Below are 144179 nucleotides of genomic sequence, written 5' to 3' on the forward strand. Positions count from 1 at the left end.
GTAGAAAGATGGTCTTTGAGCTCAAAAAACTTCCGTTCTAATGAGCATAGATAGCACATAAAAGAAAATGGAAAGGGGTAGGAGCCATGGGGGGTGGGGAGGGGCATGTAGATAAATTCCAGAGGATTCAAAGTGAAGCCTAGAGAAGAATGAAGACATGCCTAGTTTGGGAGTCTTCCTTAACATGGAAGTTCTATGAAGAACTCACCAGGCAGAGGAAGGGGCCATAGGGGCAAAGTGTACTTTGGTGTGAAGTTTGGGGGGTGTAATGAACTTTCAGAGTAAGGAGGTCTCTGTGTAATGGTAGTGAGATTTCAGGAGTAGAGCCTGGAGAGAAATGAAGACAAAACTAGTCTCCTTTTCCTTAAAATGGAAATGGAGTGAGGAACCAGCCAATCAAAGAAGGGTGCTAATTCCTTCATGAATTAAAGAATGGAAAAAGCATTTTTTAAGCACTTGCTTTGTACCCAGAACTGTGCTAAGTTTAGGAGACAGACTGAAAAGCAAAGAAGTTAATCCTCTCAAGGAGCTCACATCCTTATAAGGGCAGATGATACAAATAAAAAGAATTTGGTGCCTGGCAGATGGAAAGACCTAGTGCTGAGGTGGGGAACCTGTGACCTGGAGGCTACATGTGTCCCTCTAGGTCATCAAGTGCCTCCCTTTGACTGAATCCAAATATCATGGAACAGATTTGATCAGTATGGATTTAGTCAAAGACCCACACTTGAGGATCTAAAGGGCCGTTTGTAGGCTCCTGGCCTCAGGTTCTCCACCCCTGACCTAGGGGTCCTTCAGGGTCAGTATTGAGGCATATGGTAATTCTGCTTTCATGTTATTTCCATTGATAACATCATGTAGATTTCTAATGTTGAACCACTTGAAAATGCTAAGGACTTTGGTGGTAAGAGATTTCTTTACTGGAACTTGAGTCATCATAGATACAAAGGAGGTGGAGCTACAGAACCAGTAGAGAATAATTCCAGGTGGAGTCATTAAAGGAGTTTCCCTGGATTATGGCTATAGATATCTGACTAGAAATGGGGTTTGTGACCTTTGTGTTACTACAAACTCCTGAGCCCCTTTGCAGGATGTTTGTTGACTGACTGATTCCACTGGGATCTGAGAGGAGATGGTGGGTGAGGTAACACCATTGTTGGACACACTTGACATTGGCTATCCTGTTTTTGCTCCTTAAATCACATTGCTGACTCCCCACCCCACCCTAATTCCCTCCAGCTTGATATGATCACCCCTTTCCTAATCAATCTTTTTGTTCTGTTTGATTTTACAAAATGATCATTCTAAACTGTATTGTGATTGTGTTCATGTTAATGCATTTATTAAAGACAAAAATCAAAATTTTACGTAATGGAGAAATATAAAGTTATTTAAGACATGTCCTTGCCCTCCATTCATGGAGTTTACAAACCCATAGGGCTCTAAGTCCCAGACACGGAGACTAAATGGGCTATGAATTAGAGAGGTGCAGAAAAAAGGGCTACGTAAGGTCTGAAGGGAAAGAATCACTCCCTACAAAGAAATCAGGGAGGGCTCCTTTCAAAAAGATGGGCAGGAATTCACCAACAAAGAGGAAAAAAATTTGGGAGGTCAATTGCAAGGTTTTCAGTGATCTAGACATGAATTTGAATAATATGAGTAAAGAAGTGGAAGTGAGAATGTGCAAGGAATATTTGTGGAATAACATAATGCAGTGTGCCTAAAACATGGAATTCATGTGGTATAAATATAGAAAAATAGAGTAATGTCCAATTGTAGAGCATCTAGACTATCAGGGCACAGAAATTTGAACTTTATTTGTTAGAAAAGAGAAGACCATTGAAGATTTTTAAGCAATATTATCACTATATCTATGCATAAAGAAGATGACTGATCACTTAACATGGTGGATTTATTTTGTCAAGGAGTCATATCTGATTCTTCATGACCCCCTTTAGGATTTTCTTGGTAAAAATATTGGAATGGTTTGCCATTTCCTTCAGTAACTCATTTCACAGATGAGGAAGCTGAGGCAAACAGGGTTAAGTGACTTACTACAGGGTCACATAGCTAGTAAATATCTGTGGCCTTCCTTTCCTTCAAAGATGGCATTTTGTCCACTGCACCACCTAACTGCCCCAGAATGTTGGATAGCAAGTTCTAAAACATGCACTACATTTAATATACTGAACTTTGTTAAGGAAAAGTGTCATCTTAAGAAAAATAAGTATAAAAAGTCATTTTCCAAGCGACAGCCATGATGAGACAGCCACTCGTTAGAAAAAAGTCTGGATATTTTAGGAGATTGTAATTTAGAAGCCAAGAAAGCTATTGCATCTTGGGCTGAATTGAGCATATACAGTATGTGGACTGATGGAAGGGAGTGGACCACCTTTCTGTCTATGATCATGTGACTTGAGATGTGTAGCTTATAGAGGAGGGTGTGTGTGTGTGTGTGTGTGTGTGTGTGTGTGTGTGTGTGTGTGTGAAGGGGTCATATACAAAATAATGATTACACTTGTTCTGTCATATTGCTCAGCATAGAACTAGAGCAATAAATGGAAGTTTCAAAGAGATAAATTTTGAATTAATTTCAGGGTTCTTGAAGATAGGCTTTCAAAGAGGGAGAAGTCTTTCAGCAAAGTCTGAAAAAAATTATGCACATGTATGTACACATATATGCACATACACATCGTATGCATGTATATGTTTGTATGTGCATGGATAATATAATTATAATATAATGAAATTATATAATGAATATTATACAATAACTTTGGGGACATCTTGTGGATGGATTGAACAAAGTGAACTTTAGGTCTTTTTTGAACTAGGATGATGTGGATTCTTTGAGTCAGAAAAACAGCAGTTCAACAGATGAAAGGAGAACAAAGACTGTGGTCTCTTTGAAGACAGGCTAATAGAACAAGGAAGTGGAGGCTATAGAAGGTGGAGAGGGACAGCCGCGTCAAATCGAGAAAGGTCAAGGAGGAAGCCAGCTGGGCAAAGACTGTTGGATTTAGTGAGTAGGTAATTTGATAACTTTCTCAAAACTACTTTTCAGTAAAATGATGGGTGGAGAGATTCTATTAAAAGTAACAAGGAAAAAGTAGGTGAAGAAATGGAGCCATCCATCATAGATAATTTTTTCTAGTTTAGTAGTGAAAGGGAAGAGAGAGATGGAATAGTTCTGGGATAGTATAAAAGTGGCTAGGAACAGATAATTTCCTTAGTGTATATTCACTTTTTAGAGTATAAGAGAGTCTCTTTTTTATTTATATTCATTCTGTCCACTATATTAGGTGCTTGGTAAATATAGGGTATCCAAAAATGTTCTTGTACTTTTAAATTTTAAAGCTGAAAGCCTGGACTAACACTTCTGTGTGTGTGTGTTTGTGTTTGTGTGTGTGTGTGTGTGTGTGTATTTGTATGTGTGTGATTTTATGGGTGGGATTGGATTGTACCTAGATTAAGTCATAAAGGGTATATACATGAGTTATAGTGGAAAGAGTGATGTGTATATACTTGAGACGAGATCAAGTTCTGCTGAAGAGATTTGCTATATGTATGATTGTGGGCTAGAAAAAATTAAATAGTAATGACAATTATGAGAACAGCCAACACTTACATAGCACCTACGGTATTCCAAGTACTTTGCAAATTATCTCATTTTATCCTCAAAGAAACTCCTAAAGGTAGGTACCATTAGTATTCCTATTTTACAGATAAGGAAATTGAGGCAAACAGAGAATAAGCAACTTAACCAGGGTCACACAGATAGTAAGTGTCAGAGGCCAGATCTGAACTTGAGTCTTCCTTGCTTCAGGCACAGAACTCTGTCCACTGTGCATCTAGATCGTTCTGAAACTCATTTTGCTCATCTGGTATATGGGGAGAATAATAGTATGTGCCTCAAGGGATTGCTGATAAGAACAAATGAGAAAGTATATAAAATTCTTTATAAAACTTCACGTATGTAATTGATACCTGGTATTATTGAGCAGAAAAACTAGTGCTATGTTAATGCAAGCTGTTATTATTGAATAGAGGAGTCAAGGGATTTTTAAGGAGTTCAGCTTTATCATGTAAAGAGATAAGAAATTCATTTTGGGGTTTGGGTAGCGAAGGTAAATACTTGGTTCAACCCCTTCAAATAATAACAAGCTTGATTAAAAGGTTTAAAAATTGCTAAGTTTATTTATTGGGTCAAGGAAAAATCTTTAGAGATTTGCTTATAAATGTGGTGTTTTTACCCTTCTGTTTGAAAAACAATTTGTGGCTGCCCTTGTCTCAGAGATCACTGAAATCCTCAAAATTAAGCACTTAATGCCCATCAAAGAAAAAACAAGCATGGTAGCCTAGTAACCTTTGTTGGAATCAAGGGCTTAGAAATAAGGCTAAGTGGTGATTCATGAAGATGGTGATTAGGTGTTTCAGCTTATTCCAGTATATAAATTACGTTTAACCCATTTTCTGTAATTTGAAATTGATACATTATGGTTTTAAAAGGTTGTTACTACTACTAATCCCTATCAGTCTCTGACCCTTTTAGTAAATATCCAATATTTAACTTAATATCTTAATATTCTTTTGATATTTACCACCAGGATTCATGTTTGCTTAAATTATATGTAATTATAAAATTCACATTTTGACTGCAAGAATTGGATTGCGTTAGAAGCACTTAAGACTTTAGAAGGACTCCAGTTGAGCCATCAAATAAAGAATGCATCGATTAGCTCTTTTCCTAATAATCTTTTTTTCTCAAAGGAATCTTATAATCATAGAGGGTAAGATAGATACACACACAAACATACACACACACATATATACATATATGTATGTATGTACATATACACACATATTTTATATACATATGTATGTATATCCATATATGCACACACATATGTTTTACTAAACATTTTTCCCTTTGATTTTTAGGATTCAAAGTCTAGTTTGTTTATAGTAGATTTAGGAAATCAGATTTATACTGCCTGCTGCCTGCTGAGATTTAACAGGGAGAAATTGTTTTTTAGGGACTAATAACTCTTCTTATCCCCAAATGCATAATAGGACCAAATTAATAGTAAGGTTGCTTCTGTAGACATTTAAAGCAAAACTGTGCTTACCTAATTTGAGTTGATCAAACACCTGTTGGTATGGAAACAAAGTGCCTCAAGTAAGCAACTGAATTTCTTTTCCCTTTATTCACGTTATAAATTTGCTGATCAAATAAGATCCATTGAAGAGTGGTCATGGCCAAACCCTTTGAAAGATAACCCTATATAAGATAATGTTGAGGGGAAATGCAACTTTCTCACCAACAAACCCAACCTGGAATTGAATACTACAGACTCCTTGAACCCTGTTACTTCACACAGACCATTCTAGAATTAGCCATGAAAAGTGCTCCAAAAGGTTACTTTCCCCTCAAATATAACATATTATGGATTTGCTTATTTTTTCTACAGTCCTTGTTGTTATGTGGTTGTACATGTCAGAGACAGAAGTAGAGAATCATGATAACAGAAAGTAGCACAATGTAATATTACATCATAGCATTAGGAACTGAAGGGTACCTTAGATATCCTTTAGTCCAACTTCTCATTTTACAAATGATTAAAGTCTGAGAGTTGAGAGTTAAGTAGGTGAGGTGCCAAATGTCACATATTTACTTGGTAGTGGACCTGATATTTGAACCCCATTTTTATGAACAAAATCCAGTAGACTTGTTACTATATTGATATTTTCTCCAAAGATTTTGGTTGCTGTGTGCTTGCGCGAATCTTGGCAGGATGATGAGCTAGCTAATCCTAGGAGGGGAAGTGTACTTACTAAAAATAATAGAATTTATAATGTTTGGTGAAACTTGCAAGAACTTAACAGTGACTTACCCAAAGTGTGTGTGTGTGTGTGTGTTTGTGTGTGTATGTATGTGTGTGTATATCCTTTAATTTCCCTATCCATCTGTACATACACACACATATGGATACACATGTACATGTATACACATATATTCACATTTTCCCTTTCTATGTATACACAGTATGCATATCATTGTGTATAAAGATAACACACCTATATGTAACATAATCATCAAAGAGTCATGAAGCACTTATTAAGTTCCCACTATGTGCCAGGCATTGTGCTAAGTTCTGGAGGCTACTCACACATTATGTTTACATATGCATGCGTGCAAGTGTGTATATACAACATAGGTATACACACATATACACATATCTGTATATGTAAATAAAATATATAAATGAAAGGTATTGCTGCTTTTTCTTCCCAAAAGCAATATAATGTTGGACTCACAGAAAAAAATAATTTGCATAAAATACCTTTTAAAAAGATATAGAAATGACACTTTTTAAAAAATAAAACTGATTTTTTCCACAATGAAATTGCTGTAGCACTTAAATGCTACATTGGAAACTTTCAATTGAAATGTTTTAAGCAGTTTCATCCATTCAAGCTGGTATGTACTACAGGTAGCCTTAAAATTGTCAATCTATTATGAAAGTCATTTTCAAAGATGATAATTGCGTTGAAATTAGTATTGCCAAATAAAATAATTTCTTTTTCTTGGAGCACTTTCCAAAGATTTATTACTGCTGAATAGAGCCCCAATGTCACCATAATTTCCATCTTCAACATGGCAACTTTCTGTCTTAAAACAAAAATTGTGCTGTTGAAATGCCAGCGTAAACATTATTTTTCTTCAGAGGTGAAAAGTTCATATATACAAAATAATTTATCAAAACAAAGGAACATCTTTTTAATTCTATTTTAATTTCCTTTCCATTTTTCTTTGTTTCATGTTAACTTGAAATTGACTTTTACCAACTGAATTAGTTTCACTCCAAAAAGTAATAAGATGAATTTTGTTTTCAATTTTTCAGTGTATCTTCAAAGAAAATGGCACTTGATTACCTTTTCTTAAAGGACATCAGAGCTTGGAGAATTTATAATGAATTTCAGTAGAATTTAGCACAGAGATTAAAATTATATAACTATATGACTGAACTGACTACATAAATCCTAGGACTACTAATTGTTATTCTCTCAATGTAGCAATAAACTCTAAAAGATGGTTACTCCAACTTTTTATCAATTCTAAATCTTTATTCATTTAAACTTCTGGTTACCTGCAACACAATGATAACTGACAGTAATGAAGTCCCTGAGGTCCTGTAAAATCCTTAAGCTCATTCTGAATCATGGAAAACAGATTAAACTATGATCAATATGGAGTTAGTGTTCAGTATTTTATTATCTTGTAAATTTTCAACTTAAACCATGGCATATGAAAGCATTCTGTTAACCAGAATATTTGATTAAACAGAGCATGCTGACCACAATGAATGATAAGAATTTCCTGGTTTCCCAACATAGACCTTCAAGGCACTCTGCAATGCCATGTAGACATTCAGGATATGAACACTTCACTTAGAAATACTTATTCTGAACATGACTCAGAGTTGTTCTTGATAAGAATTATTAAATGTACCTTCTAAATTTGAGAAATTCATGTGATGAAGTGATTTTTTATTGAATGAAAAGTCTGAGAGTGATCAGATATCTCTAAGGAAAGTTTGTGCTGTCATTCTGTGCATTTTTTCACTCAGGAAGGTTAGAAGGTAATTTTTGCTCTGGTATATTTAAATAATTCACTCTTACTCTGAAGGAATAAAATAAGCATTTGCATGCTAAGGAAGAATATAAAATTAAATACAAATGTTATCATTGATATTTAAAGTCTTAAACAATATGAATAAATCTTCACTAGATTGCAAAAACAAGAGTGAGGAAAGAAAATAAACCAGACCTAGAAAGCAGCAGCAATTCCAAGACTGTTCATCTGTTCTCACTTAGGAAACAAGTTATTGTTCAGTCGCTTCAGTCATGCCGGACTCTTTTGTGACCACACTGGGGATTTGCTTGGCATAGATACCATAGGGGTTTGTCATTTCCTTCTCCAGTTCATTTTACAGATGAGGAACTGAGTGAAGCAAACAGGGATTAAGTGATTTCCTCAGAATAACACAGCTAGTAAGAATCTGAGGCCAGATTTGAATTCAGGAAGATGAATCTTACTGACTCCAATAATCTATCCACTAGGCCACCTAGCTTCCCTACAAGTAGTTTCATAAAATCTAGCAGATGGGCACAAGGATGAGAGGGACAGGAAAAAAGTTTTAAAATATACTGTTTTGGTTTTTTTTTTAGAAATATCAATTTTAAGGATATAGTTATCATTTTCCATAAACGAGCATTTATTAAGTGTCAATTGTGTATCATGCACTATACTAAACTCTGGAGAGTCAAAGAAAGGGAAAAGACAATTCCTGCCTTCAAAAAGCTCAGGTAGGGGTGGAAGGCAACACTATGAAAATAACTACGTACAAACTGTATACCTAACAAATAGGAAACAATTACTAGAGGCAAGGCACTAGAATTAAAAGGGATTGTGAAAGGCTGCATATGAAAAGTGGGATGTTAGCTAAGATTTTAAAGAAGCCAGGGGATCCAGAACAGGGAGATGAGGGCAAAGAGCATTCAGTGCATGACAGGAGGAGTGAAAATGTCTAGAGCAGAGATGGAGTGTCTTGTTCCAGTAACAGCAATGAAGTCACTGTCACTGGGTGGAATAGTGGTTTTGTGTGGTGAGGTATAAGGTATGAGAAGATTGGAAAGATGGGCATGGTAGATGACTGAAGGTAATTTGTATGTGAAACAGAGAATTTTGAATTTGATCCTGAAAGGGATAGGAAGCCATTGGAGTTTGAGTAATGGAGTGACATGTATGGACCTGTGCTTTAGATATCCAATCACTTTGGTGACTGATTGGAGGATTAACTGGAATAGGAACACTTGTGGCAGGCTAACAAAGAAGCTATTGCAATAGTTCAGGTGTAAGGAGAGGAGTGTCTGCACCAGGGTGGTGCCAGTATCAGAGGAGAGAATGGTATGCATTTGACAGACAGTGCAAAGGTGAAATTAACAGACCTTGGTAATAGACTGAATATGGGGAAGGAAGTATAGTTTGAGAGATAATGAGGACCTGAGAAGATGTCAGTTTTCTCAACAGCAATAGAAAAATTTGAAATTTGCGAGTGTTTTGGGAGGGGGATTATTCATTGATTATTTTACATCAAGAACATGCTTTACCTAAACTTCTTTTTGTCCTCAACACCTCCAGACTAAATAAAATACTTAAATGAATTAAATTTGTGTATTTTTTTGGTGGGGAGGAGTGACTTTGAACTTTCTCCCTTCACTACACAAAAGGAAAGAAAGGAAGAGAAGTGGAGGGTGAGATAGGTGTTATGGTATGGGATCCACCTGCTCAGAAATAGCCAATTAAGTGCAATTAAATTTCATACATCAAAAGAACTCCATTCCTTCTCATTCATTCTCTTAGTACTTCAAGCATTAGTTACTTTTATGAATAGATTAGATGAATCTAATTCTTTAAGTATTTTTCATATAATTCTTAGGAGCTTTTAACAATCCTTTGCTCCCTGAAATATGCAATAAAATACTTGTCTGTAATCTATCATTATCAGTAATATTTTAGTAACATCAGTTATATTATCAGGAACTGAGATTTCATCTTATCTCACTTTGATAATGAATAGCATGAGGCTAATTTTAAAAACAATAATTATGATAGCTACCATTGATATAGAGCTTTACGATTTAAAAAACATATTTTACATATGCAATTTCAATTGATCTGAAATAGGTGCTATTATTATCACTTTCATATGAGGAAATGGAGGCAGAAAGAGGTCATATAACTTGCCCAGGGTTATTAGGATTTAAACTCACCTGAGTTCATCTACTACATCACTTATCTGCGTAGTTTAAAGGAAACAATAACCTATTTTATAGAATAAGCTCAGTTAAAAAAAAATTACTTGGCAATGTATGGTGTAGATGGGAACCACCTATGGTGTATCCATTCCTAAGCTGGGACCTACTGTCTTTCACTGGACCAAGGAAAGTAATTTGAAATGGCCCCTTTTTCTGAAATGCCTTAGTGTGTTTGGGACGTGTGGCTCCCCTCTGCCCCTGACTCTCACTAATTATTCCAATACCTGTGAAAACACATAACTGAGGAATTTCAGGATCTCTCCAATGGACAACCAGTCAATAAGATTTCTTGATACCACCAACAACTGAAATATCCTGAAAGCAGAGGACAGTTGCTGGGAAAGAGGAAGGAGTTTGGGGATAGAGAGAGGGCTAAGCTCCTTTTCTGTCCAGTTATCTGCCTTTTTTTCAGAGATCAGAAGAAGAAGATTCCATAACTTGTCTTATGGTTAAAGCTTAGCTTTTTATAAGGTTAAGTACCTCAAACTCAGAAATCTTAGTAAGGGAGCAAGGACCAAGGAAGTATGTAAACTGAAGGAATCCCTCCTGAGGATGAAGGAAGGTTAGACCCACTGGTGTAAGGAAAGGAGTATATGAATGCTGTATCATTCATCCCATAAGTTTTTTTGTTTTTTTTTTTTAGAGTGACAAGGATCAGCACCTTTGTTCAAATTAACATTTTGTGGGAACACTGTATAAAATTTTTATTGAAATGCTCTACTTGTTGCAGTCCCTGTTCCGATCCTTCTCGTTTCCAGGAAAGGTAGTAAGATGACGTATGGATTGGGCTCATCTGTGACTACATACATATGTTATATAGAATATTTTATCCTACAGGATAAATGCATTATTTGCACCAGCCAAAGAGAATTGTCTTTGTTATTTTAATCATTCATCTAGAAGCAATTGCAAAAACAAAAACAAAAAACAAGCCTCACTGAAGAATCTGAATCTTATGTCTTTTCTCAAGTTAACAAGACATCCAGAATAGTTACTCACTCTTTCAGAAATGAATCGGCATGTTGCCCTGGTCCAGATGACAGCATGATTAACTGTGGCCCTGGCAGTACTTGGCTGGTCAGGTATTAGCACTAGATTGCTGTCAGTCATTTCAGTCACATCTCACTCTTCATGACCTCATTTGGGGTTTTCTTGGCAAAGATACTAGAGGAGTTTACCCTTTCCTTCTCCAGCTTATTTTACAGTTGAGGAAACTGAGACAAACAGTTAAGTGACTTGCCCAGGGTTGCATAGCTAGTAAGTATCTGATGCCAGATTTGAACTCAGAAAAATGAGTTTTCCTGACTCCAGGCCCAGCATTCTTTCCATTCAGCCACCTCATTGCCCCTACAATACTAGATAAAGGTGTCATTTTCTTTGACAGTCATGAAGGTATTCTAGTAAACTACATACTATGAAATTTTATCTCCATGCTTGATTTCATGTGTATATACTTAAGACAGACTTATCCCATGACAGATACTGAAGAGGTAAAAGAAATTCAGCTATTTAAAGAAAAAAAATTCTTCTGTAGCTACTGAGAAATGATCAGGAAATATTTCTATTGAGCTGAGTATTATCCCTTGCCTCATATAGGACTTAACACAACTTCTCCATGGAGCTGGTCATTATTTTGCAAACATTCAGGAAATGAATGTATTTTGTAGAAAGTATTTTATTCCTTGCCATGTATGTCAGTAATCCTTTGTGGTGTTCCCATGTACAGATAGTTTAGTCTGTGTGGCACTTATTTACCACTCCCTGATTGAGAGCAATTTTCTTAATAGAAATATGGAATTATCAGAAACTGCAGTTGTCAGTAAAGAAAACAAGGAAGGAAAAATAAGCAATATTTTTTCTGTTAAAAGACATGTGACTTACTACTTAATGCTGTTATATTAATTTTCCTGAGTGCATTCTTCAATCATGCTAAGCCTGTATTCTGAATTTTATTGATTATTAAGGGCTGAAACACTTAATAAATTGAACATGACTAATGGTAAGAATTCATCAAATGCTCTTGAAGGGGGTGTGTGGAGCCAATTTTTTTAAAGCTAGATTTTTAAATTGTCTTTAATGTTTGAGCTATGGTTTCCATTATTCATGAGAGTCATAGACTTTTATAATAGTGTATTATTATTACTTGGTATTGATTTCTAAATGATAAACTTAAAAATTTGGAGGAGCAGATAATGTTAATTTCTGATTGACAAGTCTTTATTAGGGAGGTATCTTGGTATAAAGGAAAGGACCTGGTATTAATTCTGAGCTATACTATTAATTAGCCAAGTGACCTTGGTGAGCCACTTAGCCTCTAGAAGTCTCCATTTCTTTATCTGCCAAGTGAAATTGATATTATTTGTATTTCATACTTACATAAAGCTATGAGATTGATATGAAAAAATCAGTCTATAATCATTTATTAAGCACTCACTTTATGCCAGACTTTGTTAGGTGCTGGGAATACAAAGAAATATAACAGTCTTTGCCTCCCTGGAAATTTACATTCCATGTGTAATCATGTGTATAAAATTATCTTAAATCTACATCAGGAAACCCTACAAATCTGAAATATTACTGTTTTGAACAAGATCAAAGAATGGCCGTTGTGGTAGAGTTACAGCACGATTTACTGGCATGGCTCAGGTTGTATTCATTTCTGGGGAATAAGGATTCTGAGCCCATAGATAATAGTAAGATTATATATATTTTCTGAGATTAGAGGAAATGCAGGGGGTAATCCTGCTCCCTAGTTGATACACCTAGATCTCCAGAAGGGTCTAGAATTTACTTTTATCCTGCCCTTGGATTTTGGAAGGACAGTACAAGCAAAGGCAGCATTTATTCCTTATCACTTCATTCAATAAATGAGGAGCTGAGCTTCACTAGAAATTCCTACCACTCAAAATGGGTAGGGGCAAGAATTCCTTTGAGGGCCTCTGAGCTTTCTGGAGACAGGGACACAGCTGCGAAAGTGTATCTTGAGTCTTCAAAGCCTATGGAAATACAATACTATAATACAATGAATATTCATCCCTGGTATTGTCTTAGAAAAAAAAGGTAATAAAATCTTCACTTTTTTTATACATTGAAATGAATAACCCTCTTATTCGTGCTATTCTCATGTCTCACACATTTTCCAAACAATATCCAATGACAAGTATTTTATTATTTCTATTGTTATTACATTAGAAACTGAGATTCTTAGAGACCAAGGTCCAATAGGCATCAAGTGTAAAAACTGCATAGCATCTCTTCCACCTCTTGAGTCAGCTAAAGAAATTCCTAGTAATTTGGGGTGATCATCCAGGATAATAAATGACTATTATTCTATCCTTTTGATTTGTAGATGAAAGGAAGTAACTTGAACATTATAAATGAGTTAGTAATAATCTGTTTTCACACAAGTTCAATTTATAGCATACAATAGTTGTGAATAGAAATCCATTTTATGAGCTATCTTGATAGTTTTAAGTGGATTCTCATAGCCAGGGCATTGTGTTTCCTATGTATATTGTAATAGATAGAATTTAAATGATAGTCCTTATGAACTTTATAGACAAATTCTCATCTTTTTCTACATCCCCTTAGTGCTTCTCTGCATGCATTAAGATTAATTAGATAATGTTTCTCAGGTGCTTTGAGCTCATGGAGGGAAAAAAAAAAACTATATAACATGGTAGCTTAAATGGCTGTTATTCACTTCAAAGGCAGCTGCAGGAGGGTTCAGAAAGAATGAATATTTTATTGATAATGACTCATGTTGAATGCAGTTGTGATGGTTGAAACATTATCTGGTTTTATACATAGCTATTTACTATCAAATTGGTGACATTCTCAGCCCATTTCATTGGACAACTCAGAAAATGGACAGCCCATTTCTCCAACATTCATTATAGTGATGCATTTGAGTGGATTGAGGTGGGTTGGTTTTGAAGGAGATTGACAGTGTTTGGCTTCAGGGAAAATTTGCCTTGAATCTTGGTCCCTCAGGCAGAATGGGATGACTACTATCTAACAAGTCCAACTATTACCATGATGCCAGACCATTATATAAATTTTCTAGGAATAATATTCTTAGCATCTCATGAGATTGTTATGAATTGATGATGTGATGCTATTGAAGGATGGGACTCAAGATAGGACAAAGGAAATGTTTTTTATCAAGGTACTGTCAAGGCCCTGGAAAAAGCAAACCGTACCTCTAGGCTAATGAATAAAGACCCTGATGCCCTCTAGTATCTCTAATTCTTGCCCAGGACTGACTTGTTGTGCATTAGGAGAGATGATACCTACTCATTCAGATCAAACTGAAGAATAAATAGACCTTAGAAAGAGTGATGCAATATTCAATTTTTCTATCTGCTCTACTTTACCAGCTCCCCTCTCCCAGTCCAGAGTAAATCCCTAAGAAGAATCGAAAATGAGTGAATTTGGGTTTGGGTACCATTGGGAAGGCTGCTGACTCATTGGTGCCCCACTGGTTTACTCTTTAGATCTCTGATGGAAAGAAAAGGGGAAAAAAAAGCAAAACCTTCATTTATTGTTAGCGCATAAGAGATATCTATATGAAAATTTTTCACTAACATTTATCATATCTCAGTACTTTTATATGTATTCCCCAGGTGGGAGGTGTTTACCCAGTTAGTAATCCTTTTTCAGTGTCAAAATTAAAGTTGATAGTTCCATAGAAAATGTCCTTTGCAGGCATTTACTAGAAAGAAATTTTCTTTTTAAGCATTGATTATATTTGTGGGATAGCCAAAAATTAATGTAACTGCATGATCATAGCTTCCTGTATTTGTAACTTGTTGCACTTTGAAGAATAATTTCATAGCAATAAGGCTTGTGATTTTCTTTGCTTGCTAATATCACTAACAAACAGAAATTAAAGAGAAAATGTGCTATTGGCTAAAGTAGAAATGCCGTATGCTGACTAAGGATGAAGAAGACTTGATGTTTTAGAAGTAACTAAAGTCTCATTATCATTATCAATAAATGATATCCTTTCTTTTGGGGGAGGGCGCGGTAGAGTTTGGAACTATGATAGTTAACTGGATTTGTAAGTTAGTTTTAGAGTTATTTAGAATGCTCTACCCTGCTAATTTCTCCCTTTAGTTTCCATACACACACAAATACACACACGCACACACACATATATATGTATATGCATGTGTATATATTTGTGTATGTATATATACACACACATATTCAGCTTAAATCCCACCTACTCAAGAAGCCCTTCGGGGGGAGGGGTGGGGGAGAGAGAGAGGAAGAGAAAGAGAGAGAGAGAGAGAGAGAGAGAGAGAGGGAGAGAGGAAGAAGAGAGGGAGAAAGATAGATCTAAAGTTTTTCAGTTTGTGGGCATAATTTTTCAGTAGAACAACCAAAAACATTAAAATTTGTATCTGAAGGTCAGACCTATGAGAAATATGGTTTAAATTAAATCAATCTGCTTGGCAGTCTATATTTCTTTATTAAATATTAGAAAAATGCTTGGTGACCAATATTACACTTCACTTTCTTCATGTGAAAGTGTGGTAATGACTTTTAGTCTAAAACTTGCTGGTTTAGTTAAGAGTTTTCTTAGTTCAGGTTTTGTTGTTAAAATGAAAACCAAATAAGCTCTGTGGGGTCTGTGTGTGTGCGTGCGTGTGTGTGTGTATGTGTGGGAGGGGGAGGATGGGTGGGTGTGGGTGCTTTCAGAGCTACTTTATGATCCCATGCATAAAATAATCAGGTTGTTTATTTTTCTTCCAGAACAGGGACCAGCTCCTAATTCCTTTGCATCTTTCCTCATTGCCTAGTGCAGGTTTTTCTATACGATCACTGTAAGGCAAATGATGTCACTTGACTGGCCACAGTACGAATTCTATAGTAGGAGGAAAAACTCCTTCAATTGCTTAGGACAAATACCTTTCCCCCTCAAAAAAGTTGTAAAATATTTCAGAGTGTTCTGCAAAAGTCTAGCTTCCCTAAAAAAGTGGACATGCCCTTCCATGATAGTGCTAATGCCTGCATCATTTCCAGAATGTTTCTTTTCTAATTGCTTTCAGAGATAGTTTATGAGCCATGCACAAGAAAATCGGTCTCATTTTTTATCCTTACGTCCCAAATGGCATTATCTACTTTGATCACTCACCTTATTTGCCAGAATCATGAGTGTCTTGGCTCTTTCAAAATATCAAATCCATCCTCAAAAGGTGAATTATGCAATTGCTGAGCATGTTCCAAAGCAAGTGTCACAGGCTCCTAAGGCAATTTCAAAAGGGAGAAGTACAAAAATGTTTGGAACCAGGGCAACCTAGTTAGAATAAGAATATAGCATCCTCAAGCGAATATTTGAAGGATATAACACTCATTTGAAAGTGTAAGTTTTAGTATGTTTTTTTTTAATTCATATACTTTACATTTGCTTAGTCCTCATATTTTGAACATGGGAATAATTCTGTTAATTAAATGAATTCCTAGTCATTCTTGTTCAACAAGATGCCCTCTAAGAGCTTTGCATAGTAGATGAATAAAGGTTCTTCCATAAATACCACCATGGAAATATATGCCCATTCATACGTGAGCAGCTCACTTAATAGAAAAGACACTCACCAGAATGAAATCTCCTGCATCTCCCAAGTAATAGACTTTTCTTTAAAAAAGAGAAAAAATGACTATTATTTCCAGTCTTTTGTAATTTTCCCTTTTTCCTAATTATTTACTCCTTTTATTCCTCAGAAAAGCAGTTCACCTTTTATTATGGCAAACTATTTGTAGAGCAAAGTAACACATTTTTTTTGATCTAAGTGCTATGTTTTAATGTTTATATTTTCTGCAGATGCTCCATCACAGGCAGTGCTATTGTCTTCAAGTAATGGTGGGTCTAAAGGTGTTCTGTGGGGTGGAGAGAGTATAATTATTTATATTATTTCTCGATAACTCTTCAACTTCTGCATATCTTATGAGTACATGTCTCTCGTTGAAAGCATGGTGAATGTCTTATAATATATTTTGGAAATAGAATTAACGACATAGGAAGGAGATTCAGGGAATTTTGGAAGTAGTTAGGACACTACGGATACTGGAAGCTAACTTCCAATTACAAGTGAATTTGTCTTTCTTTTTTCTATTTGCTCCTTTCCCAGGAAATCTTGCCCCACCCATATTGCCACAAAATAGAATAGTTGCATCACAAGACACACCTACTTGTCCTTGGAATCTAAGCTGCCCTGCCACTGATTCCAGGTGAGCTGATCTATAAGTCATTCTCTCTGCAGATGTCAAGAGAGATCAAATTCCTTGCTCAAGCCCTACAATGAACCTGGAGGAATGATTGCATGGCCATGAAAGTAATGAGGCCAATGAAATCTCTTAGCTTTGTGCTGATGCCCAGAGAATACCATTAATTTTGCAGTACCTTTAATTGAAAGGTTTGTTTTATTTTTCTCACAGTAGTTGCTAATAAGGTTTTGTCATTTTTTTTACTCTTTATGTTCAAAATATGGATAAATCTAGAATTTAGGAATTTAACAAAGATTCATTACTAGTGATGGAGAAAGTTATTGTTTTTTTCATTTGTTTTTGTTTTGCTCTCATTTTCGATTTTCTGACACCATCAAGAAGACACAACAGCCTATGGTTACAACATTTAAATGTATGTAATATGGAAGACCCAGCCCCAAGAACTAAGTAATGCTCCCCTCCTTTTTTTCTTTATTTTCTTGCAGGGAATATGCAGACTTTCTAAATATAGGTGAATAATAAATGCATATCATTAATCATTAATAAGATAGTAGCAAAACCCAGTATCAGCATAATCCTCTTCGACTTTGATGAGTGTACTGCCGTTTTAAATAATGGCATGAAAGGTATTGGAGCTATCCAATATAGATTTACCATAGCAAATGAGTTTGTGTTACTGTATATATTTTGCACTCTACACCCAGTTATCAATAACCATCTCTATGCCTCACAAAGGGCAGCTGGAGCAGGAAAAGAATAATTGGCATTCTTCATGGAGCCAGCTTATCGATGAGGTGGACAGAAGTAATATTTTAAGCCTGCTGGCTGTCCATCTGTAAGCAGTTTTCTAGAGCTGCCACTTTTCCTTTTTCTGGAAACTGTTATGGCTTTGTCTGCCCAAGGAAAATAATGAGATCCATCTATCAAGCAAAAAATAAACAATAAACTCTATACCTTCCAATTAATTTGTTTTCACCTAGGTTTACCAATGTTCATGCAGTTAACTATCCATCATATTCTATGCATGCAAAAGAAGTGCATTTCTCAAAGGGTCGAATCCATTAACCCTTTTGCTAACAAAATATATATGAACACCCTCCAGCTAAATCAGGGACTCACAGAAATCAATCCTTTTGGAGAGCTCATAAACACTCCCTCTCTTTCCCACTGGTGCACACAAACACTGAGTGTTTGATGAAACAGTGTAATGCTAACCAAATAGGTTGTTCTCATTTATCCGTCTAACAGAAGTATTCTTTCCTCTTTAAGTGGCCTTCTGATTTTAATACCATGCTCATATTTCCAGCAATTGCTGTGAAATGGGCAACTTGAAACAACTTCAACTTGCAGATGTTTTTCATTTGTTAACAATGCCATTTAAAGGGAGTAAGGCAGGGTACATAAACTGTCAAATGACATTTTTTTTTCTTTCTCTTGTAAAAAGTACACATTATTCAAAATAAGAGACACTCAAAAGATGACTCCAAGGCAGTCATTTATTCATAGGATTTTGCTGACATTTATAAACTGCTCATGCTTACTGCAAGCAGCCTTGTTGCTGGTAAGTGGTTTGAACACCAAAAGGGGCTCTGGAATAAAATACCAGCCTTATTCTGAGCCTTTTTAATACCATTAAAATAGACTGTATTAAATAAGCACCCAATTCCTGCTTTAAAACTTATAGACCATTGTGACAGAGAATTCAAGAGGTTCACTACTTATTTGCAGAGGTCATTCCAAAAATTCAATTAACTGGTTGGCTGGCACTTTTTTTTTTCAGTGAGACAGTATTGTAAATGATGGTTAGGTTCCCAAGCCAACCAACTAAACCCTCTGTAGAATCATGTAATCTTTATGCTAGGAGGAAGCTGATCTAGTCTTCCTATCCCTAACTTTATAGATAAGAAAAGTGAGGCAAAAGTTAAAAGATTTGCCCAAAGTATTCTTGTAATGAAAAATTGATAATGATTGTAGTAATTATCACTTTAAAAAGTACAGCAGCCTATAGCCACCAGAAGAAAATAAAAAATGCATATAAGTATACTTTTCATTTTTTAAATTGATATGGAATTTTAGTGAATTTAGAGGAGGATGCAGCAGGAGATAGATGTTTGCGGAGATTAGAAAGAGGACTTATTGGCTGTTTTTAAAAACTGGATAGGTTAATGGAACCAATTCTTATACCTAATATCACTTCAGAACTTGCAGGTATTTCACCAGCAGTACTCTTATACTTTTCATATTATCCATGATTAGGGTCTTCTTTTTTGTCTCACAAATAGAATGAAGCAGGTGGGAAGACAAAGAAAAAGAAAAGTTGAGAATATTTTTTCCTGAGAAAATTGGACAAGAACCTGAAGATAGGACAGAGTTTAAAGAATGTGTAAGAAAAAGATCACTTTAGGTAACAACTGAAGTGTGGACAATGAAAAATAGATGGCAACGGAGAATGTGATCCCTTGAGGTAAAAACAATGGGGCAAGATCAAAGAAGCAATGGAATGAGACAGTTCCCTAATCTATGAACCATTATCCCATCTTTATAATTGTACATATAGTCCATAGATACATATAATATTTGGAAGTCTGGAAATGGTTATACCAGCTTACTTATAACTTTATGAAAAATATGAAGGGAAAGGATTATTTGGGGTGGGGCAATCCATTAAGATAATTAGGGAAATCCTATGAAGGGAATAATAAAAACTGATAGTTGCATAAAATGTTTAATTAGTAATAATGTCTTATTGAGAATGTTACATAGTTGAAGAACCAGAATGAAATTGAGACTTGCTTGTCACTATCAGAGAGCTGAACTCAATCTTCCTTATTCAAAGGCTAGCAAACCATCCACTTTGCTGGGAGACAAGGATAGAATATGAGGCAAAGATTATAGAAGATGAATGCTTGTACATCTCTGCATTCTGTTTCATTGGAAGACTAGCATGAATTATGCTGCAAGAACGCTGACTAGGAATAGTGGATGAATGATGACTTCTCTAGTTAGTAGGAAGTCTTGAAGAAGAGGCAGTTTTTTTCCACCCCTCAAGTCATGGTAACAAAATAATACTTTTCAGTGACCAATCTGTTAAGAACCTGAATACATAGTTCAAATTATTGGGGTGAAGGCCTTTCCATAATCTTTACCCTTTAAACATTCCCGAAGTATCAGGAAGGAAAGAAGAGTAAAGAGATAACTGTCTTGTATGTCACAGCACCTTTTTTTTTTTTTCTCAAATTCTTGTTCTTAAATTGGTGGAAAGATAAGGTCACCTAATAGTTCCCCATTTGTTTGTGCAGACACATAGTGGAGAAGAACCATTTTAGAGGGAAAAAAATAGATAATTCACTCCTACTCTGGGATGGAAGATGCCATAGGAATCATCTCCTTCTCTCCAACTTACTTTCTTAATTGTACTTCTCTTGTGTTAGTATTAACATCAACTTATATCCCTAAAGCAAAAACTGGCTAGTCATAATGGGGATGTGACATAAGAATGGTGAGAAAATAATCTTGACTTTAGAGAATCTACATAGAGTAAATCTACATAAAGATAGTCTACAGAGAGTAAATTTAGGGTTTGACCCGTAGAGAAAAGGAAACTGGACTATCTCTTACTGACGATTTTTTTTAGCTCCCTGCCTTGTAGGTATCAGGTGCCCAAGCCATAGTTGAACTGCCTGCTTCTTACTCAAGCCAAGCTCACAGCATGGGTCTTTTTTTCCTAGGGCCAGAGACATAGAAGGAGGGGGCAGCTGATACCTGCGCTCAACCGAAAAGGCCACTTACTGTAATAAGAGCTGAGCCTATTTAGAAGAGCAGGAAACATTGCCAAGAAGACTTTAGCAGGCATATTCTAGTCCAGAACAGAGACATGGGCAGGATGGTGGGAGGAGATTTCAAGAGCCCTCCTGTTCAGTTATAATCTATTTGGGAAAAGTGACATCCAAAGCCCATAAAACAAAGGAGGACACCTTTCAATCTCCTTTTGTCTCATTTCAAGCCCCCAAAGGACAACAGACAAAAAAAGTCAAGTTCACATTCTCCAACATGCTTTGAGGTTTTCTTTCAAACAATGAGTGTTTTAGAGAAGATATATTGCATGATTTTCCCTCTGACTCTTTCAAGAGTTTTTATATGAAAATGTTTATCCACTGAGGAGAAAATGTAACCCAATGATTGTGAAAGAAAAATGCCACCCCACAAACACATACCAGAAGATTGTTGATTTAAAGAGAATTATTGAATCAAATAACATAAGCATTAAGCAAAAAAAAAAATGTAGGGTGAGTGGTAATCTTTACTGTTATCACAGAGGGGAAAAGAATATACTTCTATGGCACCTTCCTTGTGCTGTGCTATGTACTATGCTAAGTACTTAGCATATATTGTCTCTTCAGCCACACAAGAATCCTGTGAGGTAGATGTTATCCCTATATTTTCAGTTGTAGAAACTGAGGCAAAGAGATTAAGTGACTTGCCCCAGTTCTCTAGTCCCTTTTCTGAATTTTACAATAAAGGAAACTGAAGCCAAAGGGGTTATTTGACTTTCTCAATGTCATACAAATAGTAAACATCAGAAGCAAAATGGGAAAACAGATCCCCCTACTCCAAAGGTACTGTTCTTTCTCTGTACCACCCTATTGTCACTTTTGGCTAGAAGAAAATTGTGTTTACGTATATGTAGTGTTTTATAAAATGTCATAATTTTTTAGAAATAGATCAGTTTGTTTCCATGTGAATCATATAAGTGGTTAGTTAGGTAGTACAGTGAATAGAGCATAAAGCTTAGAATCAGGAAGCACTGAGTACAAATCCAGCCACAGACACAGTCACAGTCACTACCTGTGACTCTGGCAAGTCACTTAACCTTGCTTGCCTCAATTTCCTCATTTGTAAAATGAGCTGGAGAAGGAAATGGCAAAGCACTCTAGTATCTTTGTCAAGAAAACTCCAAATGGGGTCATGAAGAGTTAGGCATGACTGAAAAATGATGAACAACAAAATAGTACAGGATTTTATACACTTGAAAACACCTTAAATATTCTCTCCCTTGATTAACTGAGACTGTTCCAAATTGTCACATATATTAGTTTGGGAAAAGTAAGACTTCAGGGAGTATCTTACATCTTAAAAGTCTGTAGGAAACAGGATAACTGATAGGGAAGGAGAAGGGCTAAAAATCCTTGATAGCAGAGATGATCTCTTAGTCTTCAAAGCCCCTGTGACTTATGTAGGGCTTTTCATGTCTGGGTTCTGTGGCTTATTTTTGTTTTGTTTTGATTCATTAGCTTCATAGAGGGGCATCATTCTGGAATAAATGCAGAGCTGGCTTCACAATCAGGATGGTTTGGATTCATATCACACCTCTGACACATACTGGCTGTGTGTGTGACCCTGGCCAATTCACTTAATTCTCACTGTTCTAGCAAGTTTCTAAGACTTTAAGTTGAAAAGAATAAAGACCCGAATTTGTAGAAGGTTCCAATTATGACCTTTCTTCATCAATGGAATCATAGGTCTAGTCTTCATCACTATTAACCTTAATGGCAGTCTTGGGAAGAAGAAGGAATAGAGTTTTGGTTCTATGTCTTTCCTCCTCCCAACCCTCTAAAAAATGCTGTCATAGACTCATCAGTTTCTCCACATTTAACAAAAAATGCACAAAAAATTGCATTGCCCAATGGAGATTCCATTGAACTTAATGCAATAATTGATAGGAGTGAAATATTTTGCCACTACTGTAAGTTAGGCTTTGTCAAAAGGAAGGACAATTTAATATAAGACCAAAGTAGGTTCAGCTTCCCTCAAGAATTCTTTCCTGTCACTTTATTTTGATCCTTTTGTGTTTTTAATTGTAGGTCTAGGAACATTTCCTTAAACAGTGAGATGAATGATGCTCAAGCATGATCTATTCTTTGCTATATGATTAATAAGCTTCCAAGTCAAAGAAGATCAGAGGTAGTCCCTAATACATGTAGGCTCAGAATTCTCAGGAGAAGTGAGCCTATGAATACTAAAAATAGTAAAGAAAAATTTGCCATTTTATATGAGGGAAAATTTTGGTTTCTCACAGATAAAAATTGGTCTATTAAGAAAACTTTGGAACTGGAGCTTAGAATAGATAAATGTCTGTTGTTTTCTTTTTAATTAATTTCTAGGATTAAGGTGGTGGGAGTGGGTGGGAAATCTTGTAATAGAAAGAAAACCACTTGTAATAAAATGGCTCATATTTGCTTAGCACTTGAATTGCTTTATTCACAACCTTCCCCACCCCCACTATGAAAACATAGTGATCTCCTTTTGCAAAGACTTTGAGAGTTTTTTACTTGCTTAAGGACAGAAAGAGCCAGACATTTGATGATCTATAAAATGATGTCGTCCAAAGTACCTTAGATCTTTTGGGAGGAGGTGGGGTGGTCATTTTTTATTTTAAATTAGCACATCTCTAAGAATACTTGAGTATTCCACACAATATGTTTTGAATAAAGATTTATTGATTTCCACAGGGTTTTGCTGTTTTAAATTAAAAATAATCTAGTGGTAAAAGTTCATCAACTCTGGATTCAGTCAGCATCTCCTCATATTTGAATTAATGATGATTCCAAAAGAATAAAATATAGGCGTGCTTACAGGTCTCTCCAAACAATGTCCTTCACTTTAGGTCAGTTTTCCTTTGCCAAAGGTTAAAGTGATTTTAGAAATATGGTCATTTTGCAAGGACACTATCTTTAATGTCATCCACACTGGGTTGGAACCTGGTATACTCAATAGTCAGAGGTTTCATTGGGATCCCACTGAAATGGCATTGTGGCAATCTTCATGTTCTTTAATAAGTTCACTGACCACATTTTTAATGGAGTCTAAAACTCATGACTGCTGCTGAAATTTATCAAACTCAGGAGTGCCAGTTTTTATTTTGCTATTAAAAAAAACAACTATAAATTGTTTAGGAAATTGAAGCACTTGAAATGAGCCACATAGCTAAATTGAGTGCTATCACAAAAAACCAGTAAGTCAAAAGCATTGATTTTTTTCTACTGTAAAATTGTTACTGTTATAGCTTAAGGATGAAGAAAAGCTTGACAGTTTGAGAAACACCCTAATGATAAATGTGAAAATGACATTTTAAGGGGAGTTTAAAAATACATTCAGCATTCTTCAACACTTGAAGTTTATCAAAGTAAAATAAGTTTATCTTAGTTGAAACTGGAAGAAAGGAGCAAAGGATGAGAGCAAAAGGAAATCATGCAAAGGAAACATTGCTTATATGAGAGGGAAAAAACCCCTTAGACCACCTGCATTAAGTATAACTTGTTCAAGTGACCCTATTGTTTAGAGATTTTCAATGCCTTAGAGTAAATCTATACATTAGTAGTCATTCCAATTAGGCAAGTAGACTACTGATCAGGCTGGTTTCAGTGATTTAAATGTATTATAGAAACTCCTTGTAGTCTGAGAATAAGTCCTTTAAAACAATCACTGTCAAAATAAGTCCATTCTTAGACTTCTTTATGGTGGAAAAGTATAAAACTTTCTTTTCTCTATCATAACAGCTGTGACATCTCTGCTGAAGTGTTACCTTTATGCTTCATTTTGGCATGGTGTGGCATTGGTTTTTCAAAACATGCCAAAGGGAAACAGAACCAAACTGGAAAGGTTTTAGTACAGGTTTAGAGATAGATTATATGGCACTTGACCTTAGTATGGATTGTATCCAACCAAGATGGAGTACGTTATTCCAAAGATGGGGACAGCCAGTGAAAATGTACAGAAATGAGAAGTGCAGTGCCATGTATGAGAAGTAACAAGTAACCCAGTTTGGGGCACATTGAATGTGTGGTGCTTTAGGAAGGGAGAGACTAGAAGTCAGGATTCCAATTAAAAATCTTTTGTTATCATCAAAGTGAGGGAGACTGAAACCTTTGACTATGGTGGTTGCAATATAAGTGGTGAAAATTAGTTGAATGCAAGAAATAGTGTGATGGTTAAATTGACAAAATTTGTAACCTGAGTAGAAAAGATAAAGGAGAGAGATGAGTTAAGGATGTCACTTACTTGAAAACTTAGCTACTTTGAAAGAAAGCCCATGACAGACTTAAGCAAGTTAGAAAGAGATAGGTACCTAGGGTCTAAAGATGATGTGTTTAATTTTGGTCATGTTGAGTCTGAGCTTTCTATCAGACATATGAGTGGAGCTGCTCAGCAAGTAATGGTGATGAAGGACTAGAATTCATCAGGGAGATAAACAATATTTAAGGCTGGAAATGTTCATCTTTTGTCTTTGTGGAAATGGTCATTGAACCCATGGGAACTGAAGAAACCACTGCGGGGGTGTGGAGATCTACAGTCAGGATCACACAGGACCTTGCACCTTCTACCTTAATAAATTGCAGGGATTGGAATATGGTATTCAGTAAGGCAAAGGAGCTTGGCATACAACCAAGGATCAATTACCCAGCAAAAATGAGCATAATCTTTTAGGCAAGGAAAGGGACATTCAATAAAATAAGGGATTTCCAGATCTTTCTGATGAAAAGGCCAGAGCGCAATAGAAAATTTGATCTACAAATACAATTTTCAAGACAGGTATAAAAAGGTAAACAGGAAAAAAAGAAAAAAGTTATTAATATGGATAAACTGTTTACATCCCCATATGGGAAGATGATACTTGTTAGTCTTGAGAACTGAGTATTTGTTCTGAAATTTAAAAGGGATATACATAGAGGTTGTGGGTATAAATTAACTGAAGTGATGATTGAAAACCTAACTAAGGGGTGTGAAAGGAGAAGAGGAAGGGCAGAGGCAGAATAGGGTAAATTTTTTTTACCAAATGAAGAGGAACAAAAAACATTATCATAGAGGGAAAGAAGGGAGAGAGATGAGCATTGCTTGAACTTTACTGTCATTGGGTTTGTTTCAGGGAGGGAATAACATGCTCAGTAAAGTATAGAAATCTAACTTTCCTTACAGGCAGTAGGAAGGGAATGGGGAAAGGAAAAGGAGGGGGTGGTTAGAAGGGAGGGAAAATTGAGGGAGATGGTAGTCAGAAGTAAAACTCTTTTGAGGAGGGGAAGAAAGAAGGGAGAAATAGAAGCACAAATGGGGTGGAGGGGAATAGGATGCAGTTAAAGATACAGATAATAATCATAACTGTGAATGTGAATGGAATGAACTCTCCCATAAAATGGAGACAGTTAGCAGAATATGTTAAAAACCCTAGTCCTACAATATATTGTTTACAAAAAACACATTTGAAACAGGGAAATACACAGGTTGAGGTAAAAGGCTGGAGTAGAAGATATTACTTCTGCTGAAGTAAAAAAAAAAAAAAAGCAGGGGTAACAATCCTAATCTCAGACAAAGCAAAAGCAAAAATAAGAGACAAAAAAGGAAACTATGTCCTGCTAAAAGACACCATAGACAATGAAGTAATATCATTTCTAAATATATATGCAAAAAGTGACATAGCATCCAAATTCTTAGAGAAGGAGTTAAGGGAGTTACAGGAAGATATGGACAGCAAAACTATACTAGTGGCTGATCTCAGCTTTCCCTTCTCTGCACTTGATAAATCTAACCTCAAAATAAATAAGAAAGAAGTTAAGGAGGTGAATAGAATTCTGGAAAAGGTAGATATGATAGACCTCTGGAGAAAACTGAGGATAGAAAGAAATATAACTTTTTTCTCAGCAGTACATTGTACATACATAAAAACTGACCATGCATAGGGCAAATAAAGCTCACAATCCAGTGCAGAATGGCAGAGAAAGTCAACGCATCCTTATCAGATCATGATGCAATAAAAATTATATGTAATAAAGAGCCATGGAAAAATGGACCAAAAATGACTTGGAAACTTAACGATCTAATCCTAAAGAATGAGTGGGCCAAACAACAAATCATAGAAACCATAATTTCATTCAAGAGGATGACAAAGATGAGAACCGACCAAAACTTATGGGATGCACCAAAAGCAGTTCTTAGGGGAAGTTTTTTTATCTCTGAATGCTTACATGAATTAAGTAGAGAAAGAGGAGATCAATGAGTTGGGCATAGAGCTGAAAAAGCTAGAAAAAGAACAAATTAAAAATTCCCAATTAAATGATAAATTAGAAATACTGAAGACTAGAGGAGAGATTAATAAAATTCAAATTTAAAAAAACTATTGAGCAATAAATAAAACTAAGAGCTGGTTTTATGAAAAATGAAATTGATAAACCTTTGGTCAATTTGATTTAAAAAAGGAAAGAAGAAAACTGAATTACCAGTATCAAAAATGAAAAAAGGTGAATTCACCTCCAATGAAGAGGAAATTAAAACAATAGTAAAAAATTATTTTGCTCAACTGTATGTACATAAATTTGACAATCTTAGTGAATCAGAAAAAGAAATTGAACAAGCCATCAATGAACTCACTAGGAAAAAACCTTCAATGCCAAATGAATTTACAACAAATTCTATCAAACATTTAAAGAATAGATAATTCCAATAATATATGGACTATGTGGGAAAATTGGCAGAGTCCTACTAAATTCCTTTTGTGATACTAATATGGTGCTGATATCTAATATAGGAAGAGTCAAAACAGAGAAAGAAAATTATAGACCAATTTCCTTAATGAACATAGATGCAAAAATTTTAAATAAGATATTAGCAAAAAGATTACAGCAACTTCTCATGAGAATAATATGCTTTGATCAGGTAGGATTTATATCTGGAATGCAGGGGTGGTTCAATATTAGGAAAACTTAGCATAATTGAGCATACTAATAACAAAACTAACAAACCACATGATCATCTCAATAAATGCAGAAAAAGTTTTTAACAAAATATAACACCCATTACTATTTAAAACACTGGAGAGCATAGGAATAAATGGAGCCTTCCTTTTAAATAATAATATCAACCTAAAACCATCAGCAAGCATTTTATGTAATGGGAATAAGCTAGATACATTTCTAATAAGATCGGGGGGTGAAAGGATGTCCATTATCGCCACTTTTATTCAATATGGTACTAGAAATGTTAGCTTTAGCAATAATAGAAGAAAAAGAAATAAAAGGAATTAGAATAGGCCAGGAAGAAACCAAGTTATCACTTTTTGCAGATGATATTCTCAGAGAATCAAGTAAAAAAACTACTTAAAATAATAAATAACTTCAGCAAAGTTGCAGATTACAAAATAAATCCACATAAATCACCAGCATTTGTATATATTACTAGCAAAGACCAACACCAAGAGATAGAAAGAGAAATTCCATTTATAGTTACTGTAGACACCATGAAATATATGGGGATCTACCTACCAAAACAAACCCAGAGACTATATGAACACAATTACGGAACACTTTTTGCATAAATAAAGTCAGATTTAAATAATTGAAAAAACATCATTTCTTGTGGGTAGGTAGAGATAATATAATAAAAATGACAATTCTAACTAAATTAATTTACTTATTCAGTGCCATACTACCAAAATTTATTTTATAGAACTAGAAAAAAATATCAAAATTCATCTGAAAGAACAAAAGGTCCAGAACATCAAGGGAATTAATGAAAAGAAATGCTAGGGAAAGTGGCCTAGCCATACCATATCTTAAATTTCATTATAAAGAAGCAGTCTTCAAAATGACTTGGTACTGGCTAAGAAATAGAGGGGTAGATCAGTGGAATAGGGTAGGTACTCAAGACACAGTAGTTAATGAATATAGCAGTCTACTGTTTGATAAAACTCAAGGGCCCCAGCTTCTGGGATAAGAACTCACTGTTTGACAAAATTTCTAGGGAAGCTAGAAAATAGTCTGGAGGAAACTGGTCACAGACCAATGCCTAACACCATATACCAAAATAAAGTCCAAGAAGGTACATGATCTATGTATAAAGGCTGATACTATAAACAAACCAGGGGAACAAGGAATAATTTGTCAGATTTATGGAGAATGGAGGAATCTATGACCAAACAAGAGATAGAGAACATTATGAAATGCAAAATGGATGACTTTGATTACATTAAATTGAAAAGTTTTTACACAAAGCCAATGTAGCCAAGATTAGGAGGGAGGCAGAAAACTGGGAAAGAATTTTTACAACTAGTGTCTGTGATAAAGGCCTCATTTCTAAAAAACATAGAGAACAGAGTTGAATTTACATGAATACAAACCATTGCCCAATTGATAAATGGTCAAAGGATATGAACAGGCAGTTTTCAGAGGAAGAAATTAAAGGTATATATAGTCATATAAAAAATGCTCTAAGTCACTACTGATTAGAGAGATGCAAATCAAAACAGTTCTGAGGTACCATATTACACCTGTCAGGTTGGCTAACATGACAAAACAGGAAAATGATAAATGTGGGAGGGTTAGAACATTAATTTATTGTTGGTGGAGCTATGAGCTGATCCAAACATTCTGGAGAGCAATTAGGAAGTATGTCCAGAGGGCTATAAAAATGTGCATCCCCTTTGATCCAGCAATACTGCTTCTAGGGCTGTATCCCAAAGAGATCATAAAAATGAGAAAAGGAACCACATGTACAAATATATTTATAGCATCTCTTTTTGTGGTGGCAAAGAATTGGAAATTGATGGGATGCCCATCAATTGGGGAATGCCTGAACAAGTTGTGGTATAGGAATGGAATACTATTGTGCTATTAGAGATGATGAGCAGGAGGACTTCAGAAAAACCTGGAAAGACTTATATGACCTGATGCTGAGTGAAGTAAGCAGAGCCAGGAGAGCATTATACACAGTGACAGCCACAGTGTGTGAGGACTCTTTGATAGATTTAGCCCTTCACAGCAATGCAAGAATCTAAAATATTTCCAAAGGACTCATGATGCAAAAACGTCATTCACATCTCGAGAAAGAACTATGGAATCAGAATACAGATTGAAGCAGATTGTTCTCCTTTGAAATGTTTTGTTTTTCTCATGGTTTCTCCCATTCATTTTAATTCTTCAATGAGAGATAGCTAATGTGAAAGTGTTTAATAGAAATGTATGCATAAAACCCATATAAGATTGCATGCCATCTTGGGGAGGAAAGGGGAGAAAATTTGGAACTTATGGAAGTGATTGTTAAAAACTCTTTATTGTTGAAAATTGTTGAAAAATAAATTAATAAATTTGTGGAAAAAGAGATGAGAGAGGAGGCTGAGATAAACCAACCCATGGAGCAGAATCTGAATGGTAATTCAGGAAAGGAGAACATCACATGAGCGGAGTACCTGGCATATAGTAGGTACTCAATAAATTTTTGTTGATAATTGATGGCAATGAAAATAGAATAAAAATAGAAAAATGTCATGCCAAGCCCAGGGAAAAGAATATCCAGATGTATACAGTAGCAATAGCTGCCAATTATAATAAACATGAGGACTAAGAAATGCTTCTTGAACTGAACTGTTACAAAAAGAGCTCTCTTTTGTGGAGAATAGTTTCAGTTGTGTGGTTGGGTTAAAAGATTTGCAAAGGAGTCAAAGGTGAATGAAAGATAGTGTAATCTATAAAGATAGTTTCCTCTCCTCCTCAACTCTAATATATTGGCCCTGAAATCAAGGAAGGATGTAGAAGATGAGATGATTGGATGGTAGTGTTAAGGAACACTCTCTCCCTGCCACCACCTCCTCTCTCTCTCCCTCTCTCGCCCTCCTCTCTCTCTCTTCCCCTCTATCCCCCATCCCTCTCTCCCAGTTCATACCCAGTAAAAATTAGATTGAGGGGCAAATCCCTTGGATGGGTTGTGGAGTGGGAAATCAAAGGTCCAAATGGAAAGAGTTGGTCTTGGCAATGGGAAAAGCTTCCTGTTCTTCTTTAATAAACATTTGACATTGCACAATTTCCATTACTCTCGTTTTAGACATATGGTAACTGAAACCAAGAAGGTTGATTAGCGTCTTTATCAAGGTCTCATGGATAAAGGAGTGTTAGAACCAAGACTTGAATACAGATCTTCCAACTTTACAACCAGTGATTTTATAACCATGCTGCATTTGCATTAGCATTTAGCACAACGGCTTTTATCATCATGGGGATCAAATCTAGGTGGGGCCTGAAGCCTCCTACTCCAAACCACCCTCCCACCCCCTAATTTGGGTGGTGTTGTTCAGTTGTTTCAGTCATGCCAACTCTTTAAGACCCCATTTGGGCTTTCCTTGGCAAAGATACTAAAGCAATTTGCCATTTCTTTCTCTAACTCATTTTACAGATGAGAAACTGAGGCAAACAGAGGTTAAGTGACTTGCATTGGGTCACACCGCTAGTAACTGTTAGAAGAGTCCTCCTGACTCTAGGGTGAGTGCATGGGCATATAGACAGACAAACAGACATATACACACGTGTATATATTTTATTCTTTTCTAGACTGTGTCAAGCTGGGGGATGAGAAAGTAGCAAAGCATAATGTGAGTTGTGAGTGGTTTAGCTGGGCATATACATACCTTTGTATTATTACAGCTTTATGAATCTGTCTTTCCTATTCCTCTGGTCTAAATTTAGAGATAGTTTGAAAAGTTTTGTTAAAAATTCTGAAGAAGTCAAGCCTTTTTTTACTCTCCTTCCATCAAAAGTCAACATTTTTATCTTTCTGTCTCTTTCTTTCCTACCTCCTTCTCTCCCTCTCCCCTTCTCCTCTTCTCCCCCTTTTCTCCTCTTCTCCTCTTTTCCTCTACTCTTTCTCCCTCTCTCTGTTTCTCTCCCCCTTCCTCCTTGTACATGTAAAAATATATGTGTATGTATATATATTTGGTGCTATATTCAGTTCCCCTCGTAAGAGTTTTATCTTTCTAATTCCAGAGCTGCATTATGAAACATGGCAGCCTTTTTTTTACCTTTTCCTCCTTCTCTTCCTTGTCTAGCTGTGTGCTCTTTGATTGCATTGGCAGGAATCTGCACAGCTTTAGCTAATTAATTGCCTCACAGAGCAGGAGAGAGTGCTTACCTAGATTGCATTTGCAAAAAGAGCAAAGAATTTATTAAGACATGTAGATGTTGATCTCAATTCATTTTTCATACATGCATATACACATTGGAATTAGAATTGAGATTTTATTAATAGTATGCTAATGACCTATCTATTAATAAGACAGTAATGAATTTCAGGGCTATATAAATTTTGGTCCTAGAAAAAGCAAAGCAAAAATTTAAAAACTAAACATTTAACATATGATAGGTGCATGTGAACTAAAAGAAATGTTATAGAATATTTTGTAACTACCTTTGTAAACAGGAAGTCATATACCAAAATCCTGCTATTAAGGAACACAATGTAAGAATATTTGCTCAAAGTAAATTAATACAATTTGAAAATATCTTTTAACTGTGCCATTCTGTGCAGGTGCTTTGGATTTATTGCATTGTACTGAAAATAAAAAATACCCAAACTTCTAACTTGAGAAAATTTTAAACATATAATATACTTCCCATCAACCCAGGCTAGCTTTTTTTGAGACAGGAGGACACATATTCTCTAGCTGATGAGTGAAATGTGACAGTCACCCTGCAATGGGCATCTTTCATGAGCAACACATGGCAGATTTCTTGCTATCTTCTCAATCTATTTCCTTGTCAGCTATTCTGCTCCCTTCTGTCCTTCTTCCTCATCCTTCTCTCTGGAGTCTGAGGCAGGAGCTGCTGAGCAGGTGGAGGATCAATGTGACAGCTGAGCACTGTGCCTGGAAGAGAAAGATCCTGGAGACAATTATTTTGAAAAAAACAAAATATGTTTCAGTGCCTTCTGAGGAAGAAAGTTTGGGAGAGTGAGATTTCATCATAGTAAATAATTCTTTAAGAATAGATGAGAAAACTGAGAATCTTGGAAATTAAGTGACTTGCCCTTATAGTCAGCATCAGAGGCTAAATTTGAATACAGATCTCTAGACTCCAGATTCAATGCCATTTCCACTGTTCCACTAAAGAATGCCTGGAATATTCTCTTGGCTCACCTCCAACTCTTGGTTCTGTGGTTTTATTTGAGACTCAAATCCTACCTTTTTCAAGAGGCCATTCTGATCTCCCTAGTTTCTAGAGCCTTCCCCTCTTGGATTACCTTCCATATTCTCTGCATATGTATTGTATCTACCTAGTTACTTGTAGAATGTCTGCCCGATTAGAATCTGAGGACAGAGAATTTTTTTTTTTGTCTTTTTTTTGGCATCCTCAGTACCTAGCACAGTGTCTCACATACGTTGTTGTTGTTCAATCATTTTCAGTTATGTCTGACTTTTTGTGATCCTATTTGGGATTTTCTTGGCAAAGATACTGCAGTGATTTGATATTTCTTCTTCAGCCATTTTACAGGTGAGGAAACTGAGACAAATAGGGTTAAGTGACTTTTCCAGGGTCATACAGATAGGAAGTGACTGAGGCCAGATTTGAACTCAGGAAGACTGAGTTTCCTGACTCCAGGTCCACCTCTATCCACTGCTCCACCTAGCTGCCTGTCCTGGCATATAGTAGGTACTTAAATGCTTGTTGACTTTCATAGTTTGCTAATGTTCCAGTTCCACATTATTTTTGCCTTCATGACATTTGATCATTTACAAAGATACTTCCATTTTTAATTCTTGTCCTTTCTATCTGTTTAATATACTTATGAATTTTATAGGATAAATACCAGATCTCAACATTTTCCTAGATTATTTATTCCTTTAGTTCTAAGAATTCTGAGCAAATATGATTCCTTGTCCCCAAGTTTATTCCCCAGGGTTTTATAACCTACAAACTGTTTTTATTACTAAGATCCTGTTGTCTTATTAACCTAGTTTGGTGCTTTCCCACATGGAACATTCAAAATCAGTTCAATCCATGAAACCAGTTGAATAACCAAATTTCACTTTTGGACATGTCTTCATTAACAATGTCGGGGTCACAATGCCCTGAACGTTTTTGGAAATCCCTCAACTAGTGAGAGGCTTGAATTCAAGTCTGGTTGGCATTTTGTCAAGTCTCTGGATGTTTCAATTATTTGGGTCATTCATTTGGGGGCAGCTGTCCAGTTAACCTGGCAGCTACAACTATCTGAATTCAGTGTGGATTCTTGGATTCCAGTCATTCAGTAAGGTGGTATTTTCTGCAAGTCCAGACAACCTTGTAATTGGGTATAGAATGTCAGTTGTATGGCCTAATAGGGCTGATGTATAATTACAGAGCAGCTATTTGGTAAGAAAATACTCAATTGAGAGTGAGGAAAATGTGATTTCCAGTGCAACTCACTAAATGTTTGACCTTTTTCATCTATCTTCATCTATAAAATGAATATGTCAATAGTATCCACCTCCCAGACTATAAGAAGAACAAATGCAGAATACTTTACGAATCTTAAAGTCCTGTGTGAATGTTAATTAGTATAGTTATTTTTAGCCCCCAAGCTTAGGTGAGACAGGGGACCATAAGAAGATTCAGGCTAATGTGTGCTTCATCCTAACTTTCCTATAGTTATGCACTTCATGAGTGCATTGAGGTAATAAGCACAAAGATATGGAAGATGGTCAGTACATCATTTGAACATTAATGATGACTGATATCGATCAGTGATTGATTAGGCATCCTACTATGTCTGACCCGAATACCAGTCTCTAGGTAATCTTTCTTCAGAATTGTCATTTTATCTGTGACCTCATATTTCAGCCAGAAATAAACTGTAATAGTCAAATAACCTTTATTGAAAACACACTTACTTACTAGAGGCAGTGTGGTTTACTGAATCTCTTTACCTCAGAATCCCTATGGCCTCAAAATGAGAGTGAGCTGGGTTTATATCCTACCTCCTACACATACTGGTTACATGACTTAGAAAAGTCATTTAACCTCAGTTAAATTTTGTCAAATTTAACTTTAGGCAGTACTCTAACAGTGAAGTAAAGGCACCAGCCTTCATTAGTAGGGCAGATTTCCTTTTCTAGGAGTTCCCTATATCTAATGAAATCATAAGTTAATCAATTAATCCTTAAGTGCTCATTACTTGGCAGGAACTGAGCTAAGCACTGGGAATACACATAGAAGCAACAAGACAGTCCCATTCTAATGGGGAAAGACAACACATTTTAAAAAAAAGCTTAAAATGAGGCTGCGGGAAAAGGTTCCCATGAAGGGTCCTGGTAGAACATATCTGGAGTTCAGCATCCTGATCTGTAACATGAATCTCTTGGTCTTTATATTTCTGTTTTGTTACTAAATCAATCCTGTGATCACTCAAACAGGAGCAGCGCACCCACCCATCTTTGTGTCATCTGTTGCTACTTGTTTTGTTTTCCTACAAAGTTCAGTTATTTGGAATATGACTTCTAGCATTATGTTGTTGTACCAGTCCCTAAGTGACTTACTTGAACAGTTTTTTCCCCCTTTTCTGCAATATAAGAAATCATTCATACCATATTCTTCACCTTTAGCCATGATTTTTCTCACACTGTTCTAGGGGGAACTTGACAAATAAACTTGGTTGTAAAAAAAAAGCAGACACATGATTTCCTTATGCCCTTGGGATTTGCAGTTTTCTGAAGCAAAATGTATGAACCTGATGATGGCAATATCCTATGCAGAAGTCCACACAAGTGGCAAGATATTCTTTCCTCCCTCTCTTTAATACCATTCAAGTCACTATGAGCAAATGGCCACAAAGTCAGTTCAGGAAGTTCAACCAAGATAAGACATAGTGCTAGGCACCAAAAGATTCAAAGTAAAAATAAAAACAAGATATTGGTACTAAAGGATTATCTATTTTGCTTTACCAGTGGAGTATGTGTGGGGATGAGGTGAGGGGGAGAAGGCAGCAGTATGGAGAGAAATTCAATAGCTATTCAGATAAGTAAATATAAGTTAGTTGGAGGGGAGAGTACTAATAACTGGAGAATCAGGAAATTTTATAGAAGACATCTGAGCTGAGTCTTCAGTAAATCTAGGGATTCTAAATGGGCAGATATGAGGAGGAAGTGCATTCTAGGCATGGGAGACAGACAGCTTCATCCAAGAGACTAGGATAGGAGGTGAAATGATTATTTCAAGAAAGCTAGTAGGCTAGAATGTGTGGAACCATGGAGCTGTTAAAATAGTATTAATCAATTCCCTGTTATAGTATAATGATAATAAAAACTATTTAAGGAGTTGACATATAAAAGGTAATGAAAGATAGGAATATGAAGTAGAACTGTGATTTATTGGTATAGAGAACTCTTAAGGAGAAAACTTGCTTCCCCATTGCAACTTGACACTTTCTTTTCAAGTTGCAATCTTAGAGTGGTGTCAAGCATTAAGAAGTTAAATAACTTAGCAGGACTACATGGCCAGTTTGTATAACAGAGATGAGACTTGAACGTCAGCAGTCCTGGTTCTGAGGTTGACTGTCTATCTATTGTACCATGATGCCCCTGGTAACAGCAAGGACCCCAGCATACATAGGAGGGCCTGCTGCACAGGTTATTAGAGCTGCATTTCTAAAAGGAAAGCAGCCTGTGAGGGGTAAACAATCACTTTTATCAAACACATATACCAACAGAGAAAATACAAGCAGAGAAATAAAGACCAACAGACAGGGCTTCCAACTATCTGACCATAAGGACTACATCCATCATAGATGAAGAGACAGATACAATTGTTTGACCATCACATACATACATAGTTACCAGAGAAGCACCAACATCTGGGTTTTCAAAACCGGGGTGCTACCCAGAATCTCCTGGCCAAACACTTCCAATAAGTTATCCCCAAAACAAAACTTCACCTCATTATATATACACTTTTCAGAGACAGAAGGCATCACAACCCTTGAGAACCAGCCCCTCATTAGAAATTAACTAAAGATCTGGACCTTCCTACAATACAAATCTCCTCTAATCAAGCTTCGCTTAATGGTCAGGCCTATTAATGGGTGGGGAAAATCTTTAACTTTCATTAACATAATTAACATTATACCCCTCTATAAGAAGGAATACTTGTTCACTTTGGGCTAATTCTTGGTTTGTATTAAGTACTCCTTGGTTATCCTTTAAAAGGGTTCAATCCACAAGCTTCCATTTCTTGGCTTTGTATGGATAAGATTAAAGGGCATAGGAATAGAATTTGAGAAGTATAATGTTTGTAATGTTTTGTGGATGCCATCTTAGAGAATGTTCTTATGTGGCCCTTCTCAAAGAAACTAGGACTATTGGGGATCCCCAAAGTCTCCCTCAGCTACAAATAACCTGAAAAAAGTGAAGCAATAGGGAAGTTATTCTACTTATAAAGAAGCAGCTATTCATGACATTAAAAGGCTACTATTGAATATTTTAGGCTTAGGAAAAAAAAATTGATTGATCCAATTTTTTATATCCATGGTCCCATAAACTTGGATGTTTTAATTGCTCTTAATCAGAATTAAATTAATTCTATTAAAATTTTAGAAAGCTCTAAAACATGATGTTAAAATAGACTATGAAATTCACTATCATGATTGTAAGATGTATTTGAAGTTTTACTATAGTTTATACCATCCTAGAGGGAATTCTACCATCCAGTGGCATGCCATACGTTGTTTCTATGAAATTTTATGAAGTAGTCAGCATTAAAATATTCTGAATTGTCATATAGAATATAAAAGTATGTGTAAAGTTATACTCAGGTATCTAATTCGTGACAACTTTTTTCAAGAGGTAAGAGCAAATATTTTTTGGCTACACAGAGGCCCTTTTCCCATGTTACTTTGTGGTTTTAGAGTGCTTTCTAGAGTTTCTTGAGGATGTATTGCTGATGTGCAAAAGAAAGTTTTCCACCAAAGTCCTTGGTAAAATGAAATGAAAATGGCATTAAAGAAGTAATATTATCATCTGCTTTGCCACTGACATTTCTTCCACTTAGCCTGAAGCAGATACTTTATATGTGTGGTGTCCCCTCTTTTAGGAAGGAAATTTCTTGAGAGCAGGACTTGTTTTCTGATTGTATCCCCACCACTTAACATAGCATTTTGCACATAGTGTTTTGTAAATAATTTTTTTATTCATTAATTATTCATTCTGCTGTAGATAGGACATTGAATGGAAAAAAGACAGCACCTTTCAAAATTTTATTCTAATAAAAAATAGAATATTTATTTTATAATATTTTATAATAATATATAAAAATAATAATATTTTAATAAGCTTCAAAGCCTGAAAACTTAGAAATGCATCAAGTTATATGTTTTTTCTTCTTTATTTAATAGCATTATATTTTTTTCCAATTACTTGTACAGACAATTTTCAACATTCATTTTTTGAAAGATTTTGATTTCCAAATTTTTCTCTCTCCTTCCATTTATGTAAATTTTTCAACACTGGTGGTGGTACTTTTCCTTCACTCTTTGAGATTGGTACTAACAGCCCTATTGCTCCATAACACTAATTTCTTTTACGTATACATACCTACATACACACATATGTGTATACATACGCATACATATATATGTATTTCAACTTATTTGAGACCCATGTAATACATTAGCTCCTCCACACTCCAGATTTTATTTTTTCTTTTAAAACAAAAGAATTTCTTAAATAAATGGATGAATGAAGCATTTATTAATTGCTTAATAAAGTACTATGCTAAGTATTGGGTATAGAAATAGAAAAGTGAGACAGTCCCTGCTCTCAAGGAGTTCATAATATAATGGTGAGGACAATATATATGGAAGATTTCCACTGCAAATCAAATGGAAAGGTCTCATGGTTCTTAGGGTACAGGAGCAAAATGGATATAAATACCTCTTCTTGAATGTCATCTCCACTAATAAAATTGCAACATTTTTTGATGCTGAACCATTTGACTGTGCCAAGGACTCTGGTGACAAGAGCTTTCTTTTCTGTGTCTTCAGTAGGGCCAGCAAGCCCACTTATCAGGCTGCCTCATCAGAGAGGTGATGGTTGTGGGAAATGAGCTAGAAACATTGCTATTCCCCAGGCTCTTGTAGGTTCAAGGTCAAGGTGATGATGGTAGTTGCCATACTTGGCCCATATTGACCCCTATTTCTCCCTCAGGGTGCCTTTAGCTAGTCCTAGAGGGGAAAATCTGGATGTTGCAAACCAGTAGAGATTCCAACTAATTGTCAAATGTCTTCAAGTCACTCATCCTACATACTTAAATGTTTCTTGATTTCTACACTGAATATAGTTCCTGTTTCCCATCCTACAGGTTTATCAGCTGGTTTTGCCTTACCTGAAAATCAATTTTTAAGGAGTCATTTTGCAATGGTAGTAATTAAACCCAACCCCTGCAATCTTCAAGGCTCTGATTTCTTTGGGTGTAATAATGTTAACCTCATTGAAGAAATATTCCTTTTAGTTTTTTGTGAGCTTGGTTGCTTAGAATTGTCTTACCTGATATTTGTAAAATCTTCATTACTTTCTTCCCCCCTTCATTTTTTTCTTAAGTTTTAAAGGAGTTTTTTGACTTGAAGGATTTTACATGAGAACACCAAATATATCTTTTTTTTTTTCTCACTTGGATTGCTAATATATGCTCCAGGTCTTTCTTTCTTTAAGAAAAAGTTTATGTTGAAGTATGATCATGAACTGAGAAATGGCATGAAGCTGAAATTAGTTAATTTAACAATTACTATTTGGAAGCTGAAGCAAAAAGTTTTGTAAGGAGACAAAATTGAGATTCATAGTAAAATTATATTTAGATTGGATTTTGTCCTCTCTGAATTGTACTCACAACAAAAACAATAATATCTTACATTCACATACTACGTGCCAGACACTATGGTAACTGCTTTACAATTATCTCATTTAATCTTCGCAATAACCCTTGCATGTATGTGCCATTCTTGTCCTCATTTTCCATATGAGGAAACTGAGGCACAGATTAAGCATCTTGCCCAGAGTTACAATCTAATATGCGTCTTAGTCCAGATTTGAACTCAGGTCTTCCCTTCTCTAGGTCTTATACTCCATCCACTGTGCCACCTTTGCTGCCTCACAATGGAAGGCTTTATTGTTTCGGGGAAATGTTATGTTTAGATGATTCTCTGATTAGTTTTCTTTTAATATTGTTAGTGTTTTTAGCTGTGATATGATTTGTTGAAATTATACAATATTTTGCCAATGTTTCATATGTGAGGAGAAGAAAAAATGCTGCTGAATATGTAGTTTACTTCTTTTTTTACCTTTCTGCATAGTTTATAAAGTAATATCTATGAGTTTTAAGATTTAAAAAAATGCAAGCATCTATGAGAGCAAAAGATCTTTTTACTCTTGGAAATGATCATTTAGCTTTGTATTTCTGTAGTACTCAGCAGATGTAACATAGTCAAATGCCCTGTTTTCCCAGAGTAAGCATCTGATGATGCCTGGCTCATGCAGAATGATGAAGTATAAAAGGCATAATGAACAATTAAACATGAGGTAGAATAGGGGAAAGAGCTGAAGTTTGAAAGGAAAATTGTGGACAAAAATATTGCCCACAGAAATTTTGTGCAGAGCCTGCAGTGTGTGGGAGGAAAAAAGTTTGTGTATAAAATGAAAAGACAAATGTGAAATGTAGTCAAATGCCCTGAGGGAGCTTGACTGGTAGAAAGTCTGTGTTAAAACACGAGTCTATAAGGTAGACTATTTTTAAGCATCAGAACTCCAGGCTGTTTATTTTTTAAAACTCTGGTGTATATTATGTGAGCAAATATGAGATAACTGCTCACCTGTCTTGTTTGGCCTAGTTTGGGGACATTATAAATGTCACATTCAGTTCAATCAAGGGATCATGAGTTTCACATATAAGATGTTTTTTCAGTGGGTCATGTAAGACATCCCCCAAATTACAATGTTGATTCAGGTGGTGAATGTGGCAGTGCCCTCAACAGGCTGCTGATAACATTTGTGAAGTTTAAACGTTTGAACAATGACTAATAGTGCTGCCAAGAAGTGTGTTTTCTTTGAAAAATTCCAATGTCTAATCAAATGTGAAAAAGAAAAGGTGATGCTTCTCATTTAGTACATGTTTTGGCTTAACAGACTGACAGAATATCCTGCTTATGCTTAGGAATCCCTATCTTGTTCACTTCTTAGATGTGTGTTTGTCCATTGCCAAAGAAGACCATGCCATCAGAGAAATGATGACATGACTTGCACTTGACTTTGTTTTGAGTGAGGGAGGGCTGTGAAGGTCACCAGCCTAACTTCTCCTCCAGAGCCATCTGAATCCAGTGACCTGATATTCCTCAGCATGACTGGAGATGACCCAGGATGAGGCAATTGGCGTTAAGTGACTTGCCCAAGGTCACACAGCTAGTGAGTGTCAAGTGTCTGAAGAGAGATTTGAACTCTAGTCCTTCTGACTCCTGCACTGGTGCTCTATGCACTGCACCACCTAATTAAGATAAATGATATGAAGTACAAAGTCTCCTTGGATTTTGGGTCAGATATCACAGTCAGTTGTTTACCAGTCTTGAGAGTAAAGTATACATGACTGGTGTACATCAGTTTCATAAGTATTTTTATAGAAATCAGAACATTTACATATTGTTTTATAGTTGCTGCTTTTTGGGGGGTTAACTTTGTGTGGGTGGTAATAATAAATAATAATAATGTTGAAAATCCACCCCTAAGTACTTTTTCTAATTGGTTATATCCATGGTGGATTCCTTGTGTTACATGAACATGCTCTACCAAACTTGGTCCTAAATGACATTTTCATTTCAGGGCTGATTTTTTGTCATTGACAATGAAAATTATTGCTCTGCAAATGTTGGAAAATCTGTTCCATTTGCATCTATTTGTTGTCTTAGTTTCATCTGGGCAGCGAGGTAGCATAGTGGATAAAGCACTAGTCCTGCTGTCAGGAAGATCTGCGCTCAAATACCACTTAAGATACTTATTGTTATGTAAGTCACTTAGCCCTGATTGCCTTAGTTTCCTCATCTGTGAAATGAACTGGAGAAGGAAATGGAAAACTGTATAGTATCTCTGCCAAGGAAACCCCAAATGGGGTCAAAAGAGTTTGATAAGATTGAAATATGATTAAACAACAACAAAGCTTAATTTAAAAAATGCTATTGGGATGATCTGGATAAGCTGGCTTTCAAGCCAAGTTTTCTATGTATGTCCATTTCATTTTCTACTTTTTTTTTCTTTTTCGTGAAATACTTTTCATACACTTTCACCTTTCTCTTCCTCAGCACAGATTAATGTCTTTCTTGACTGCTTTATTTCTCTGCTTGGCAAAAAATCATCTATTTGTAAGTTGAAAGAGGTTCCAGCTTCTTTTGATGTCCTCGCTATGACAAGTGACTGGCGTTGGTAATGCTTAGCTAAGAAATTGTGACAATCAGACTCAATATATTTATTTTATACATTCCTCCTATTTTACAGTTGATATTATGATTTAGTTGGAGCTGTCGTAATTGTACAGTATCATTTTCTAATCTTTCTCCTTTTTTAAAATGTAGTGTTGATTTTGACCTGTGTCCTATTTTATCATCTGAAGGGAGAAATAGTGGGTAGAAGTTGTAGGCTTTTTCCTTCTTTCTCTCTTAAAAAAATCAACTTTCTTTGTCATATGGGTTAACTCTTTGGGAGTGGGGAAGAAGAAAGATGCCAAAGGTATTTTAGGTGATGTAAAAAGAAAATATATCAATAAACATGGATGTATTTTAAAAAGAAACTATAGATAGGATGATTTAGATTCCATATAAAGAAGAAATTTCCTAATAAAATACAGCTATCCAGAAGTAGAATGGGCTAAATGTTGATTAGTTGGCTAATCCATCTTCTCTCTCACTTCTACCTCTTGTTACTCCTCTGCCTATTTCTCTCTTAATCCTTTTCTTCCTTTCTCTTTCTCTCTTTCTGTCTATATCCCTCTCTCTCTCTATCACTCTGTCTCTGTCTCTCTGTCTCTCCATGTCTCTCTATTTCTGTCTCCCTGTTTCTGTCTCCCTCCCTCTCCCTTTCCTTCCCACCTTCCCTCTCTCTCCTGCCTCCTCCAGGGAAGGAGGGAAAGCATAGTTATCCTTTTCTTAGGTTTTAGCATAGCCTAGGTTCCCAATTTGAATCTCCCCTTCTTAATACTGTGGGTAAATTATAATTTTCTTTGAAAAAGTAAAGCAAACATTCAGAGAGAGTATCATGAAGCTGAGTGGATCCCAAAGTATATGCCCTTGAGAACTAGAGTTCACATTCCTCAGACAGAAAGAAAAGCTTATGTAAAGACTTTGTTTTCTAATTTGATCTCCCATGTGTCCATGCACTTGGTCTTGATAGTGTGGGTTCAGGAAAAACAAATACAATGGGAATTCTTGGGAATAAGTGGGCATGGGAATAAATTGGGAATATGAAGGGAATAAGCTTCATCACTCAACTTTCTTTCAATTCTTCTTGACCTCAGAGCTATTTGTCTATCCTGGGATACCTTGATGAACTTGTTGATCTATCATAGATACTACTTTTAATAAGACAAAAATATTGGACATGACTGCAAAGTAAGAAAGGGTCATGTGACTGATGGAGAAGGTCTTATGGCTTGTATGTGAAAGGCAGAGCACTTCTTAAGAAACTAATTCCTAGTTTAGAAAATAGTCTTGTTTTGTTCACTTTTATTTTTATGCTAAATTCATAATGCCTCTCAAGTAAAATTTTCTAGTTCTAGCATTGGCTGGAATTGAATGGCAACATCAGCCTTGTTTCTAAATATAGACTCTGTAGTATATACATCAATATTTATATCTGTCTATCTATAATATATTATATGTATACATATGATGGTAATTGCTCTTAAATTTTGTTTTCTTTCACAGAAATATTTTTGCAAAAGAAGCTTAGGGAAAGGGGAAAATATCAGCTCATTAGTCTTAGTCAAATGTGCTAGGATTTCATCAATTTCAGTTGAATCTATCACCACAGACATGATACACATTGTAAGTGTGGTATTACATCTATTGTAAATCCCCAAGAACCCATATTTTAAGAATTGTTTATTGCTTGTTTAGTAGAATGGAAACTCTTTGAGGGCAAGGACTATTTTTCATTTTGTCTGTTTATCCCAGGAGCCCAGTTTAGTGTTTTGCATGTTGTAGGAACTTAATAAAAACTTCTTGAACTGAATGTGTATTTCAGGTCAGGAAGCTACTTTAAATGCCACTTAGTCCAATACCTTCTTTTTATGAAAGAGGAAACTGGTGAGATGAGACCTGAAGTAACTTGAGGTAGCTAAGTACTACTGTGGATAGAACTCTGGACTTCAAGTCAGGGAAATCAGAGGTTAGAACCTTTCTTAGATCTTTTCTTGTGACCCCAGGCAAGCCACATAATCTTTGTCAGTCTCAGTTTCTTCATATGTAAAATAGATAAAATAATAGCATGAGCCTCACCATATTGTAAGAATCAAATGAGGTAACATGCAAAAAACTTTGAAAATTTTGTAGTGCCATCTATGAATGATAACTAATCCTTTAGGCTTACAGAGCACTTTACAAATATTATTTTTTATCTTCCAAACATCCCTGATGGTTACATGCTTTTATCATCCTGATTCTACAGCTCAGGGAACTGAGGCAGACAGAGGCTAAGTGATTTATAAAGGTGGGTACTACTTACCCAAGGTCCTACACATAGTTGGTGGCAGAGCAGGAGTTAAAACCAAAGACATACTGGATATGGATGGATATGGATCCAGACATGCTGGATAGTCTAGGATATGGAAAGTGGAATTTATGTTCCTTGTGGATGGTAAGGTAGATTGTAAAAATTAATAATTGCAATTAAGTAATAATACATAGTAATAACTAAGTATTACTTGTTTGATTATTGACCAACAGGAGTCAGAAGACCTAAATTCTAGTCTCAGATCTACCATTTACTTAAGGGGACTATTTACAAAAGATATGACCTCGTTGAACCTCAGTTTCTTCAACTATAAAATGGGATTATTAGTGGTCATAATGCTGACCTCAGTGTTGTTGTGAGAAACTAGTGACAAATTCTTGTGTTAAACTGTAAGACCTTATTTAGAGACAAGGGCTATCTTAAGAAGACCTTATGTAAAGACTACACAATTATGTCCCTTATAAAAAATGAGCCAAAGGAAAAATGATTCTAAAAGCACATAATTTCTGAAAGGCAAATCATCATGTTGTCATCACTTGCATTTGTCATCACAAATGGATGCTAAGAAATGAAATGTCTCAAAATTCTTCTTTGCCTTTGCTATTTAATTCAAAAGAATTTATGGCTAAATGGTTAGCTTCCAAAGTTTGTTTTATTGAAAGTATCATTTAGATAAAAATTTCTCTCTGGTTTCCCCTCTGAATATCATCTTTCTGAGGATTCCTTTGTGAAAATCTATAACATTTTCTTTCTATTAAATAAAAGCATCTTATGAAATCTAGCAATTCTGGCACAGCATTTGGCTCCTTGCATTGCTTTCTAGGTTGTAATACAATGCAGTCTGCCTTTAATGATCTGTGGCTGTGAGAGTAATTCCCTAATAGGTATCCTTAGAGGCCAGATGGCCTGGGTTCAGATGCTGCCTCAGGCACTAGCTGTCAGACCCCGAGAAGTCACTTAAACTCTCAAACCCTCAAATTCTTCATTTATAAAATGAGACTGATGATTCACATCTGTTTCACAGCATTGTTGCAAGGAGCACATGTAATGGATTGCTGTTAAATGTTTAACAACTGACCCTCAAAAATATCTATGCCGAAAAAACTTCTAAGTTTAATATGCTTTAATAAAATTTTCTTCATCTTAAGTCTGTATAATCAATAAAACAATAAACTGAGCCCTAATTCCAAATATCAAAGGTGGAAATGCTCACATTGAAAATATCACAATTGACCTGCCATTTTGAGCTCTCTCTAGCACTCCCCCAAAAATAAGATAGGTAGGATTATTACCTTTCACAGCTGACGAAATGGAGACTTGGAGAAACTAAGTGACTTTCACAGGGTACCACAATAAGTATCAGAAAAGATTTGAACCCAGGACTTCTTGACTCCAAATCCACCACCTAGGGAATTATCCTTACTTTGTAAAGTGTTATAGAAACTGCAAAGTGCTATGTCAATGTGAGCCATTACTATTACTAAGAGGTCAACAGTTTCCTTAATATTCCATTCTAGCATATGCCGTTGTGTGACTTGGGACAAGTGACTTCACTTCCATGCAATTAGAGGGTTGGACTAGATGATTGTACTATGATTCTTTCTAGTTTAAAATTATCTAATGATACTATGATCTGTTGATGAAGGTATCTAAAGAATAGCATCTGAGATATTAAGCCATGAAGACTTCTAAAGGCAAATAGTGACACTCTTTGGTATACGTCAGGGACGTAGTCCAAATACACAGCCTGCTTGACTTAGGGCCCAAAACACCAGGTAAATAGAACATTTCAGCAATGTTTATCAAGTTATTAGAATGAGAACCTCTAAGAACTGACCTTTTCCTTTATTGATAGGAGCTGAATGCTTGAGATTCTTTGTCATTATCAAAACAAAAAAAAATTGTTTAAAAATCATGATGATCCAATGTGAATTTTATTGAATCTGTTATCTTTGGTAAAGATGATATTAAGCAAAAAAGAGACTAAAGACAAGAAATGGGAAAGGAAGTGAAGAGCAGTAAAGGGCTGCAAACCTTAGAATATTCCCTGGGGAAAGATGGAGAATTGACAACAATAGTAGTTTTCCTGAGCTAGAATGGAGCTTAAAGTTCATTTCATGCAACACTCTTATATATGTATACATGCACACACACGTACATACATGTACATATATATGTACTCATATACATGTGTATGTATGATTTTATATATTATTATAAGATCATACAACTGGGAAGTAGCAAAGTTGGAATTTTAGCTCATTTCTGACTCAAAATCTAATGAATTTTCCATTGCTTTCTTTCCTTTGGTTATTGCCTTGCTTTGTTCTTGGCAATTTTGGTCCTTTTAACAATTTTGTTTTAGGAAAGTAAAAGATTATTTCCTTATAATTTGTTTCCCATTTTCATTTCAATCCTTTCCTTAGTTTCCTCCAAATCCATCCTCAGTATAGGAATCAGTTAATTTTAAGCTGCAGAGATAGCGGCCATCCCTTCACTAACAGCATGTCTACCCTCAGACCTTTTGTAAAGTGTGAAGTAATGAATGAGAAAACCCAAAACTTCTGATGCTGGTCAAAGTTAAATGTCAAGATCAAACAAAACTAGTGTACACCAAGAGGCATGGAGAAGAGAATGTGAAAGTGAATCAAGGATCAGATAGTGATAATGTTCAAAAGACAAGAGATGTACTATCTAGTCAATCCAGAAGTTTTTGGATGCAAAATATCAAAGGGCTATAAGTGTTCCTGATGTGCAACAAATCTTATGGTGCAGAGACTGCTCCCCTTGTATCTTTTAAGAATCATAGAGTCATTTCAAAGACAGAGCAGCTCCATTGGGCTCACCAATGTTCTAAACCAAAAAGTGAAGAGAAATGAGTAAACTGCCTTGCACATTTTTTGCATGCATACATTTTTATGTACAAAAAAAAATTTAAATAAAATCTCAAATATCATCCCAGGGGGGGAAAATCTTAAATCTCAACTCCTATAGAGAAATTTATAGCTAATACAAAATTGGTTAGTACCATATTGCAGTAAAACACACAGTCAGCATGAAAGCTATGGCAATCTTGTCTTGGTTATAGGGTTATGGAGCAGTGTAACACCAACATACAACAAAACCCTTCACAACGAGCAGATAGTAGAATTGAAAAACTCATTTTTAAGGAGTTTATAGCAATTTGATTTGTGGTCATCCTCCTACTAAAACTAATACTGTAATCTCCATTAAGGAAAGATACAAATATATTTCCCATAATGCCTATCAGAATGCACACAGGAATTAACAAATGTTGTTTTATACCATTGTGTCACATTGCACTGACTTAGAGAATGTTATTTTTTAAAATTAATCTAGATTCCTGGTAGTATTGATGAATGTTTTGGATTTTCTGAGTTATTTACTAAATAGTGTGACAATTCTTGCTAGAAATTCATAAAAGGCATCACGGTAAAAAAATTTGAAAAAATTATTTAATGAGTTGTTACTGAATCTAAGAATCAAGGATGACCACTTGTAAGGTAAAAAGAATTGCACTGACTTTAAAGCAGAAAAGAAAGAACTATAATTTAATCCAGTCTTTTCCTTTTGTAGATGAGGAAAACTCTCTGATGTCCAGAGAGGTTTATGGACTTGCTCAGGATCACAAAAGTACTGAGTAACATAGCTTAGGCTGGAAGCTAGTTCTCATGGTTTCTTGGCCTAATATTTTTTTCTATTACCATGTATAATTGTTTATATCTTAGGATCTCCTTGTCCATGACCATTAGTAATAAGTTTGCTTGGAAAAAACAACAAAATAACATGAGGGAAAGGGCTGAAAATATGTACCAGCTGAACAATCATTCTAAAACAAGTGAAAGCATGTGTATTTGATGTTATATCCATTATTGCTGTTGTTATAAGATTAACAATTAAAATATGAGTCCCTGTGGTCAAAAAGTAGCCAGCCTTCTGGTGATGAGACTGGTCCTCAGATGACAGGCATATTCTGACTAGATTCCAATTGTTTTCAGTTTGGTACAGTCTGTCAGATATTGTGCCCCATGAACATAACCATCAAAAGCTCCCAGTCACCTCCTGACAGCATAGAGCAGTGAGAGGAAGACTTACATGGAAGTTTCATTATTAAATTTCTTCTAGATAGCAACCTTTAACTCTTGATACTGAAGACAACAATATGAAAACTACTGAGACTTGAAACATATCCCTCTACATTCATGATTTGTTTGTTTTTATGTTGGTACATATAAAGTTGAAAAAAACTGTCTTATTGTACTCAGATTCTAAAAGGCTGGATTCCATGGATAATGATATTTGTGCATTATATTTGCCTACTGCTATTGTGAATATTATCCTATTTTTCCACTCATAATAACTCTGTGAGGTAAGCATCATCATCTCCATATTTCTGATTGGAAATCTGAGGCTTAGATGGCCTAGGTGAATTAGTTGCCCAAGGTCATCACATAATTAGTGGTAAAGTCTAATCTAAAACCCTTATAAAGGAATTGAGACTCCTCGCCTGGTGATCTTTTCACTGCACCTTGATGCCTCTGATTTATAACTGACTAGGCATCATCTTGTTTCTGTAGGAGTCCAAAAGAGAGCCGACTTGTCAAGTTTGTAGTGGAATTGAAAGTGATTTCTCCTTGTACTCACAGAAAAGAAACATAAGCCCTTCCTTTCAATAAAGCACTTGTTAACCTTGCTGACAAACTCAAATAGCATTTTTCACCAAAAAGCCGTGCACAGCAGGTAAATGCTATGATGATATTTGCCCAAACATTTCAAAATTTGTTAAAAGGAAGCTCATGCCAGGATTTTACTTGTCAATTTTCTGCATATTTCTTTTTTGTGTGTATGTGAATATAGCAAGGAATGTAAGAAGCAGACTTGATAAGAAAAGACATCCATCTATGATGGTGAAAAAGGCATCTCTGGTCCCCCAAAAGGGGGGGGAGGGTTATAGATAATGATTGTCTTGCAGTAAATTACTTTATGTTCATCAGTTGGAATTCCATTTATGTGACAGTGGGGGTTTTTTTAATGTAGCCATTGAAGTAGAAATCCATAAATTTCCTGGTGATTTATTTCTAAAAAGAATTTTAAGAATTATAATTTGTGCTAAAGGAAAATGGAGTAACCCTAAATTTGGCTTTTACAAAAAAATGCTTTTGAATGGCAACTTCAGACCTATTGTGTCTAAGTGATGCCATATACATATGCGTGTATATGCATTGTGTGTATGCAAATATATGTAGATAGATAGATAGATATTTGTTTTGTCTTTTATCTAGATTCAGTACTTACTTTTATCCACTTGCCAAATGAGTTAGTATGGTTAACAGAATGGAGATAGAAGAGTAAAGGGGGAAATGGCTTTGATTTGGTTCTTCTGAGGAGCAAAAGAAAAATTCTTTTTTGGTGTCTGATCTGATTTCCTCCTCTTGCCCATTAAGTACTTTATTTCCTAGTATCAAAGATAAGAATAGGAATAGCGGATTTTATTTGGCAAGTTATGTCCCTGCTTGATGATATCAAAGAGTTTCTACTTTTATAGGACCCGTAGTTTTGTGGACATGATCAAGAATTTATTTTTACTGAGTCAATAATGAATATTAATAATATCAACAATTAAAAGTCTGCAAAGTGTTTGGTTTGTCTGAGCAAAGAAGACATTGAGTGTATAGTCCATTAGGCTGAGAAATAAAAGGCTGAAGAGGAGAAATAGAGAGACAAGGTGTCTTCCAAGAATTCTCTTGAATCTTGTGCTTTCAACATGAAATCTACCATAGAGGATCAGACACTTCAAGGCAAAATTGCTAACAAAGACAAACAGAACATCCTTGAAAAATGTAATGAAATAATCAACTGGCTGAATAAGAACCAAACTGCTGAGAAGGAAGAATTTGAGCACCAGCAGAATTGAATTGAAGAAGGTCTACAACCCCCTCATTCCAGGATGCTTGGGGAGTTCCCAACAGGGTGGAGCAGCGCCATCTGGAAGTGCTTCTTCCAGACCCACCATTGAAGAGGTCAGCTAAATGTACCAAAAGAAAGTATTCATTGCACACAACTTTCCAAAAACTGAAGGACTCTGATTTATAGTGAAGGTACTATATTAGTTTAAATGTAATATTTAAACTAATATGTAAATCTGGGCATTCTCAATACTTGAATGGGTGCAGAGGGAGAAAAATAAACAACATTGCACTTTATCAGTACTGTAAACAAGTAGAAATGCAGTTCTTGTCCTGAAGAACAACATCTATTTAAAATTGGAACCCCCAAAAATAAACACAAGGAATGTGTAGTAAACCAGAGGATATGAAGATGGATCACATTCCACCCTCTGCACAGTAATTAGTGCTCTTTGGCTAGACCAAAACAGCTGTAAAACCTCTTCTACCCATTATCATTTAATGTTTCCTAATATTGTCTTCTTCCTCCACTGGACCCTAATAAGTTCACTATACGGTGACTCCTGAGGATGGTTATAATCGAAGTGCAACTGATGCAGCTGTGCAAGCCAAATTCTGTGCATTTCTCCCATTATACTTATTTATACTTTACCATCCAGATTGCCTTGTTGCTATAGCAGGTACCCTAATCTTGTAAGTTCTGCATTCTAGAGCTTTGACCAAATGACCTTACACCCCTTTTTCATCTTGGATGCGTCATATTGAATTGCACAGGATGAACAGACAGGGATCAACTACAAAGTACATAACAGAACTTACTGCATTTCCTTCACCACAAAACATAACTCTCTTGTTACCCTGTTTCTACAAAGGTCACTGATATCTTGCCAATTACCCAGGTTTGCAAGCTCAGCATCATCCCTGATGTCTCACTCTGCCGTACTCTACCTATCTTGTCATTTTTTCTTCCATAGCATTTCTCACACCTATCCTCTTCTCCATTCACACAACCTCATAAACTATTACAATTACTTCCTAATTGGTTTCTCTGCCTCAAGTGCCCCCCCCATCCATATTTGACACAGTTGTCAAGTTGATGTTCCTAAATCTCAGGTCTGAGTATTTCACTCCCATATTCAAGAAATTCCCGTGGCTCCCTATTGTCTCTCCAATCAACTATTGATTCAACTGTATCTTATTCTTTAAAACAACATGCTTTTGGCTTAAGTTTTATAATGTATAGAACTAGTAGGGAAGTAATATGTGTATATGATTTATAAAAAGCAAGTATACACAAATTAGGGTCACAAGCTTATTTTTTTACAAATGGATTACATAATTAACAATGTTTGGAGACCACCACAGTAAAACAAGGGGAATATATTTTAATCTTATATGTATAAATAAACTTAAAAAAAAATTTTGCCTAAGGGGTTATGGAGAAATGCATGGTGGAAGTGACTAGGCTACAACACATTGTAAACACAGAATTATACAGAATAAGGGGGAACATGTGCCAGGTGCTGTGGCAGACACTTTACAAGTATGTCATTTGATTTTCACAACAACCCTGCAAAGTAGTAGAGTAAAGGAAGTATTCAAAGAAATTCATGGCCAAAGTAAAGGGGGGGAAGAAAGAACAGTCATATAGCTAGTGGAAATGATGACCTCTGGAGAGATTCTATATTTCATTTATAGCTATACAATATAAAGAGAATGCAAGAAAGACACCCAACTACTTGCTGCATCCTCTTTGATGAATTGGGAGGTCACATGGAATAGGCAATTCCAGGAGAGTTGCAATTTGTATAATTGAAAGAAACACCCATATCAATGAAACCTCAGTTTCCCTGTAGTCTGAATGTTTTCTGGCTAATTCTGCCCTGGAGTTCCCAGTTTTGCTATAAATGGTAATATTCCTAGAAACGCTAATGGTGAATCATTGAGAACAAACAAGTTCTTTTCACATTACCTTTTTCAAATATATGCATGCCTATATATACATATACATTTGTGTTATAATATGTTTTCCCTTCACTTCATAATACAGTATTATAAATCACTTTGTTGTGAGTAAAGGATTGTGTTTCTTTGGGGGGGATGGGAAGCCTTTATTGATTGTCTTTTGTTTTCTTGTAAAAGGTAATAATTTTGATGTAATTGCTTTGATTTCTTAATAGAAGAAGAACAAGGGATACAAATCAAACCTAATTATCCTATGTAACCATGTATTGATTCCCACATAAGAATTTGCCTCCTATTCTGTATCTACCTTAAGCATTTTAGCAAAATTAGCATATTCTGCTAAAGATAGGCATGGATGGTTCACATATTGACTTCCTTTGGAGGCAAGTGTTAGCTACAAGCTGGGAGCACACACTACTGAAAATGCTTGCTAATACTGTTGAATATTGCATTACAGTGGAATCCACTTAATTGTCATATCCCAGTGGAATCCACAATGTGCTGCTTAAGTGTTTACCATGATAATCAAAGAGTCTCTGTAATATGTGGAGCCGTAGGATACTCATTCTTGTTTTTGGAATTGCTTTCACAATAAGTAATACACACAGCAACCAAACATTTAAAAAGAAACTCCATGGTAAGGCAGAAGTGATTCATTTAGCTGTTATAATAAAGCACCCACATCCAACAGAAAAAAAGAAATAACCTGGAGGGATCAAAGGTTTATTCTGCTGAAAGGTAATGGGAAAAGCTAATTTAACTGCTTATAAAGATAGAATTTTTGAATGCTACTGTTATAAAAAGAGATTTGTACATTTGTTGTGTTCTTAAATTAAAGTGATTCAAATTAATCATGCCCAACTCACCTCAGACTGTGGTATCATAAGAAAAATTGTGAACTCAGAGGTAACATCACTAGTTCATTTGCTCATCCAGCATCTGTTTATTCATTGTAAAAGTCATTTAGTATCTTCTTTTAAAAAGAACTTCTGCCTGAGTAGCTAAGGTAATAAATACTATGGATACAGTCATTCTCAAGTCATACTCTTCAATCTGTAGAAACATCTGGATTTATTTCATTCAGATATGTGCGCGTCTGAAAATCTGGCCAAGCATTATCAAAGAATAATTTACTAGTATTTGACTTTGCTTTCCTTCATAGTACATGTGGGAAAATTTCTGTTTTGGATATCCCATATATGATGATCAAACAACATGCTCACTTAAAAGAAATCCCTCTTACTGCATTTAGAAATCTAATGGAAGAGCATTCCACCAGTGTTAGCTAGGATGACCCTTCAAAGAATTGAGAACATTTGTGTTTGGGTAGCTTGTCATGGGATAACCCAAAGTCAAGTCACCTCAGATGCATACTTTCGGTATCTATTATTCAGGTCCAGTTGGATTTCCTTTTAAATTTGCTATAGTGTTGTCTTACTGTATCTTTTGTCATATATGACACATCATGTTTCGTGAAATTAAATACGTTTGCATCATGGTTCAATAAATAATCTTACAAAATGGTACTAAAATATAATCCAATTCTGCATTTATCTAAACTAGTAGAAGAAAGAGCTGATAACCTTAAGCAGCAGATAACCAGGGAATGGACCTTAGTATGATATGAGACAGTACATTAACCTTCTTCAATAAGGTCTGGGCTTACTTTGACACGGGGAAAATTTTTTTCCTGCTCCCAGGATTCCACAGCAAAAGGTCTATATTTCCTACTTCACAGGGAGTGTTTGAAGAAATGCCCTTGGCATATAATGTTATACTTCATTGACCCCAAAGAACTATTCTTTCAGGTAACCATTATAGTAGTTTACAAAGGTAGAGTCAAGCCACCTAAAAAGAGAGAGACTTTTTTTGTAGTTGTTATTGGCAAAAAGTGTACCAAAAAAGCTACATAATCGCTTCCCTAACTGATTGGGACGAATTCACTCTTTTCCTAAAAGGATGATTCAAACTTTGCTTCAGGTCATGAGGAGGGAGTATCCAGAGGCCTGCAGAGGTGTTTCATTTACCTTGGTTTGAAGTGATCTAAAAAAATGGTTTTTTTGTTTCTTTTTAAGTAATAACTTAGCTCTTCCTGTCCCTATTGAAAGCATATTTCCTGTTGTGAGGTCATAAATTGAGGTCAGGGGAATCCCATTTTCTTCTGGGGAAAAAAAGTATATGTTATAAGTTTAAACTACAGTAACCAAGAATTTGTCTAGAACAAAAACAACCAAAATACAAAATATAAGAAAATACAAAAACAACCAAAACTCTACATATAAGTTGCTTTAAATGTATTTCACTAAGGGAGAATGTAAAACTCTTTTTTCCTATACATTTGCTGGGTCAATCATATTTTTCCCATGCTGGTTTAGGCATATGGCTTCTTGAAGATAACCTTTCAACATCTCTTCCCCACTCCATGGTACTGTGAATCTAAATGATGAGTTTGTAGTAAGTATAATACAATTATGTCCTCATTACCAGGTATAGTACAGGCTCTGTCTTAGGAATTCTCCCTTCTCTTCTCCCTTTTCCTCTCCTCTTTTTTCTTGATGATCTTATTAGTTATCATGGGTTCAGCTATCATCTAGCCCTCACTCTTTCTTCTTTCCTCTTAAGCTTCAGTCCCACTTCACCAATTGCCAATATTGCCAACTGGATTCTGCATAGTCTAAAAGAGACTTCATTATCTTTTCTCACAAATCCTCCTTTTTTTCCAATCTTCCCTATATTTGTCGGGCACCATCTTCCTTGTAGTCTGCCAGAGTCATGACCTAATAATTATCCTTGACTCTTCCCTTATTCCACATGTTTCCAGTTGCTATGTCTTGAGATTCTACATCTCTTGTCTCCTTCCTCATTTTCTCCAGTCACATTGCCACCACTGCAGTTGAGATCTCTATCTCCATGTCTTCTCTAACCTACCACAATAGCCTCCTAATTGGTCTCCCTGCCATACTGTGTCTTCCTTCTCCAGTCTTTCTTCCATACAGCTGTCAAACTGATATTCCTAAAATAAAGATCTGACAGCATACTGCAATGAAATGAAGACTGAATTTAGAGTCAAAGGGCCTGAGTTGGAATTCTGACTCTTCTATTTTATTCCTATATGATTTTGAACAAATAACTTAACCACATTGGCACCAGTTCCTTATCTCTAAGATGAGGAAGTTTGGCAAGGTGGCCTTTTTTTTTTAGGACTAATTCTATGATCCTATAATTCTGTGATCATTTTCTCCACATATTCTTGCATCTCCTTTGTGCCTCTTCAGTAAAATAAGGCTCATGTTTTGCTTAAAGCCCTTCAGATTCTGACTCCCTCCTACTTTTCAGTCTTACTGCACCTTACTGTCCTTCACTCACTCTGCATTCCAACCAAACTATGCCACTTCCTGCTTCATATTTCCTGAACATGATGTCCCACCTATTGTCTGCAATATTTAATTTATGGAATAAAACAATAATTTCCATAAGGTAGTGTAATAAAAGGATAATTGCACATGAAACTGAAGATTTCTTATATACAACTAGCTCTTCCTTTTAAATATATAATAAAATTATCGTGTAAATTTCTCTTCCTTCTTTTTTTCTTCCTTCCCTCACTCTGTCCTAGAGATGGCTACCATTAGACATATAATACACACACATACATGTGTGTATAAAAATAATATGATCTATATGTTTAAGAGCTATTAGTGAAAAACCATTAACAGTCTTATTAAATGCAAACTCTGTTTCTTGGCCTTCAAAACTCTCCATCAAATTACTTTACCTTCTTGATATTATGACTTAATTGTTGGTATAACTTTATGTTGAGGCATCTCTCATGTCTTGCAAACTTCTACCTATTTATGCCTTTACATATCATAACTTCCAAGAGGGTCTTCTAGATTCACTCCAGTTCTGATGTTTCCATTGATTTTTTTATCCAAGTGTTGTTTTTATTATTAATAAGAATATATATCGATTGTAACATATATTTAACAGTATATCTATTTTCCCAATTGATGAACATATTAAGCTTCTTGAAGGAAAGGATTATTTTATTTCTCTCTTTGTATCCCCAGTACCTGGAACATAGTAGGTGCCTAATCAATGCATTTTAACTGATTGATTTAAGTTTTTCATCCTTTTGTTTTTTCTTGAATATATTATGCAATGGTAAAGCGCATTCTATCAGAAAGGATCTTGGATAGGGATTTAAAAGATCTGAATTTAGAACCCAGCTCCAACACTTAGCATCCTTGACTGGAAAAGTCATTTAATCTGTTTGAGCAACAGTTTCTTTCTCTGTTAAATGGAGATAATAATATTTATATCTATCATACTGGGACACTGTGGAGAAAAGGATATGGAAATCTTAAAGATCATATGAATGAATTCTATTATTATGACCTGCAATTGTATTTTAAGTATTTTAAATGATAGTGATTCTTTCTACACAAATTTTCCAATAAATGTTTACCAATTTATCTTGAAAATCAAATTTATAGTCAACCTTATAACGGTACAGAAAAGAACATCTAGAAATATTTTATTGCTTTTATAAGACATCAAAAGAATTCCCATTTATGCTCATTCCATATGTTTTTCCTTTATTGTTTTACCAATGACATGGAAAAATGGTGAAAGGTCAGCTAAAGTGCAACTGAAATCTTTAGCTCAATTAAACTCTTTTATGCTTAAGATGGTAACTAGTTGTTCTGTGTGCTTCATGACTAAGCATAAAATGGGAGGCTTAACTAAATAGTTAAGTTGTTAGGAAGATTTTTCAGATTGTGATGAGGTTTCATGGGAGACACTGCAGTTTCTTTCATGAGGATCTTCATGGTCTGTAAGGTGGGGTTTTTTTGCATTTTAATGGTGATTGTTGTGTGGTTCTGAGTCACGGAATATTGCAAGGATTGAAATGGAAAATGACTGAGAGTACATGATGGATGTGATCAAGCTATGTGTTGTAAATGTGGATTGACATAGAACTAAAGGATTCTGTCAAAGAAATGTATGACTGAAAAAGATGGACTAGTTATATGGCAAAGGCATTGGATGATTGTTGCTTTGCCTGTGTATTCCCTTGTTAGAATCCCCCTGGCATTAAGAGAAAAAGAGAAAGGTCACTTTGGATGTCAGAATGTGACAATCTTAAGAAAGACCTTGGACAAAAACCATGCCGGATGGGCAAGTATGGATGGTTTATGATCTGTATCATTGAAGAGAATGCCCATGTGGATAAGATCACAAATGTCTCCAAATTTTTGAGTATGGGAATGCTACTTTCCTTTTGAGAGAAATAAGATAGATACTTGTCAGAGACCATTCCAGTCCTACTCTATAAGTTTTCTTGGTAAAATGAAATAAAGTTGCAAAATTTGTAATTAGAGCTGACCAAAGTAAACATAAAACAATAACCATTTCCATGTTATCTAACTCTGTTGTCTAGACAACTGTGTCCTGATTAAAGATATGTTTTTTTCACTGATTTTGTTCCCTAGTTAATCCACTTAAATTGGGCTCATCTTTGTTCTGTGACTTTGTGTCAGGATGAATTTTAAATTTTAAATTCATACTCCCTGTTTTTCCCAAGTCTCTTTTATGCAAACCCTATTTTGCTTGAATCTTACGTTGTACTTGAATTTAGCTGCATAAATTGTCTTTGATATTTCTTCAAAATTGAGTATAAGAATACTAGCCTGTCTTCAAAGACTAGCTTGGAGGTATGTTGGAAAGCTAGGAAATGGGTTCTTCTCATATTCAGGAAGGGTAGTAAGTACTACTCTGAAATTTCAGAAATTTGTTTTTCTTTGGAAGTAGAAAGAGATTTGGGTTAAAAAATGTAGAGGAGGGTAGAAATTATAATAGCAGCTCACATTTATAGGGTATTTCCAAGCTTACACATCACTCTCCTGCCAACAACGCCATGAAGGAGATAGTGTATTATTAGCACCGTTTTCCAACTGAAAATAAAAATGAGACCTAGAGTTTGTGATTTGCTCAGAGCTATAACTCATTATCTTTGTGCCTAAGGCAAGAGACAAGTAACTGAGTTGGGGGCAGTTGGTGAAAGGGAGGAGCTGACCTAGGTTCCAACTACCATGAAGAGGAAGCACATAGAACTCTCCATTTTTTTTTCTAAACTCGATAACCAACTGCTAATCCCAACTCTTTCTATGGTTTAAGGACTTAATCTGACACTTGGGGTCAATGTTTTGGCCCTGTCAGCCTAGTTTTGGTTCCAGACTCAGCCATGGTCACTTGGCTGAGAAGTAATTGGATAGGGTTTCAAATTCAAGTTTTCTTTTCTTTTTTTGTCAATTTAAAATATGATATTAAACTTTTCTATACCAGCAGAAATGAAAGATTACTCAAAGTTTCTGCACTTCAGAATAAGAAGCACTCTTCCAACTACAATCCTTACAGGATATTCTATCGGATATTACAAATCCAAATTTTCTTACTCTATTTTCAGGGCTCTTCCTATTATACTACATGGTTTATAATAATTAAAAATAAATAAATCCCTTTTCAAAATATTCATATAAGAAGTAGGCAGTGAGCAATCATTATTATTCTTATTTCATAGTCACCCAAAAATCTTATTGGTTTTGCCTCATAGCATATATCCAGTGAATATCTGGAACCCAAAGCAGGTGCTTGACCTTCAACTCTTTGTGTAATCACTAATCATGCATAGATTTAGCAGAAGTTAGTCATTTTATTGGCAATGTTTAGTTTGGGGACTACTAAAGAAAAAATATCATGTAGAAAAAGAAAAGTAAATTATTCTAAGATAAGAATCCATATAAAAACCAATTGTGCTACTTGGAGATAGTGGTCCTGTAGAACACTCTGATAAGAGAGGTTAAAGACAAATTTCAGATGAACACTTGTTTTGAGCAACAGCTAATTTTTTTGAGTTTTTTCTTTGTCTGTTGAACTTTATGTTACTTTCCTAAAAGTAAAGGAAATGGATTACACAAATCAATGTCTAAATATTGCTAATGATCTAACCTGAGCTGATAAGTTTGGGAATTAGAATGTGGCATAGGGATTTTGAACTTTACTCATTCTCATTCTATCTAGATAGATGCAAAACTTTCAACTAGAGAGATTAATGATTGATGTCAAGTGAAGGGCAGTTGACCCAGCAACATCCTGCTTCCTGTTAAATATCTTTCCCTTTTATGACCATCTACAGCACTTATGACCATAGAAATCCTTGATCTGGCTGTGATTTAGTTTTGTTTTGTTTTTGTATTCTATTCGAAATATTTTTTTATATAATTATATTGTAAATTTCTGGAAGTCAAGACATTTTCCTCTATTATACACACACATATATTTGGTGGAAGAAGTGTGCACACACATATATAGAAGAAGTATACACATATATTTGTAAGTTTAGATGTGTAAATATATACACAAGTATACATGTGTATATGAATACACAAGTATATATGTGTATATGAATGTATAAAAATAGAAGTATATGAATGAGTATGGATAGATACCTCAGTGTTAGACTTTGGTACTTAATAACTGTTATGTAATTAATCTAATTACTTCACAAACATCCACTTTAATAATTCCTATTCAAGTACTGGTAAATTAATTTCCTTCTGGCTAAAGGAGTAAATCAGGAAGCATGACTCTAATTCTCATATATATGCTATGTCCCACAATTCTGAGGCATACCTCTAGGGTAACATTTGGGTTGAGGGTTGAATATCGTATATAAAAGCATATAGACGTATACTTTTATATGTTTTGTCTGTTCTCTGATTACTATGGGAAGTGTAGTCCTGTTTTAGGCTGGCCTCAGGAGTCTGGATGACCTGAATGATGAGAGGGGTATCATCCAGGACTACCCTGGAAGTTCACATTCAGGCAAAGAGGGCCCTAAACATCTAAGTTACAGGCATGTATAGTTGGATATCTGAGAGCTCCTCACTCCCTATTTCTTCAACAACAAAAGAGTTTTGGGAAAAGAAACTGTTGGAGTTAGAAGAGAATTTTAGAACATTTTCTGAGCTCAGTTCCACTCTGTCTCCTTGAAATAGAATAAATAGAGTGCTAACATGATGCCAGAACAGCCAATCATTTCTGTGAAATCATCCTTCAAGTCTAGTGTCACCCAGACAAGATGGGCTGGCTGGTTAAATTGTCATTTTTAGATTAGCTGTTTGGATATCATCCAGACAGAATGACACTAGGTGCCCTGAGGAGATCTTTGTTGACAACTTATAGGTATATGAGGGTCATTGCTGCCACTTTATATGGTTGAGATTTTCTGCATTTATTGTTTTTACATGAAATTCCCCATTACCAGGTTTTTAATTTATATATACATATATATTAATAGCACTTTGTAAGTGTCAGTTCTTTCAGCTAGAACTTACTTTGAGAATTTCACTATTAAACTCATAATAACATAATTATGAATACCAGAAGGCTAAGTTTGTGCGTAGCCTTTCAAATAGAATTTACTCTTTTCATTGTTTTCAGACTAAATTTCAATGTTTCTAATGTGTGCTGAGCACCAACCTAGTTTCCTTTGTATTGGCTCATTCACTGAAAGATTATCCTTCAGGTTAGGCTTTTTTTTATCAGTTACAGTAACAAATAAAAATTGTTTTTAAGCTATAGAATGAGATGTACCTCTTTGGATGTGCCAATGGAGTTGTTTTGCTCAATTGTGTATTTTTTACCATGGTTTGGTTCTTTTTGTTTCAATGGGGAAGTGGAAGAAGAAATAAATGCTCATTAATTGAAAATTAACAACATTAAGATGTTATATTAAATCTAAAATAGTAAATATTAATAGTATATGAATAATAGTATCATGAAAACTATCTTTTAAAAGAAAAAAGAATGCGATATCTGGCACTGAAAAGGGGATGGGGAAGGTCATAGGTATCTTCTATACTGATGGAATCACAATTCATTGGAGTATTAAACAAAAAAGAAAGTTTATATAATTTTAATTTTAATGCTAACAACCCTATGAATTAGGTGATATAATTATCTGTATCTTCTATGTACTTTGAAGATGAGTCATAACTCAGAGGCTGAAGTGCCTCACACACACGCACACATACACACGCACACACATATACACACACACACATCAAGTGTCTCGGGCTAGATTTGAACTCAGCTCTTCTGACTCCACGATTAGTATGTATGCTAGCAACTTATAATCAGTATCTGCTTTTCCTGTGTATTTCATTCTCTATAGAATTTTCATGGCAAAAACAACCTAGGATTTTACTGACACTGTAATCCATATTCCTTAGTAAGCATGCAATCTATTTGATAAACTCTATCAATATACAGTAAATAGCTCTCTGAGGGCACCTTTTTTATATTCTTGCTTTGGAATATAATAGGAAGTGATCATATTTTTTCAACAAGATGGTTTGTATTAAACATCCAGCCCAGCAGCTCCCATGGGTCCTATTACATAGACTGTCATAACAGTTGGTTTGATGGTTGAAATATCAGATGCTGAAATTGCAGGGTCTGTTTCTCTGCATGTGTATGTGATTGGTGGTATATATGTGAGGTGTGTGTCTCAGCTCTCGGGGTTTCTTTGTTGTGGCTGTTTTGGAGGAAGAGATGTAAAGATTAGGCGATGTTTTCTTATAGGAAGCAGAACTTGGACAGGAAATCACAATAAGAACTTGGAACCAAAGAAAATTGATCTAATGAATTGAGTAAGCATTCACATGAATAAGTTATTATAATATCTACTTGCTTCTCAATTTGATGGGAAGAATTAAGGTGGTACATCATTATGGAAGTATCCTTATTGTCTTTAATGTCATATGATATTCCCCTCAGCAATATACTATGAATGCTAATGTTACCAACTGAATGAACTTATCAATGAGTACTAATTATATTCTCTTAATTCAATTCTCAGTAATCTGTAGGATTATCTCACTTCTTAATTATAATAATTATCTGTCAAAGTTAAAAAGACCTGAAAGTTCCAACCACTTAAAAACAATAGCAGCAACTTTTTCAGGGGTTATGGTGGGGAAGAGGTGAAGGTGGGGGATGCAGAATAGCTGGTGAATTTCTTCACTATATATTTGCTCCAAGAAGTCTACTTGGCTTTACCATTCAGATTTCACTTTTCATATTCCTGTAGGAATCACAAAGTCAAGGCACAGAGAAGTTGTTTTTATCACATTCAGTCCAAAGAGTGCTAACTCTGGAGCTGAATAATTCAGTGAATAAAGCACAGGAAGGCTTGAATTCAGATCTCAACCCTGGACAAGTAACTTAATTTCTGTTTGCCTCAGTTTTCTCAACTGAGGAACTCAGCTGTACACATGGGGACATAATTAAAGGCTCAAATTACATAATATTTGTAGAAAATAAAAACTTAGCACAGGATCTAGAATATAGGCACTATATATAAATGCTTATTCCTTTCCTTTCTTCCTTCTCCAGGTTCAAATCTTTTATCTGAGGCTGCCTACGTGTATGAACTTGGGCAAGTCATGTAAATAACTTGGGACTTTGTTTCCTCAACTGTAAAATAAAGAGGCTGGTCTAGGTGGCTTCTGCAATTCCTTTCTTCTCTGGATATATATTACAAGATTAGAGCATCTTTCTTTCACTTTCAGAATTAAAGACACAAAGGAATCAATCTGTTTGTGCTGCCATTAGCCGAAGTGTGGATTCTAGCCATAAATCACCTAGATTTTCAAATAGTTAATTCCTAGTTAGCTATATGGTGATTTTTTTCTTTCCATAAAGAAGCTGTGCTATGAAATGAAATGTAGGAAACTAAACCCTACTTTTTATATCAGTGCCTTTTATATCACTGGCATATAATATGCTAAAAAAAAAATGTCTGGTTTGAGTTAAAAAAAAAAAAAAAAAAGACTGGGTTTGAATGTTAGCCCTAAAATTTATCTGTATGGTCATATGGGCCAAGTCATTTGTAAAATAGGTTACAGTGATTCTTTTGATGGCAGGTGCTTTAGATAGTGTTGGAGGAACACAGTCATAATCACGACAAAACTAATGGTAACAGCACTTCTTAACAAAGCATCTTTCCAAACTGAAGAGCAATTTGGAATTATACCCAAAGAATTATTAAACTGCCTGTACCCTTTGATCCACCAATACCTCTACTAGGTCTAACTCCAAAGTTGACTAGGGAAGGAAAGAAATCTATATGTTCTAAAGTGTTTACAGCAGCTCTCTTTGTTGTGGCAAAGAGTTGGAAATTGCAGGGATTCCCAATGGGGAATGGCTAAACAAGTTATGGTATAGGATTGTGGTGGAATTATTACTGTGCTATAAGGAATGACCTTGATGATCTTAGAAAAACATCAATAGACGCACAAAAAATAAGTGAAATGAACAGAACCAAGGGAATGTTGTGTACAGTAGCAATAGTAAACAACTTTAAGCGAATCAGTCATTTTGACTATTATCAGTGCTCAAATTAACTACAAAGGCTGTGAAGGAATACTCTATCTGCAACGAGAGAACTGCTAAACGGAAGACTGTATAGAAAGATTTGCGTGTGTGTGAAGGTATATACATATTTATGTCTAAGGGTAGCCATCTCAGGGGTGGGGTAAGGAAGACAAAAGGGGGGGAAAGTTACATGATAACTTTAATCAAAGATTTCAAAGGAATAGCAAGTTGTACATAATAGATTTGCAGTTTCGTGTGCAATCATTTTTTTCTAAACTGCTCTGCCATGGAAATGCCAGTTTTGTTTCTTAAATTCAGCATAGTTTTTAAAGTGTCTTTCCACAATAACTCTGTGAAGTAGGCACATAATTGTTGCTTTTCCATATCCTCTTGGTTGGATTGCACACCCACTAAACAGTTGTAACGAAAACACATTCTAAAAGTGAATTGTAGTTTTCATTGTTATGTGACTCTCCCCAAATACTACTTAGAGCAGCAGTCTAACAAATAGAACTGCTGACTCAATTACTCTGGTCTTTCTAGAGTTTTTCATGTGCCTATTTCTACTTTTTTTTAAATTCCCTTTGCCCCCCAAAAATGGAAGATAAAGATAAATTATTGTTCTTTTGTATTTAGGAAGCTCTATATCCTTCCATTAGAACAGATGATTGAGAGTTTCTTAATATACTAGATTTATAGCTGAAAGAACGTCTGATGTCATCTAGTTGAATTCTGATTTTAAAGACAAGGAAACTGAGGCTCAGAGTGGTTAAGTGACTTGGCTGCTGTCACACAGGTAGTAAGTAGGAGAGCCAAAATTCCAACTCCATTTGTCTCATTCTAACTTCATGTTCTTTTCTCTTGCCTTCCTTTTTTCTCTTTGCCTCCCTCACTCCTCTTCATCTTAAAATGATAAAAATACTTTACTGTGAACAATTAATTAGCAAATCCTCTGAAAACTATTCACAGCATGAGGCATTTGAAGGAATCATGCAATATAGATACCTCTCCAAGGAAGTGGCTAAACTCCTGTTCATGGAGGAGGTCTTGCCTGATTGAGGTTCTTATTGAGGTAGAGGATCATTCTGAGAGGCCACATCCTGCTTCAGGGAGAAAGAAATGGTCCCACAGGTGCTGTCTAACCTCCTGACTCTATACTCCTCCTCTTAGTGCTAGAAGTAATGGCACTATAGGAATGGTGCCAATGTGCAAATTTTCTGACATTAAAATGTGTCAGAAGATATCCTTTTCATTAAGTGAATTAATAGTTCATATGGAAATAAAAATATATAAAGTATAAATTACAGAGTTGAAGATGAAGTGGGTTGAAGTTTACAGAGAAAATCTTAGAAGACTTGAGTTCAAAGATCTCCTCAGACATATACTGGATGTGTGACTCTGGCCAAGTAATGTAATCTCTCAGAACCTGGTGCAATTTTTTCCCTTATTTTTAAACAAGTTTTTACTTATGTCTTATGTTTCATCATTGTTATCTCAAGTATATTTTTCTCCTCCCAAAGCCATCTCATATAGCAAATAGTCTTTTTAGAGAGGAAAAAAAAATAAACACAATTGATGGATACACTGAAAAAGTCTGAAATCTTGTGTGCAATGTATAAGGGAGGGGTGAATTAGGAGTGTCCTCTCATATCTCTTCATTTAAGTCATACTTAGTTTCTATAATTTTGTACATTCAGTTTTGATTTTTTGCTGTGTCATTCTTTCCATTTACATCTCTGTAGCTACTGTGTATGTTGGTTTTTTTGACCCTTTTCACTTCACTTTCCATGAGTTCATGTAGATTTTTTCATGTGTATCTGTATTCGTAGCATCACTATTTTTACAACACAGGTATATTTCATTACATTCATGTACCACACTTTATCCATTCTCCAACTGATGGGCATCTACTTTGTCTCCAGTTCTTTGTTATCGCAAAAAGCGCTGCTATAATTATTTTTTAATATATAATTTATTTATTTTTCAGTTTTCAGCATTCACTTCCACAAGAATTTAAATTCACAATGTTCTCCCCATCTCTCCCCACCTCCATCCAAGGACAGCATGTACTCCATCCACCCCTTCCTTCAGTCTGCCCTCCCCTTTATTACCCCCACTTTATACATCCTCCTCCCCTCTATTTTCTGTAGGGCAAAATAGATTTCTATACCCCATTGCCTGTATGTATTATTTCCCAGTTCCATGCAAAAGCAGTTTTGAACATTCATTATTAAAGCTTTGAGTTCCATATTCTCTTCCTCCCTCCCTCTCATGCACCCTCATAAAGAAAGCAAGTAGTTCAATATATGTGTAGCCATACAAAACATAATAGTTATATTGCAAAAGACTAACCACATTTTCCTCTGTCCTAACTTGCCCCTCCATTTATTCCATTTTCTCCCTTTACCTGTCCTCCCACAATAATGTTTGCTTCTGATTATCCCTTTCCCCAATTTCCTATCCCTTTTATTATCTTCCCTCTCTTATCCCCTTCTCCCTGCCTTCCTGTAGGGTAATATAGATTTCCATATCCAACTGAGTGTGTGTTATTCTCCCCCATAAGCCAAATACCATGAGACTAAGGCTCACTTATTCACTTTCATCTCACCTCTCTTCTACTCCATTGACACCTTAGTGTAGAAGCTGCTAAATCCTGTGTTATCCTAATTGTATTTCCACAAATACTTGAACTATTTCTTTCTGGCTGCTTACAATAATTTCTCCTTTACCTGGGAGCTCTGGAATTTGGCTACAATATTGCAAGGAGTTTTCCTTTTGGGGGTCTTTTTCAGGAGGTGGTCAGTGAATTCTTTCCATTTCTATTTTACCCTTGATAATTTCTTGGAAGATTATGTTGAGGCTCGTTTTTTTTGATCATGGCTTTCAGATAGACCAATAATTTTTAAATTCTCTCCTGGATATTCCAGGTCAGTTGTTTGTCCAAAGAGATATTTCATGTTGTCTTCTATTTTTTCATTCTTTAGGTTTTGTTTTATAATTTCTTTTTTTTAAAAATTTATTTATTTAACTTTTAACATTCATTTTAACAAAATTTTGGGTTCCAAATTTTCTCCCCTTTTATCCCCTCCCCCCCCAAACACCGAGCATTCTAATTGCCCCTATCACCAATCTGCTCTCTCTTTTATCATCCCTCTCTGCCCTTGTCTCCATCTTCTCTTTTGTCCTCTAGGGCCAGATAACTTTCTATACCCCTTTACCTGTATTTCTTATTTCCTAGTGGCAAGCACATTACTTGACAGTTGTTCCTAACACTTTGAGTTCCAACTTCTTTACCTCCCTCCCTCCCCACCCCTTCCCTTTGGAAGGCAAGCAATTCAATATAGGCCAAATCTATGTAGTTTTGCAAATGACTTCCATAATAGTTGTGTTGTATAAGACTGACTATATTTCCCTCCATCCTATCCTGTCCCCCATGACTTCTGTTTTCTTTTGATCCTGTCCCTCCCCATGAGTGTCAACCTCAAATTGCTCCCTCCTCCCCATGCCCTCCCTTCCATCATCCCCCCACCCTGCTTATCTCCTTATCCCCCACTTTCCTGTATTGTAAGATAGGTTTTCATACCAAAATGAGCGTGCATTTTATTCCTTCCTTTAGTGGGATGTGATGAGAGTAAACTTCATGTTTTTCTCTCACCTCCCCTCTTTATCTCTCCACTACTAAGTCTTTTGCTTGCCTGTTTTATGAGAGATAATTTGCCCCATTCCATTTCTCCCTTTCTCCTCCCAATATATTTCTCTCTCACTGCTTGATTTCATTTTTTTTAAGATATGATCCCATCCTCTTCAATTCACTCTGTGCACTCTGTCTCTATGTGTGTGTGTGTGTGTGTGCATGTGTGCGTGTGTAATCCCACCCAGTACCCAGATACTGAAAAGTTTCAAGAGTTACAAATATTGCCTTTCCATGTAGGAATATAAACAGTTCGACTTTAGTAAGTCTTTTATGACTTCTCTTTGCTGTTCACCTTTTCATGCTTCTCTTCATTCTTGTGTTTGAAAGTCAAATTTTCTTTTCAGCTCTGGTCTTTTCATCAAGAATGCTTGAAAGTCCTCAATTTCATTGAAAGACCATTTTTTTTCCCTGAAGTACTATACTCAGTTTTGCTGGGTAGGTGATTCTTGGTTTTAGTCCTAGTTCCTTTGACTTCTGGAATATCCTATTCCATGCCCTTCGATCCCTTAATGTAGAAGCTGCTAGATCTTGTGTTATCCTGATTGTATTTCCACAATACTTGAATTGTTTCTTTCTAGCTGCTTGCAATATTTTCTCCTTGACCTGGGAACTTTGGAATTTGGCCACAATGTTCCTAGGAGTTTCTCTTTTTGGATCTCTTTCAGGCGGTGTTCTGTGGATTCCTTGAATATTTATTTTGCCCTCTGGTTCTAGAATCTCAGGGCAGTTTTCCTTGATAATTTCATGAAAGATGATGTCTAGGCTCTTTTTTTGATCATGGCTTTCAGGTAGTCCCATAATTTTTAAATTGTCTCTCCTGGATCTATTCTCCAGGTCAGTTGTTTTTCCAATGAGATATTTCACATTATCTTTCATTTTTTCATTCTTTTGGTTTTGTTTTGTGATTTCTTGGTTTCTCATAAAGTCATTAGCCTCCATCTGTTCCATTCTAATTTTGAAAGAACTATTTTCTTCAGTGAGCTTTGGAATCTCCTTTTCCATCTGGCTAATTCTGCTTTTGAAAGCATTCTTCTCCTCATTGGCTTTTTGAACCTCTTTTGCCAATTGAGTTAGCCTATTTTTCAAGGTGTTATTTTCTTCAGCATTTTTTTGGGTCTCCTTTAGCAGGGTGCTGACCTGCTGTTCATGCTTTGACTGCATATCTCTCATTTCTCTTCCCAGCTTTTCCTCCACCTCTCTAAGTTGATTTTCAAAATCCTTTTTGAGCTCTTCCATGGCCTGAGGCCACAGAATATTTAGTCTGGATGTTTGGGATACAGAGGCCTTGACTTCTGTGTCTTTGCCTGATTGTAAGCATTGTTCTTCCTCATCAGAAGGGAAGGGAGGAGATGTCTGTTCACCAAGAAAGTAGCCTTCTATAGTCTTATTTCTTTTCCCTTTTCTGGGCATTTTCCCAGCCAGTGACTTGACCTCTGAATATTCTCCTCACACCCACCTCACCTCCTGATCCTCCCAGCAAGAGCTTGGGGTCTGAGATTCAAATGCTGCTTCCCAGCCTCATGGCTTCTGCAGGGGCAGGGCTGCTATTCAGTATGAGATTAAGTTTAGGTGCTCAGGTCAGGGCAGGGCCACCTCTCAGGCTCAGTTCCCTCAGGGGGTTTATGCACAGACCTTCAATAATGGATCCAGGCTCCTGCCTGCTTGGGGAGCCCTGGTCTGCCACTTCATCAGCTACAGCCTCCTGAGGGGACCTGAGTTTTGGGGGCACCCCACTCCCCTCTCGACCTGCCAAGAAGACCCTCTCACTGACCCCCATCACCTGTGGGTGGAGGGACCCTCACGGCCTCTGGAGATCCCATCCCTGAAGCCCACTCAGATCTGCTCCTCTCCGTGCCGCGGCCACGGCAGGGCTGGGCTCCGCGTCCACAGCGCGACGGACCTTTTGTGAGAGGTTTGCAGGTCCTTCTGGAACAGAAATCTCCTTTGCTCCACTGTGCTGTGGCCTCTACTACTCCAGAATTCGCTGTGAGTTCCTTTTTACCGATGTTCTATGGGTTGTGGGTTCGGAGCTATGTGTATATGCGTCTTTCTACTCCGCCATCTTGGCTCTGCCCCCTGTTTGATAATTTCTTGATTTCTCATAAAGTCATTCTAATTTTTAAAGAACTGTTTTCTTCAGTGAGCCTTTGGACCTCCTTTTCCATTTGGCCAATTTTGCTTTTCAAGTCATTCTTCTCCTCATTGGCTTTTTGAACCTTTTTGCCATTTGGGTTAGTCTGTTTTTAAAGGTCTCATTTTCTTCAGCATTTCTGAGGTCTCCTTTAGCAAGCTGTTGACTTGTTATTCCTGATTTTCTTGTATCTCTTGATTTTCAAAATCCGTTTTGAGCTCTTCCATGGCCTGAGACCATTGCGTTTTTTTTTGGAGGCTTTGGATGTAGAAGTCTTGACCTTGTTGTCTTCCTCCATTTTCATGCTTTGGTCTTCTTCTGATTGTATGCTTTGTTCTTCCTCATCCACAAGGATGGAAGAAAATAACCTTTTTCACCATAAGGTAATCTTCTATAGTCTTATTGTTTCCTCTTTTGGGACATTTTCCCAGCCAATTACTTGAGTTTTGAGTCCTTTGTCAAGTGCAGGGTGGTTTATTTTCAGAGATTTTCTGCAGTTGTTCTCTGAGATATCTCTAGAGACCTGTAAGTTTTCAGTTCCTCCAAAAAAGCATAGTCAAGGGAGAGATGTTTATTCCTCTCCTGGACTGTGCTCTGATCTGTCAGCAACCAAAAGCAATCTTTTCTGCCCTGGAACTGTGAGTAGGATTCCCTCTCCACAGCTGCCACTAGTTCCACCACACCAGAGTTCCTCCTCACTCCAGGACCACTACTTAGGACTGATACCCAGATCAGCCACTCAATTCCCCCAGCAATTATAGACTGAGGGCACCAGAAACATCCATTGCTGAGGCATTGGCTGCAACCACTCTGAGGTTGGGGCTATGATCAGACCACTCTCCCCTCTCACCCAGGTGAAAGAGGTTTCTTACTGACCTTTGAAGTTGTCTATGGGATTTGTGGGTTGAGAAATCTGGAAACCTCAGCAGCTGTCCATGATTCAGTGTGCTGAAGCCTACTCCAGTCCTGCCTGTGCCAGTGGGGCTCACATCAAGCTGCACTCTATTCTGAGCCCAGTGTGATAGACTCTTCTGATTGGCCTTCCAGGCTGTTTTAAGCTGGAAATCTGTTTCATTTGGATATTTTGTGGCTTTTCCTGCTCTAAAATTTGTCTAGAATCATTTTTACAGATATTTTAGGGGCTTTGGGAGGAAAACTGGAGCAGGTACTTGCTTCTACTCTGTCATCGTGACTCCACCTCCCTCTGCTGTAACTATTTTGGTGTGTATAGAGGCTTTCTTTTCATTAATTTCTTCTTTGGGCTATAAACCCAGTAATGAAGTCTCTGGTCCAAAAGGTATAGATATCACTTTATTTGCATAATTTCAAATTGTTCTCTAAAATGGCTGTACTATCCCACAGTTCCACAAGCAACATGTTATTATTATTCCCATCTTACAGATGTGGAAACTGACATTGAGAAAGGTCAAGGAACTTGCCCAGTCACTCAGCTCATAAAAGTCTGAGGCTGGGTTTAGGCTGAGTTCTTCCTGACTCCAGTTCCAACACTGTACAGCACAACACAATCTCAAGGCTCTTGACAGTCCTTATTCCTATTCTCTGAATAATCTGACTTTTCAATATTTTTCCTAAAATTTAGCACCTAGAAATGAAGAATTACTCTGAGTTTCTGAGCAGGATAGAATACAGTAGAACTCAACTGCTTAATTCTGATGACTAATTTTCTCTAAATTCAGTTTAAGATCATGTTAAGTTTTTTTGGTTGATGTATAAAAATATTTATTCACATTGACCTTTCATTCCCATAGCCTCCCCCGACCCCAGATCTTTTTCATACAAACTGCTATGTAGTCAAACTTAGCATATGTTACAGATGAAAAACAACCTACTCAATCCTTAACATTTTTCTTTCTGATCTCTCTCTCTAATAACCCTGTTTTTGTTTGTTGTTTTTTGAAAAAGGAAGTTAGATTAGTCTGACATAGCCTATTCCTGATGCATTCTTTTGGTATTTCTCATCCGCAGTTGCCTTTATAGTTAGCAGACTTCACCGTTCTTTTTTTCTCTCTTATTCTTTTCCTCTTCTTTCTCCTTCTCTATTCCACTTTCTCCTCTTCCTCTTCCAAAAATTGGGACAATTATAGCAGTTCAGTTCTACAGCATTCTTTCATTATGCAGGATCTTTCAATGATCTGAATGGTTGTAATAGTCTTTCAATTGCCTCTCCAACCCATCCTACACAGTTGCCAAAGATATATCCATAAAACTCAGTTCTAAGTACAACAATGACCCATTCTGGAAGCTCCTGTTTCTCTCAGTTGCCACCGAGATAAAATAGAAATTCTACTGTTTGACATATAAAATTATTCACAAATTGCATCTGGCCAACCTTTCTACGTACACTGATTTCTGCACAATCTACATTCCAGGCAAAATGACATTTTTTTGCAATTTGTGTCTGTACCTTTGTCCAGATTGTCCCTCTTCTGGATTGCACCCTTACCTGGTCCTCATAAAATCCCTCAGTTCCTTGTAAACACATCTCAAGCATCACCCTATGCTTTCAGTTGCTAGTGTTTCCCCTGCTCAATAATTACCTTGTATTTTCTTTTCTATATAGTTCAGGGGTCCACAAATTCTGAAAAGAATTATCTAAGGACCAACTGTAGCTACTCAAGAGCCCCATGAAAACATGCAGCAGCCAGTTTGCAAAACCAAGATGTAGTTTATAATTATTTTTCTGTGTTCATGTTTCCCCACACTTAAATGTAATCTTCTCTAGAACAAGGATAGTTTTATCTTTGTCTTTGCATCTCCAGCAAAACCCTAGGAGAGTAAGTAAGAATTTAATAATATTTGTCAATGAAGATGAAAGAAAAGTCACTGACAGTGATTGGGCAATCATATATGCCACTTATTTGAGTCATCCCAATGCTTTTTTTTGAAGTCCTTCATGGCAGTTAGTTATTTCTTATTATCCTTCTTAGTTACCTTAGACATCAACTCTCTATTGTCCATTTTATGTATTTTTTCAGACTGTCCCCCATCCCTTGGATGCTCTTTCTTTACTTCCACTTTGTAAAATCCCCAGCATACTTCAAGGATCGATTCAAATGGAATCTAAATAAAGACTTAATTCACATTCCTCCCCCATTTTAGTGCCCAATCTCACTGAAATTAGTTTTTATTTTGGTAGAGAAAAGGCAATACAAATAAAAAATGAAAGACCCTCCTACCTTTTTTCAATTGTAATTTTCCTATACACCTCTAACTATGGACCTCTAACTCTTTGATCCCTTCCTGAATCTTAATCTTTTCCCCCCACAATGTGGCTAAAATAATCTTTTCCATTTTTTCCTTTGCCCTCAGAATATCCTGACTTTTAGCCCCCCTGATGGCATTAGCTCTTCCTTTAAAGCATGCCAAACAGAAAGAGATGGTGATATTATCAATGTGGAAAGTCCCTTCCCCAATGTAGAATAGCAGTTCCTCTATTGACCTTGCAAACAGTGTGTTGCCCAGAGTCAGGGTCACTTATGTAGCATGTGCCAGGGCCAAAACTTGAGCTCATGTTTCAAGATGTTACTCCATACTATTTTTCAAAGAAATACTTAGAAATACTAAGAAAAGTATTTTATTTCCAATGCCATTAGTGAACATTAACTGTGAGATAATTTGTTTGGCCAACATGCAACCTTTCCTTTCTTTTGCATCTCTGGGAATTCCACTGTGAAGCTAACTGTAAAGGAATAAGGATATATCCTTTGCTATGAACTCAGAGGTCAATAGATTCTGTGCTGCTTATTTGTCTGGATGGGTTTGTATTTCTATGGGATGCATTTTCTTTAGCAGTTAAGATCAGTTACTACTTGTATTGCTACTATTATTTGATTCTGATAGTCAACTAGAGAAGGCATCTTAATTTTTAAAGACCCTCATCTTTATGACAGGATTTTCAGCATGCATGAATTAAAGAGCAATTCTATTGCACATTAAAAATGAACATGGTTCCTTCCTTATTGAAGGAATTTTTCCCCTTCATTCACTACCTGACAAAGCCACTTACAGTTTCTCTAAAGATTTCCAGGTCTCTGGGACATGAGGGGAAGCTTGAGTGCTTCATTTGAATTAGAGGACTACTAATAGTATATGCAGTGTTTTTAATAGAGTTGGAAAGCAATTTAAATATAAAAAGAGCAATATTAATGAAGATGTGGTGAAGGAACAATAGGATAGAAGCCAATATTTTGCAGAAATTTTTACTTGAGACACATCTGCAAGAAAAAGTGCAAGAGGTTTGGAGGACTCACTCATGATGTCTGATCATAATGTTTTGTAATGCTTTGTGTAATATAAAGGGATTTCTCCCCAGGAGACCAGAAAGCACAGGAAATAAAATGGAAAACCTTTGGGAAGGAAGAGTTGACAGAATTTGGTAGCTACCTGCACAAGTGAAGTTAGGCTTTAAGAATATGGCACCATATCAAGGAAAAGGAGAACTGTCTTCCTCACTTCCCATAATAGCTGCTTGCCTATGGATCGCTATTCTTGCCTCTGGAGGCAACTACATGATACAGTGGATGGAGCACTTAGTTGCTGTGTGACCTTGACTCATTTAACCTCCAATTGTCTTTGTTTCTTCAACTGTAAAATAGGAATAATAACAGCACCTACCTTGCAGGCTTGTTATGAGAGTCATATGAGTTTTATATATATATATATATGCATGCATATGTTTATATGTATATGTATGTACATATATAACGCATATATGTACATGCATTTGTGTATATATGCATACATACGTATGTGTGTTCATCCTTCTTTGCTGAAGAAGACCATGCCATCAGAGAAATAATGACATGACTTGCACTTGACTTTGTTTTGAGTGAAGGAGGGCTGTGCAGGTCACCAGCCTCACTTCTCCTCCAGAGATATCTGAATCCAGTGGCCAGATATTCATCAGGATGATGGTAGATGACCCAAGATGAAGCAGTTGGGGTTAAGTGACTTGCCCAAGGTCACACAGCTAGTGAGTGTCAAGTGTCTGAGGTGAGATTTGAACTCAGGTCCTCCTGACTCCTGCACTGGTGCTCTATCTACTGCACCACCTAACTGCCCCACAAATAGTTTACCAGCTAGATGAAAAGCTAAGATACAAGTAACAATGACAAAGCAATTAAAAAGAATGTAAATGCTGAAAGAATCCAAAATAAATAGAGTCACTGGGTTAGTCTAGAAAAGACAATGGAGGAGATCAGTCTTGTTGGGCCCCAAAGAATATATACTTGTTTTGGCAGAGAAGAAAGTAGAGAATATCCAGGTGGAGGGTGAACAAAACAATGAAAATGAGACCAGGCATTGACTACCATTATCTCTTCTCTACCTTATCTGTTCCTTCTTTGTCCTTTCAGTTTCTCTATCAGGCTCACCTCTGCCTGTCTTGCTATAGCCCCCTTCACTTCCCTATATCTCATTCTTGTTCTTTCTTCCTTCATCTTCCTCTTCTCCTTTCCCTCCCACTTTCCATCTTTTCTCTTGCCCAATTATATAGCATTTTTATTTTTTAAATGGAAGATCCTGTAGTTTGTTGGGAGGTGGGGTTGGGTAATAAAATAGTACCAGTTGTTAGAAATTCTGGAATGCCAGGATTCGAACATGTTGATCTGAAAAATATATACATACATATATGCATACACATATATGTGTGTGTAGATATATACATGAATGTATAGAAACCTCATAAGTTTTTAAATAAGGTCATGATATGATTGAAATTGAAGTGATGAGTGAAATAGATGAATGAGAACAGAGAAAGGAAAAAAGGACAGCTGATAAAAGATGACAGCAAACCAAGGGCAGGTTTATGAGTTTCAAGTATATCAGTGGCAATGATAAAGAAGAAATAAAATGGAAAACCTTTGGGAAGGAAGAGTTGACAGAATTTGGTAGCTAATTAGATATGGGAGGCAAATGAGAGTCACTGAAAATAACCAAAGCTTTGAGCCTCATACAGTAGTACAACCATATTTGTGTCTCCTTTAGGAGAAGACTTGGTAAATGTCATTCAATCAGTGGTTAACACTCAAGAAAGTATAATAGAATGTAATATAGGTAAAGACCACAGAAGTTTTGAGTTTCTGGGAATGACAAGGCTCAAGAGAACTGGTTTATTGACTTTGAAGTTGGCCTTTTAGGTCCCCTGAGCTAACATAACACAGACTTCAAAGTCTCAGAGTATGATTACTGTGATTTTTCCAGACTACCAGATGGCTTGATCAGGGAAATGCTACATTTCAGGTACCCTCTAAAGCTTAGTGCATTGTAAAGATGTGCCAGCTGGCCTGAGGGAACTAGCTAGCAGAGCAAGAAAGGTTGGGCTCCAGCTCTGGCCCCAGCTAAAAGGTGTTGGCCATTGCTCAATTTCAGCTACTTAGCTGGCTGGAGGAAAAGCCATTGTGTATTCAGGATTCACTGATGCAGCAGTAAACCCCAGAGGGGAACAATTGATTTCCAATTAACTAGGACATTACAGGGGACAGAGTGTCTGTCAGAGCTTATCATTTCTATTCAGGTCTTGAGTCTGACATAGCAACCCTATTTTCTATTTGTAAAATGGGAATACCAAGGCTAAGGGGTAATTAGAGTATTAGATAGTGCTTTGGGGCAATAAGATCCTAAATGATAGTGTAGTGGCCTAAAGAAGTGTAAAGTTCCTATTCCAGGGAATAGCTCAACTACAAAGTAAAATCCAGGTCAGTATTTACAAGCTGCACAAAGCTTGATGGCATTTTTCAAAGGCTACATTTCAAGTTGGGAGGCTTTTCTTTTAGAATTTCATGGTAGGGATCTAAAGCAGTGCTTCACCAGTGGAACAGGGTGTGAAGCAGAGAAGGAAATCCCACAAATGAAAAATCATATAAATATTTCCTTTATCACAGTCTTTTCTTTTACTTGATATTCTTCCCCTACTCTAAACACAGGTTCCTACATCTATATCCTCCTCCCTCAAAGATATATCCTATCTCCTACAAATGTGTTACTTGTTACATTTCCTTCATAGTCCTCAGTGTTCTCTCCTTTGTCTAAACAAGGAATCCTTAACATTTTTGTGTCATAAACTCCTTTGACTATTTGGTGAAGCCAATGGACTCCTTCTCAGAGTAATTTTTAAAATACATAAAACTTGAGTTAAATAATTATGTTGAAATACATTTACCATAATATAAAAATAAACCAATGAATTCCAATTCAGAAACCTTTGTTCCAAAGTACTGTGAAATTTACACTCTAAACTCTACATTTTTGCATATTGTTTTCTATCCTCTTGGCATTTCATGTGTGGTGGTCATGCTTTACTAAGATTGTTGCAAGGTCCTTAAGGTTAGGGACTACATATGTGCTTTCTTTTTGTATTGTCAACAATACCTAGCTTGATGTTGCCTCACAGTAGGTACTCAATAAATCCTTGCTGTGTGATTGTTGATGATCCACAGTATTCAGAACAGAGTACGTGGGGGGGGGGGGGAGATTGTGCTAACTAAACAATAGAATAGAAATTCATGGATATGGAAATTCCTGATTCTGTGCTAAATCACTGAGTGATGTTTAGAACAAATTACTGTTACCACTCTATTAATCTGAAAAATGAGAAAGCTCAAAGAGTTTGGGCTGTGGTGGTCAAATTGGAAGAATATACTAGTGATTCAATGCAAGTGTTTAAATGGATGGGATAAAGTAGAAAAGTAGAGCTTATTTTTCCCATCCTTTTCATTGTCAGTTTTTAATAGAAAGTAATATAGTAATTTACTTATGAGGAATATATCTTTTCCATCAAAATATAATAGCTACCTTGAGTTACCATTGAATTGATTATGTGTCTGCTTATAATGATATGAGATTCCAAAAAAAGACATTGGTATCTACTATGGTTTTGTAAAAATACAGGAATTTTTAATCAAATGAACAGTTCCTTTGTTAGTATTGTATAAAACCTGAGGGCGCAAAAGTAAATCTAAACTTAGTTAAAGGAATTTATGTGGGGAGCTGAGATCATATAACAGAGGAAGTTATTTGCTTTCTGATAATTTATTTCAGAGAACCTAGATAAAGAGAAGTTGAATGTATCCATTAGGCTTCCTTTCACAGATGTCAGATATCTCAGACAGGCTTTTCACAAGTGCTGGACCATAGTTAATTTTAGGTTGAAACTGCTGTTGAGTGCCTGATATGTTACTACTTATTGTTGTTGATTAAAAATGGATCCTTACACATTGGTTACTAGATATGTAAGAAGCAGAATTGGCATTTTATGTTGAAACTTTAAGATACCAACTTTTCTTCTTGCCCAAATGGAGGCCAATTCTACTTTTGCACAGATGTATTTCATAGTTACATCTACACGGAGGGTCACTTTTCCTAAGGAGCACTTGAATCCATGCAAGAATTTCAACTAGCATCAACTCAAGACCCCAAAATTCTGTTATAAACGTGGAAATGTCAAGTCATGTCAAGTCCACAAGCATTTATTAAATGTTCACTATGTGCCATGAACTGCATTAAGCTCTTAGATTAAAATAGAAGCAGCAAAGATAGCTTCTGTCCTCAAAGAGCTTATATTTAAATGGAGATTAAAACATATAAAAGGAAACTGAAAAGTGGATTTGGGGGAAACAGGGAGGTATTCATAAGGGACCTACATGATGGAAAGAGAATCCAGAGAGTCAGGGTGAGACAGAGAGAGGAATGAAGGAGTGAATATGACTACCCTGGAAGTTTAGCCTTAAAATAAACATTCTAGGATGAAACAGGCATTAAAAGAAGACTACAGGGTGGAGGGATCTTATAGGGTGAGAGGGCTGCTGGAGCATGGTGTAAAAACTAGTCTGAAGAGTCAACATCAGGGCTCAAAGAGGAATGATAGAATGAATGAAGGGATGTTGGCTTGACAAATTTTAAGGACAGATGTTACCAAATAGTTCCCCTTGCCCAAAAAATCATGCACAACATCAGTATGGCCCCTTGGGACAAGATAGTTTTTAAACCTAGAAATGTATTTTGGTCAGACATATTACAGAGGACTTCTGTGAGAAATTACCTACATAGAATGGATTAGAAACCAGAATCAGACAATGTGTTGTTTATAAGAAATACACCTGAAATAGAGAGAGACACATTATGGAGTAGGAAAGAATCTATTATGCTTCAGCTTATGTCAAAAAGGCAGGAGTAGAAATCATAATCTCAAGCAAAGCAAAAGTAAAAATAGATATAATTAAGAGGGACAAGCAGAAAAACTAAATCTTGCTAAAATGTACCATAAACAAAGAAGTAATATTATGATTAAGCATGCAACAAATGACACATCAGAATTCTTAAAGGAATAGTTAAATGAATTACAGGAGGAGGAAATAGATAACAAAACTGTACTAGAAGGAGACATAAACTTTCCCCTTTCTGAGCTGGATAAATCTAAACATAGAAGTTAAGGAGATGAAAAGAATTTTAGAAAGGTTAATCCTTTGGAGAAAACTGAATGGGAGTTGAAAGAAGTACAATTTTTTCTCAGCTATATATGGTACCTTCATAAAAACTGACCATGTCTTAGAGCATAAAACCTCAACACTAAATTCAGAAAAGCAGAAATATTAAATGTACCCATTTCAGACCATAATTTATTAAAATTACATTTAATAAAATGCAGTGGAAGCATAGATTAAAAATTCATTGGAAACTATATAATCAAATCTTAAAGAATGACTAGATAAAAGAGCAAGAAAGAAAAACAATCAATTTCTTAAAAGAGAAAGAAAATGATGAGACAAATTTGTACGATAAAACCAAAGCAGCACTTACAAGAGTTTGTATTTTTTTAACTCTAAATGTATACAGCAATGAAAGAGCAGATCAATGAACTGGGCAAGCAACTTAAGGAAAAAAAAAACAGGTGAGAAAAAGAACAAATTAAAAATCCCCAATTAAACATCAAAATGGATATCCTGAAAAATCAAAGGAAAGAGTAATAAAAGTGAAAGTTAAAAAAAATTGAACTAATAAATAAAAATAGGAGCTGGTTTTATGAAAACCAATAAAATAAATAAGTCATTGGTTAATTTGATTTTTAAAAAGGAAGAAGAAAAACAAATTACCAGTATCAAAATGAAAGAATAAATTCACCACCAATAAAAATGAAATTAAAGCAATTAGTAGGAGCTATTTTGCCTAATTATATATAAATAAATCTAACCATGTAAGGGTAGTAGATGAATACAAAAAATACAAATTGCCCAGATTAAGAGAAGAGGAAATAAACTACTTAAATAACCTTATCTTAGAAAAGAAATTAAACAAGTCATCAATTAGTTCCCTAAGGAAAAAAACCCTCAGACCAGATGGATTCACAATTGAATAATACTAAATATTTAAGGAACAATCCCTATAATATGTAAGTAATTGAAAAAAATCAGTAAATAAGTCCTACACAATTCTTTTTATGATACAAATATGGTTTTGATTCCTAAATCAGAAAAAAGCAAAAACAGAGAAAGAAAGCTATAGACCAATTTCCTTGAAGAATATTGATGCAAAAATTTTAAATAAAATACTAGCAAAGAGATGACAGCAGTATATCACAAAGATCGTATACTATTACCAGGTGTGATTTATGCTAGTAATGCTGAGTTTGTTAAATATTAAGAAAGCTACCAGCATCATTGACTATATCAGTAAGAAAAAAATCATATGATTATATCAACAGATGCAGAAAAAGCCTTTGACAAAAGTCAACACTCATGGAAACACTCGGAAACATAGGAATCAATGCAGTCTGACTTAAAATAAGTAATATTTATCTAAAACCAAGAACACTGATTTCTGTAATGGTAATAAATTTGAAGCCTTCCCAGTGATTCCAGGGGTGAATCAAGGATGTCCATTATCACCATTATTATTCAACGTCCTACTAGAAATGCTAACGATAGCAATAATATAAGAAAAAATAATTGAAGGAATAGAAATAGACAACGAGTAAATAAAACTATCACTCCTTGAGGATGATGTGATGGTATTTTTAAAAATTCCAAGATATTCAGGTAAAAAACTAGTTGAAATAATTAACTTTAGCAGTTTCAGAATATGAAATGAACCCACTTAAATCATCAGCATTCCTACATGCTACTAACAAAATCCTGCAACAAATGTGAGAGAAAAAATTTCCATTTAAAATGTTTCAGACAATATAAAATATTTGGGAGTTTACCTGCCAAAATAACTCCAGGGATGATATGAACATAATCACAAAACCTTTTTTCACACAAGTAAGTCAGATTGAAACAACTGGAGAAATATTAGTTGTTTATGGCTAGGCTGAGCCAGTATATTAAAAATGACAATTCGACCTCAGTAAATTTGCTTACACAGTGCTGTACCAATCAACCTACCAAAATATTGACATAATCAATGTCAAATTGCCTTTCCTTCTGAAGGAGGAAGGAGATATAGGAGGAAGAAAATTTGGAACTTAAAATTATTTGCACACATATATACACACATGAATATAGTTACAATTTTTACATGTAATTGGGAAATATTTAAATGAATATTTTAAAATGAGCATGGATAGTCTGGAATATGCTGGAATATGTCTTCTAATTATAACGTTTGTTCAATGTATGTTTCTTATCTATAGAGATAGAAACTGTCAAGAGATCAAAAATTTCTTTGAAGACTTTGTTCATAATTATTTTCTCAATGGAATTAAATTAAGTATAGCGGCGATAAAATGAAACATGTTGGCATGATGATTAACACTGGATCACATATATGTCTAAAATAGAATATCCTTTAGTACTTAATGACATTCTAATAATATAGCTATTCTTATTTGCTAATTAGAACACTCCATACAATGTCAGGAAAGAGCTATAAGAGATATCACATGAATGTCCAGGAGAAGTATTTGTTGCAATGCTATCAACTTACTTTGAGTGAAAGTTATTTAAGTGAATAATTTAAAATTATTTCTATGAAAAGAAATTCGCTACCAGACACAATAAAAGCAATATTTTTCTTAAGGAAATTCACTTTTGAGTCTTAAAATAATACAGCATGGTTTAGTGGGATGGTTACATTTAGAATACCTGGATTCTAGTCCTGGCATTAACTGTCTTTGTGGCCTTAAAAAAGTCATATAATTTTCTAGTTGCTCAGTTTCCTTATTGTAGAATAAAAATTTTGCATTAAATCATTTATTATCATTGACCTAATGCTTAATAAATTATTTAATAGAATTAACAAGTAATTATCTTCTAACATTCAGTGACACCAATAAGTAAGATAAATACAATCTAAAGTATTTCCTCTTTTCTTTCACACAAACCATCCACAATGTTAATTTCTCATCTGGCTGCATTTCTCTGGAATTCATCATACTCTGTGTGCCTTATAACTGCTCACCCCCATTTTCAGCTTCTTGCCATGTGTTGTATTCCCCCATTATTATATTGTTAGTTTCTTGAGGGCAAGGGCTACCTTTTGCATTTCTTTGTATCCCCAGCATTTAACACAGTGCCTAACAAAGAGAAGATGTTTAAAAATATTCATTGATTGACTTACAGAACAATTGAATTATGTGCTATTGTCCCATTTTTTTCTGGTGCAGTGATATGGGGTGATTCTGGAATATTTGCTCTCTTACTAATTTGACTTCCTTTTTGACTTTTGCCTACTTCTTGAGAAAAAAAAATTTCAACAAGTGACTGTAATGTTAATGTAAGGTTAATGGGTGAGGAGGAAGAGTTAAAGATCTTCCCAGCCCATTAATAGGCCTGAGGTGAAGACCATTAAGGGAAGCTTGATTAGGGGAGATTTCTTTTGTAGGAAGGCCCACACCTTTTGTTTATAACGAGGTAGTGAGTCACTAGGTTTGTGCCCTCCAGCTCTGAAAAGTATACTTTAGGGCCTTGCTCTTTGGAAGAAGATTCATGCGCCAGATGAGACTCTGGGTAGCTGTTAAGGAGCCCTGGACTTTGAGAACCCAGATATTGGTGCTTCTCTCTGTGGTAACTATGTATGTATATAATGGCCAGACAGTCGGATCTGTCTGTTGATCTGTGATGTATGTATCACTTACGATCAGAGAGTTGGAAGCCCTGTCTGTTGGTCTTTACTTCTCTGCTTGTATTTTCTCTGTTGGTGAATGTAATTAAAGAAAATTGTTAACTCCTCAAAAGTTGCATTACTTTTAGAAAAGAAGATCTAAGAACCTGTGCAGCAGGCCCTCCTGTGTATGCTGGGGTGTTTACTGCTACATTGACAAAGATCCCTAATAGAATTTAGTGTATTTTCATCTCCTTAGGAACGGATTCAAATAGCCATGTTCTTGCTATGATATTTTGGCCATAAGGAAGTTAAAGTCAAATGCAGCACTCTAATGTTGACCTTATCAGAAATGAATATGAGGTATGCTTCTGTCACTTTGACCCAGTCCAAGTAAATATTTTTATAGGACAATTTTAGAAGGACTTGTCATTCTTACATTTTGGAATTTATTATGCAGGTGGCCAAATGTAGCCAGGAACCAAATGAAAGGCCTGTATTATTGTGTTTTGGATATAAGCCTGTAGCTTTTCCCTAGTGTTGACCTGAAATCCTTGCAGTAGCCCTGAGAAAGCCATTATCCTCTTTTCCACAAATAAGAAAAATTGGTGCTAGTTGAAGGATTTCTGCCACTGACAAAGAGCCTAATACAACTTCACAAATGACATCCCGATCTTTAATCACAATCTAACTGCATCAATGTTTATTCAACATGATAAATTCAAAGACTAATTAATCACTTTGCTCTTTCGGTCATTCTTTTAATCCATGCCAGCAGGGTGCTAAAGGAAATCTTTGAGAATTGAGTCCATATACTGTCAAATCAACTATTGTTTTACTAAGCTTCCTTTCAACTTGAGTCCCCTACATTTTATGCATTCTTTTGAAGATTCTGCACTTCTACATGAACATTCCTTCTTAATTGTTCTTACAAATATTTTGAGTTAGTATGCAAATGAAGATGGTATTATAAATAACTACTATGGGTCATGTGATTTTGACAAATTTGGCATGCAAGACACCCATCATGTTAAATGCGTGGTTTAAGTAGTCAACAAAAACAAGCACAGTATAATACTGTGTTCACAATATCACTGCCAGTTATATGATTGTAAAGCTATCATCTGCAGAATAGCATTTGTGAAAGCTTGCCTATTCCCTTCTCATACTTTCACCATGGATGTCCTCAGTATATGTGTAGATTATTTTTTTATAAATAATCAAAATGAATGAAACTCATGACCTAGTTTTAGATGAATTAAATTTGGATTAATCAAAAGACAAGGAATAGGTGAGCAATAGATATTAGTACGCTGATTATTTAAGGTGCTCCAAAAGTCTTCATGTGTGTAGCTTAAAGCCACACTAAACTAAAACTGAAACTGCATTAAGCCTTGTCCTTACTACATAATTGGCCCATCTCCTTTTCTACTCATGTTTGTCTGATGATTTTTCTTTATACCAACACTATAACACAGTTCCAAATTAGTAGTGCATGAGTTGTAGCAAAAGTCTTAGTAAAGCTATAAGTTATTATGCCTTAAAACTGCATTTAGGCTTAGTGTTGTAGTGTTGGTATAAAGAAAATCATCACAGACATATAACTAGAAAAGGAAGTGGGGCAATCATGTAGTAAGGCAAGAGTTAATCATTGATGAGTAGGCAGGCTATATTTGTATCCAAGTAATAATAAGAGCTTTAGAGGAACACCCTCTGGTGTTGGGTAGATTTTCCCCAATCCTCTCCTTTAGAACATTATTGAGAAATTTCCGGTTAGTGAGTCAAGACGGGTGAGTGATCAGTAACTGCTATCTCTCTCCCTTTGTTGACCTTGACCAGCCCAGATATTATCTCCCTGAAAAAAACCCTAGAACAGTGGAAACAGCAGAAGGGGTAAACAGACTCTTAATGCAGGAGGCTAGAAAGATTGCTAAGGAGGGTTCCTTTTGCTGTGGCCAAAGGCAACCAGTGGAGGATCAGAGCTGTCCCAGATAGTGCCACTTCAACAAACCAGGAGAAGATCCTGAACCCCAGGGCAGGGTGAAGCCAACAACTGCTTCAGCACCACAGTGGAATCAGGAAGACACTAGTGCAGAAAGCTGAGCTTGCCTATACTCTAGCTCAGCAGAAGAGCCTCAGGCTTTCAGACCACCCCTCACCCACACTTAACGTGCTACCTGCAGGGAAACCCAGAAAGACCTAACTAGCCTTTGCTTTCAAACACCAGCCAGATCAGCACCAAGTAAGCTGCAACATTTACTTTCTAGCTGAAAGAACCAGAGGCCACAACACATAAAACCTCATGTTTTAGGCACAAGAATTGTGGGACAGAGCTCACTGTGACATAGATGCAGAGATCTACTATAAAAGTCAGGAAAAGGGTGATTATCATGAGTAAAAAGCAAAGCAGAAAAGAAAGACCACAGAATCTTTCTATGGAGACAAGGACCAAAACACAAATACCAAAGAGGTCAGCTTTGAGACTGTACTCCCATCTGAAACTTCAGAAGAGAATATGAAGTGGTCAGAAGCACAAAGAGTCATCTTGGAAGAACTCTGGCAGGATTTTAAAACCCAAGTCAGAGAAACAGAAGAAAAACTGGTCAATGATTTTAAAAACATGAAAAAAAAAAAGAATTCACTGAAGAGAACAGTTCCTTAAAAAGAAATATTAGACAAATGAAAAAGAAAGTCCAAAGCCTAACTGGGGAAAATAACTCCTTAAAAGGAACAATTGGACAGATGGAAAAGGAGATGCAAAAGTTAACTGAAGAAAACAATTTGATAAAAAATAGAATCTGACAAGTAGAAGCTAATGAATCTATGAGACATCAAGAATCAGTCAAACAGAATCTAAAGAATGAAAATATGAAAGAAAATATAACATATCTAATTAGAAAAACAAGTGACCTGGAAAATATTTCCAGGAGAGAAAAACCTAAGGATTATTGATCTACCAGAAAACCATGATGAAAAAAAGAGCCTGGACTATATCATCCAAGAAATCATCAAGGAAAATTGCCCAGAAGTCCTAGACCCAGAAGGCAAAATAGTCATTGAAAGAAACCACTGTTCACCTCCTGAAAGGGACTCCAAACTAAAAACACCAAGGAATGTCATTGCTAAATTCCAGAACTATCAAGTGAAGGAGAAAATACTGCAGGCAGTCAGAAAGAAACAATTCAAATATTGAGGAGCTACGGTCAGGATCACACAGGACCTTGAAGCTTCTACATTAAAAGATCGAAGGAATTGGTATATGATATTTCATAAGGCAAAGGAGCTTGGACTACAATCAAGGATTAATTACCCAGAAAAGTTGAGCACAATATTTCGGGCAAAGAGATTGACACTCAGTGAAATAAGGGATTTCCACACCTTCCTGATGAAAAGGCCAGAACTCAATAGAAATCTTCAAATGCAGGTCTCAAGAGAAGCATAAAAAGGTAAACAGGGGGAAAAAACTTGTTACACAATATGGGCAAACTGCTTATATCCCTGTAAGTGGAGATGATACTTGTTAATCTTGAGAATTATATATGTACTGTGAAATATAAAAGGGATCTACATAGAGGAAGTGGGAATAAATTGAATGCTAAGATGAAAACAAATGTGATTTAAGAATGTGAAAGGATTGTAATGGGAGATGATAAAAGGAGGAGGGAGAAAAAATAAATAAATTCCATCACCAGAAGAGGCACAAAAATATATTACAGTAGAGGGAAAGAGGGGAGGGAGATGAGTATTGTTTGAGAGGTACTCTCATCTGATTGGATTCAAGTAGGGTACAACAAACTCAGTTAAGTATAGAAATACAACTAGCTGTATAGGCAATAGGAGGGGAAGGAGGAAAGAAAAGGGAGGGGAGGCTAAAAGGGAGGGAAGAAGTAGTAAGGGAAAAAGAGATTAAAAGGGAGGGGGGCTGAAAGAAGGGAGGAAAGACTGAAGGAGGCAGTGGTCAAAAATTAAAACTCTATTGGGGAGGGGAAGGGAGAAGTGACAACCAAAAGCATGAACAAGGGGAAAGAGGATGAAGGGAAATCACACCTGTGAATGTAAATGGGATGAACTCTCCCATAAAATGGAGACTGTTTGCAGAATGTATTAAAAACCATAATCTGACAATATGTTGTTGATAAGTAACACATTTGAGAAGGGGAGATACACATAGGGTAAAGGTAAAAGGTTGGAGCAGAATTTATTGTACTTCAGCTGATATAAAAAAGGAGGAACAGCAATCCTAATCTCAAACAAAGCAAAAGCAGAAGTAGTTCTAATCAAAAGAGATGAGGAAGAAAACTATATCCTGCTAAAAGGCACCATAGACAATGAAGCACTAAACATATATTCTCCAAGTGGTATAGCATCCAGATGCTTAGAGGAGAAGTTAAGGAAGTTACAGGAAGAAATAGACAGCAAAGCTATACTATACTCAACCTCCCCCTCTCTGAACTTGATAAATATAACTTCAAAATAAAAAAGAAAGAAGTTAAGGAGGTGAATAGAACTCTGGATAAGGTAGATATGATAGATCTCTGGAGAAAATTGAATGGGGATAGAAAGGAATACACCTTTTTCTCAGTGGTACATGGCACATATACAAAAACTGACCATGTACTGGGCCATAAAAAACTCACAATCCAGCACAGAAAGGCAGAGATAGTTAATGCTTCTTTCGCAGATAATAATGCAGTAAAACTTGCATGTAATCAAAGGCCACGGAAATAAAAACCAAAAACGAATTGGAAACTAAACAATCTAATCCCAAAGAATGAGTGGGTTAAACAATATATTATAGAAACAATCAACAACTTCATTAAAGAGAATGACAATAATGAGACGACCTACCAAATTTTATGGGATACTGCAAAAGCAGTTCTTAAGGGAAGTTTTATGTCTTTGAGTGCCTACATGAATAAAATAGAGAAAGAGGAGATCAATAAATTGGACATGCAGCTGAAAAAGCTCAAAAAAGAACAAACTGAAAATCCCCAAGTAAATAACAAATTAGAAATACTGAAAACTGAAGGAGAGATTAATAAAATTGAAATTAAGAAAACTATTGAACTAATAAATAAAACTAGGAGCTGGTTTTATGAAAAAAACAATAAAATTGATAAACCTTTGGTCAATTTGATCTTAAAAAAGAAAATAGAAAACCAAATTCTCAATATCAAAAATTAAAAGGGTGAACTCACCTCCATTGAGGAGGAAATTAAAACAATAATAAGAAATAACTTTGTCCAACTGTATGCCCACAAATTTGACAATCTAAATGAGATGGATGATTATTTTAAAAGATACAATTTGCCCAGACTAACAGAAGAGGAAGTTGAATACTTAAATAACCCCATCCCAGTAAAAGCAATTGAACAAGTCATCAATGAGCTTCCTAGGAAAAAATCTCCAGGGCCAGATGGATTCACAAGTGAATTCTATCAAATATTTAAAGAATAGTTAATTTCAATACTATGTAGACTATTTGGGAAAATTGGGGAAGAAGGAGTCCTCCCAAATTCTTTTTATGATACAATTATGGTTTTGATACCTACACCAGGAAAAGCCAAAACAGAGAAAGAAAATTTTAGACCAATTTCTCTAAGGAATGTAGATGCAAAAATTTTAAATAAGATTTTAGCAAAAAGAATACAGTAGCTAATCATGAGAATAATACATTATCATCAGGTTGAATTTTTACACCAGGAATACAGGGCTGGTTCAATATTATGAAAACTATTAACATTATTGATCATATCAACAACAAAACTAACCAAAGCCAAATGATTATCTCAATAGATGCAAAAAAAGCTTTTGACAAAATACAACACCCATTCCTATTGAAAACACTGGAGAACATAAGAATAAATGGAACATTCCATAAAATAATAAGCAGTATCTATGTAAAACCTTGAGCAAGCACTATATGGAATGGGAATAAGCTAGATGCATTTCCAATAAGATCAGGGGTGAAACAAGGATGTCCATTATCACTGCTGATATTCCATATGGTACTAGAAATGTTGGCTGTAGCAGTAAGAGAAGAAAAAGAAATGGAAGGAATTAGAATAGGCAAAGAAGAAACTAAGTTATCACTCTTTGCAGATGATATGATGATATACTTAGAGAATCCCAGAGAATCAAGTAAAAAACTACATGAAATAATAAACAACTTTGGCAAAGTTTCAGGTTACAAAATAAACCCACACAAATCTTCTGCATTTCTATATATTACTAACAAAGCCCAACAGCAAGAGATAGAAAGAGAAATCCCATTTAAACCTACAGTAGACACTATAAAATATTTGGGAGTCTACCAGCCAAAGCAAACCCAGGGACTGTATGAACACAATTACAAAACACTTTTCACATAAATAAACTCAGATCAAAGTAAGCAGAAAAGCATCAGTTGCTCATGGGCAGGCTGAGCCAATATAATAGAAATGACAAATCTACCTAAATTAATTTACCTATTCAGTGTCATATCAAACTATCAGATAATTATTTTGTAGAGCTAGAAAAAATAATATCAAAATTCATCTGGAAAAACAAAAGGTCCAGAATATCAAGGAAACTAATGAAAAGAAATACTAGGGAAGGTGGCCTAGCTCTACCTGATCTCAAATTATATTATAAAGCAGCAATTATCAAAACCACTTGGTACTGGCTAAGAAACAGAAGGGTAGACCAGTGGAATAGATTAGGTACCCAAGACACAGTAGTCAATGAATATAGCAATCTACTGTTTGCTCAACCCAAGGACCCCATCTTCTGGGATAAGAACTCACAGTTTGACAAAAATTGCTGGGAAAACTGGATAACGGTGTGGCAGAAACTGGGCTTAGACCAATGCCTGAGAACATACACAAGAATAAAGTCCAAAATGGGTACATGCTCTAGGTATAAAGATTGATACCATAAACAAATTATTGGAGCAAGGAGTAGAGCATTTATCAGATTTATGGAGAAGGGAAGAATTTTGACTAAACAAGAGATAGAAAACATTATGAAATGCAAAATGGATAATTTTGATTACATTAAACTGAAAAGTTTCTGCACAAACAAACCCAATGCAACCAAGATTAGGAGGGAAGCAGAAAACTGAGAAAGAATTTTTGCAACTAGTGTCTGTGATAAAGGCCTCATTTCTAAAATACATAGAGAACTGTGTTAAATGCATAAGAATAAGTCATTCCCCAATTGATCCCCAAAGCATATGAACAGGCAGTTTTCAGAGGAAGAAATCAAGCTATCTATAGTCATATGAAAAATGCTCTAAATCACTATTGATTAGAGAGATGAAAATAAAAACAACTCTGAGATACCAAATCACACCTATCAGATTGGCTAACATGACAAAACAGGATGATAGTAAATGTTGGAGAAGACGTGGGAGACTTGGAACACTAATTCATTGTTGGTGGAGCTGTGAGCTGATTCAATCATTCTGGAGAGCAATTTGGAACTATGTCCATAGGGGTACAAAAATATGCATACCCTTTGACCCAGCAGTACCACTTCTAGGACTGTATCCCAAAGATATCATAAAAGTAGGAAAGGGTTCCACATGTACAAAAATATTTATAGGAGCACTTTTTGTAGTAGCCAAAAACTGGAAATGGTTTCTTAAGGCAAAATGCCTTCCACATCCAGAGAAAGAACTGTGGAATTCAATCATAGAATATAGCAGATCATTTTCTTTTGTATTATGTTTTGATTTGTTTTATGATTTTTCCCATTCATTTTAATTTCTTCATGCAACATGACTAAGGTGAAAATGTATTTAATAGGAATGTGTGTGTAGAACCTATATAAAATTGTATGTCATCTCAGGGAGGGAGGGGAAAAAATCAAAGTTATATGGAAGTGATTGTAGAAAACTGAAAACAAATAAAATTATATATATATATATATATATTCAAATATATCCAGAAATTTGGAAAGAAACTACGAACTTCTAGTGCAGGAGTGAGCTTCATCAATGCAGAGTGCAACCAATCTCTCAGTGACTTAGTAGATGAATAGTAGGGAATTTCTTGAGGCATATGGAGACCTGTTGAATTGGCTAGACTTGGGTTCTGGAAGGATTCTCTCTGCAGAGGCAGGGATAATGAGTGTGGAATGCTGCATATTATATTGTAAAGTGTGGTTGATTTTCCTGAACTTTTGTTTCTTACTTCTTTGTTACTCTTAATTCCAAGGGATATCTTCTTTTATGTTTAAAGACCAAGGGAAACCTCTATTCAGAAATTAAGGTGATGTAAACAAAATGATATATTAACTCAATGCTACTAAAAGTAAGAACAAAATAAAACATTAAACTACCAGTGAACAATTTAATATTTTCTTCTGGACTCTCTAAAGCTATGTCTACTTGGAAAATTCTATGTACATAAGAGGAAAATTTTTTACTGTTTTTGTGACTTTGAAGAAGTAATTTAATCTATCTAGGTCTGTTTTCTCATTGGTAAAATGAGAATATTGGACTGGAAGTTAATTTCTCTTTCTTGGTCTAAATCTGTGCTCTTGTGATCGTGAATGCTCATGATGACCAAGAATACAGGCAGTTTGACACAGTGAAGAGAGTTCTGGACTTAGACTTAACAAGGATTGAGTTTCAAAATTTTTCTCTGATAATCATAAACTGTTTAGTCTAGCCAATTCAACAGGTCTGCATATGCCTCAAGCAATTCCCTACTATTCATCTACTAAGTCATTGAGAGATTGGTTGTACTCTGCATTGATGAAGCTCACTCCTACACTAGAAGTTCATAATTCCTTTCCAAATTTCTGGATATATTTGAATATATATTCTTTTACCATTTTAGCTCTCTGAAAGAGTTAAAATTTTTGCTGCATCTGATGTCAATTATCCATGCATATTGTTACTTGTATTTGTTGCATCAATGTTCCTTCTGACTATTAGTAGCAAAATGAAGGTTATATAACAAGCATGTTAGCAAATATCATATATCCTTATTACACCATCTGGGATGCCTTCAGTGGTTTGCACTAAGAAGTCCCTCTGGGTGTGTTGTAAAATAGTTGATGTACTTCTTCTACCTTCTGGTTTATGGGAAGATGCTGTCAGCTCGCTCCATCTTTATTACCAAGTATTCTTCCTTGAGGTCATATTATACCATCACTGAACAGAAAGCTTTTCAAATGTTTATGTAATGTTGATTAATGTGACATTGTGGTGGTGTAACTTCTATGGAAATAACATTTTACAAATTTAAAAATAGCATATATTTTAGATTTTTTTTTTACTTGTGGGACCTCTATTCTGTCTTACAAAGGAGAAAGAAAACACTGTGTAGAAAATGTTTTTGAAAAGAAATTATGCTAATATAAACATCTTGTAGAAAATTGAACTTGAGTACAAAGTACCCTGGGAGGTCAATAAGATGACTGTCATTTTAGAAGATAGAGATGAAACTGGTTTCCAAGAATAGTGGCAGGAAATACAAGTTATATGAATCATATACATATTATAAACCCTATGTTGTAATTAGCCTTTGAAAACTAGCTCCCCATGCTAACAAAATAACAAAATTCCTATAGTATCTTATGATACTTACAAATCCATAGTTGATAAGTAGATGAAAAGGAAATGACAATTATCAGTTACTATCTTAATGACTTCTTATCTGGACCAAGTTGAATCAATACATGATACTTGTTCGTCAATAATCCCTGCCCTAAAGTATCTTATATTCCTCTGCGGAAAAGGGAAACTACATGAACACAGAAAAGTAAATACAGAATATATGAAGCATGGACAAAGCAATTCTGAAGGTAGGAGGATTATCAAGTGAAGTAAGCTGGAAATGCTTTATGTGGGAGGTGGCAATTAAAGCTTAAAAGGAACATAGGAATTCTAAGAAAAAGATGAATAGAGTGCATTTTAAGACATGGAGGACATCCTATTCAAAGATACAGAGATGATAGATGGAATATTATGCATGGAAACAAGCAAGCAGCCCAGTTCAGTTAGGACATAAATCGTATGCAGGAAAGTAATTTCTATTAAGGCTGGATAGATAGACTGAAGTCAGATTGTGAAGAGTTTTGAATATAAAATTGGGGACTTTGTATTTGATCCTAGAGGCAGTAAGGAATCATTGGAGTCTAGAATAGAAAACTTATATGGTAAGAAATGTGTATTAGAACTTCAGTTTGGCACCAAATGGAAGATGTATTGGAGTGGGGAGAAACTGGAGCCAGGAAGATCATTAAAAAAGTAAGAGACTTTTTAAAAAGGTGCCACCTTGAGAAATATAATATTTACCTTTTTTATCTGATTGCCTACAGGTGGCAAGACTGTAGCATTTGAGGAAAGGAGAGAGCACACATATCTTTTAAGTCCTTCCAGTTCCAAGATAGAGGTGAACTTAAGTTGAGTTATGTTAGTTCCTCTAATTTTAAATAGTTTCTATATAGATGTGGTGGGTAAATGAAAATCGTCTTATAAACATGTAGTAGTTTGACTCATAGGGGGGATGGCAGTACTATCCAGATCTTTATGTTTAAACCATAGGCCAAATATTCTAGACCCAAATGACATTCCTGTTCATTAGATGAACAAATGATCAGTTGCTCTGACCACTTAGGAGTGGTCCCTTCCCACCTCCCCCTTAGGAATACCTACTTCATATTATGACAAAATGTTTGTCACTAGAATTCTCTTTTTATTTGGAGATTAAAACAAATAACAAAAAATTCATGTGTATACAGTAACCTTCTCTATACTGCATTGATTTTTGTTATTTTTATGGGTTACCAAGGATGTCTGTACTTACATACTCCATTGGTGTACACACAATGTCAAGAAATTTAGATTTATGTCATATTTATGGGGTGACATGGGTAAGATTTGTACAACTTGGGCAGTTTTACATGGTTTGTGATCCATACTGTTTGAGGGAGTCATTAGCCAAGCTTAATGAGATCAACAGATCTAGAAGAGTCTTTCAACATATATGCAATATACAAGAGTTTTCAATCTCTTCTATTTTACTGACATGCTGGAACATCTAAGAACGATTTTGCCTGAATCTTTTTTGCCTTTTGTTGCAGTTTCTTGAAGTAGTAGGAAAAATGTGGCTTTCATTTCAGTAGATGTTTTGATACTGACTGGAAGTTATGTGAAATTAGACTAAATCATAAGGATCTCTTTCTTAATGTGTATCTCTGATGACACTATGATGAAGCATTTTTGTCTTTGTCTACCAGAGAACATTGTCAGGGTCATATTTGCTTTTCTCATTTCTATGTTTTCTCATAGTTTAAGACTGAATCTCCAGAGTTAAGCATATTCTTGTAGCAGGTATGGATTGCTATGACTGATGCAGAGGTAACAAACTTCATTTCTTCCAGCTCTTTTTCTCCATGGGTGATATAATTTCTTGGTTAAGGAGAAAGGATGCTCTAGATAACATAACGAATTCAAGTCAACCATGTTTAGAGGTAGAAAAAATAAGATAAACAATAAACTAGCTGAGGTTACATTATCTGTAAGGTGAAAAATGATGACTTGTACCTTAATCTCACACTGGCCCATCCTGTAAATGAAATGTTTGCCCCCTTCTGTTTGTGTATCCTGAACTGTTAGCTTCTAAACCTGTTCTTTCTGTGCTATACACCAGACATATCTCTATACTCACCACCTTGTTTTTTCATGTTTCAAAAATATGTTTTAGGGTCATCTTTTTTCTTTGTATCACAGTTATTTCAAATTAAACTCCCCCTTGTCACAAATAAAAGTAATTAAACACAACCAGCTAGTATAGTGACTTCATCAGACAATGGGTATAATATGCTTCCTTAATAGTCCCCCTCTCTTGTCTATGAGGAGAAACATGTTTATTTTTTTTCTTCTCTGGGGCCTTTGTCATTTCCCCCCAGCTACTCGGAGTTTGATTTCTATTGGTCATCTTTTCATTTATCATTGTTGTAATAATTTTTTAATGTCTTTTATATATCTAAACCCTAGTGTGACTATAACAGATCCTGGGAGACTCAGTCTACCTTATCTTAAACTTGAGCTATTCCTGAAGATATGATAAGATCTCTCTTCCAGGTTGCCCTGGAGGTTCCTAATATATGATAGAATGGCTGGCTTGATCCAAGTTTTCTAGGTATACCTCCCACCAAGAACTGGATTTGGTGTCAAATAAGTAAGAACCAAAAATGCAGGCACTTATTTAATTCCTAGTATCTTTGAGAACTCACTAGATGACCAAATTGTAAAATTCTTTGAAGCGGTCTGTGTAATATTGTTTTTGTATTTTCAACCATATTTTAGATCTATCAACACAGGCTTAGTTCAAGTGTTCCCTGTTCCACAGAGCCTTCATTACCCTTTCTTAACTCATTTAAAGTGATGACCCTTCATTATATTTCTGATAGGACTCTTCACTGGATTAATTTCTTATAATTAATGATTCTCCTTTGAATGATATTCATTTATGGACATATGTTCCTCCCTCCTTCCTTCTCCTTTAAATAGTATTATCCTTCTGCACATGTTTTGGGGCAAATACCTTTGTATCTTCATCTCTGAGAACAGGGTCTTGAGCATAATGGGTGCTTATTGAATCAAATTACATCCATACAGACTTGAAGTCCCTAATACCCATTAGTTCCGGGAAGCAAGCTCATCGGATATCATGCTGTGAAGTTTATTTAACAATTTCTTACTTATACAGGCCAATTTTAAAGTTGTTTTCAATTAACTGAGGCTGTCTTTAAATGGGTCATCCTGTAATACTGGCTTATTTGTCCCTCTAGAATGGTTATAGATACTGAAGATAGATTGGCATAATTAAGCTACTCTTATGAGATAGTCCCTTGACTGTCTTAACAGGAAATTTTCAAGAGTGAAATTTTTCAGATGTAGTCTACAGGGTGATTTCTTTTAGAAGAATTCTTGTCAATGCCTGAATAATGCTTAATATTGTTATGCTTTCTTTAGACAGATCTCTTCAAAGAAAGAATACTTTGCTTTTTGGAAACATTTTTTTATCTCCTTTTACAGTTCGCTGCTCCCTGATCAAATTCATCCCTGTAGTCCCACCTATATCTTTTGAAAGGAGACTTCTTAAGTTATCAGTCTTATAAATGATAGTTCATTTCTTAAGAAATGAAAAATACTACAAGTCAAAAAGGATGTTCATACACACATGTGTATGTATATACACATATACATTTATGTGTATATATGTATGTATGTATATATACACACCTTTATATAGGCACACACACATGTATGTGTGTGATGGACTTCTCTGCTGAAAGAGTTCATCTTGGTAAAAGTTCTTAGGGAACAGTTTCTTTCCTGACTTCAAAGTTGCAAGGCATTCTATAAGAAGGAAAAAAAAATGATTCTGTGTGTTACAATATTAGTTATGTAGGAGAATCATAACGCTAATGATACAAAAATGCCAGCATTAGTGACACCAGATATACCACATAGTTTAGTAGAGAAAGCAAAGACTTGAAGTCAGAAAAGCCTTGATTCAGTGCTGTCTCTGATACTAACTAGCTATGTGGTCCTGGGCATATCATATCAGTTAACTCCTCGCTGATAAAATTAAGATATCAAGAGTACCTAATTTATAGCCTCATTATGGGTTTGTAGGATAGGATAATACATGAAAAATACTTTGCAAATATTAAAGAGCTACAGAAATGTTGGTTCTCACTATATAAGCCATTTTAGTATATTTTAGACAATGTGCAAGATGATAAAAGTACTGTGAGTTATCTTCCTCATCTAAAAATTCAATCATAAGCATGAGAGAAGTAGCACCATTAAACGATTTGGATTATTTGCATGAAGCTTATTGAGTTTAGTTTTTCTAGAGAGTTTTAACTACCAGTCATGTTACCTTGGGATTCAAAACAGATAAAACTAGTCAGTTCTCTAGTCTATATGTCCTGAAAAAGGATGACCTTAATTAATGAGCCATTTGACTAACAAAAAAACATTTTGATGTCTCTTTGTCCTAAACATCTGATGATGGACATGCCCACATTAAACAGTACAATTTTTAAAGAGCTTTTAGGTTTTGATGGAATTATAACAACTCATACTGCCTATCTTTTGATTCCATGGTTCTAAACAACGTTTTGATGAACTTCAGTTCATTTATTTGAAAATAAACATGCTTGATATATGGACTAGATAGATATACCTTCCTTGTAGACAATAAAGTACTTTAGATTTGTAAATGTTATCTTCACCAATGGTGTGTTTTGAGTTGTGCTAAAATGAATACTGTCGCAACGCATTCCAAATATCTTTTCTTTCAGTGTCTGAAATCTTATTAGATATTTCTTTCAGCTAAGATATTGAAAAGAGCCCTTTTAACATTTACCACATGACACATTTTAAATAGTATACACTTAACTGTTTATCTAGAAAGTGTAAAACAATAAGCTGTTATTGGACAGAAACGCATCAGTAAGAAGTGGCTTATTAGGTCAGCTGTGAAGATTGTTATCTGATATGCTAAGCTGATAATCTAATGCATGACCTTAAAAGATAAGTAAGTTTAATGGCAGGGAGGCAAGAAAACATGTAAACTAGATTATGAGTTGCTTTTAGAAAGGATAGAACCATGTAGGGAAATCCTATGACCTTAGATAGGTGAAAGATTGTATAAGGACACTGGATGTTTGGAGTGAGGGCACCAATAGAAAAAAATAGTCACCAAAACTGTGAATGAAGGGATTCTTCTAAACAGACCACAGTCTTGTAAGTCTAAATCTCTTTATTCAGTCAATATTTGGAAATTCTGAGTGCTGACTTCCATGTTAATTTTAAAAAGCTCAATGGAACCCATGACATGTGTTAAAATGTCTTATTCATCTTTAGCACTAACTCCTTCAGCCTCAATCCTAAAACTCCATATTGCTTTAAATGAAATCAGTGTGTTATTCATGCCTGAAGTCGTTGCTGCTGCTGCTAGATTTGATGTGTTGGACGTGTTGCCTTCCTGTTGTTATGATATGCTCAATCGCTATACAATGTTTCACCTTTTCCTTTCTCTTGCAAAATATTGAATCCTGTAATTGCTTAAAGAATTTCATTGAATCAGTTTTTTTTTAGTCTTGAGAGATTAAAACGTCTGTAATTCAACTGAGCAAATAGTTATTAAGCACCTACTATGTGCAAACCACTGTGCTAGGAACTAGGAGAGAGAAGAATGCAAAAATATTTTTTCTTTGGAATTTGCAGAAGAAAAAAAGCTTATGATGTTCTGCTTTTGTTTTATCCTGGCTTCTCCTAAGCATCTGATGATGGTCATGCCCACAGTAAACAATAAGACTTTAAAAGAGCTTTTAGGTTTTGATGGAATTATAATCAATCATGCTGCCCATCTTTCATTCCATGGCTTTAAAGAACCTTTTGATGAAGTTCAGTTCACTTATTTTAAAATAAACATGCTTGGTAGATATGGGCTAGATAGACATACCTTCCTTGTAGAAAACAAAATACTTTAGATTTGTAAATATCATCTTCACCAATGATGTGTTTTGAGTTGTTCTAACATAAATACTGTCTCAACCCATTCCAAATATCTTTTCTTTCAGCGTCTTCCCTATTTCCTTTTTTAATATGGTTAGTTCAATTACTCACTTACATATTAAATGACCTTTATATATAGTGATAGTATTTCCAGTTATAAAGCAATATTAATGGGAAATTGTTAATGGATTTCTGAATCTGCTAAAAGAGGCAGAACTACAAAATGATAAATCTATTATTTATTGTGAATAATAGTCACAAAGTTTAATGGTGATATATTTTATAAAATGATATTCATTTATCCTATTTCCCCCCACCTCCATGATGAGAAGCACAGTATTGTAAACCCATTTAGTGATGTTGGCTCACAAAGCAAGAAAGTAAAAAAAGAGAAGGAAAAATATATTTTTAAGCTCCTTTTACTTTATCCTATTTCCCAATGATAATGGAGGATAAATTTAAATATGTGTGGATGTATATGCACACACTTCTACACAAATATATGTATGTATATGTACATATTATATACGTTAACATCATATGTAAATTTAAACATGTATGTTTATATATGTATGCACACATTTTAGTGGCTTTCATTGATTTTAGTTTTTTCCCCCCAGTCTAGATGTATTTAACTTTACTACACGGTCTAGTAATTATTGTTTCCTAATAAGATTTTTTTTTTGTTTATAAAATATAAAAGTGATACCTCCTTTGAAAGGATTGCAGATTTAAAGTTAGTTAGTTCTGGAATTTATTACCATTGATATCCCTCCATCCTATTCTTTCCATTTTTGCTACCATGACTTCATAATGACTAGAGCACTATCATGGAATCATTCTTTAGATTCATGAATATAACAGATGGTGTGCATGCTGTCATCCTTTCAATTATGTCACTAAAAATTCTTCATTTCATTTATATAGATCATTACAAATTGAAGATATTGCTTAGTTTGGATCATCACCTGCAGCTAAGTCATCCCATCCATTAGCATGTTTCATTTGATGGACTGTCAATTCTAAGAATTTTAAACCCCAATGGTAATAGATGAAATTACCTCCAGCAAAATAAACACAAAGTCGTTCCTTTCTTATAGTCATCTATTAAAAATATTGTGTAATATTCTTTTCTGTAAATCTTTGATAATTTACCCAATACTATACTATTATATCACAAGTCACAAAGTGGTCATCGTAATGTCATGTGTGTACTATGTTTTGAGATTTACAAAGTACTTATTTCACACAACAGCCTTCTAAGATAAGTAGCACAAATATTATTTCCATTATACAAATGAGGAAACTGAGGCTAAGCAAAGTTAAATGAATTATCAATGGCTATATACCTAATGGCTGATACATCTGGATTTCAGATCTGAGTCTATCCTCTTTCCACTATACCATAGTTTTCTTTCAGAAGGAGAGAAAAAGTGAGATTGGGATAGCCAAATAGAAATGTAGTGGGAGTGAGAGAAGAAGTAAAGAAAAGAGAAAAGGGAGATGGAAAAGGAAAGAGAGAGGGAGGAGGTGAGGAAGAGTCCGGTTGGCGTTCATAAGTGTGTAGTAGGTGTTAGTTATACCTGTGCTACAGCTTACTTATAGTAGATACTTATATTACAAAATAATTAACAATGTTGGCATAAGAGGATTCTACACAAAGTACTATGAGAGGTGCTTTGAGGGAAAGATCATTATGGAATGGGTAGATTGCCTGGAATTGCTATGGTTTCAAAGTACAAGAAACAAGAACAAATCATATACACAAGAGGGCTTTCCTAGTCCTTCCCTTCTGCTAATGCCTTCCCTCTGTAATTACTTTCCATGCTTTCTTATATGTACATAGTCATTTGAGCTATAATGTAAACACCATGACAGCAGGGTCTACATTGGCCTTTCTTTGTATCATCAACGATAAGCTTGTGCCTAGTGCATAGTAAGGGCCAAATAAATATGTGTTGATTGACTGACTTAGAGTGAAGTGGGATGGATGAGGGATATTGTTTGACTCAAGTACAGACCATTAAGAATGGAGCAAGTAGATGAGGCAGTGGATACAGCACTGAATTGGAATCATGAAGATATCTTCTTGAGTTCAAATCTAACCTCAGACACTTACTAGCTGTGCGATCCTGGACAAGTCCTTTAACATAGTTTACTTCAGTCCTTCATCTATAATATGACCTGGACAAGGAAATGGCAAACCATTGCATTGTCTTCACAAAGAAAACCTCAAATAGGGTTTTGAAGAGTCGGACATGACTGAAACAACTCAACAGCATTTTGATGGATGCCTATTTGGTGCTAATGAGTGTTAATTTTATTTCTACAAACTAGTTATTTTACTCACTCTAAGTGATCAGTACTGGCATGAATAACTCCATCAGACAGAGAGAGGTTGAGGAACTGGATGTTTGCTTATAATGATGCCAATACAGGTTGTTACCTTCTCTGCAACTTGAGAGAGTTGCCTGGAGCACTAAGGAGTTAAGTGACTTGCCTAGAAACACAGAAGCAGTATCCATCAGAAGTAGTTATTAGATCTATCTGGTTCTGAGACCAGTTCTCTATTGATTACTAAACCATGATGTCTGTCAGAAGTAAAATGTTTTGAAGTGATGAATATACTTAGACCATAGGTGAGTTTCTGTTCACTGTCAAGACATGGACTTTTCTTTGTATTAAAGTTTTATTTCCCCTTTAAACAAATTTACAGTGGCTAACTAGTTCTCTCCCTAATATAGCGTGGATTGATACTCCTTGCACATAGGTACACCATTTTTTCCTAGATATTCTTATCGCTAATTTTCTTCTACAATTCTCCCTTACTGCAAGAGGCATCCCTTGTATAAATTTTTAAAGAGAATTAAAAAAAACATTTTAGCACAACCAACCAGCAATAAAAATACATAAATTGGTTTTGTTCATAATCTCTTTACTCATAAACAATCTGCATTTGTGGGAGGAAGTTGCATTTTTTTCACCTCTTTTCTGTGGACAAGCTTGATCGCTATAATTACACAGTGATCAGTTCAGTTTTGCTGGGGTGTTTTTCTATTTATCCTGTAATTATTTGCATATGTTTTTATGGTTCTACTTCCTTCACTCTCCATCAGTTTAGTTTTCCCAATTTCTTTGAATTCTGCATATTCATTGTTGCCTATACTCCTGTACTATTGCACTAATTTCATGTGCCACAATGTGGATAATCAATCCTCAATTGATGCCAATTTTTTACTACCACAGAAAGGGCTATCTTAAATTTTTGCTATGTGAGAGACTTTCTTTCTGTCTTTGACTTCCTTGGGGATACATACCAAACTCTGGGTCCAAGAAAGCCATGTGTTATGTTAAAGGATTAAAATGAACTGATAATAGAGCTGAGATTGCGCTGTAGATTTAGACATTGATGATCCTGTCAGCATCTAGCTAAGAGCCTAAAAGGGTATCATTGAGGAGATTTAATTTTTTAAGGTTGTCTTAGAAAATTAGTCATCCTCTTGTTTTCAACTAAGTTTGAACAAATATAAAATGCTTGTTTTGATGATGAATACTCATTTGAATGATGAGGCTCCATGAAGACATGCCTCATTAGTCATGGATATCCAGGGCTCTTCTGTAACTCAGCTTTGCAGGAAGTCACTCACCAAGCCCTATAATCATTTGTTCTCAGTATAAATAAGTAGTAAAGATATTTACTTCATTTATTTTACTACATATGCCATATGAATAGATGGAATTGCTGCACTCATTTACATGGTTTAAAGTAAATGTGGTTTCCTCTAATCATCTAAATTTTAGGATTTTCATAAGCAACATGACAACTGGCATTTATGTGGCACTTTGCAATTACACATCATTTAATATTTGTTGTTTTATTTGGTCTTTTACATATGCCTCCAAGATAGGTAGGGTGGGCATTATTTGACAAGTAAGAAAACTAAGACTCAGTATACTTAAGCAAATCATCCCAGGTTACGTAAGGAACATGGCAAAGCTAGGACTTGAATCCGAGTCTTTTTCCTCAGTTTTCAGTATCCATTTTGTTATATCACAGTTCTCTCATTTCATCATAAAATTATTATATGCTCTATTTAATGTTAAATATATAATCATCATCAGGTATTATCGAATTGAGTGCCTACTCAGTGTAAGATACTGTGTTCCAAAGCAATTGATATTTGAGAAGTCCTAGTGTAGAGGGGAAATCACTCAATTTGTGAATGACTGACTTAGAAAGTGTAGGTTCAAAGTCTTGACACTACAACTTACTATGTGACTCTGGTCATTATGCATCTTTCCTATGAATAGCAGTTTCCTCATTTGTAAAATGTGAGAATTGGAGTAGACGATCTCTGAGATCTCTTCCGAGTTTATGGTTCTGTGATTCTGGTATTTGCCTACACAAAACCTACATTCTAAATGGAGAGACAATATAAACTTACACACCCTACAGAAATTTATAGAGAGATTGTAATTAGATACATGGAGAACAGCAGTGCTGATGAAGGAACATGTGGTGGCCATTAGGGGGTTAATGGGCTGTGCTATGGAAATGAAGCTCAGCTTAACCAGTGAAAGCTTCATAGAGGGCATGAGTTTTAAGCAGAGCTTTAAGAAATAATATGAAGGCCCTTAGTAGATGGAAGGAAATAGATTGTTCAAGACAATAAACCTATAAAGATAAAGAACAGACAGGTAGATACAAAGAACAGAGGAGCTTCTATACTGAGGCAGACAATGCTGCTTTTTCATAAAAATAGTTATTGTTAGATCTATAACAAATACAGACTTTTTAAACCCATGGCCAGCAGCTTAGATTTGATGAATTGTGAAATTGAGTTCCATGGGAATTCTGAGGTGTTTTGTGAGATGTTGTAAAAGTAACATTTTAGACTATGAGCTGGGCAGTTTAAATAAGGAAAATTAGTCCCTTTCTCAAGCTTTGATAATAGAGACACCCTCCCAAAAAACAGATTGAAATATGAATGTGATGGAAGCAAGTTAGACCCAATAACAAATGACTGGATACGGAAGGCAAAGGAAAATGCAAAAATTGAGAAGCAAAAACTTCTTCCAGATAAAGACTATAAGGAATTGTCAAGATGTTTGTGTGGGTCTCACAGCTAGATAGCTTTGCCCCTCTGAGAAACAGAAAAGGTATTTCATCATAACAGGTTCAAGACTGTTGTTCAGTGAGAACTCTCCCTCTGGTTTTAATTGGCCTTTGATTTCTCAGTCTATGTCAATGTTATGTGCTCTTGTTCTAAGAGCTGAATGGATATAGAATGTCATGTAACATTTCCTCCTACATTCTTAGTTTTCACTGTTGGCTGGCAGCAATGAAACCTGGCACAGTTTCCTATGCTTGCAATGTCTGCACACTCAAGTTCCTGTTTTGTCTGCTACTTCCAGTCTTCTGGCAGATGACTCTGGGTCACAGCCTGTGCATCTCAGGAGACCACCTTGTAGCACTTTGTTAACTCATTGGTAATAGAACCAGCTGGGACGACAGTGATACTAAATGCTTGGGAAAATGAATAGGGAGGTAGGAAGGAATAACTGCCTTTATATTTTAAGCCTAAAATATGAATAGAATTTGAAAAAGGACATTATTAATGCTATGAACTCTTAATAAAATCTATTCTCTTGGCTGCCTTTTTGCTCTTTATAGAAACATTTATTTAGTACAGTGTCCTGTGTATATACATTTCATATAACTCTAATAACTCATTATATGGCACTTCATAGTTTTCAAAGTGATTTTTTACAACAACCCCATGTAAAGGCACTACCTTCGTCTTATAGATGAGGAAAGAATGATTCAGAGAGATCAAATGACCTGTTTGAGGTCATATACCTAGTAAAAAACAGAGCCTCGTGCTCAAGAATCAGAAGGGTTTATTAAATATTCAGTTGGTGCTGTGCATAGAATACCACCCTAGAAACCTTCGGGAAATCCTGTGGGAACTATAAAACTTCAAATAAGATATAGTCCTTAAGTTCTTGAATTTTTTTAAAATTTGAGTCTTTGAACTAAATACAAATCCACTATACCATGCTGCCCTACAAAAACATCAATGATCATTATTTTCTTAAGCTAGGTTTTTATTTTCTCAAGTTACTCTAGCCCTTTGTTACTTCATTTTGTAAAATAAAGTAAGGATTTGTGTGTGTGTGTGTATGTGTGCATGTCTGTGATAAAATTTGTGTCTCACTCTTTGCATGACAGGAAGTCAACTCCATAGAGGAGTTGTATAACACTGTTCTCTTATTTAGAGTATGAGTACTTTATTGTTGCTGAGATGTTTTAGTCACATCCAACTCTTCATGACCCCATTTGAGGTTTTCTTGGAAAAGATATTGAAGTGGTTTGCCATTTCCTTCTCCAGCTCATTTTACAGATGAGGAACTGAGGGTTAAGTGACTTGCTTATGGGGTCACAGACTTAATAAGTGTCTGTAGCAAGATTTGAACTTACTGATTTGATACTTACTGATACCAAACTCAGTAATCTATCTACTGTGCCTTCTATCTGCCCCTAGGCACCTGAGCTTCATATTTACTTTAGGTTCAATTGTTCAAACTTGAGAGTTAAATCATCTCTTAATTGAGCCCTTTTTATTTGGAGAACTTCATATTTCTGACACATCACTGAATGAGCTTGTTGACATTATTTTTTCCTATTAGTGTCTCATCCTCCTCATTATTGATAATCCCTGTACTCTTCTTACCCTACCCAATTTGAGGATTACCTTTCTGATTTCTATTTTTAAAATATCTATGGGGAGGGAGGTACGGAGCAGAGGCATTTTCTTCTCTCTAAGGACTTATGTAATTTTCATTGAGGTTAATAGATGTTAAACAAGTGTGGAATAAAAAAACAGAATTTTAAATAGAATTTGGGATTGTTTTTCTGAGGTATCCTCATGCTTCTATTTTCTTTTCTATAGAACTGATCTCTAAATAGTCCATTCTTATGCCTCCCTCATAGACCTAAAAGAATGAAATTATTTTTTTTATTTTCCCCAAAGGTAGAAAAATTATATTCTGAGCATTGAAGAAGCTCCTTTAAATGATCTAGAAAAGTAGCTTGAATTTGCAACATATTGAACTCATTACATCTACATTATTTAACGTGACATTCATCAGCTTCTAGTGCCGAGATGGCAGAGTAAGAAATGAACCCTCTGAATCCCTCCCAAATTCCCCTCCAAACTATTAGAAAACTTCCTCAGAATTGATCTAGGAGTAGGCGAGTAACTTACCAACATGGCAGGAAATGTCTGTCTCACTAGGGTGGGAGGATAGTGAGGTCCACAAGCAGCAGCAACAGCCAACAACCACACAGCAAGGGGCCTGCAGCAAAGCTCCAAGTCCAGGGCAATTCATCAGCAAGACCCCACCCTCCAGCAAACAAGAAGCCCCCTAGGTAAGTGAGCAGTCTATGCAGCATAGCAGGGGCTCATCCCAGCAACCCCACCCCTAGCACAAGACACCCAGGAGGTCTTGACCCCATTGCTGACATCCCACCAGAGGGCTGGCCAACAGTGATACCCCCTCCTCCAGGGCTTACTAGAGACTGACCCTGTTTCCATAGCAACCTACATCAGGGCCCCACCCCTTGGGCAGAACAGCAACAAATTCCCTCCACCAGGGTCAGTCACCAGAAAGATTCTGTTATAATAGCAACCCAGCAAAAAGGCCCCACCTCTGAGGCAGGCCAGCAGCTAAACCCTACACCCAGGGGAGGCCAACAGGGAGATCCCACCCCTAATTACAAGCCAAAGGGTAGCCTAGCCTCTAGTGAAAGCAAACACCTAAGCCAGTGAAACCAAGTGAAAGCAAGAAGTAAGACCTAGAGCCCCAGCACAAAAAGCTTGGGACAGTGCTGGACCAGAGCTCAACTCTCATATAATAACACCAAGTTACAAAAAGTCTGAAAAAATGAGCGAAAAAGTAAACAAACAAAAAGAACTTATCTATATACATAGATACTATGGGTGACAGGGAGGATCAAGGCATAAATTTAGAAGCAGGCAGCATGTCAAAATGGCCTCAAGTGAAGTCTCAAAGACAAATGTAATTTGATTTCAGGCCCAACATGAATTGCTGGAATAGCTTATAAAGGATTTTAGAAAGCAAATTAGAGAAAACAGGAAAAAGAAATGAGAGTAATGCAAAAGAGTGATGAAAAAAGTCAAAAGCATGGGAAAAGATAAACAAAAATTTACTGGGAAAAATAACTCCCTAAACAATAAAATTGACCAAATGGAAAAGGAGCTACAAAAGTTCACTGAAGATAATAATTCCTCAAAAATGAGAATTGAACAAGTAGAAATTAATGACTCTATGGGACATCAAAATGTGTTAAAACAACATCAAAAAACTAAACAAAGAAAACATGAAGCTTCTCATGGGAAAAACAACTGACCTAGAAAACAGATCCAGGAGAGATGATAATATAAGAATTATGGGACTAATTGAAAGCCATGATTACAAAAAACCCTGGACAACATTTTTCAAGAAATTATCAAAGAAAGCTGACATGATATATTAGAATCAGAGGGCAAAATAGAAAGAAGAATCCACCAATCACCACCGGGAAGAAATCTCAAAATGAAAAGTCCCAGAAACATCATAACCAAATTCCAAAGCTTGTAGATAGGAAGAAAGTACCATAGGCAGACGAAAGAAGGTAATTCAGATATTGCAGGGCTACAGTCAGAATTACACAGGATTTGTTAGCTTGCACAACAAAGAACTGAAGTACTTGGAATATACTAGAAGGCAAAGGAATTGGGATTACAATCAAGAATCACATAGCAAGCAAATTTGAATGTAATCTTTTGGGAAAAAATGGACATTTAACAAAATAGAGGGCTTTCAAGTATTCCTAATTAAAATAACAGTTGAATAAAAAAAGTTGACCACTCCATACAAGATTCAAGGGAAATATAAAAAGAGTAAAAAAAGAAACAAAAGAAAACATAAGAAATTCAATAAAATTAAACAGTTTGCATTTCTATATGGCTTCATAATATTTGTAATTCTTAATTTTATTACTATAAGAGCAAATAGAAGGCATATTGTATGTGTGTATGTATGTATATATATATATATATATACATATATATATATATATATATATATATATATATATATATATATATATATATAGACAGAGAGTATGGATATAAAGTGACTTTGATGGGATGATACCCTCCCCAGAAAAAAAATTAAGCAGTGAGAAAGAAAATTGAGGAAGGTTGAAGGGGGTAAATTACCCCACATAAAAGAGGCATGAAAGAGCTATATAATGAAGGGGCAAAGGGCATGGGAGGATGGACAACACTCAAAGAAGGAATAACATACAGATTGGGATATATAAATCTATCTAAACCAATAAGGAAGTAAAAAGGGATGGAGATAACAGGAAAGGAGGGATAAAAAGGGAAATAGATGGGGGTAGGTAGTGACTAGAAATAAAGCACTTGAGGAGGTAAATGAGGAGATGACAGAAAGGGGACATAAATGAGAGAAAAACAGCATGGAGAAAAATACACAGTTATCATAACTATAAATGTGAATGAGAAGAACTCACCCATTAAATGGAAACAGCAGAATGGAATAAAAACCAAAATCCTAATATGTTGTTTACAAGAAACACATTTGAAGCTGAGAAATATACACAGAGTAAAGGCAAGAGGTTCAAGCAGAATCTGTTGTTTCAGTTGAAGTAAAGAAAGCAGGGGTAGCAATCATGATCTCAGACAAAGCAAAAGCAAAAAATAGATCTAATTGAAAGGAATAAGGAAGGAAACTGTATCTTGGTGAAAACTACCATAGACAATGAAGTCATATAGATTCTAAACATATATGCACCAAAGGGTATGGCATATAAATTTTTGAATGAGAGGTTGAATGAGTTATAAGAGAGAATAGAAACTAAAACTATACTAGTGGAGAACATCAACTTCCCCTCTCAGACACTGATAAATCTAACCAAAAATAAATAAGAAAGAAGTTAAGGAGATCAATAAAATGCCAGAAAAGTTAGATATAATAGATGCCTGGAGAATTTTGGATAGAAATTGAAAGGAAAATATATTTTTATCAGCAGTACATGGAACTTACACAAAAATTGACCATTAGGACATAAAAACCTTACAACCAAATGCAGAAAAGCAAAAATAATAAATACATCCTTTTCAGATCATAATGTAATAAAAAATTATATTCAATAATGGACAGTGGAAAGAGATTGATTTAAAATTTAACTAGAAATTAAGTAATCTAATCCTAAAAAATTAATGGGTCAAAGAACAAAGCATAGAAACAATTGATAATTTCATTGAAGAAAATGACAAAAATAAGAGAACATAAAAAAATTTATGAGATGCAGTCAAAACAATGCGGAGGGAAATTTTATATATCAAATTGTTTACATATGTTGAGTATGCAACAACAATAAAAAAGCTATAAAAAGAATAAATTTTAAATCCTCAATCAAAGACCAAATTGAAAACTCTAAAAATCAAAGAAGAGATGACTAAAGTTGAAAGTAAGACAACTATTGATCTAATAAATAAAACTATAGGCTGGTTTCATGAAAAAAACTAATAAAATAGATAAATCATTGGTTACTTTATTTTTAAAAAAGGAAAGAAGAAAAACAAATTACTAGTACCAAAAATGAAAGGGGTGAATTCACCAAAAATGAAGAGTAAATTACAACAATTGTTAGGAGCTATTTTGCCCAATTATATGCCAATAAATTTGAAAATCTAAATGAAATGGATAAATATCTAGAAAAATATAAATTTCACATAATAACACAAGAAATAAAATACTTACAAAACACAATCTTAGAAAAATAAATTGAACAACCATCAATGAACTTCCTAGAAAAAATTCCTAGGACCAGATGGATTCACAAATGAATTCTACCAAATATTTAAAGAACAATTAATCTTCTTTATTCTTTCTTCTCTCTACTCTCTTATTTACAGACTGAAGCTTGCTATTTTTCATTTTCTTTCTTTTATTCAAACCTTCTTGTATAAAATGACAAATATGGAAATATTATATATAGTTGCACATTCATAACCTAAATCTATTGCTTACCATGTAAGAAAGGGGTGAGGGGAGGGAGAGAAAGATAAAACTTGGAACTCAAAACTTTAAAAATTTAAAAACTGCTATTTGTCTATTGTTAATAGTTCAGAATTTATCTTGTCCCTGAAGCTCCTCTAATATCATTATACAAACTTTCTATTTGTATTTAGCTAACCCCTCACCTCACCATTTGAGAAATGACTAGAGCTGTAGAAATTATTGGCTTCAGTTTTTGTTTTCAAAATGAAACTTAATATTAGAGTAAATAATACATTAGAGAGAAGAAAGAATGAATAAGGAAGACATTCAGATTTTCAGAAAATGTGCAAGTAGAAAAACCAGTGTGAAATTAGGTTTGAGAAGAAGACAAAAATAAATCAAACTTATATTGTTGGCATTCCCCTAGCTGGGCATCCTTCTCCTCCATTGTTTTTAACTGTTGGTGAAAAAAAGAGTATATTAGCATGACATAGATGATAGGTTAGCCTTGGAGTAAGGAAAATCTAAGTTTTAGACCTGCCGTGGAGGCATACTGTTTGTGTGATTCTGGGCATGTCACTTAGCTATTCAAAGATTCCGGCCATTCATTAAATTATGTTACTTTTGAGTTACCATCATACAGTAATGAAGGATTTCTCCATGCTGATATAATCATAGGACACATTTATATTTTAATATGTTGTCATTCTAATGGAGCTGACTCTATGTGGACAACATACTGAATAATAAAGAAAAATCATTCCTTTCAGCACTTCAACCTAATATCCCTGTCAAGATTTGTGCATTTGGGAGGAATATACATTAAAATTCACAGATAAAAAAATAAAGATAATACACTGTATTGTGGTTCTTTCCTGAAGAAAGTGAATGACAAAAAAAATGATATAAATATGACTTAACATATAAGAAAATGTATATTCCATGATAAATGAATTAAGCATTTATTAAACACTAAAATTCTAAGTGCTGAAGAGAAAATAGAAAAAAGTAAGATAATCCCTGCTCCTACTCACATTCTATTGAGGGAAACTGCTCACATGGAAGGTTTAAGTTATAAGTCCAATGGTCTATAGGGTGCAGCAGCAAAAAAGATATTTATGCCTCTTCTTTAATGTCATTTCCACTAATAAAATGACTATAGTACCTGATGTGGAATAATTTGAAAGTGTCAAGGACTTTGGTAGCAAGAACTTACTTTTCTGTGTCTTGGGTAGCTGTGAATGTAATATCTACAAGAACAGCTTTCCAGGATGATGGCTGAGAACACTAAGCAGTCATTCCCAAGACTCTTGGCTTCAGCCTTACCTATTTTCATTAGGATCTGAGTGGAGATGGTGGTTAAAGTGACGATGATGACAATAATGGTTTGACTTGTCTGGAATGTTCTGCTTCCTCTCTCATTCAGTGCCTTGCTGTTTCAGAGAGTCTGATTATCTTGCCCTGTGGGTAACAGTTGGTTTTCAAGAGATAGGGATGAAATGGTCATGGCATGTCTGGTCCCAACAAAGGAGTTGCCTCCTTGCGTGATGGCTATAAGGGCTGGAGTGGAAGCAGGACCATTGGTCTGTGATACCTTATACTCCCAGATCTCCAGTGCACTCAAATGGGGAGTTTATCCTTTCTTATTGTCTCCTTTCTGAGACAATTGTTGAATATGTAGCTGAGTACCACTATGCCTTGCTTTCTCCCTCTTCTTGCTTCTCCTTTTTCTGAATGTAGGTGTGGTAAAATCTACTTCTATTAAGATACCTTTCTCTTCATGGTTCTCAATGTCTAATATCTACACATATAAAGCAGGTTAAAACTTTTTTGCAAATGATTTCTATTAACAAGCAACATAGATTTATACAAACCACTTAGTAATAATTATATAGTATGTATAATAAGTGCATGTCATGTAAATATAATAAATGCATTATTAAAATATACTTAATGATGCAATATTATATTGCATATAAAATATTTCAGGAATTCTTGTATCTAGTGGCTGTGTTTAATGAAATAAGAAGATCCATTAACGGTCTTTGGTCTTACTGTAACTCTTTGACACCTTCAAAAACTCAGTAATTCTCTCTTTGCCTTCTTCTTCCCTCCCTTCCTTCATGCCTGTCTTCTTCTCTGTCTGCCTTCCTGTCAAAAAAAAATCTTCTGTAACTTGCTAAGTTGAATTTTGGTGACTTTGAGAAGTCAAATTCCAGGGTCAACTCAGGAACTCATACCAGAGATCTGCATGTTAAAACATTCTTATACCAAGGGGCAGGCCCATTGTCAATTTGTTACAGACAGGAGAGTAAGTTAGATGCAAAGGAGTTTAATTCCCTCTATTTTCATGGTCTAAGGTTTTGTTTCTGTTTTTGTTTTTCACTTCATGAGTTCTTGAATCCTTTAGTATTATTCTAAGGATATTTCTGGGCTATGAATACAACTTTCTGGTGTTTTTCTATTCTCTAAACCCCTCCTCCAATCTACTCTTCTATAATTATTACTTTTCTCTCCCCAATAAACAATCTGCCCCAAATGCATTTGGCCATTTTCTGCTATAGGCATTTATGTGTATTTTAATTATCCAGTAACTGCTTCATAACAAGACTTCATAATTATTATCTTCGTTGTGATATAGTGTCCAGACTAATATGCCCTTTGCTTCTATGTACCAGCTTTTGAAGTCTTTCTGAGAGTTTTGCCTGATGCTTTAATTGTAATAGAACTATGATACCCAAGGTTGGAGGCCGACTATTTTGACATTATACTATTCATACACTGCAGAATGTCACCAGGGCCTTCTCCTTTGATTATGCTAGGATGGATGATTAATCCACTCAGGCAAAATCAGATTCATTAGGTGTTTTTCTTGTCATCCATGAGTCCATTTGGAGTTTTCTTGGCAAAGACACCAGAGTGGGTTGCCCTTTCATTCTTGAGCTCATTCTACAGATGAGGAAACTGAAGAAAGCAGGGTTAACTGACTTGCCCAGTGTTACACAAACTAGTAAGTATCTGAGGCAAGATTTGAACTCACATGTCCCTGCCTTCAGACAAAGTACTTTATCCATTGTACCACCCACCTGCCCAAAGAAGTGGAGAGGCTGTATTATTTCCTTCTAACTCTCCTGTTTTCCAAGTGCCCTCTATGTACCAGTACTTAACTCATCTACTTGTATGGCATGTTATCAAAAAAGTCAAGTACAAGATATGGTAATTTGTAGGGGAAGAGTGGCTTTTGAGAAGTTATTCAGTCACAGCAGGGCTGGATGTTGAACTGAACCTCACATAATCAGTCATAATGCAAAGTGTGCCAAGCTTTGGTATCACCTCTCTTAAATAACCTTCCCTGTTTCCTTGCCCCAGTAGCAGAAAGTCATCTCCATTCTTAAATTACTTTGTTTTTTCTAGAGAAAAATAGCTTTTTCCTCTCCTCTAGATTCATTACATTCTATTACATGTACTTCAGTGTGAGGTAGTGATAGTGTGCTGAATTTCCCAGGAAGATCTGAATTTAAAATTGACTTTGAAACTTAAGAGTCCTTTGAAAACAGGCAAATTTTCTAACCCCTCTGAGCCTCAGCTTCTTCATTTGTCAAAAGAAAATAATAAGATCTGTGGTTCCTTTCTCACAGGGTTGTTGGGAGTCTCAAATTAGATAATGCATATAAAATGCATATAAACTACTTTGTAAAATTTAAAGTTTAAACAACAGGAAGAAGAGATGATGAAAAAAGAAGGATGTAAGCTCTTTGGGGGCAGGTATTGTGTCGTTTTTAATTTTTGTACCTCTGGTTTCAAATTCAGTGCCCTGCACATGGTAAATGCTTGACAAATGCATAATAGTAAGCTGGTTTAATTAGATGTGTTGAATGCTGCATGAGAAGTGGTTTCAGTAATATGAATATTGCTAGGCTGCTATGGCTGTTATAAGAGAAGGTCATGTTGTCCAGATATCCTTGAAATAACAGAAAGATTTAGAAGCTTCAAAACACCAACTCACACCAATCATTATTATTAATACTATCCAATACTTGTATAGCTCTTTAAGTTTTGCATAGTGCTTTACACACATTGCCTCATTTGATCCTTATTGGAAAGAGTTCAACCTATTCATTCCATATTTTATGAAGAGCCCATATTTGCCATTCCCTTCTATTGGTCTTCCCCAGTGGGATCAATTGTGAGAGTAGGGAACTGGAAGTAATGCCTCTCCTTGATACAACAATAAAGCTTATGGGGGTTAGGGGGATGGATTAAAGACCAACTTGTACATCCCATCAGTGTACAGTCAGGAAGTAAGTCTTATTTCAATATAATATACCTAGTGGGAAATCTGTACAGATGGCCAAGGTGGACCTATAGTGAAAAAAGGGACAAATCTGTGGGGTAGAAAAAATAGTTCAGCACAGTACAACAGTCTCTTTCTTGCACACTAAGCACTAATAGCAGCAATCTATTTTGAATGAAACTTGCCAACAGATGCCAAGACCCAATAGTTCCCAAAAGCACTTTCTCTATTGCAAGCCATTGAGAGAACATGAGTAATTCTACCAGTAAATACACTCAGTCCTTTTCTGGAACAGCTACAGTCCCACATAAGAAACATTTAGCTGGGCCCAGCATATAATATCCATTTTTACAGGAATTAAATGTTTATTTGAAGTACATGTTATGCATATATCTCACTTACCCAAAGAAACAACCTTAGTGATTTAGTGAGATAGCTGTTTGTAAAGAGAATTTTATTTAAAAGGTAGCTATGTGGTCATTTGTCACAAGGAAAGCAATGGCATTATCTTCAAGTCTGGCCCATAACATGTATGGATTGAAGATATAGTGTGTGAGTGTGTGAGCAGTCACACAGTGAGAATCATTCTCAGAGTGTCTACATTTGAATGATAGTCATCATCACTGGAGTGAAATTTCAGGTTTATTGTAAAAATATATTTTGTCTAAAGTTATTACATGAAATCCTCAGGGGAGTTTCCATATGAAAGAGAGACTTTAAAAACTAGGAACATATGATGAAATTAACAAAATCATGCCTACTATCTCTCCCTCTAGGTCCACAAAGATCATCTCTGACCTCAGTTTTTACCCTTCTATAGTACCTCAAACACTTTACTCATAAAGTCTTCACCATTCATCCTTAAAAGACAATTTAAAAAAAATTGGATTAGTGATAGTTATGGCTTTTCATGAATCCCAGTGATATTTCTGTATATTGCAGGAGAGCTGATAAAAATCTGTGATCAAAGACATGACAAAGATAATTTACAATTGCTTAAACCTTAAATTTTAACTTCCCTATTTCTAACTATTACACAAACATGAAACTGGACCTCCAACTTATTAAACTTGATGGTACCTGTATCACCAAGGCAATATTCACAGCACTGAGGACAACTAAGAATATGCCAGTATAGTTCTGAATCACAAAGTATAACAGACTTTCCATATAGAAGGCAGAAGAAAAACATTTATTCAGACAACAGAAAGCCAAATCCATCATGGTAACCAAGAAGTCAATACACATTAGCACTGCAGGGGACAATGCCCTTCCCAAGCCTTCTCCTCCTTCTTCCTCCCCTATGGTGCCTTCCCAGAAGCAAACACTGGCAAGCCTACCTGTACCTGCCTGTGTCTTCTCTCTCCCCCACCCTGACTGCTCTCATCAGCTTGCTCCCAGCTCTGCTCTATCCTTCCTGTTCCACCCATTCAGCAAGCTCCTCCCACCACATGTGATTTAGGCTTCCTTGTGATGAAAGCAGGGCACATGAGCCTATTAATGGATGGGAAAGATCTTCAAAGTAAACAAAAATACATTGACAATACAGTACCTTGCAACGATACTTGATAGTACATATATTTTGTATGGATGAATGAATTAATGAACATGTTGCTTTAAACATTCTTCAAAATTTTATGTATTTAAAAAGTTAGCAAACTTTTATAAGGCCATAAAACATGGCATTGATAAGGCCTAATGCCTTGGTTGTTTCTTCATACAGGCTCAAAGTATTGGCACAGGAATGGTGAAGAATGTACTTGACCATAATTTGCATAATGACATTCATAGCCATAATCTTAATCTTAATTCCCATCTGTGGTTCGGATTATAGAATTATTTTATTTTTTGCCAATATCAAGAATTATATGAGGTGTCTTGTATCTTCAGTCAAATTAAAACTCAATTTATTGTTGACAAGTTTAAAAACATGGCCAATGTTGAGCAAGATGACCTTTGGCAAGGACAAATGCAGTTTCCCTATTTTGGGGAGGGGAAAAAATGTCTTAAGCTACACTTTGGAAGAAGTGAAGATGATTAGATATGTATTTGTATAGAGCTAGAAATTAGGTCATAGTGGACAGTTTCTTTTTTTACCGTGATAAGAGCACTGGCTCTCAAACGAGTAGATTTAAGTTCTAATCATGATGGCCATTTCTACCTGTGTGATCGTAGGTAAGTTAGTTACATATTATCTTTGGACCTCTCTTTATCTGTGAAATGTAAGTATTGGACTAGATGCCATCTAAAGTTCTTTCTGCATCTAAATCTATGATCCTATCAAAAGAAATTTCAATAAAGGGCCATATATGGTAAAGATTTCTAAGTGCTTACTCACATGAGTTAGTATCTTCTACAGCTATTATCCCTTGAGACAAGGAAAGGTTTCAGAACTATACTCTCACAAAAGAGCCCAGATCAAGATATTTCTCACCAGAAGAAAGCAGTGCTGATTAGTTCATTTTCCTGGTTCTTCCTATACGCTACCCAATAGAAATAGATTAGCAGGGCCCCTACCCAAGGATCCCTACTCTTCTCTGAAAACAAGGAGACAGGATACATCTTCCTTGGTTCAATACAAAACAAGCAGATTTTGAGGGAGTCATGCACATTCCACACATATGAGACCATTTGGGGAGTGGGGAAAGGGGAGGATCCAAGTCATTGTGAGAAAAGACTTCCTCATAGCATGTGATTCTGTACAAGCTTGAGGCCTATGAAATAAAGTGTATTTCCTGTACTGTGAGTAATCTTTCTTACCAAATAATAATGCTAGTAATCTTTCTTATCGAACCAGAGTAATTACCGTCATTGTAGGAGTGCCCTAACACTGGTCTTTATAGCTCTAGGTTAAATGCTTCCCTCTTACCTCCCAACCAAACAAATGACCTTGCATTTGTTTTATGTATGCTTATCCATAAACAACTGCACTCTTTCCTCCCAATAGAATATAAACTCCTTAAGAACTTTTCTCTTTGGGACCAATCACTGTGCCTGGCATATATAGCTCATACTTAATAAATAAATATGCTGATTGATTGTGTGGTGTTGGACACTCAAAAGAGAATAGTTAACTGTTTCAATGGCATGAATGCTTCCCTCCTTCCTATTGCATATTTTTGTCCTTCTCTCTCTTGATGTCCTTGTGATGACATCCAATTCTTTTGTGTGGGACTACATAGTTTTCCTTGGCCTGAATTCTTTTAAATCCTTTTGAGTTTTTATGAGAATATATTGTCTAGGAAAGAATGAAGGACACAAAGGAGAAAAGCATTTGCTGAAAACTTATCCAAATAATGCACAAATATGGAAACAGAGAATTTCTGACCTCAAGGAGCATAGATTCTAAATGAGGAAACAGTGCATTTTGGGGAGTGGTGTCATGGGAGAGATACTTTTGTTCAGAAAGTTACCAAAATGGTGAATTAAGCCATAGAATAGATTGGGATATGACTTTCAATAGCAGATTTTATTTGATCATAGTCCATAATTCCAAAACTAGAGGTCAAGAGGTGCTGGAGTGGAAGAGGAAAAGGGAAGGAGGTGAGCCCAAAGTTAGGCTGTCAAAAAAGATTGTCTGAGAGAAGGTAGTGAAATTAAGTATGGCAGGAGCTTTCTAGTGGTCTAGAAGAGGCATTTACCAATCAGGATGAAGCCCTATAGCAGAAGAAGCCTAATGAGGTTCCTTCAAAAGCTATATGATTTCATGAGCATAACAGTTTCTATTGCACACTTAGCATGCGTGCACACACACACACACACACATTTGTTTAATTCCTGCTCGGCATCAGTTGTCAGGTGGGGCAAATTTGTGTTGATCTATGACATGAGGGATTGTTGTTGGCCCTTCCTTCTCAAAGAGGACCAATGACATCAGGAGACAGAGCTGTGCAAAGTCATCAGCCTCACTCTCTCTTCCAGAGTCATCGGAGTCCAAGACACTGGTCAAGACAACTTGGTAATTCCCCCCGGGTGCATTGGGAGAACAGCAAGTTCAATTCCATTTCATTAGCATTGGTAAGGCTAAGGAGATCTAGTTTGCAGCTTTATATTGTGAAGATATTTGGAGGCACCATGGTATAGTGAGGGTAGCTAGGTGGTGCAGTGGATAGAGTCAGGAAAAGCTGGGTTCAAATCTGGCCTTAGAGGCTTATTAGCTGTGTTACCCTGGGCAAATCACTTAACATCGTTTGCTTCAGCTCCTCATCTGTAAAATGAACTGGAGGAAGAAATAGGACACCACTCCAAAATCTTTTCTAAGAAAATGCCAAATGATGTCACAAAGACTTGGACATGACTGAAAGACTGAAAACAACAATATTGCATAATGATAAAAAACATTCAAATTCGAGTTTGAAGGCTAGATTTGGGTCCAGTTCTGCTGCTTACTAACTATGGGGCCTTGGAAAATCATATCATTTCTCTGAGCCTCAGTTTCTGCTTCTGTAAAGTGGATATAGCACTTATCCACCCACTTCTTAGGGGTGCTATAAGAAAAATTCTTTAAATACTTTAAGCTATTGTTATCTTGGAAGCCTAAAAGAGAATAACAAAGATAACAGAAATAAATATGCATATACACACTATGTATGTGTTCGTATGTGTGTATGCATATATACATATATATATGTAGTAAAGAAAAATGCAAATTAAAAATTTGTATCATTTGGGAATCTTTAAGTCCTTTCAGTTCTGTGTGACTCTTCCTGGCACCATTTGGGGTTTTCTTGGCAAAACTACTGACATGGTTTGCCATTTCCTTCACCAGGTCATTTTAAAGATAAGGAAACAGGAGAAGCAGGTGAAGTGGCTTGCCCAGGTTCACAAAACTTACTGATATCTGAGATCATATTTGAACTCAAGACTTCCTGACTCCAGACCTAGCACTCCATCCACTGTGCCACCTAGCTGCTTCTATTTGGGAAAGAACAAGAACAAGAACAAGAAAGATCTGTGGTTCCATCCAGGCCTTTCAATAAAGGAAGGTGATGGGTTGTTCTCCATTTACCACAGAAAGATGTTAAGTCTGAAATTTCAAAGAGAGTAATTGAACTATTCCCTCTGGCTATGTGGGGGCCTATTCAATCATTTGGATTGATTTGACCTGTTAGCAACCTTTGGTTCACACTGATTAGTTACCGAGTCACTAATGATAGATTAGGAACTAGTTAGTAACTGCAAGTCATGCAAACCTGGGAAACACCATTGGCAGTGTGCTTGTCCGTCTTACTAGGAGCATATATGTATATTATGTGTGCATAGGTCTGGGTGCATGTATTAGCCACTACATATATATACATCTATGTGTGTGAATATATATGCCAGGCCTAGAGGCCTGAGGGCTACCCGAGTCTTACCTTACCTGTCCCGGGTCTTCGGTTGGCCAAACCGGATAAACGTATGAGAGAAGAGACTTTCCGGAGTCGAACAAGGGTTAGGCTTTATTCAGGGTCCTGGTTACATGTGCAGGGGGAGCTCTTCCTTAGGAGGGAGAGAGAAGTCTCCCAAGGAGGCAAAGATCTTATGGTAAGAGATTGGAAGCAGAAATGTAAGTGGGGAGAGAGGGGGAGGGGAGAGCGAAGAGAGGGAAAGAGGGAAGAGGGGCCTTCTGTCCTGTAAGGGCCCCTCCCGCTAAGAGAGCCTTCAGGCTCTCCTGATCCTAATTAAGCTCTCTGGCCACATAGTTTGCACCTGAATACCGTGCCTGTTAGATAACAATAGGTGTGCCCAGATCCGGGACAGTCTCGAGGGGGATGCTCCTCCCATCACGTTTCTCACGGGAAGAGGCGGAAATACACGAGATTGCTCGGTCTCACTCCTCGATTCCCTGCTGTTTTCTGGGGGGGCCTCATGAGAACTCTAAGATTTAGAAGTTCCCACCTTTACCCGCCCGAGACTGTCCACATGGAATTGAGCTTCCATCCCCAACATATATACATCTATATATGTGTGTATATAACCCTATGAATTAGGTAATATAATTATCTTTATCCTCTATGCATTTTGCAGATGAGTCATAACTTAGGTAGTGAAGTGGTTTGTCTATAATCATACACACACACAGACACACACACACACACACACCCCTACACACAGAAACACACACATACACACACACACACACACACCCCTACACACAGAAACACACACACACACACACACACACAGACACACACACACTGGACTTGATCCTGTGGTTTCATTGATACACTGTCAGAACCCTAGGAGATAAAAATCTTCCTTTTTTCTAAGGCAGGTGAGTACCTTCTCTTCAATTTATAGGCTTAGAGTACTGAGAACTTACATGACATCTCGAGAGTTATACATGACAAGGTATGTGAAAGAAGAGACACTTAAACCTAGGTTTTCCTGGCTCCAGGCCAGCTCTCCATTTATTATTCTATACTGCCTCTCCAAACACACACATGCGCACACACTTATACATCTAAAAACATTAGTAGAGAAGTCCCAGAGTCTGAGGACCTTCCAGATATTTGGACACAACCCTCTGTGACCACTGGTTTTATGCTCTGTGACCAAAGTGACCAAATGAGGATTTTACTGTTCCATAAAAACACTACTATTTTAAGCAGGTTTGGCTTTCATACCTCCTCTATAGAGTACTATATATTTTATTCTTCCCGATGTACTTAGGTGGATATAAGAATAAATTAAATCATATCCTAGAGAGCCTGGAGCTAAATACCAGTTTTAAGACTTTGATTTGGCTGTCCTTTGACATGTCCAAATAGATAGTTGGTATAAGAGAGTGGTGTTCTTTTTAGACAATTGTTCTGTGGAGTAAAAGTTTGAAAGTGGTTTTCATGCTAAACACTGATTCTCATCATTTTTATTCTTCCTTTGTGTGTATAATAGTCAGTTTGAAGTACTGGATTTGTAACAAATCCTTTCATTTCAAAGAATGGGGATCACATTCCTATACTTACAAATCCTGAGCATATGTGGTGTGTGTGTGTGTGTGTGTGTGTGTGTGTGTGTGTGTGTGTGTGTGTGTGTGTGTGTGTGTGTGTGTGTAATACGTGTTAGAGAGCAAAGTCCTTGAAGCCAATGAAGTAGTTTCTGGCATCGGAAATGGGTGTTTATGGCCTTTTGAAATGTTTATCAAATATTTATGAAAGTGACATCTGTAGTGCAAAAGTCACAAAGTCCCCGTTACCTTAAGTCTAAGAAATTTGGAAGCAGAATATTTGGATGTTAGATGCTTTTTCCACGGCTTGGGCTATCTCCTCAAATGAAGAAAAAGCATTTCTAGTATTTAGAAAAGTAGGCTGACTTTTCAGTCTGGCCAGTAGTATCATAGTACGAGAATGAGCACTGCCTTTAAAGTCAAAGAACTCTAGTTCAAAAAGTACCTCCTCTGACTGCCAGTCTAATTTTGGATAAGTCATTTAACTTCCTTAAGCCTCATAATCCTCAGCTGTAAATTGATGAGGTTAGATTAGGTGTATTTTGAGGTCCCTTACTGCTCTAGATCCATTATTCTGCTGTGTGTATTTGTCTTTTTTTGCCAAGGAAGACCATGCCATCAGAGAAATGATGAAGTGACTTCCACTTGACTTTGTTTTGAGTGAGGGAGGGCTGTGCAGGTCACCAGCCTCACTTCTCCTCCAAAGTCATATGAATCCAGTGACCAGATATTCATCAGGATGACTAGAGATGACCCAGGATGAGGCAACTGGGGTTAAGTGACTTGCCCAAGGCCACACAGCCAGTGAGTGTCAAGTGTCTGAGGTGAGATTTGAACTCAGGTCCTCCTGACTCCTGCATTGGTACTCTATCCACTGCACCACCTAGCTGCCCTATTATCCTACTAAATGCAAATGGGGAGGGCGACAGTTTGTAGAAAAGCTAGGGTGATAGAAAATACAACGTTGATGAAGGGGAAACACCTTTTCTTCCAGTCTGCTGAACTAAAGCTTCCAGGAGGTAGAGAGAAGATGTATATTACAGTCATTTTGTTTCCCCATGTTTAATGACCCTATTTTGATAGACATCCCCAAAGAGATCTACAAAGCTTGTTCTGGTCAAATGTGTGCTCCAACTGGCAATACTGAACCCCTTTTCTTGATGCCAGTGTTTCACTTATAAATTCATTTTTTTTAAAAATTTCATTAGATGCCCTCTTGTATTCAAGCCCCTGAGATACTGCAACACAAGGTTTATTGAAGCACATGTGACCTTGGAGAGAGACTCCTCACCATTCTCTTCTCTTTTGAGAATTCAAAACCCATATGGTGCTCACAGAAAATGCAACCGTTTATGTTGCTTCACTGCCAAATTACTTGTCATTACATATGAATAAGGGGTGAAGAGTTTGAGGCTGGATGTAATTATTATCTGTCCCTGCTTATCATCGTTGTGCAAATTGAACATTTAAATTTTTTAATAATAATGCATAAGATCATATTATATCTTTGTCAGTTTGAGTTATTATTGCCATATAGGCTAGCCATAACTCTGTACAGTCTGACAGGGTGGCTGGGGAACTAATTACCTGAAATAGGTCACATGCCGCTGACCAGGAAAGCTGCTGTCAGGGTAATCAGACTTGGAATTTCAAGCATAGGTTGGTATTTCTAACCATGTTGTTCCTGCAAAGGAATTAATTTATCTGTAGTTTACTTTGGGTTTAAATCACTGAGTAGAAATTATTTTTAAATCTATGGGAGAAATTTGGGGAGACCATGGCATGGAGAGATCACATCTTGAAGAAAAGCATGGATAATTAAACAGTTATAATTGAAACAAATTAAATTGAATCATGGATTGGAGTCAGTTTTTCCATGCTAAGATAATATTGTATATGGCAGATGATTTGAGTACAAGGCACTGCAGATTCTGTATTGTTTTCTTATGTACTTTTTAAAACAGAGAGAATGTTACAGGCATATATCCTTTAAATAATAAAAATTAAATATATGTTGAAGATGCAAATGGCCAGTTCCATTTACAGTGGTAATATCATAGTTATGCTATATGTATACATATATACATATACATACACACACGTATAACCATAAAGTTGGCAAAGCACTACTTATGTTAATTCATTTCAGCCACATCAGATCCTCATGAAGCAGAAACTCCATATATCACCACCCCCATTATACAGAGGGGCTCAGAATCTCTAAGACAGAGATTGCTAAGTCATTTCTACGGTTACACTTTTGGTAAGCATCAGGGGTGAAACTTGAGCCCAGATCTTTATTATTGTATGCCTAGCACTCTTTATCATCTGATACTGGCTGTGCAATTTGGTGTACACTAATAAAATAAGTGCCAATGCCAACTGAGGATTATTATCTCTGTGTGAAGCAGGTAAGCAAATATCTCTCACCAATCCTTGAGCAAAGAAAGCATCTACTTTGTTCCTGCTGTCATGCAGACTACTTTCTGATTTTCCTTTATCTCCTATGACTCCTAGTCCCTAGCCTGAAAATGAGTTCACTTTTCTTATTCATTGATTCATTCATCCATTTCTGCAAAAAAAAATGTGCTAAGGGTGATACACTTTTCTGATAAGACCTATCTCTATCCTCATTTAACTTAAAGTTTGGCGTGAGAGTAATACAAAACACATGGAATTACAAGAGTTAGAGACAGAAAGGACCTAAGAAATGAGTTGACATAATCTAATTCTTTCATTATATAGATAAGAAAACTGAGGCCCGGAGAGGAAAGTAACCTGAGTTTGTATAGAAGTAAATATGTTTAAAGGGATTAGAACTCAGGTCTGATGACTATAGGTCCAATGCTCCCTCTACTATTTTACCATAACATATTATATCATAAGGGCATTTGAGAGGTATGCAGGGTACTGAAAGTTCTAAAGAGGAAAATCGTAATGGATGCAATAGAATTACAAAGACTTCACAGAGAATGGTACATTTTCACTAGGATTTCAAACATTTCAAAGATGGATAAGACATAGTAAAGAGGAAAAAAGAAGGCTTCCTAGGTATAAGGAAAGCCTAAGAAAACCCATTCAATTCAGGGAACATTGCTTAAGTGCTTGTTTTATGCAAGGATTTGTGCTTGGAATAATAAGTATCAAATGGATATCACATATTCAGAAGAGCACAACGTATGTTGGGGGGAGTAACGTGAGATATCTGGAAAATATGGTTGCTTCAAGATTATGAATGGCTTTGAATGCAAGGAGTTTAGACTTGCTTAGAACTTTAAAAAAAGCTGTTGAATAGCTTTGATACTTAAATATTATTTTGGCAGTACAATGAATAGATTTGAAAGCAATAATAAAGGATATGAAAAAAATGTCATTGCAATAGTCTAGGCAAGTGGAAAAGAGATATTAAAGTAGGAAAATTAAAGTGATAATAAAGAGCATGGGGTCATATGAAACACATGATGTGGAGGAAGAATCAACAACTTTGTACCTGATTGAATAAAAAGTGTAAAGGAGAGAGACAAGAGTTGAGTCAAAACTAATCCCGAGGATACATGCATAGGAGCCAAAGTGATAGTAGCATCGCAGACAGAAATAAAAATGAGAAATAGGTAATAAATATTACCAATGAAAGGTACACTGGTTTTTGGAGGTATTGAGTTTTAGATGCCACGTCTATGTAAAATGATGTCTTCTCAGAAATTAGAGGCACAAGCCAAGAGCTCTGAAGACAGTTCAGGGAGATGTACATTCCAGGCACCTATGGAGAAGTACTAAATGAAACAATGGGGAGGAAGCAAGGAGGACAGTGGAAAGAAAGAAAAAAAGGATCCTAGACAAATTCTTAATATTAAAAGGTCAGGTAGAGGATAAAGATCCAGCAACTAAGACAAAGGTAAGTAGAGAACCAAAAGTAGGGTCGCAATATCTTAGAATTTAAAGCTGTTGAATACCTTTGAATTACCTCTATAGACTATGGGTACATTAGAGATCATCCAGTCTAAACTCCCAATTTCATTGGCAAAGAAATTGAATTATTTCTTGAATGGATCTTCTATCATTATTCATAGAGTCTATTTAAATTCAGGAGTTGAGATTTTATTCTTAGTGTTTCTGAAACTATTTTACAGAAATCTGATATTTGACCCAATGTACACAGGAATATTAGCAATTTTTCCCTTTCAAAATGTGAGACAAAATCTGTTTGCATTAAAATGCTTTTATGTAAGTTTTTTTTTTGTTTTTTTTTTTTACAAAATGCAAGTGGACTTACTTTCCTCAGTTTTCTCTCCTCTCCCACTGCAATTGTCCTGATTCTCTCTGTAGCAGTATTTCATACCTTCTGCCCTCCCACTGGAACAGGTCAAGCTTTTTGACATGTCAACATGTAACAAGTCTCCTGTGGTCAAATAATCAACAATCTCAGTTTAACCATTAAAATTAGCACCATGGACAAAGCATTGAAGAATGGTGAATACTTTGGATTAGAAAAAAATTGTGTTGATATTTTTTAAAAAAAGAATGTGAATGTATTAGTTTGGACAACCATTTGACTTCAGTTCAATGTATAGAGCGGTAAAATATTTCAGATGACCCTGCCATTGGCATTTTCAAAAATACAACTAAGAAAAGAAATTTCAGCAGTGATTATTTCAAGTTCCTGTTCTTTATCATGTTAAATACTAATTAAAATCAATCACTACTGCCTGAATTGTAAATTACAAAGAACTATTAGGTAGGAGCAGCTAGGTGGTTCAGTGGATAGAATGCTGAGCCTAGGGTCAGGAAGTCCTGAGTTCAAATTCCCCTCAGAAACTTACCAGTTATGTGACCTTGGCAAGTCACTTAATCTCTGCTTGCCTTAACCCACTAGAGAAGGAAATGGAAAACCACTCCAGTATCTTTGCCAAGAAAACCTAATGGACAGGATCAGCGTGCTGTGATCCTTGGGGACACAAAATGTTGAATGTAATTGAACTGCTGAATGACATAAGACATAAGGTAGCCCCCAAAGTATTATAGCATTATATTATTATATATAGGCCCCCATGTGTCTGAAAACAATGAAGGAGAAATTGCAGCAGAAGGGTGGAATCAACAATGCCAAGCGCTGATGAGGTTGGGGTGGGGTTAGGGAGGTCTAGAAAGTTCACAAGATTTGGTGATTTTGATAGTTACTGGGAAATTTTGTAAAGTGATTGCAGGAGAGCTGTGGAGGCAGTAATCTGCTTGTAAGAGATTCAGGAGAGAGTAATAGGTAATGGAGATAAAGTGGAAGAAGTCACAGAAAGCTTTTTCAAGTTTAGCAGTGAAAAGTGAGGGAGAGATAGGATGATAGCCAAGTGAGGTAGAAGCGTGAAGGGAAGAGATCTTTTAGGATTGAGATGTGTGTGTGTGTGTGTGTGTGTGTGTGTGTGTGTGTGTGTGTGTGTGTGTGTGTGTGTGTGTACAGATGGAGCAGTGAAGAAGTAAATACACTTCTTATAATATTCTAGGCATATTTCATCATGTTTTTCTTCCCCAAGTTCATATATTAATATCAGAAAAAGTACCTGATTAGAATTTGATAATTCCCCCACTGGAAATCATCCTTAGTATCCTTAAAAGTATTCTTCCCCATTTTCCCTTGGGGTGGTAAAAATTATTGACCAAACTATTACCTAGACTAAAAACTCTGTACCTTCTTCCCTTACCCCCTCCAAGTCCTCGGCAGTGGTCAGATTGCAGTTTGACAATAAAATGACCATTAAAAAAAGTCACATATGGAAATGGCACCCTGCCTACCCAGAAGTGAAGAATCCTACAAAAATAGTTATGAAACAGAGCACATTTTTCATTTTTCTCACTTGCCCTATTCATAAAATTAAACTTATTGGGGCCAGTCAAGAAAAATAAATACTTTCTGGTGCATGATTTTTTTGTTGTTGTTGTTGTGGTGATCGTGTATGAAGCTGGATTAAAGAGAGAAGCTAAGTTTCATCAATGGCAGTGTTTTGAGACTCATCATTCCTTGTTATGACTATGTGTGTACTTCATTAAAACTGCTCCACAGGTTGCCTAGAACAAGTGCAATATTCTTTATTAAAAGTACTTCCTGCGGGGGTTCTTTGAATTCCTGACCCCAATTTTCCTTGCCAACTCAGTGTGTTCAATATTAGATACATTACGCTGATATGTTTGAGCTCCTGTACAGAGCCTTGTACATAGTGGGTACTCTCAATATTTGTTGTTGACGGTTTTTGGGTTTTCTGGTCTTGAAATTGTCTCAGTGGTAGATGCTCCAAACAAAAGTAGACATGGTTTATGTTCTATATTTCTAAAGCCTGAAAACCTACATTTTGAACTCCGGTAAAACTGTATTTGATGAAATTTGCATGATGTGTGAGAGTATTCATTTTCTTTCTGAAGGAGGTTGGATTACAGTCTTGAAAGTGCATGGTACTTATTTCTCATTAGGCTTTTTAATATGGCAGTGAGACAGTCTTTGAAATCACACATTAAAGGGCCTCTTCTGAATTCATGGGAAGCCCACATTAGTTCCCTTTCCCCTTCCCTCTAAGAATGACACTATAATTATTCTTCTGTGCTGTGCCTTGATGTCTATTCCAAACCTCCCTTGATAGCTACATGGGCTTTATGAATAGGCACTGGACTTGTTGATGTCATTGATAAAGGGATGTCCTAAGTTCTGAAATTCACTTTGCAAATGCTGGCTGGCACCTTCTTTGGAACTTAGAGTCTTAGAGAGTAGCTTAGAATACTTCAAGGTTAAGTGACTTCCCATGACTATCAGAGGCAGGAAATAAACTCAGGTGCCCTTGGCTTCAAGGACAACTGTCCACTACACCATATTGTTTCTTAGCATTAAGAAGACAACAATAAAAGGAAAGAAAATGAAGACTTTCAGATTTTTGATGGCGATATGAAATGATGAGATTTAACCTCTTTATTTCTAGGTAATATATTATATTATGGGGTTTTATCATTCCAGGATCTCCAACTCCTGATCACGCTAACTCTTATTGAACAAGAATAATTGTGTTTCTGATATATGATGTAAGCTGGTAATGCCATAATGGAAACAGTCATTCTCTAAACTGTGGCCTGCTAATTCTAAGAACAATATCATACATCTATTTTGAGAAGAGATAGCTATGGTTTTGTAGAATCCTTACTCCACTGTGTGTAAGGCTGGGTTTTGACTGCCTGTAGAGAATGAGAGAGCTTACAATATGAAAAATGAAAAAAAAAAGGAAAAAAATGCTATAGTCTAGATCAGAAGGATATTCTGATATCAGCATGATGATGATAGGCATCTTCTTGCTAAGGTCACACTTCTTCTGTTGTGTAGGAAATTAGCTCAGTGTAGTTAGAAGCCAGCAGAGCTCCCCTGCAGGGTAAGAGGGAGAAACAGAGGGAAGGCATTAGAATTAAGAGGGGTTGGTAAAGGCTTCCTTTGGGAGGCAAATTTTAGTTGGGAATTAAAAGAAATCATGGAGATCAGTAGTTGGAGCAGAGGAAGGAGAATCTTCCAAGCATGAGGAACAGAGAGATAGAATGCCTACAGCTGAGAGATGAATATCTTGTTTGTGGAATCAGGTTTTGCCAAGTCTCCCCTTCCCTCAAGATCAGAATTTCATATTTTTCTTACCTATTTTTGTCATGCTTTAGAATATAAAAAGTATATTGAAGAAAGACAAATGAAAGACTGATCTCTAAGAGAAACTGATGACAACTTTAATGGTCTATATCTATAGAGCAGGGTTTCTTAAACTTTTTCCACTCATGACCCCTTTCCGCCTGAGAAATTTTTATGTGATTCCAAGTATATAGATATATAAAATAGGTGTACAAATCAAACATTTACTGATAATAAATCATAAAGAAATTCATTTAAAAATATTCATTAGTATACATATAATTTTACAATTTATTAAAACAAAAACAAATTTGCATGAGATGAGTGTATTTATTTTTACATAAAAGTTAAATCTCAGCAGAATATTTTATACTGCCACATACAGAGCAAATTCAGTGTTTTTTGGAGTTGATCGATATTTTGATTTTATAATTGTCAATGCTGTGTTCTGAACCAAGGTTGTAGTGAAGTTGCACAATGCAACCTGGGCAAGCACTGCCAGAAACACCTTGGATTCATTATGTTTTTGATTTCTAATTAATTTTTGGTGTTGCAAGTTCAGAAATTTTTTAATGTTGCCAAACTTTTGGGGGGGAGTCACATTCAGTTCTGTGACCCCACGTGGTATCTTGACCTACAGTTTAAGAAGTACTTCTCTAGAGAACTATTAGATGGCTCATTGATTGACCTTGATTAACTGTGCGCCTTGGTTCAATACTCACACTTTTAGTTGGCCCTTTCTCCCAACTCACCTGGTTGATATTGCCTTGTAAAGCTGCTTCTCAAATGGCCTTCACTGAACATGTAATCTTACCATAGACAAGAAGGAAGGAAGATCCAATTTCATAAAAGTCAGTCAACAAGCATTTATTAAACACCATGTGTCAGGCATTATACTAACAGTGGGGGATACAAAAAAAAAGACAAAAGATAGTCTCTGATCTCAAGGAGCTCACAGTCTATGAAGTAGACAGTATGAGAATAATAATTTACAAGCAAGACACATACAAAATAAATTGGAAATAATCAAAATAGAAAAAGGCACTCATATTAGAGAGGATCAGATTTTATCTAGAACTTAAAGGAAGCCAGGAAATCTAGGTGGTGATTATAATGGAGAAAATTCTGGGCATTGAAGCTGCCACTGAAAATGTACAGAATCCAGAGTTGGGAGGTCTTGTTTGAGGAATAGAAAGAAAACCAGTGTCACACTGGATGAGACAGTACATGGGTTTGGAGTAGATTTTTATTTTCCTAAACTCAAACTGATAATTTAAGTGGAATTTTTCATTTGTATTCATCCTAATAAAAACCTTGGATGATTATTGGATAGGAAGAGACAACAAACAGTCTAAGATATCTTCAGTGAATCACCTAATCATTCTTAATAAATTTAGACAACTTCTGTTCCCTCTTGTCCACCTTGGCTGTATTATCAAAATGAAAGGAAAAATGGTAAAATGCCTAGACTCTTTTTAAGTCTACAGTTGCTTTAAAGGAAGAAAGGGGAGGAGTTCAAACAAATGAAAATTCTTTATCTACTAGCATTTTCCTGCTACCTTCAGATTTTATAATATTCACCAGAGTCTTGTATTTGTCAGACTGCCTCCTTTCAAACTGCACTTTCTCAAAACTTAGCTATTATTCTGATAAAATTAATTGGGAGCTAATTTTATTGGAAACAAACTTCTGAGAGCTTACTCAAATTCAGTTCTCTGGTATACCCTAGATACTGCTCAACTGCAAAGATTTTCTGTCCTAAAGATTTTCATCTCTATTTATTTTGCTTTCAGTGTTTCACAATTAAATAACAGACTTAAATATGAGATGGTATAATGCTAGAATAGAAAAGGCAGGAGTCCAGGAGTCACACTGCCCTTTTTCATAGTCTCTGCTCTCCCAGGGTATGGCCTTGGTCAAGTTGTTTATATATTCGAATGTTACTTTCTTTTTCTTTGACATGGGAGAGTCAATGACTGTATTGTGAGGAACAAAATATTTATCTCAATACACGAAGAAGTTCCTGAAAACTAGAGCAATTTAAAAAATCCAGTGGGTTAACTGAAGAGATGATGAGTCCCTAATCACTGATAGCCTTCCAGGAGAGGGATGCTTGCTCAGAGCTTTTATGCTTTTAACTTTGGTCTCTATGATTCCACCTACCTTACTTAGTGGTTGTAAGGGTCAAATAAATTAATGTAAGATATTGATATAGAAGTGTAACATAAGGTACTAGTGTTATTGAAAGAGTGGAATTTGGGGCTTCATTGTCATAGGGAAAGGACTTTCATGTCTTAAGGACTATTCCAGTAGAGGATAAGAAAAGTGACAGACTGTGTATCTGACAGTTCTAAGGTTAGCTAGGCTAAGATTTCAAGAACTTCAGTCCTAGACTCATGGAATAATTTATTTTGGTCACAGTAACTCATTAAACCATCTACTAAGGCACAGCCTTTGAGGAGTCCAAGATCCCCCCACACCATAATGAAACATGAAAATAGAGTTTTGTGGAATTAAGGAAGAATCATATGAAATAAAATTCCAACTCCTTAAGAACTCAATATTGAAGAACTAATATATTAATTGCAGAATGAAATAATGTGGAAAACTTTTCTAGGAATAAATACCATATAGCAAATTGAGGCACAATGAAGGAATAAGGAAGGAAAACACCTACTACACTTATATAGGCAGAGTCATAACTAAGGTGGGATAACTCAGACATTGTCCCAGGGCACTAAATTTAAAAAGTATATCAACAGTGTTTTTTTGCTTTTTCAAAGGGTAAAAGCAAATGACTGTTCTAATGGGTAGTTGACATCTGGGATGGAACATTTTGTGCTAGTCCAGCTAGCTGTCTTCATATCCCAAGGTTTTAGATTGGTCATTTCCCATGTCCTTCCTACCCATGGCATGATTTTATCTACTACCTCCCCTTGGCATTGGACTACTGACATTGCCCCCATTGCTTTTGTGCTCCATTTCTTCTGTAGCTCATATATTGGGATTGGATGAGACCACCATTCTTGAGTAATCCTCTACATAAAACTCCCTTCCTGCCACCCTTGCCTCCTCTTATATGATTGTGGTATATCTATAAATTAGATGAACTTTGGGTTTCAAGATAACTGTGGGGGCAAGCCAACATTTTGCCTCAGACAAATCCTTATTGCACCAAAACTAGGGCTTAGTTCAGGGGCTTATGCTATACCTTCACTTGGGATTTATAGGGGGCAGAAGCAAAGGCAACTACCTACCAGACCTATCTTAAAACAAAGAGCAAAATGTATGAACACATATACAAGCCAGGGATGCAGAGGGCAGCCATCAAAGTCATAAAACGTTAAAGATGAGTCTCTGCCAATTGAGTGTGATTGCAGCATCCCATGTACTTGTCTCCTTAGCTGAGTTCAGGATCGCCATTGTTCCCTATCAATCTTCCATCTTTGTGGTGCCTTTGCCAAGAGTGAATCTGAAGTGTTCTGGGGCCTCTGACCTGAACTATGGAGCCTTGTGTACTAATGTTCAAGGTTTCTTTACAAGTTCCCTCCAATTATTTTATTTAGTTTGGGGTATGCCTTTATCCTTGCTTTGGGGAGCATTGTGGTTCCCTCTAATAATAGTTTATGTGAGAATGTCTGAGTCTCTTTTCAAAATGTTTTTCATCATCTCTAAAAAGGTCATAAGAAGTGGAAAGACTGCTGGCTACCACCTCAGAAGATGTAGCTTCACATCCTATCTGTGATACTACTGGTATGACTTTGGGCAAGTTACAACTTTCTGGTCTTCGACTAAATGGTTAATGAAGGTTATTCCAATTCTAGAGCTATGATCCTGTGACCTGGAGCACTTACTATGAAAAATCTGTCTTGGAGAGATTATTACAGAGTGAGATTTTTGTGTTTATATAACTGAAATTTATGGTACATAATATCAGATATACACAGAGGTCTTAGATATATTATGTCTATGTAGATATATATATACATATATGCAAACACACATATAATGAATTTTCCCATTTTAAGTCCAAGGAAAGCACAGTAAGTTATCCTAGAAACAGATCAGTATTGTCAAAATAAAGCCTCAAAGTCAATATTTACAAAATGTTGGTAGTAACAAGGACAAATTGGGCTCTTCTAGCTGCCAGATTCCAAATGGTATTGTCTAGTATTATCAAATTCAAATAGAAACAGGGACCACTAAACAATACATAGGATACCAGTAGGTCTTGTATTGACAATACACAGGATACTGGTAGGTCTTGTATTGACAATAAAAAACATGTTTTAGCATTATCTATGTCCTATTGCATTTTTATTCATTTTATTAAATATTTCCCAATTACATTTCCCTTTGGTTCAGGCTAAACTTGGCATTGTTGAGGGCCACAATGTGGCCATGTGTTTGACATCTCTGATGCAGTCTCTAACATAGTTTAAGATCATTGCACAGTAGATATAGAATATAGAGCCAAAAGAGACTTCAACATTCATCTAGTTCAGGGTTTCTTAAACTGTTTCCATTCACTATCTCTTTTCATATTGGTAACATTCGCTGGCATTATGTGGCCTGAGGGCACGCACAGTGTAAAGTGCACATGCTTTGTGTACAGAACCAAGGCTTCAGTGAAGTTGTGCAATGCAACATGGGCAAGTGCTACCAGAAGCACCTTAGATTCATTACATGTTTGAATTATAATTTTTTGGTCCTTTCATGCTCAGAAATCTTTGTGATCTGTAGTTTAAAAAGCTGTGATCTGTCCAATCCCCTCATTTTACAGTAACTGAGGCTCATGTTGGTTATCTACCCAGAGTCAGACAAGTGATAAGTGGCAGAGCTTGGGCTGAATCCAGCTCCAAATCAGACAATACTCTTATTACTGTACCACACTACTTTTTAAAGCATTTTATTGTTACACAGAAATCCTTGGCAAACGATCTCTGCCTGACTTTTATTGGAAAATGCTAATTTCCTAAGATTTGTGTAAAATATATTCATTTTACTCTTAGACCTGAATTCTGAGTGAGTTGTTTATGGTATGATTCATTGCCAACAATCCCAGGTTTAATTTTAAAGGATTAATTTCTTATCAGTTAATATGTAATAATAAGGAAATTATTTGAGTGTATCAGAAATTGTCTGTTCCTCTTGTTTACTTTCTTAAATGCTATCACAAGAGACATGGCTATCCTTCAATAAAAAACAAGAAACAAACAATTAGAATTGCATAATACATTTACAAGCATCTTTACTGAATGCTTTTAGAGAGAGCAGTATTGGTTCAGTCTTGAGGGTGTAGGATTTTCACCTTCTTGTTTCCTCTCAAGAAGAACGTGGTTTGAAGTGAGGTGTACTCTTATCTAAAGGAATTAAAATTTGTCTTTTTTAAATGAATGCTAAAGAATCTGCTGCCAAATATGGAACTTCTGAAGTGCCATTAAGCTGATACACATAAATAAGACTGCAAATGAAAGCAGAAAACATCGCAAAGTACTGTCTACTTGATTCTCTTGAAACCTATTAATATTTTTTCTTGTAAATTTATCAAGTTTCAATTTTTTTAACATTTCAAATTTGAACTGATAATTTAAATGCAATTTTTCATTTGTTTCATTTTAATAAAAACCTGCGAGGTATATTGGACAGAGGAAGACAATCTTTGACAGCTTGAGCAAATAGTCTAATTGTTATTAATACATTTAGACAAGCTATGCTCCCCCTCCCCAAACCAGGCAATTTCATCAAAGACAGAGATCCTGGAGAAGCCTTCTGTAAAGAGTTTTGTATGAAGAGCTTGAAGCTGTTTCTTAGTAGAGAGCTCATATATTCTCTAGAGAGTCTCCAGATAGGAAGTTGTAGAGAGAAAAAAAGAGTCTGAGTGGAGTATTGTTCTGTTTCCAAGCCAAATGTCTTCTTCAAATTGATAATGACTCTTATGAAGGCCAACTTATGCTGAGGTAAAACACAGCAATGGGTCAGGAGGCATTTCTTTGCCTTAAGATACTCTGTGCTTTGTCCAAGATATGTTTTATTTACAAACACACAATTCCAGGCCATAGCTAGCAATATTGGTTCTCTGCTGACTGACGGTTTCTTTGCCTCTCTTTTTATCCTCTACATGTGCACAGTGATTTCTTGATAATAAGGACAATTGCCATTCTTCTGAGAGAGAAGGAGCTTTCCCCCCTCTTGAGACCCCCCATGTTCGTTTTTGTTTGCTGGCATATTTTGACTCTTTTTTGGCCTCTCTTTTAAGGTACAGGATGACATGATATTAGTTGGGTTTCTTTATTACCCCTTCTGTTGTTAGAGCCAATAATTTGGACCTAGCAGAAAGAAAATCATCATCCTTATTTTTTTGTACAATCTATGGCAATATGTGAATGTGCATCATATTGCACCTAGGAAGCAACTGTTTTGAGCACTCATTAATTTTATAAAATGGAAGCAAAAAAGTTTTAATTGTCAATGGAATTATGGCATCTTTGAGGCAGGAACCATGCCTTCTGACTTTCCTCAGCAGAACATGGCACAATGACCTACACTAAGCAGGCACTAAATAAGCTTTGGTGATTGATAAACTCCCTCAACACTTGGAAGGACCTGTTCAAAAACACTGAATTTAGTTGGGAAAAACAAAGTTTTGGATTTTGCAATGGAATATTCCTTCTCCTTGGCAGATTGTTTGGCCTCTATGAATCCCATTTTCTTCTTTTGTAAATTGGAGAAAATCCTTTTACTACCTGGCACGGTTACTTTAAGCAAAATGCTTTGTTAACCTCAAATTGCTATACATGTTTTGCAAAGTCTTGGAGTCTTCTTTGTCTTTTTGTTGTCATTGTTGGACAGGACATATTTTCCATTGTCATGGGATCTCTTGATGAGGAAATTTCAACCACCAAATAGTTGCAGAGCACCTGCTCTGTAAGGTCTGTATTCTTTGGGAAGGAACCATAGCATAGTAGACAGAAGGCAGCTTTGGAGTTGAGAAGTAGGTTCTAATCTGGTCTCTGAAAAATATCAGTTATGTGAATATGACAGTCACTCTCTCAGTGACTTAGGCAACCCTCTCAAAGTATAAATTATAAAAAAAAAACTTATTCATCTGAAGGGATAGAAGGAGGTTTCTCGCTGACACTTCCCTACAGGCATGAACTAACAAACCTGGAAACCTTTTTTTCTCCAGAAATGCATTTATATGTATTTATAAGCATCTATATGCATATGTAGGTAGGTAATATGTTTAACATATGCTATATGTAAGTACGTGTATATAAGTAGATTCACAAAACTTATGGATATAATTGTTTAGTTATTTTAGTTTTGTTGGTTTGTTACCCTTTGTTGTCAGAGGACCAAAATGACATCTCTATGTTGGAGTCAAGGTACAGTGTGTCTAACAGTGGATAGAGAAGATAAGGGAAAAGAATTAATCAAAGAAGATTTTTTCAGGGGGTGGATAGGAGGCTTCCTAAGAATTAGATTTATTAGAGAATAGAACAGGGAACCTGGAGAAGCTCTTGATTTTCCTTCACTGATAGTCTTAAAGCTGGCTGCATGACTATTTCTTGGTAACATTTAAAAGGGTAACCTATTCAGACACAGGTTGAACTAGAGAATGTCTGAGATTCCTTTCAATTCAGGATCTGTGATGCTATATGTAACAAGACATTTGTTGAGGGCAGGCCTAAAACTAGCACCTTGTTAGTTCAGGTTCAATTGTGGAACAAAATGAGGAACTCATAGGCATTGACTAGTTAATAAAAGGTTTACTTTGCCCTCACACAGAAAGTGTGTGCAACAAAAATACAGTAATACTCAGCTTCAGCTTTGGTAGAACACAGTTTCCATTGTCACCTAATGGAAACATGTCCAGTCAAGTGATCAAGGCATGGTGATTCCCATGATCTTCAAGCACCCAGGAAGTCTGAGAGGTCCAGACTCTACTATGCGTGTGTGTGTGTGTGTGTGTGTGTGTGTGTTTTTCCTAATGTTAGTAAGTTATTTTAAGAGAAGCAAGGATTAATAAGATTCTCAGGAAAACCTTTTCTCCTTCTTGGGAAAATTAATCTCTATAGAAAGAAGGAGGAGGGAGGAATTGACCTTATTCATAATGTGGGAAAATGGTAATAGATATCAGTTTTATCAACATGTTATTAGCCCTTTTTTTAACCTACCTCCTACTCCATCCTATTCTCATAGCTGCCACCCCAGTTTAGGCAATCATAAAAACATTATTATTTCAAGATACTCTGGTTTCACTGCTTTCTGACTCATGACTATATAATTAATCCTACAAACCATTGGTAGATGATTAATCTTCAAAAAATAGTATTTTGGTCATTTTACTCTCCTTATTACCTATAGTTCAAGCTTCTTAATCATCTCCACATTCAAGGTCTCTGTGATCGGGGCACAGTCTTCTTTTTCAGCCTTATCTCTCACTGCTCTCCAAAGCAAACTCTCTTTCAACCACTTCCCCCAAAACATTCCCTATTCATTCCTACTTCTCTGTCTTTACATATGCTCCTTTCCTACCAGGAGTAATTTCCTCTCAGTTGTTCACCTATACAAATCTCATCCATCATTCAAGATGAAGCTCCTGTCTCACTTTTTCCGTGAAACCTTTTCTGAACATTTCATGTTTCATAAATCTCCCTGTCTTATGAATATCTAGGTCAAGTGTAGACTTACCATAAAATTTTATGCCAATCACATTTTCTCATTCACAGTTATTGCATATGAATGAAGTTTTGTCTCACTAAGTAGGGTTCAAGTTCCTTAGAGGAAAGGGGCATGTCCTATTCTTCTGTGTCTCCCACCTTGCCTGAAACATTGAGGAACACACAATGGGCATCTAAACATCTGGTGACAACAAAACTCTTTTGTTATGTTATCTGTCTCATTTTTATCCCCCAATAGTTTGATAGTTCTGTAAGGATGAGGTCTATATTAAGTATTCTTTTTCTCTTCTGCCCCACTTACCTCCATACTAGATAGTTAGAACTAAGTACATACTTGTTGAATTGAATTACATTTTAGCTAGTAATTTTCTTTCCTGTTAGACTCCTGATCCCAATAAAGTTCTTTTTGTTTTTGTTTTTGTGGGGAAAATTGAGCCACAATAAATTTAGAATCTTTCCCCAAAGGCATGTTAAGATCTAAGTTTATATGGCACATTAAGAGATAAGTTCCCTGAGTTTGCCCTGCCCTTTTTTCCTTTTAGGTAATTTAGAAAATACTCTCACTTCAGCAGCCCAGTTACTACCTTCACCCATATGTAATGGAGCAGTTTCTATTATTCTATAAACCTACATAATTTCATCCCTGGAGGTCTTTGGACCTTCATTTGGAATGTGGGTGCTGTTTATTGCATATCTGAAACTACTCCCACTGCGTGCTAGCTGTGACCCTAAGTAAGCCATGTACCTAGACTGTTCCCAATTGTCATCCATCCTCCTCCTACACTTCTAAGCAGCAACAAAGTTTGATTCAGTGCTCTCCCTGTCACATTGTCCATCTTCTTCATCCAGAATACTCTCTCATTTTCTACTACAGCCACTCCTTGTCTCCTTTGTTTTGGTGGGATTACCTATGGCTATGAATTAAAATTTTCTTTTTTTTTTTTTAAACTCCCCTATATTTCTTGAGGTAAATTCCATCTAAACATCTCAGACTACAGGATCAATTTTTTTCTATGAATCTTTTTGTTAACATATTTTTTTCTAAAGTTTACATAAAGTCCACTAGAATGAACTTAGAATTCTTACTTTTCAATTGTGAACCTAAGATGACAAGATCCTGTGCCATCTACTTCAACTAGTCCTTTGTCATTCATAATCTGAATATAACTTCTCCTCTCAATGCCTCCTGCTGGATTACATTTTTGGGAAAAAAGTAAATAAATCAACAATTGATTAGCTACTCTGCTTTAATGGAATGAAACTCTTAACAAATGTACAAATAGTTGGAAACAGTATTTAAAAATTTGTCTCTGAATCTAGTTTTTATAATGTATATTAAGAAATCCTCAGAAATCATACATGTAGCTGGATAGTTTTATATCAATCCCTCAACAATGTGATACTTGCATTTTTCCGTATAACAAAAGAGAATCTTGGAGCCCTATTCCTCATTTCTTCCTTCCTTCCACCAATGTAATTCTATCTGGGAGGTACAGCTGTTTATATTGTTACAATTACAAGAACAAATTCAAAAGAGAACAGAGAAATTGCCTTTTGCCGACTATTTTGTCTCATTTTTAGAAAAGAGCTGAATGGCTCATTTTTTAGGAGTCGGTTATAAGTTCCTTCATGCTTAAATAATTACTATAACATGTGCTTGTTGAGTTTGTTGAATATTTGATTTTGTATTTTCCTTAAACTTCTTAATATGAATTGAATTTTGAAAGAAAGCTTTTTTATGTGGCTTCTAACTATTTGTGTATATCTTAGCATTATCATACTACTGTCTCAGGTGAAATCATTAATAGTAAGTGTTTTATTTAAGTGTCTCTCTGTGTTGCTTTATGGCAGGGTTGATTCTGGATGTTAATAAGACAATCAGCCTCCCTTGCACTCTGACTTCTATTAAGTAGTAGCTTTTAATGTGCTGTTCTTTTAACATAAAACCTTATGGTGCTTACACATTCTTTTGTTTCATTATGGTTAAGTACATTCATACTGACATATTCTTGCTTCTAAATCTACAATAAAGGCATTAGAAAAGTGATATAAAAGAAAATTGTGAATACCTATTTCAGGAGCCAACTAAGACTCTAGTTACAGCTGTATTTAATTGAGTGTTGAAGCTGCACATGTTTTAATGGTCTCTGTTAGCATTCAGAGTTGCAATAACAATGTGAACATACATGAGTAGAAAATGAGATATTCTATGACTTGATATCTACATAATAATTAAATATCAGAACTTACTTTTACCAATGTCACTTGAAGCATAATTGACTCAAGAACACGTTCAAAGAAACAAAAAATATGTTTTCCATGAATTGAAAGCAGTATAAAGAAATCATCTTTATCATTTAGGTGTTTTCACTGATAATTCTGATTACCCTGGTCTCTCTCCACTGACTGAGATATGTAATGTCTTTCCCACTCCCTCAAGGTCCTCTAGTACCCTAAAATTGGTTTGTGATAGGCCTTCAAGTGTATGGGTGGCGGGTCCCCTGCACATCAGTTCCATTTTACTATTAGCAGTTGGATTAGCTTTGGCAAAGAAATATTTACATCAAAAGTACAATAACAAATAAACAAACTTACTTCTCAAAATGTGGAGTGTAAGCCATCTCCCTCTTTATCCCAGATGTGGTCATCAGCATCAAGGAAGGGGAAGGAGGATTAGATTTAGGGTTTATCTCAGTTCCCATAAAGCACAGTCTCAAAATCCACATCTAACATCTGCCTTGAGCTTGTGTTCTTGTCATCTCCTCTGGGCTTCTACAGTAGTCTTTCTAGATGCAACATCCTACCTACAATCCTGGCTCCAAAGTCACCACGGCTCCAACTCCTGGGTCAGGTCAGAACCACCATGGCCACCTAAATCTAAGGAGAAAACATACAAGGCAAACACAAATATCCATGGGCCCATTTCTTATAGATGGAGTAAAAGAAGGAACAGAAGAAGGAAGCCACTTCTCTCTTACCACTTAAGTTGGTAGCACCCTCTGGACATAGCAGGAAAACAGTGAAATGGAAATACAACATAAATCAGAAAAAGAGTCTGTGGGTGATCTGTCCAGTTTAAAAATGCAGGCTTTCTAGCTCTGCAGTCAGTCAAAGGAGGGTACTACAAAGTATATGGTAGGAGACACAGGGAGCCTCCATGTTAGATGATTTGAGAATGACTAGGCAAATCCATTACATAAATATTGTACAGAAGCTTTCTGATTTAAGAAACAGATCTATTCCAGCGATTGATAACCTTTCCTCTTGTTGGCATAGACAAAAACTCCCCCATTTCTTATTCCCATATGTTTCTCATCTATGTTTCAGTAAGCCCTCCATACAGAATTCACCCAATGCAGTAGTAACCTTCTTTTATATCTCTTGCTATGCCAGCTGTATGGAGATTTTTCAACAGTTGTCTCTTATTTTCACTATATAATGAGCTCATGTCCTTTTCCATTCCAAGCACATGTACTCACTATGTGTTTTATGACGCTTCTTGTTCATAACTCTTTTGGGTTAATATGCTACAAGTCAACTTGAAACTTTTCATCAACCTTTATATTGTGTACAATTTTAACTATTCTGAAACTATGCTGCTCTCAGAATTTCAGTCATGCCATATCCCTGGGAGACTATAGGCATCAAAGAGAATTTTATAGCAGCAAGTACCTTAGCATCATCAAAAGTACTATAAAAAATATCCAATTGTAATCCTGCCAGACTTTCTTTTCTCAGATAAATCTGGGTCCTAATTACTGTACATCCTCAGTGTCTGTCCAAAATGTATTTTAGCATATCTTACTGAACTGTCCATCTCGATGCATATTTTAGTCTAATCATTTACATTTTGTGAATAAAAGATAGTTAAATGAGTTGTTTATCCTTCATTCTCAAAAATGACCAATGACATCTGGAGAGTAATGTCTTGACTTGCAAATGAATTGGATTTAAATGAGGCAGAGCTGTTCAAAATCATCAGCCTCACTCTCTCCTCCAGAGTCATTCAGAGTCTAGTAGCAAGACATAGGTCAAGACAAGAGACAATGGCCCCAGATTCATTGGGAGACCTTGGTCTTTTAAGCCAAGGTCCTTCCCAAGTCTCAGGTTGTTTAAGCCAATACCCATTCAGTGATTAAAAGTTATGTAAGAATTGAGGTAAAAGATGGCCTCATTTGCCTAAATGAATAGATGAGAGATCATTCACTAAATAGTCAAAGAAGAGATAAGTAGTTGACAATTTCCTACTCTGTGGTATTGAGCTGTTGTATTGTCTGTTGACTTAATAACAATAATAGAGAGGTCAGCTATCTTTCTGGAGCATGACTAAGATACAAAAGAGAACTTCCCAAGATTTATGAGAGGAAATGACAACTAACTCTTTTGAGTGATTAATATGGGCACAAATTACACTTATAGAAGAAATAAAAAAAATCATTAATTATCATGAATTTTTGTCAACAAACTGAAGAACACAGTGAAAAATATATATATTTCTCATTTTTGCTCATTGAAGCCAAGGTATGCAGTAAATAAATATTAATTTTGAAACTTAGCAGTTGACTAAGGATGTAGAGTCTGAGAATGGGATTTGGATTTCTGGATAACTTCAAGATATGGTTCAGAAATTTCTGGCCAGAGATGGCTTATACCTCACAAAAAACCTAGTATTTTCCAGGGTTATTGGGTATATAAGCGATTTTTAAACTAAAAATTTTTAGAGAAAGAGGGAGATTGTCTATGTATGTCTCCAAAGTTGAATAATTTTGAATGACTGTATAAAGAAGAATAACAGAAATTCACAAGGGATAAAAACCAAGATTGGATCCAGGAGCAGAAACTAAGGATTGCAAATGTCTATACACAAATGCCAAAAATTTAGATATCAAACAAGAGAAACTACAGGTCCTCATGTAAATATAACCAAAATAATAAAAATATAACCAAATAAGAATCACTGACACTTGATGAATTAAAATATATGATTGGATTTGGCTCCAAATGCATTTATCATAATTAAAATAAACAGAAAAAATGAGTGGCATAGAAAAATATATGAAGAATTATGATCATGTAAGAAACAAAACAGGAATAAGATAGGGTAAAAAATGATAGGGTGTATTTTGATGAAGCTCTTTGGTATGTTAGTGAGCACCTATCTGGTATGTTAATCAAATTTTCAGATAACATAAAGCTAAAAGGAACAACTAACCCAGATAATGATAGAATCTGAACATATAAACTACAGTGGAGAGGCTGGAGTACTGGGCAATATCTAATATGATAAAATTCAGTAGAGGAAAATGTAAAGATTTTTCATTTGAATATGTAAATATCCTTCACATTTATAAAATGACAGAAGCAGATGTAAAGAATTGATGTTCCAAAGAAAATCTGAAGGTTGTAAAGGACCATAAACTCAATATGAATCATCATTATGATGCGGCAGACAAAAACAAACACAAATTGAATGCCACCTTGGGCTGTATTGTGTGACATATGTTTTAAGAATAGGGAAGTGATAGTCCCACTGTACTCTGCCCTCATTAGAATTTACATAGAGGATTGTGTTCAGTTTTAGACACCACAGTTTAAGAAGAACATTGGTAAACTAAAATGTGTCAAAAAGATGGCAACCAAAAAAGTAAAGGGACTGGAGTCCTTGACAAATGAGGATCAGTGAAGAATGGAGCATATTTAGCTTTGGAAGATAATACTCAGGGGAATAAAAATGGCCATTTTCAAAAAGTCTATTGGATGGAAGAGAAATTAAACTTGTACTTTTCACAGCTAAGATAGAAACAGGAGAAATTGGTGCAACTTGCAAAGAGACAAATTTAGACTTGATATCAGAAAAAAAATTCTATGATTTTGAGATGACCAAAAGTAAAAAGACCTGTTTGAATAGATGATTTGCTCCCCTTTTGGAGTTAATCAGAGGTTGGACACCAACTTGTACTGTAGTGCAGATTCCTTTTGTGTATGGGTTCAACTCAGTGGACACAAGTGTCACTTACAACTCTCAAATTCTGTGATTCTCCAGCTAATGTATTCCATCTACACACGAATGTAGCAAACTTGTCAAATACATTAACTGATCTGTGGCTAATTTACATGAGGACAGGAATGGGTTATGATCTATTTAGGTAGATAGAATTACCTCATCAAAGAGATCTCAGATGACGGAAGTGGTGTTTTTCCAGTGATAGGGATTAAACCAACTTGGCGAAGAATTCCAGTTTTCACCAAGGAGATGTTATAATGTCCTAAGACTTGATGTGTCTAGAATAATGTAATCTGGGAATTGGATGATTCTGTGTGTATCAGAATCAATAGGGATATTCTTTAAGGGATAATCTCTAAGAAATCAGTAAATACCATGTCTAAGCATATATCTTCTTGTTTTACAAATTCTCTGATGTTATTATGAATAAAGTTATTTCTACAGCTGGCCCAGTCAGAAAATTTGTGTTAATTTAACCTTTCTTGAAGAGAGCCCTCAAAGCTTCTTTTTCTTAATTAAGTTAAATGTTCTAAATGTCAAAAAATAGATATCATTATCTCTATAACTCATAGTCATTTGTGACCATAAAGCTATGATTTGCTATAGAAAGCTTATTGTGAAATTCAACTTGCTTCCTCCTTAATATTTTCACTGAAGACACCCTTACAATGCCTGACACCATACACAAGAATAAAGTCCAAATGGATACGTGATCTAGGTATGAAGGTTGATGCTATAAACAAATTAGGGGAGCAAGGAATAATGTATTTGTCAGATTTAGAAGAATGGAGAAATTTTTACCAAACAAGAGATGGAGAACATTATCATGTGCAAAATGGATGATTTTTATTACATTAAACTGAAAAGTTTTTGACCAAACTGGCCCAATGCAACCAAGATTAGGAGGGAAGCAGAAAACTGGGAAAGAATTTTTCAACTAGTATCTGTAATAAAGGTCTCATTTCTAAAATAGAGAACTGAGTCAAATGTACAAAAACGCAAGTCATTCCCCAATTGATAAATGGTCAAAGGATATGAACAGGAGGTTTTCAGAGAAAGAAATTAAAGCTGTCTATAGTCATATGAAAAAAAGCTCTAAATCACTATTGATTAGAGAGATGCAA

General features: G+C 35.8%; 1 long non-coding RNA gene across 1 annotated transcript; it reads right to left on the reverse strand.

The window, feature by feature from the left end:
* Window positions 1–32444: 32444 nt before the first annotated feature.
* On the reverse strand, window positions 32445–106097 carry LOC140526743 (uncharacterized). The gene is made up of 3 exons (XR_011974510.1): window positions 105675–106097; window positions 96118–96234; window positions 32445–32791 (listed from the first exon to the last, which is right to left on the reverse strand). It is a non-coding gene; the product is annotated as an uncharacterized lncRNA (long non-coding RNA).
* Between the last annotated feature and the right edge of the window lie 38082 nt (window positions 106098–144179).

Source organism: Notamacropus eugenii, chromosome 2, assembly GCF_028372415.1.
Source record: "Notamacropus eugenii isolate mMacEug1 chromosome 2, mMacEug1.pri_v2, whole genome shotgun sequence".
Classification (NCBI taxonomy): domain Eukaryota; kingdom Metazoa; phylum Chordata; class Mammalia; order Diprotodontia; family Macropodidae; genus Notamacropus; species Notamacropus eugenii.